The sequence below is a fragment of the Staurois parvus genome, unplaced genomic scaffold, assembly GCF_062004578.1.
Source record: "Staurois parvus isolate SC_StPar_1 unplaced genomic scaffold, SC_StPar_1.0 ptg001026l, whole genome shotgun sequence".
Taxonomy (NCBI): Eukaryota; Metazoa; Chordata; class Amphibia; order Anura; family Ranidae; genus Staurois; species Staurois parvus.
Window position 1 is genome coordinate 208,088 of NW_028318822.1, and position 144,179 is coordinate 352,266.

At 47.0% G+C, this 144,179-nt stretch overlaps 3 protein-coding genes and 1 pseudogene across 8 annotated transcripts in view; all 4 read right to left on the reverse strand.

Moving 5' to 3' along the window:
• Window positions 1–461: 461 nt before the first annotated feature.
• Window positions 462–18,452, reverse strand: LOC149441085 (uncharacterized; annotated as a pseudogene). Its single transcript, XR_016307434.1, has 10 exons — window positions 18,388–18,452; window positions 17,176–17,295; window positions 16,190–16,324; window positions 15,980–16,103; window positions 15,766–15,863; window positions 15,453–15,674; window positions 15,224–15,374; window positions 15,022–15,107; window positions 6,233–6,368; window positions 462–4,556 (listed from the first exon to the last, which is right to left on the reverse strand). The product of XR_016307434.1 is annotated as an uncharacterized LOC149441085 (transcript).
• Window positions 18,453–32,883: 14,431 nt separating this feature from the next.
• Window positions 32,884–81,579, reverse strand: LOC149441086 (uncharacterized). Its single transcript, XM_089657725.1, is given in 12 exon segments — window positions 32,884–35,919; window positions 55,241–55,364; window positions 55,451–55,585; window positions 57,002–57,062; window positions 67,058–67,283; window positions 69,376–69,448; window positions 75,754–77,339; window positions 79,965–80,115; window positions 80,239–80,445; window positions 80,525–80,997; window positions 81,114–81,237; window positions 81,324–81,579. Coding segments are annotated over 11 exon segments (4,095 nt in total). The 5' UTR covers window positions 81,199–81,237; window positions 81,324–81,579; the 3' UTR covers window positions 32,884–34,945.
• An 18,855-nt stretch (window positions 81,580–100,434) lies between these two features.
• LOC149441087 (uncharacterized) overlaps window positions 100,435–144,179 on the reverse strand; it is an 84,820-nt gene continuing 41,075 nt past the window's right edge. The window contains exons 1-6 of one of the 5 annotated variants that reach the window (XM_089657757.1): window positions 119,894–119,956; window positions 111,898–112,037; window positions 110,540–110,904; window positions 110,245–110,451; window positions 109,725–109,866; window positions 100,435–101,600 (exon numbers count right to left, since the gene is read on the reverse strand). In XM_089657757.1, the coding sequence (XP_089513883.1) occupies window positions 100,522–101,600; window positions 109,725–109,866; window positions 110,245–110,451; window positions 110,540–110,776 (1,665 nt within the window). In that variant the 5' untranslated portion in view covers window positions 110,777–110,904; window positions 111,898–112,037; window positions 119,894–119,956 and the 3' untranslated portion in view covers window positions 100,435–100,521. Of the gene's footprint in view, window positions 101,601–109,724; window positions 109,867–110,244; window positions 110,452–110,539; window positions 110,905–111,897; window positions 112,038–119,893; window positions 119,967–128,659; window positions 129,332–132,381; window positions 132,390–144,179 lie in introns of those variants that run through there. The other 4 variants (XM_089657758.1, XM_089657759.1, XM_089657760.1 and 1 more) reach the window with 4 other exon arrangements.
• The window catches only part of LOC149441088 (uncharacterized), an 18,505-nt gene continuing 6,475 nt past the window's right edge, over window positions 132,150–144,179 (reverse strand). Inside the window, exons 2-3 of the mRNA XM_089657771.1 lie at window positions 143,925–144,179; window positions 132,150–132,998 (exon numbers count right to left, since the gene is read on the reverse strand). Coding sequence (XP_089513897.1) covers window positions 132,849–132,998; window positions 143,925–144,149 — 375 coding nt within the window. The 5' untranslated portion in view covers window positions 144,150–144,179 and the 3' untranslated portion in view covers window positions 132,150–132,848. The remainder of the gene's footprint in view (window positions 132,999–143,924) is intronic.

Consider the following 144,179-nt stretch of genomic DNA (forward strand, 5'->3'; position numbering starts at 1 on the left):
AAGGATGATTGTTTGTGCTCTACAAAGTCGCACACAAGTCTCATGTATATAATTCAGGTGCGGCTTTCATGCGACTTTGGAAGGTTTACATCGAAGTGTATGGCCATCAAGTTCCATGAAAGTCAGACCAAAAGTAGCGCAGGAACTGCTTTTCAAGTCTTGAAGTTGCACAGAAAGGAATGGTACTCATTGGGAAACACATCCTGTGACTTGTCATACGACTTTGGACCCCATGACAAGCTGCACAAGTGTGAAGGGGCTCTAAATCTTCACAAAGTGTCCTCCGGCAGAGAAGTATCAAGGTGTTTCACCCCAGACTCTTTAACCACTTGACCTTCGGAAGGTTTTACCCCTTTCATGACCAGGCTATTTTTGCTATTCAACACCGTGCTCCTTTAACTGGCAACTGCATGGCCATGCGACACTGTATCTAAATGACATTTTTTTCACACAAACACAGCTTCTTTTGGTGGTGTTTGATCACCACTGGGGTTTTTTTTTATTTTTATCATGATATGAACAAAAAAGACAGAAAAATTGGAAAAAAATAATTTTCTAATTTATAAAACACATCCAATAAAATGTTGTCATCAATTTAGGCCAAAATGTATTCTGCTCCATGTCTTTGGTTATAAAAAACCCCAAAACTAACAAGTGTATATTAACTGGTTGGTGTGAAAGTTATAGCGTCTACAAACTCTGGTACAGTGTACAGATGGAAGGATGGATCGATAGATAGATAGATGATAGATGAATAGATAGATAGATAGATAGAGATGAAGAGAGAGAGAGAGAGATGAAGAGAGAGAGAGAGAGATGGAGAGAGAGCGAGAGAGAGAGAGAGAGATAATAGATAGATGATAGAGAGAGAGATGAGAGAGAATATATAGATAGATGATAGAGAGAGAGAGAGAGATGAGAGAGAGAGAGAGAATAGATAGAGGATAGATAGATTAATAGATGAGAGAGAGAGAGATGATAGATAGATAGATAGATAGATAGATAGATAGATAGATAGATAGATAGATAGATAGATGAGAGAGAGAGAGAGAGAATAGATAGATAGATAGATGATAGAGAGAGATGATAGGTAGATAGATAGATAGATAGATAGATAGATAGATAGATGATAGGTAGATAGATAGATAGATAGATAGATAGATAGATGATAGGTAGATAGATAGATAGATAGATAGATAGATAGATAGATAGATAGATGATAGGTAGATAGATAGATAGATAGATAGATAGATAGATAGATGATAGGTAGATAGATAGATAGATTAATAGATAGGAGAGAGAGAGAGAGGGGGGGGGGGTAGAGAGAGATGAGAGAGAGGGGGGGGGGAGAGAGAGAGATGAGAGAGAGAGAGAGAGGGGGGGGGAGAGGGAGAGAGAGATGTACAGTGAAGGAAATACGTATTTGCTCCCCTGCTGATTTTGAATGTTTGCCCACTCACAAAGAAATGATCGGTCTAAAAATCGAATGTTCGGTGTATTGCAACCCAGAGACAGAATAGCAACAAAAAATTCAGCAGAAATGCATGTCTAACAAATGATGACTGATCTGCATGTTCATGAGGGAAATAAGGATTTGATCCCCTTCACAAAACATGACTTGGTGGCAAATCCCTTGTTGGCAATCACAGAGGTCAGACGTTTTCTGTAGTTGGCCCCCAGGTTGGCCACTTCTTCTTGAGCCACTCCTTTGTTGCCTTGGCCAGTGATGTCTATGAGTAAGGCTTATTGCCGAAACGCGTAAGTCGTTTTATATGCAGATTTTATTTGCTCAATAAAGTTTGTTATTCGTGAAGACGAGTTCCGGCTGATGGCTATGACTAAGGCTTTTTGCTGAAACGCGTAAGCCATTTTACTCGCTCAATAAAGTTTATTATTCAGGAAAACAAGTGCCGGCTATGCCAATCCTCATCATCCTGTGCTTTAGCCGATTACCCAGACATTGGGAATGGTGGAGACCCGACCTCCGGAGAACAGAGGATGCACAAGGCCTGTAGGTACAGAGACCAAGTAGAAGCACAGAGGGCAGAGAGCTCTTTTTATGGCAGCTGAATGGTAAATAGGACCATATGATGAAGGAAGAAGTAGGCAGCACCATACTCCATGCAAGACGCATCATACTCCATGTAAGACACATAATCCAGTGAAAGCCACCCTGTCAGTAAAATTGGTCACTTATCCCATTAAAATACCTCAAAATCAGCTGTAAATCAGGAGAACCCCTTTAAAGGCCCATGACACATCACCAAATATTTGCACCTCAGATTTACTGAACTAGGTAAGTCTTTCTTCTAGAGCAGGAGTCTCCAAACTACAGCCCTCCAGGTGTCGAGGAACTGGCAAGTCCCATGAGGCCTTGCAGGGGGTTTCCAAACTACGGCCCTCCAGGTGTTGAGGAACTGCAAGTCCCATGAGGCCTTGCAGGGGGTTTCCAAACTACGGCCTCCAAGTGTTAAGAAACTGCAAGTCCCATGAGGCCTTGCAGGTGGTTTCCAAACTACGACCTGCAAGTGTTAAGAAACTGCAAGTCCCATGAGGCCTTGCAGGGGTATCCAAACTATGGGCCTCCAGGTGTTGAGGAACTGCAAGTCCCATGAGACCTTGCAGGGGGTCTCCAAACTATGGGCCTTCAGGTGTTGAGGAACTGCAAGTCCCATGAGGCCTTGCAGGGGGTCTCCAAACCATGGGCCTTCAGGTGTTGAGGAACCACAAGTCCCATGAGGCCTTGCAGGGGTCTCAAAACTGTGGGCCTCCAGGTATTGAGGAACTGCAAGTCCCATGAGGCCTTGCAGGGATCTCTAAGCTATGGGCCTCTAGGTGTTGAGGAACTGCAAGTCCCATGAGGCCTTGCAGGGGTCTCCAAACTATGGGCTTCCAAGTGTTGCGGAACTGCAAATCCCATGAGGCCTTGCAAGACTCTGAAAGCCCACAGGGAAGACTCCCAGAGGCAGAGGCATGATGGGACTTGTAGTACTTTAACAGCTGGAGGGCCATAGTTTGGAGACCAAATAAGGATAAAAAAGAAACATCTCTGATATGGTGGGGTTCAATTTTCTATTTATTTATACTGTCCTGAGGAAGTTGAATGGAGGGCAGAATCATCCTTTGTATGGTGACATGGAGCTATCAGGAAAAAACATTTCCCACACTCCAGGAATACGGCTTGTCCCTTGTGTGAGACCTCTGCTGTGTAGGAAGATGGGACACCTCTGGAAAACATTTCCCTCACGCCCGAAAGTAATGCTGCTTCTCACATGTATGAGATCTTTGATGCCTAACAAGGTCTGATTTCTGTGAAAAACATTTCCCGCACTTAGGACAGGAATACAGCTTCTCCTCTGTGTGAGACCGCTGATGTACGTAAAGATGGGATGACTGTGAGAAACATTTTCCGCACTCAGGGCAGGAATACGGCCTCTCCCCTGTGTGAATCCTCTGATGTTTGTAAAGACTGGACTTTTCCGGAAAACTTTTACCACATTCAGTACAGGAATACGGCTTCTCCCCCGTGTGAGATCTTTGATGTCTAACATAGTCTGATTTATGTAGATAACATTTCCCACAGCTTGGGCATGAATACGGCCTCTCCCCTGTGTGAGACCTTTGGTGTTTAACAAGATCTGATTTCTGTGAAAAACATTTCCCGCATTCAGGACAGGAATACGGCTTCTCCCCCGTGTGAATCCTCTGATGTCTGTAAAGTCTGGACTTCTCCGGAAAACATTTTCCACACTCAAGACAGGGAAAAAGCTTCTCCCCTGTGTGAGTTCGTTGATGTGTGACAAGTTTTGATTTCTGTGAAAAACATTTCCCGCACTCAGAGCAGGCATGTGGCTTCTCCCCTTTGTGAATCCTTTGATGTGCGTAAAGATTTGATTTCTCTGAAAAACATTTCCCACACTCAGGGCAGGAGTACGGCTTCTCCCCTGTGTGAGATCTCTGATGTGTAACAAAGTCTGATTTCCGTATATAACATTTCCCACACATGGGGCAGGAATACGGCTTCTCTCCTGTGTGAGACATTTTATGTCTAGCGAGGTCTGATTTCTGTGAAAAACATTTCCCGCACTCAGTGCAGGAATACGGCCTCTCGCCCGTGTGAGACTTTTGATGTCTAGCAAGGTCTGATTTATGTAAAAAACATTTCCCGCAGTCAGGGCAAGTAAATGGTTTCTCTCTGGTGTGAGATCTTTGATGTCTAACAAGGTCTAATTGCTTTGAAAAACATTTCCCGCACTCAGGACAGGGATTTATATTTTTCGTCTGATGCATGTAAAGATGGGACGAAGCATTATAACTTTCCCAACATTCAGGACAGGAACATTTCTCCTCCCCCTGAATTCCGGCACCATCCCCCACAGTACGAGGTTGCTCAGAGTCGGAGGGATTTGATGGTCCATCCACACTGTGAAGTCCACCATCCATAGCTGAGATCATTGTTGTTTCTCCTGCACAATCTCTTGTGATGTCCTCATCTTCCATTTTACAGCTTAGAGGTAAAGTGAGATGATCCTTTGAGGGTTCCTCGATGGTGTGTCCTGGAGATATAAAAACATGATCAATAGATGCATGAGGGTGAGTTCACCTAAATCATTCCATCTGGATCAGGTAGGTTTTAGTGAGCAGATGTTCTCTGTAGATGTCCCAACCAGCTGCGACTTCCCCTCTTCAGTAAAGGGTCCTTTGGTCCTCCCCCCAGATCACTTCTACATTTCCCCAGCCTTGTCAGAAGAGCAGGAACCAATGGGGACTGGGAAGGGCATGCTCTTCACACAACCACAAGCCTAGACATTGGGTCATGTGATCCCTGATAATGAAGAGGTTCAAAGTTTAGACTTGGAGACCCTTTAGTAGAGAACAAGAGACCATAGGCCTAGGTATCAAATCCAGATTCCATCTGGATCAGGTAGGTTTTAGTGAGCAGACGTTCTCTGTTGATGTCCCAACCAGCTGTGACTTCCCCCTCCATGGATTTCCCAACCAGCTGTGACTTCCCCTCTTCAGTAAAAAGCTCCTTTGGTCCTCCCCCCAGATCACTTCTACATTTCCCCAGCCTTGTCAGAAGAGCAGGAACCAATGGGGACTGGGAGGGGCATGCTCTTCACACAACCACAAGCCTAGGCACTGGGTCATGTGATCTCTGATAATGGAGAGGTTCAAAGTTTAGACCTGGAGAACCTTTAGTAGAGAACAAGAGACCATAGGCCTAGGTATCAAATCCAGATTCCATCTGGATCAGGTAGGTTTTAGTGAGCAGATGTTCTCTGTGGATGTCCCAACCGGCTGTGACTTCCCCCTCTGTGGATTTCCCAACCAGCTGTGACTTCCCCTCTTCAGTAAAAAGGTCCTTTGGTCCTCCCCCCAGATCACTTCTACATTTCCCCAGCCTTGTCAGAAGAGCAGGAACCAATGGGGACTGGGAGGGGCATGCTCTTCACACAACCACAAGCCCAGATGCTGGGTCATGTGATCTCTGATAAGAAAGAGGTTCAACGTTCATACTTGGAGAACCTTCAGCACAGAACAAGAGATCATAGGCCTAGGCATCTGGATTACTACTGACTTTTTACCCCAACAAGAGTGTTAATAGAGTTTTAGTTAATCTTTAGCTATACCTCAGCTAAATGAAGTATTAGTAAGAGGAGTTCGAGAAGGATAGTGCATGTCAAAAGACTGGAAAAAAATCCTCTGTACTGCAATTAGCTGAAGTAAAAATTGAGCTGGATTCAACATTCTTGTCTTTCTGAAGAGTTAAGCTACGTACCTGTGGATGGTGCCTATTCAGCAGGTGACCATACTTTCTGGACAGACTGGGCCTAAAGTGGTATGTCAATGCATTAAGTGTCATCTGGAACAGAACAGTAGGGGTGCTATGTACCACTTAGTCTGTCATACTGGGGGATCCGAGAGCCCCTATATTTTTTAGAGATCTTTTTTAGAGGATTTTTTCCGAAACATGTGTAAAGGTTATTTACCAGAGCAATCCCCCAGGCAAGGTACTGCCATATGTTGAGGGCATAAGGCCCAGGAATGTAGTCAAACACTTGCCCCCCTTTCCTCTCCTGCTTAGTTGCATGCTTAGATGAGCATCTGGTATGTATTTTTAGGAGGAACCCTCTTTTCACCTATGACATCACTCATCTCCCGCCCTACTCTGGACCAATTAGTGTGCAGTAACAGAGCAGTGATAACAGAAGAATATATTGTGGCTCACCTGTGCTGATCTCTGTAGGAGTGTCCTCCTCTTTGAATGTCCTCGTCATTCCAGCCTCCTCCGTATATTGCTGATCATCCCTCACATACGTCTCTTCTACTTCACCCTCAACTTTCATCTTCATCAGATCTTCACCCTAAACCAACAGAATGGAAGAAGATACCATTGTGAAGGATGCACATCCATGGAGACTCACTAACCAAGGTGAGGACCTTGCTTGGTGGAGGAGGAATGAGGAGAGAGTTTACTTTGAGCACGTAAAAAAAACAAAAATGCTGTGAATCAATTATCACAGCCTGCAATGCCACTGGCTGCCACTTGAAGTGCAATGTCACCCAAATCTAGCTGGCTGGCCACACACAGGCAGATACAAATCTTGCATACAACCTGGTGCACTTCAAGGGTTGTGGAGTCTCCTAGTAAATTCTGGACACGTCTGAGGTTGCCCAAGCGAGAATCTTGGTGTAATCACTTCTTCCCCTGACCACACACACCAGACACGTTTTTCATGCATGAATTATGAAAGCCACAGTCATCGGCATCCTCAGCTCCCTTGGCATCCTCAGCTCCCTCAGCCTCCTCATCTCCTTCAGCTTAGTCAACTGCCTCGACGTATTCAGCTCCCTCGGTGTATTCAGCTCCCTCGGCGTATTCGGCTGCCTCGGCGTATTCGGCTGCCTCGGCGTATTTGACTGCCTCAGCATCCTCAGCTCCCTTGGCATTCTCAGCTCTTTCAGCTTATTCAGCTCTATCAGCAACTTCAGCTCCCTCAGTAACCTCAGCTCATTCAGCTCCCTCGGCATCCTCAGCTCATTCAGCTCCCTCGGCATCCTCAGCTCATTCAGCTCCCTTGGCATCCTCAGCTTTACCAACTCCCTCGGCATCCTCAGCTCCCTAGCTTATTCAGCTCCCTTGGCATCCTCAGCTCCTTCAGAATAGTCAGCTGCCTCAGCATCCTCATCTCCTTCAGCTTAGTCAGCTGCCTCGGCGTATTCAGCTCCCTCGGCGTATTCAGCTCCCTCGACGTATTCAGCTCCCTCGACGTATTCAGCTCCCTCGACGTATTCAGCTCCCTCGGTGTAGTTAGCTCCCTCGTATTCAGCTGCCTCGGCGTATTCAGCTGCCTTGGCATCCTCTTCTTTAATGGCATCTTCAGCTCCCTTGGCATTCTCAGCTCTTTCAGCTTATTCAGCTCCCTCAGCAACTTCAGCTCCCTTGGCATCCTCAGCTCATTCGTCTCCCTCGGCATCCTCAGCTCTTTCGTCTCCCTCGGCATCCTCAGTTCCTTCAGAATAGTCAGCTGCCTCAATATCCTCATCTCCTTCAGCTCATCCTCAGCTCATTCAGAATCTTCAGCTCCCTCGGCATCCTCAGCTCATTTGTCTACCTTGGCATCCTCAGCTCATTCAGCATCCTCAGCTCATTCAGCTCCCTTGGCATCCTCAGCTCATTCAGCATCTTCAGCTCATTCAGCTCCCTCGGCATCCTCAGCTCATTAAGCTCCCTCGGCATCCTCAGCTCCTTCGGCATCCTCAGCTCCCCTGTCACTACTCCTAGCATTGACTAATCCTTTTTCTGGCAGCCATCACTGCTATTAGCATCATCCGCACTCAACTAAGATGGTATTTGTTCCACTATCTTGTAGGCCTTTCTATCACGCTCTGTAGTACATTAACTGTTACATAACAGAACTTAATTGATCCTTCCTTGGATTGGTCGACCCTTTCTTTGATCGATGAAATGACCCTTCAATCGATCAATCTTTGCTTCCTTCCTTCCATTGATCCTTTCTTCAAACCTTCCTTCGGTTGAAGGATTGATCGATAAATGGAAGGATAAATCAATAAAAAGAAGATAAAAAGGAAGGATCGATCAATCAATAAAAGGAAGGATCGATCAATAAAAGGATCGATAAAAAGTAGGATCGATGGATCAAAGGAGGCATCAAAACTACTTTAGAGTGAACCTAGGTTTTAGGCAGCAAGGATAAGGGAGGAGAAACGAGGGTTAAAAAAAAAAAACACGGATGTATCAAAGCCGCATAGGAATGTTTCTTATCTATGCTGATGCGACTTTTGTGAGATAACATAGAAGTATATTGGGCTGAAATCGCAATGAGGTTAGGACATTTTTTTTTTTCCTTGTCATGCAATTCTGTGAACAAAGGCTTGAGAATGTCTAAAGTCGCAATGAAGTCTCATCAAAGTCATCCATAGTCGCACTGGAAATCACATGAACATTGCATTTGAATAGTAAGAAGTAATAGGGGGAAAACGCAACACAAACGTGGCAAAAATATCAAAAATGCATAATGTGCTGCTTTAAATTTAATGCACTGTGGGAAAACCGCATACACATTTTTGATGCGCTCTTCATAGAGAGCAGTGTGTAAGTAGCCCTAGTTTGGTACATAGAAGCCGCTTATTATCTCCAGGGGAGACGTACATACAAATATGTACAAAAAAGGTAAAAATTACAAAAACACCGGAGAGAAAAAAAAAAGGACAGACAGAAATATTGTCATTGACTATGGAAAAAGAGAGAAAACAGAAATACCTTTCAGCATTCAGACAGTATAGTTCATCTTTAGATAAAAATAAGTGAGCGCACTACAAGTAGCAGCTGAGCACAATAGGTATCGAGATAAAACCTAAAAATCAAATATAAAATAACGTAGAAATAAATCTGATAAATTGCCTTTATAATATATAATAAATTAATTAAAGTTCATGAATATCTGATCGTAAAAACTATATGTCCCAAAAGTGACAATTGTGATCTGGAGGTGACTACCTCGAAGGTATTTCGGTGCTCATGCAGATGGAAATAATAAAATTGCGCACTCACCAGATGCACAATTTTAATTTGCATATATATATATATGAATATAGATGTCCTCTCAATGGGATCAACGTGGAGTAGATGAAAAGTAATCCTTCCTCTGAAGGGTAGATGTCACAGCGGGTGATCCCAGGGTTTAAAACTGATCCAAAACAGCCAGAGGTCCCTTACAGGGTATGGTGGATGCAGTATCCTGGGTAGACAGGAGATCCCCTCTCTGGGTGCTGAGATGGACCTTAGATGGGCTTCTGCGAATAAATTCACTCCACCAGGGAGTTAAACAAAAAACAACCCCTAGGGGCAGTCCTTGTTTTTGGCCAAACCCCACATCTGCACTACACAGCTCAGTTGGGAGCCAGCAGTAAATAGGAACCAATAACCGAGGCAGGAAACCATACAAGAAGGTGGGTGCTGTGTCCTTCAATGATTGCAGAAGAAAGAATTTTACAAGTACAAAAAATACAATTTTCTCCTTCGTTCAGTGTAGGAAACAGCTGAATCTGTAGATCATGACCAATGGGATGTCCCAAAGCAGGGCCAGAAGCAAAGGAGGTGGGCTCAGAAGTAAACATTATTATTATTATACAGGATTTATATAGCGCCAACAGTTTGCTCAGCGCTTTACAATATAACGGGAGACAATACAGCAAGGATACAGTTCAATACAAGAGGGATAGGAGGGCCTGATCCTGGGAGCTTACAATCTAGGAGGGGCTAGTGGCACAAAAGGTAGTAAATATGGGGGATGGACTGGTTGGAAGAGTAGAAGATTCCAGTATTAGCTGAGGGTAGGATAGGCTTCCCTGAAGAGAGAGGATTTCAGAGATCGCCTAAAAGTGAACAGAGTAGGCGATAGTCTGATAAATTGGGGTAGAGAGTTCCAGAAGATGGGGGAAGCTCTGGAGAAGTCCTGGAGACAAGCATGGGAGGAGGAGACAAGGGAGCTAAAGAGCAGGAGGTCTTTCAAGGAGCGGAGATGACGGTTTGGGTGATATTTGGAGACAAGATCGGTGATGTAATTTGGGGCAGAGTTATAAATGGTTTTATACGTTATTGTTAATGTTTTGAATTTTATCCATTTGGCAATGGGAAGCCCATGGAGGGATTGGCAGAGAGGGGTGGAGGACACTGAAGGGAAGCCAGTGGAGGGATTGGCAGAGAGGGGTGGAGGACACTGAATGGAGGCCAGTGGAGGGATTGGCAGAGAGGGGTGGAGAACACTGAATGGAGGCCAGTGGAGGGATTGGCAGAGAGGGGTTGAGGATACTGAGTGGAGGCCAGTGGAGGGATTGGCAGAGAGGGATGGAGAACACTGAATGGAGGCCAGTGGAGGGATTGGCAGAGAGGGGTTGAGGATATTGAGTGGAGGCCAGTGGAGGGATTGGCAGAGAGAGTTGGATGACACTGAGTGGAAGCCAGTGGAGGGATTGGCAGAGAGGGGTGGAGGACACTGAATGAAGGCCAGTGGAGGGATTGGCAGAGAGGGGTTGAGAATACTGAGTGGAGGCCAGTGGACTGATTGGCAGAGAGGGATGGAGAACACTGAATGGAGGCCAGTGGAGAGATTGGCAGAGAGGGGTTGAGGATATTGAGTGGAGGCCAGTGGAGGGATTGGCAGAGAGAGGTGGAGGACACTGAGTGGAAGCCAGTGGAGGGATTGGCAGAGAGAGGTGGAGGACACTGAGTGGAAGCCAGTGGAGGGATTGGCAGAGAGGGGTGGCTGATAAAGAACGGTTACTAAGGTGGATGAGTCTGGCAACAGCATTCATGATAGACTGAAGAGGGGATAGCCAGCGATGAGGTTGGCCAATGAGGAGGGAGTTACAATAGTCAAGGCGAGATATAACAAGGGAGTGAATAAGTTGCTTAGTGGTTTCCGAGGTTAGGAACGGCCATATCTTGGAGATGTTGCGGAGGTGAAGTCTACAAGATTTGGACAGTGATTGGATTTGGGGCTGAAAGGACAGATGGGAGTCTAGGATGACACCTAGTACCCTGGCATGAGGGGAGGGACTGATGGTTGTGTTATTGATCTTGATGGAGAAGTCAGGGGAGGGGGCACGGGCTGGAGGGAATACTAAGAGCTCAGTTTTGGAAAGATTGAGTTTGAGGAAGTGGAGTGACATCCATGCCAATACGTCACTTAGTAGGTTAGTAATGTGAGAGGAGACTGAAGGGGTGAGGTGAGGCATAGAAAGATAGATTTGTGTGTCAAACATAAACATCCAAAAATAGTAAGGGAGCACACCCAAGCAGAACTCAAACTGCTGCCTGCAATACCTTATGGTCAAAAGTAGCTTCTGCAGAGGGAGCAATATCAACTTTCTAAAACTTGGTAAAAGTACGAACGGGTAGCCGCCTTGTAAACCTGAGCCACAGAGTCAAAATGATGACAAGCCCAGGATGTGTTGGAGCTCTTGGTAACGGGACACGGGAGTTTCCCAGCCTGAAAGGACATAGGCATCAGAGGAATCCACCTGGAAATGGTAGACAATGAGGCCACCTGTCCTTTCCTAGGACCATCAGTGACTACGAACAGGGAATCCGTCTTCAGAAGGGAGGCTGCAGGATTCAGTAAATTCTAGTGGCCCAAACCACATCATGAAGTGCCACTTCCTTAGGATGGGAGGGATTAGGACACAGAGAAGGCAAGACGATGTCCTCATTCAAGTGAATGGCCAACACAACCTTCAGCAGGAAAGAAAACCGAGGCCAAAGTACCATCTTATCACTATGTAGCAATAAAACCGGTTGCTTACCAGACAGAGCTGCTAGTTCTGTTAAAATGTTGGCCACCAGGATGGCCTACTTTTGCAAGAGAGTCAAAGGAGGAATTTCCCAGATATTTAGCAGGACTAAAAAAAACTAAATTCAGATCCAACAGTGTCAGTGGAAACATTGTAGGTGGAAAGACTCGCATAACTCCATGGATGAAAGTACAAACCAGAGAAAGGGAAGCCAATGGGCATTGGAAAAGTATGACCAAAGCAAAAACCTGACCCTTCATGGTGATCAGTGCATTAGGCCGGTCCACATAAATTCTGAGCAAGTAAAAACCCAGCGATTTGCAATAAGCAATATAAGCCTTCTAGGTACAATAATAAATGAAATGGTAGGTGGACTTTGGAGCCAGAAGCATCGAAGAAATAACAGCAGAAGAAAAAGTCTCTTGTTCTTCAGCACCTGGCTTTCAAACAGCCATAATGCTAAGGCCAGTGACTGTGAAGCAGGGTGGCAGATCGGACCTTGGATGAGAAGGTCCAGGTGTAACAGAAGATGTCATGGAACATGTCTATGACATCTGTCACCAAACAGATGCAACTGCGCTCATCTCTTCAGAGTAACAATCAGCTCTCCTGCTCTGCTCTATCCTCTGTATCAACTGGGGGTTCAGAGGAGGAAAGACATAGATCAAGTAGTACCTGTCATAGAGCCACCAGTGCATCCAACACATTGGCCCAGGGACCTTTTTCCCTGGCCACAAACCTAGGAATTTTCCGATTAAATCAGGACACAAGGAGATCAATATCTGGTCTGCCCCAGCGTTGACAAATCTGGAAAAAAAATATCCAAATAAGATGAGACCACTGCCCTTGATCCAGACATTGAAGATTTAGATAGTCCACCGACCAATTGTCCACTCCCAGAATGTGAACGGTGGACAAGGCTGGAACATGAAGTTCCACCCAACCAAGAATCAGATACACCTCCAGCGCAGCTGCTGAGCGCTTTGTACTGCCCTGGTGATTGATGTAGGCCACAGCTGTGATGTTATCCCACTGGACTCTGATTGGGCAATCCTTGAAAAGAGCCATCTAATGGATGAGGAAGAGATTGATCATTCTAAGTTCCAAGATGCTGACGGAAAGCATGGTTTCCTCTGACCTTGAAACAATAACTGACTTGTACTGCCCTGGTGATTGGTGTAGGCCACAGCTGTGATGTTGTGCCACTGGACCCTGATTGGGCAATCCTTGAAAAGAGCCATCCAATGGATGAGAAAGAGGTTGATCATTCTAAGTTCCAAGATGCTGACGGAAAACATGGTTTCCTCCATTGACCTTGAAAATGACAACTGGACCAGCACTTCCTTCCAATTGTGTCAGGGAGTGAGGGGCCAGACACACAAGGAGGTGCAATTAAAGGTAGATTTATTTACACAGAAACAAGGCAAGAGCCTATGCAAGTCCGACAGCAACAGCGGATGACTTGGTAGGACAGAAGTTCTCCTGCCGAGGTCGTCTTCCAGGATCATCAAGTCGAGAACCAGCGGGAATCGTAGCCAAAGCCGGGGTCAGAAGCCAGGAAGAATGGTCGCCAGAGCCGGGGTCAGAAGCCAGGAAGAATGGTTTCCAGAGCCGGGGTTAGAAGCCAGGAAGAAAGGTCGCCAGAGCCGGGGTTAGAAGCCAGGAGGAGTCTTAGCCAAAGCCAAGTCGGTATCCAGGAGAGTAAAGAGTTAACTGAACAGGAGCTTGCTGCTGTGCAACAGACAGGACACGAATGCAATGGACAGCTGCAAACAGCAGACTTAAATGTGATAAGCCGCCACCTCCTGGGAGGAGCCGCAGAGGGCTGAAAGCACAAAGGATCCCACAATGCTTTGCAGACCTAAATGGATGCCAGCATATGGAGCAGCACAAGCCCTAAAGAAAAGTAGGACCTTGATAAATTGAACAGACTGGAATCCGTTATAGTGTAAATTATTCCATCAAAGAAGGAACCATAAGGAAATCCTTTTGAGGTTTTGTTATGCTTATGAGTCGCAAACCAGATTGTGGAGATCTCTGACTTCAAAGGCAATTCCTCAATTTTCAAAGTTCTCCCGAAGAGCCCTAGTAAGAGCCAAAATCAGCTCTTTTTCTCATGTCAAAATAGCAGATGGAAACTTATTTTTGCTGTTAGAAGTTGCTGATGTGGTTCCTGCCTCCATGGTGGTCTCCAGACCTGCAAGAGAAGCATGTTCATCTCCCAAGATTTCGAACACAGATGCCAATGATGGCGGGCAATTTGTAGGAGGCTTCTGCAATAAGGCCCTCTCCAATTGATCAATTGTTAAACTTTAATAAGGGGCCCTGGCTCGCATCCTGAGCCGAAACAGTGGCCTCCAGGAATGAGGATTTTAGTAGGAGATGCTGAGAGTGTCCAAGTGGGAAGCAGCCCCAGTCACCCTGCAACTGGCAGAGGAGGGGAGAGGATCCCCAAGTACCCCTTGACACAACCACCATGACTCAGTCATGACTATAAAGGGGTGAATGTTTGCAGACAACAAGTGTTCCCAAACAGGAACTTCTCACCACACCATGCACACACCTAAGGAGAAACAGCAGTGGTACCTGTTACAGAGAGGATCTGATGGGGTTGCACTCAGGAAGAAGGACCACCCCTCGAGAATACAAGAAACACCAGTCCCAGCGGGAAAACTCCAGCAAGACAGGTGCCCACAGTAAAAAAAAATGGCAGTTGCGGGATGACTGCAACAGCTTACCCATTGCTGCTAATAAAGTATACAAATCCCTGTAGAAGGGATCTTGACCTGGCCCGGTGCTGTTATCTTCAGCAGTGGCTCCTGGGAAATGTCTTTGTGCCCGTGTTATCTGTGCTCAGCAGTTGGCATAGCAAGACTCAGGCAATCCCAGGTCAGAAGCACTCTCAAACAGCACATCTCTGCCCCACAAGCAATACCGCTACCAATCTGAATCTGGTGCTGCGATGGAACGACCAGGAATGGTCATGAAGGAACACAGCCAACTGGGCCACTCCACCATAGTCGAGTGATTGCAACTGAACTCACCTGGGCAGGCAAGTGCATACTCTCGCAGGTGCATACACTTTGTCCTACCTCTTAAGCGCTAGGCAAAGAGAAATATCCAGAGAAAAGAGTCCACACATCGTCCCCACATGTCAGAATGTGAAATCACTTTATGTTCCAGACCCTCAACTCCACCTACCTGATGATAATGAGAGATGGTGTGATCTTCCTGGGAATACAGAGGACGGGGACATCTCTCTGGTGGGTTCCCATGACTGGATCCATCTGTAGGAAACACACACACTGACTGAATCCATTGTTTCTATGTGTTTATCAGATGATGGGGGATCTAGGTGGATCCTCCGTACTGCTCTCTCCTTTACAATAAAGTCTCCTCTTACCCGGTGATGTGAGGGGCAGCCAATTTTCCAACATTATGTCCTTGTAGAGATCCTTGTATGCTTCTGAAAGTTCCTCCATCATGCCATAGTGCTCATCCTCCTCTTTAAACTCTTCTTTAACAACAATATTATAATCCCCGAGGTTTCCACTCTGAATATATAATAAACATTTGTTGTAACAAACATACTGTGTATAAATCATAACTACCAATAAATGCTGATCATCTACCTGATCATGGTGGATGATGTGACCTTCCTGTGTGGAATCCCATGAATACAGAGGACGGGGACATCTCTCTGGTGGGTTTCTGTAGCTGGATGACTCCACCATGGTGTCCTGGTACAGATCTTTGTGTACTTTTTGTGGCTCCAACTCCTCCATCACACCATCATCCTCCTCCTCTTTTATCTCTTCTTTAATATGAACTTTAGAATCACTCAGGTCTCCACTCTAAATAAATATTTTAAAAAATACATAATTTGTAACAATGCAGATAATGTACAGATCCTAATGATACTATCAGTGATTGTTCCTCATCTACCTGATGATGGTGAGGGATGGTGTGACCTTCCTGTGTGGAATCCCGGGAATACAGAGGACGGGGACATCTCTCTGGTGGGTTCCCATGACTGGATCCATCTGTAGGAAACACACACACTGACTGAATCCATTGTTTCTATGTGTTTATCAGATGATGGGGGATCTAGGTGGATCCTCCGTACTGCTCTCTCCTTTACAATAAAGTCTCCTCTTACCCGGTGATGTGAGGGGCGGCTGATTGTCCATCATGACGTCCTTGTAGAGATCCTTGTGTCCTTCTAAATACTCCCACTCCTCCATGGAGAAATAGACAGTGACACCCTGACACCTTATAGGAACCTGACACACACAATGATACAGTCACCATCCAGACACATCCCTTGTCTGTTACTGGAGAATGTCCCAGAATTCCCGGCACCACTCACCTCTCCTGTCAGCAGCTCCATCATCTTCTTGGTGACTTCTAGAATCTTCTGCATGTTGTGTCTCTCAGGTTTTAGGGAGTCACATGGAGGCACTGTGATGGTCATATGATCACCTGACTTCAGAAGAGGAAATCTCTGTATTGAGGAACCAATAGGAATATCATGTTAGACTCCCAGAATCCTCCTCACCTCTCCAGTCAGGTCTGTGTTTTACTAATAGAGATAAGAGTGATGTCACGTGACCTCCCAGAATCCTCCTCACCTCTCCGGTCAGGTCTGTGTTTTATTAATAGAGATGAATGATGTCATGTGACCTCCCAGAATCCTCCTCACCTCTCCGGTCAGGTCTGTGTTTTATTAATAGAGATGAGAGTGATGTCACGTGACCTCCCAGAATCCTCCTCACCTCTCCGGTCAGATCTGTGTTTTATTAATAGAGATAAGGGTGATGTTACGTGACCTCCCAGAATCCTCCTCACCTCTCCGGTCAAGTTTGTTTTATTAATAGAGATCAGATGGATGTCACGTGACCTCCCAGAATCCTCCTCACCTCTCCGGTCAGGTCTGTGTTTTATTAATAGAGATAAGAGTGATGTCATGTGACCTCCCAGAATCCTCCTCACCTCTCCGGTCAGGTCTGTGTTTTATTAATAGAGATAAGTGATGTCATGTGACCTCCCAGAATCCTCATCACCTCTCCGGCCAGGTCTGTGTTTTATTAATAGAGATAAGAGTGATGTCACGTGACCTTCCAGAATCCTCCTCACCTCTCCGGTCAGGTCTGTGTTTTACTATTAGAGATAAGAGTGATGTCACGTGACCTCCCAGAATCCTCCTCACCTCTCTGGTCAGGTCTGTGGTTTATTAATAGACATAAGAGTGATGTCATGTGACCTCCCAGAATCCTCCTCACCTCTCCGGTCAGGTCTGTGTTTTATTAATAGAGATAAGAGTGATGTCATGTAAGCTCCCAGAATCCTCCTCACCTCTCCGGTCAGCAGGTAGATGATCTCCAGGGTGAGTTTAAGTATCCTCTCAGTCATGTGACTTCGGTCCTCCTCCATCCTCATTGATGCAGTCATGTGATGCAATCTATGCGGGTCTCCCTACAGATGGATAGCAGAGAATTATCTAGACTGAATTATTGGTTGTACAACATGAGGATGGGGATATAAGGAGTTAATAGGCGGGCTGCCCCCAATGACAAACGTAGTTTGGGTTCCTTTGTGCTTGTTGGGTTTCTAGCACCCTGCACACCTCTTATATCCTGTCCTACCAGCCTGATCAGAACGTTCTGTCACAGGTGCCGGTTCTATATATTGCTGCTTGTGGGCACGGGGGTCTACATTCTTCTTTAGCTTTAGAAGGGAAAATCAAATTCAGTGTTCTGTCCTACACATGACGAACGCAGTAAATAAGCTCATGCAGCCCCCCAACCCATACTATTTGTCTGACAATCTCTTGCCTATTAGCCTAGAAAACGGCTGTTCCTCTGTTTTTGTTTTTTTTTTTAATTCATCTTCCATGGGGTTTGGATTCAGCACCAGAACTTTAGTTGTGTTCTGTGGAGCCGTCTCCCCCCAAACCCAGGTATGTTCATCTCATCTCCAGGGAGAAGGTGACCCATCTCCACAATGAGGAGAATGTTCCGGCCCCGGAAGTTGGGGAATGTTGTGCCCCTGAAGGGGTTAATCTGGGTTCCCACACTATATATGTGTGTATCATCATCTGCTGGAGATAAAAGACGTCACAGTGATTATGGAGGAAGAGGACGGACCTGACCATGGGGGAAGAGGACGGACGTGTCCATGGGGGAAGAGGACGGACGTGACCATGGGGGAAGAGGATGGACGTGACCATGGGGGAAGAGGATGGACGTGACCATGGAGGAAGAGGACGGACGTGACCATGGGGGAAGAGGACGGACGTGACCATGGAGGAAGAGGACGGACGTGGCCATGGGGGAAGAGCACGGACGTGGCCATGGGGGAAGAGGACGGACGTGGCCATGGGGGAAGAGGACGGACGTGACCATGGGGGAAGAGGACGGACGTGACCATGGGGGAAGAGGACGGACGTGACCATGGGGGAAGAGGACGGACGTGACCATGGGGGAAGAGGACGGACGTGACCATGGGGGAAGAGGATGGACATGACGGGGGGTTACTGGGTGTACATAGGAAATAACATCTTATTACCTCCTTTGCTGCCACTTCCACCAACGTCTCCTCTCTGCTTCCTCCACAATCACCTCTCACCCAGAACTTCCTGTCTGTACCTGACATCACTTCCTGTCTGTTCCTGACATCACTTCCTGTCTGCCATAGAGATTTCTCAATATGAGTGAGATGGCCACCTTGTAGAGCTCACAAGAACTGCAGTCCCAGAAACATGTCCTACTGTGAACACGGCCTTAGGCTGTATATGTAGCAGGGGTGGACTGACAACTCATGGGGCCCCCAGGCAATAGGGGATCATGGTGCCCGTGTGTCCTTGCCCAAACTCAAAAAAACCTATGAAAAAGGTACCAGGGGCATCTCATGGGGCCCCCTACTGCTCCCGGGCCCTCGGGCAGTGCTTGAGTTTCCAAATGGTCAGTCCGCCCCTGGTATGTACTATACAGGCGTACCTTGGTTTACGAACGCCTCAGTTAACGTAATTTTCTGTTTACGAATGAAAATCCATTGACAATAATGGCTCAGTTTATGAATTTTTTCGCAATACGAACGGATTAATTGGTTTTCAATGCATTTACAAATTTTTTTTAATCATGTCCCTGTACAGTATTTATGCCGTTTAGAGGTCTGGGTGCAGAATCTATGAAGTATTATCGTTGCCATGCGTTCGGTCGTATTGCTGCGAACTGTTCCCTAAATGATGAAAATTTGCAATGTGAAAATGCTTACTTAGAATAACGCATGTCTCTTTTTGCACAGGTGGTATGTACTGCAGCATGTCAGGAACACACGGAAAAGCAAATGTGTGTGGTTGCAATTGATGAAAAGCCGGTAACTGCTCTGCTAGACTCTAGTAGTGTGGTGACCGTAGTCAAAGGTGATTTGGTAAACCCCGCAAGGATACCCCCCAGCACTATTGGGGTTATTTGTATTCATGGTGATACACGGAACTACCAGACTGCTATGGTTGAGATTGATACTCCCTGGGGCCCTGTAACACATTCAGTGGGAGTGGTACCCTCACTGCTTCATGAAGCTATAGTAGGGAGAGATTTTCCCCATTTCTGGAGGTTGTGGTAAAAGGAGAGGAGTCAGGAGGACCGAGCTCCCCCAGCTGGGGAAACACCTGAACTCACTCCTGACCCCTTTGACTGCAAAGTTGAAGTGGCAACTGTTGGTGTGTCCAAGGAAGGGGTAGATCCTTTCCCTTTCTCTGTAATGGCGGGAGGAGCTGGATTCCAACCCAGACGTTGAGGATACTGAACAAGAGATAATCTCTAGCTCTAATGAGAGTGGACAGAATATGCTGCCTGACCTAGAGGTTGAAACTGGTGTAGGAGTGTCTTTTCCCTACATGGCTCTTAAAAATAGCTTGTTGTAGTAAGTGGTAAAGCAAGGGTAGGAGGTGGTGGAGCAGCTAGTGGTCCCCAAACCCTTTCGCTGGATGGTACTAGATTTGGCCCATGGGCATATAATGGGTGGACACTTGGGTATAAAGAAAACTAAGGAGAGGATGTTATATCTCGCCTTGACTATTGTAACTCCATCCTCATTGGCCAACCTCATCGCAGGCTATCCCCTCTTCAGTCTATCATGAATGCTGCTGCCAGACTCATCCACCTTACTAAACGTTCTGTATCCTCCACCCCTCTATGCCAATCCATCCACTGGCTTCTCATTGCCCAACGGATAAAATTCAAAACATTAACAATAACATATAAAGCCATTTATAACTCCGCCCCAAATTACATCACCGATCTTGTCTCTAAATATCACCCAAACCGTACTCTCCGCTCCTCACATGACCTCCTGCTCTCTAGCTCCCTTATCTTCTCCTACCATGCTCATCTCCAGGACTACTCCAGAGCTTCCCCCATCCTCTGGAACTCTCTACCTCTGCTCACTTTTAGGCAATCTCTGAAAACCTATCTCTTCGGGGAAGCCTATCCTGCCCTCAGCTAATAATGGAATCGTCTACTCTTCCAACCAGTCCATCCCCCATAGTTACTACCTTTTGTACCACTAGCCCCTCCCTCCTAGATTGTAAGCTCCAAGGAGCAGGGCCCTCCTATCCCTCTTGTATTGAACTGTATTGTTGCTGTATTGTCTCCCGTTCTATTGTAAAGCGCTGAGCAAACTGTTGGCGCTATATAAATCCTGAATAATAATAATAATAACCCAGAGATTCTTTTGGCCAGGTTTGCATGCAGATGTCAAAGAATATTGTCAGAGATCCAGGTATGACCAGAGATGTGTGGACTGACACAGGGAAACGCAGGCTTCAAGTATGGTGTAAAAGTAATATAATTTATTTAAGGTTAAACAATACACAGAGCACAGAGTGCAAAACCAAACCAAGCCTTAAGCTAGTCTCAATATATGCGGGAACACAAGCGTAGTCAGGCAGGCTGGGTCGGTAACTATCGGGCAGGTAGGTACAGAAGGAGTAGGCGGGGAGTAGTCAGGTCACGAGCCAGGTTCAGCAACTAACGGGCAGGTAGGTACAGGAGGAGCAAGCCGAGAGTAGTCAGATAAAGAGCCAGGGGTCAGTGCAGGAGACAGTCAGCAGGATCAAAGCAGGGTCTGCAACAAAGGGTACTTCACAGAACAGAGGATCAGGCACAGGTAACAAGATACAGGGGCTCATGGGAAACAACACCAAGGCACTGACTGCAGGCCTGGCCATTGCTTAAATACACCTCCTGTAATCAGCCTCAGGTGATGGCTTAACTGCAGGAGATTCTGGCTGCTGAGCGCACCCGCTGGCCAGCACTGGTACTGTAGCCCACAAGGCAGGTGAGCCCCAGCACCACCTGTGCTGAGCCCATTCCTGACAAGTATTGTGAGTCATGCCCAGAATGTCAGTATTCTGCACCTTCTCCCCATTTTCACAGTCCACTAGTACCTTTACCAATAAATGAAATGCCTTTTGAAAGAGTGGGCAAGGATCTAGTGGGACCAGTAGTAAAGTCTGCCTGGGGCAATCAGCACATACTGGTTATACTGGACTATGCCACCCAATATCCTGAAGCCATTCCCTTGCGTAATACCTCTGATAAGACTATTGCCAGAGAGCTTTTCCGGGTATTTGGTCGTGTAGATATTCCAAAAGAGATATAACGGATCAGGGAACGCCATTTATGTCCAAAGTCATGAAAGAATTATGCAAGTTGTTCAAAATCTCCCATCTCTGTACCTCGGTCTACCACCCCCAAACCGATGGGCTTGTGAAGAGATTTAACAAGACGTTTAAGAATATGTTCAAAAAGGTGCTGGACAAAGATGGGAGAAATTTGGATTTTTTGTTACCATACCTCATGTTTGCTATACGAGAAGTACCTCAGGCGTCTACAGGGTACTCGCCTTTTGAACTACTGTATGGTAGACATACCAGGGATTTGCTAGATGTCACAAAAGAAACATGGGAGGGAGAGACCACGCCCTATAGAAGCGTTAGCGAGCATATCTCACAGATGCAGGATAGAATCACAGCCGTCATGCCACTTATATGGGAACATATGGAGCAAGCCCAGGAGGCCCAGAGAAGAGTTTATAACTGGGGTGCCAGGATCCATACCTTCAACCCTAGGGATAGAGTGCTGGTGCTAGTTCCCACCATGGAGAGTAAATTCCTTGCAAAGTGGCAAGGTCCCTTTGAAATTAGGGAGAAAGTGGGGGAAGTAAATTATAAAGTTTACCAGCCAGGGAAAAGGAAACCTGAGCAACTATATCACGTTAGTCTCTTAAAACCTTGGAAGGCCAGAGAGAGTTTACTGGCAGTACCAAGCACCCAAAAGGACATGGTCCCTCAGGTACCTGTAACTGAAATCTTGTCAGTAGCCCAACAGAATGATGTTAAGGAATTTGTGAGAAGAAATTAAGATTTTTTCTCTCACCTACCTGGACACAGCTGGGTGTCCGTGTAAATGTAAAGCCCTATAGAATACCCAAGGCCAGGCGGGAAGCGGTGGCAAATGAAATAAAGAACATGTTAGAGTTGGGAGTGATCGAGGAATCTCACAATGAGTGGTCAAGTCCCATAGTGTTGGTCTCAAAGCCAGATGGAACCATTCGATTTTGTAATAATTTCAGGAAATTGAACAGTGTGTCTAAATTCAATGCCTACCCAATGCCTCGGGTGGATGAGCTCATTGACAGGTTTGGAACAGCTCAATACATAACTACCTTAGATTTGACTAAAGGCTTTTGGCAGATACCCCTAACGGAATCTGTAAAAGAAAAGACGGCATTCTCTACCCCTGAGGGGTCCTTCCAATATAAGCGGATGCTATTTGGTTTGCATGGTGCTCCTGCCTCATTCCAGAGAATGATGGACAGAACGTTAAAACCACATCGCCAATACGCAACTGCCTAGTTGGACGATGTTGTCATCCACAGTCCAGACTGGGAGTCTCATTTGTCCTGCTTGCAATCTGTAGTAAATTTGCTTAGGAAAGCAGGTCTTACCACCAACCCCAAAAAGTGCGCCATAGGCTTGGAGGACGCCAAATATCTTGGCTACATTATTGGTCAAGGACTCATTAGGCCTCAGATCAATAAAATTGAGGCGATTCAAAAGTGGCCCCAACCTATAAATAAAAAGCAAGTCCAGGCATTTCTTGGGATCACAGGCTACTACAGGAGTTTTATACCCAATTACCCCACTGACAGAATTGACAAAAGGTAGGGGGGTCGGTCATGATTGAGTGGAATCCTGAGGCGGAGACAGCATTTCAAAGGTTGAAACAAGTGCTTTGTGTCCAACCTGTGCTGGTGACCCCAGATTTCACAACAGACTTTGTGGTACAGACTGATGCCTCTGATGTAGGACTCGGTGCTGTACTGTCCCAGATCAGAGATGGGGAGGAGCAACCTGTGGTCTTCCTGAGCAGAAAGCTTAACAAACATGAGAAAAATTATGCACTTGTTGAGAAGGAATGTTTGGCCATCAAATGGGCCTTGGAGGCCCTGAAATATCAACTGTTGGGAAGACAATTCAAATTGGTTACTGATCATGCCCTGTTCAAGTGGATGTGCGATAACAAGGAGAAAAATAGTCAAGTGACAAGGTGGTTTCTTGCGCTACAAGCATTCAAATTCACAGTTGAGCATAGAACGGGGAAACTTCAGGAGAATGTAGATGCCCTTTCCCGTGTCCATTGCTTGTTTGGGACAGTTGCTCAGCCCCAGTGGCTTGAGCAGAGGGGGGGGATTTGTGACAGTATCAAAGGCGAGGTGATGGACGCTATGTATCACCTCTCATGCGATCATATCCGGGAGATCAAGGTGGAGTCCATTCTGGGTTTTCTGGGCCACAATGTCAGAGGTGGTTCCTGACAGGATTTTGTGGTCCACTGATGACCACAGTATATACACGTGATTTTGCGCACAGGTGCCACCCTGTAGCAGTATATCTGCTATAGAGTGGTCTTTAAGCAGTTAAAGAAGCATAATACGAGGAAGGAACAAGTCATGGATCAGAAATTTGGAGACACATTTTCCTTATAAAGTGTGTTTTTGGCCAATTATAATCTATAGGCCCATGGTCAAGGTGAGCAGGGAGTGGGGCCACAAGTCAAGCATGATGTGGATTATGGCTGGATGAAAACACAACATATACTGGATTGGACATTTATTATCTGTTACATTTTGTTTCCAAAGCCTATGGTTCTATTTATGATGAGCTAGTGCACTTTTTTTCATTTAGTCCATTTACATGAATGAGCTGCTGTGCCCGAGCAAAAGCGGCCCAAGACAATTCTTTTTCTGCCAATGTGGCCTAGGCAGCTCAAACGGTTGGCCACCGCTGGTGTAAACCCATGGCAGTGGTGACCTTGAACCTCACCTCTAGTATCTAGTAGCATCTTTATGATATAGAGGCGTACCTCGGTTTATGAATTTAATTCGTTGTGCGGGACTTTCTGTATTGTGAAAAATTTGTAAACCGAAACGCGGTTTCCCATAGGAATGCATTGAAAACCAATTAATTCGTTCGAGGTCAGAAAAAAGTTAAAAAAAGTCTTTTGTCTGTTCAAAACTCTTTATGAAGTGCACTTTAAAGGCATAAATACTGTACAGTGACATGTTTGAAAATTAATTCGTAACTGCATTGAAAACCAATTAATCTGTTTGTATTAAAATAAATAGATACGTGACCTCCTAAATCCCACCAAAAAGTCACACTTTCTCCCTAGAAAGTACAGTATAATAAATACCTTTTTGTGTAAAATTCAAATACAATTAAAATTAGAATAATTCAAAATTATCACCAAATACAATCATAAAATGTCCAATTCAAATGTGTCCAAAAAAAAATGTGTCCAACAAAATCCAAAAATCCAAATTCCAGACTTCCATCTAATAAGAAGGATAATAATCCTAATTTTTCAGCGAAAAACCTCAAAACAAAGAAAGAAACTATAGTGCATTACCCTTAAATAAGTAAATAATACTCTAATTCGTGCAAAACACAAACCATTCAAAATGTGCAAAAACACACACACACACACAAAAAAAAAATATATATATATATATATATATATATATATAATTATAAGTAATTTTTATATATATAATACACAAATTGTGAACACATCTGTGACCATTCCAACACTGTGTGCACTCTGTGACCCAACAAACAGTAGTGCTAAATACTATTACCCTCTGTGAGTATTTGTATGCATATTCAATACTATGGAATAAAACTCTTCTCATTCCATCATTTCCGGGATTAGATTTCCAAGGTCCTCACAAAGATAAGAAGACTCTTTTAGACTGATCACCAAGGCATAGAAACAAATTTATTAGCAACTTACATCTGAATAAAGGAACTTCCAGCTCTTTCAATGGTTCTCTGATACAATCAGCAATCAATGGCTGAAAACCATATGTTTCAAACCGACAAAATGGCCACGGCGACACTTCCAGTTAGCGTGCATGCGTCTTGACGTCACATCCTCTAACGCGTTTCGTCACTTCCGGACTTCATCTTTAAAGGCATAAATACTCTACAGTGACATGTTTAAAAATGAATTCGTAACTGCATTGAAAACCAATTAATCTGTTTGTATTGCTAAAATAATTCATAAATGCATTGAAAACCAATTAATCCGTTCGGAGGTCAGAAAAAAGTCAAAAATAAGTTTTATCTGTTCAAAACTCTTTATAAAGTGCACTTTAAAGGCATAAATACTGTACAGGAACATGATTAAAAATGAATTTGTAAATGCATTGAAAACCAATTAATCCGTTCTGGAGGTCAGAAAAAAGTAAAAAAAAAGTCTTTTATCTGTTCAAAACTCTTTATAAAGTGCACTTTAAAGGCATAAATACTGTACAGGGACATGATTAAAAAAAAGTGTTAATTTTTTTTTGGACTGTCACTTTATGTTTCCAAAGTCTATGGTTCTATTTATGATGAGCTAGCGCACCACATTTTTTTTCATTTAATTTGAGTGTTTGTGCACCAGAGGAGTGAGTGCAGCAATCATCTTCCCTGACATTATTACTACAGTTGGAACATAGCAGCGCATAGGTCTTTACCATTTGCAAGTGAATGGACTGCTGTGCCTATGTTTCATGTGGGAAAAAGGTTCCTACCCTATTTTGGACCACAGTGGCCAGGAAATCGCATGGTGCTTTTCCACCATGCGATTACCCTACCCTACACGAGTTGTTACACGTGTGGGGTAGGGTTGCCACCTCCTCCCTTTAAACCCGAACACGTATTAATGACACGGGTTCTGGGGCTGATCAACTACTTCCCGCCCGGCCTAGAGTTAAATGACAGCCGGGCGAACCTCATGTGACGTCCTTCCTGGAGCGCGCTTTGCATATGCCCGCAGGGCCGCACTGTGGTGAGATCTGTCACCGGTCGTGTACCTCGGAGACGGCCGATGACAGATCTGTGTACCGGCCCGTTACCGTGATCAATCACAGCAGGTCACATGACAGTTGTATACAATGGACGGCTTCCTTTCATAGTATACAAGTGTGTCTAGCTGTGAATGGTCACATCGATCACATGCACAGCCTGGGCCAATCACAGCCCATCTGTGTCATGTGATTATCAGTGGCCAATCCCAGCTAATCACAACAAAAAAAGCTGAATGAATCAATCTTTGCTATAAGCAATCAAATTGTGGAAAAAACAAAAATACTGATCACTTCCCCAAAGTAGTAATGCGTTACTATAGCAACATTATACTACTTTAGTCATAGTGTAATATGAAAAAAAATCTTAAAAAAAGAGAAAAAAATGTAATAAATTTTTTTTTTCTTTTTTCGTCCTGTCACCAGTCAGTGTCCCTGATCACTGCCAAACCAGTTATATGACGATGCTGTACTGCACTGGGGACAGGATGTAAAACAAATTGTGAATTTTTTTTTTTAATTTTTCCATTTTCCGAAAAATTATGACAAAAAGATTACAACTTCAAAAAACTCACCATACCTCTTATGAAATATGTCGGACTGTCTACTTTGCAAAATGGGTTCATTTGGGGGATATCTGTACTGTTCTGACATTTGGGGGATATCTGTACTGTTCTGACATTGGGGGGATATCTGTACTGTCCTGACATTTGGGGGATATCTGTACTGTTCTGACATTGGGGGGATATCTGTACTGTCCTGACATTTGGGGGATATCTGTACTGTTCTGACATTTGGGGGATATCTGTACTGTCCTGACATTTGGGGGATATCTGTACTGTTCTGACATTTGGGGGGATATCTGTACTGTCCTGACATTCGGGGGATATCTGTACTGTTCTGACATTTGGGGGATATCTGTACTGTTCTGACATTGGGGGGATATCTGTACTGTCCTGACATTTGGGGGATATCTGTACCGTCCTGACATTTGGGGGATATCTGTACTGTCCTGACATTTGGGGGATATCTGTACTGTCCTGACATTTGGGGGATATCTGTACCGTTCTGACATTTGGGGGATATCTGTACCGTCCTGACATTTGGGGGGATATCTGTACCGTCCTGACATTTGGGGGATATCTGTACTGTCCTGACATTTGGGGGATATCTGTACTGTCCTGACATTTGGGGGATATCTGTACTGTCCTGACATTTGGGGGATATCTGTACCGTCCTGACATTTGGGGGATATCTGTACCGTCCTGACATTTGGGGGGATATCTGTACCGTCCTGACATTTGGGGGATATCTGTACCGTCCTAACATTTGGGGGATATCTGTACTGTTCTGACATTTGGGGGATATCTGTACTGTTCTGACATTTGGGGGATATCTGTACTGTCCTGACATTTGGGGGATATCTGTACTGTCCTGACATTCGGGGGATATCTGTACTGTCCTGACATTCGGGGGATATCTGTCCCGTCCTGACATTTGAGGGATATCTGTACCGTCCTGACATTTGGGGGATATCTGTACCGTCCTGACATTTGGGGGATATCTGTACCGTTCTGACATTTGGGGGATATCTGTACCGTTCTGACATTTGGGGGATATCTGTACTGTTCTGACATTTTGGGGGATATCTGTACTGTCCTGACATTCGGGGGATATCTGTACTGTTCTGACATTCGGGGGATATCTGTACTGTTCTGACATTGGGGGATATCTGTACTGTCCTGACATTTGGGGGATATCTGTACCGTTCTGACAATTGGGGGATATCTGTACCGTTCTGACATTTGGGGGATATCTGTACTGTCCTGACATTTGGGGGATATCTGTACTGTCCTGACATTTGGGGGATATCTGTACCGTCCTGACATTTGGGGGGATATCTGTACCGTCCTGACATTTGGGGGGTATCTGTACCGTTCTGACATTTGGGGGATATCTGTACTGTCCTGACATTTGGGGGATATCTGTACCGTTCTGACAATTGGGGGATATCTGTACCGTTCTGACATTTGGGGGATATCTGTACTGTCCTGACATTTGGGGGATATCTGTACTGTCCTGACATTTGGGGGATATCTGTACCGTCCTGACATTTGGGGGGATATCTGTACCGTCCTGACATTTGGGGGATATCTGTACCGTTCTGACATTTGGGGGATATCTGTACTGTCCTGACATTTGGGGGGATATCTGTACTGTCCTGACATTTGGGGGATATCTGTACTGTCCTGACATTTGGGGGATATCTGTACTGTCCTGACATTCTTGGGCCTAAAGAAATTAGATTGGCTGTCAGTAATTCAGGATTGATCAATTTTCAGATATATCCCAGTTTGTGAACTCTATAACTTTCCTGCAGACTACTGTAAATAATAAACACTGATTTGGGTTATTTTCACCAAAGACATGTAGCAGAATACATTTTGGCCTAAATTTACAAAGAACAATTATTTATTTTTATAACAGAACAAAGAAAAACGTGTTTTTTTTTTTTCAAAATGTTCGGTCTTTTTTTGTTAATTTAGCAATGGATAAAAAACCCCAGCGGTGATTAAATACCACCAAAGGAAAGCTCTAGTTGTGTGAACAAAATGATAATAATTGGGCTCTTGACTCCAAGCTCTATATCGCGGGGTTGGTAACCTGTCAACGGGCAGGTGGCAGGTAGATCATGAATGCGTCCCTGCTTTTCCAACCCTCTTGGGCACAGGTGTCAAACCGGCGAACCTCCAGCTGTTTCCAAACTACAAGTCCCATGAGGCATTGCAAGATTGACAATTATAAGCATGACTCCCAAAGGCAGAGGCATGATGGGACTTGTAGTTTCACAACAGCTGGAGGGCTGTCAGTTTGACATACTTGGTCTAGTCCAAGGTTTCTCAACAGGGGTTATCCGTCAATCTCAAACTGCTGACGGGTAGATCGCATCCCTGCTACTGATGCATGCAGAGCTAGGTAGGGGCGCTACCAGGGGCAGACTGACAACTCATGGGGCCCCCGGGCAATAGGGGATCATGGTGCCCCTGTGTCCGTGCTGAAACTCAAAAAAGCTTATGAAAAAAGTACCAGGGGCATCTCATGGGGGCCCCTACTGACCCCAGGCCCGCTGGCAGTGCCCGAGTTTCCAAATGGTCAGTCCGCCCCTGGGTGCTACCATGATCATTCCTCTTCTGGTCAGCTGTTCCCCAATGGACCCTCCTCTCCTCCCAGTTATATGTAGCTTTAGTCATGATTAGGGCTGTAATGGCCAAAACGCATTGACTTTCACAAGCTGATCCATACCACTGGGTTGGCTTTTCCACTGGACTATTTTAATAGCTGATATTGGCAGGAAAATTATTTATTTCAGGTACTTATATAGCGCCATCAATGTACGCAGCGCTTTACATATATATTGTACATTCACATCAGTCCCTGACCCTTAAGGGGAGTGTCATGGATAAAACAGCACGCCCACGGCGACTAGCTAACCAAGGGGTGCACCGTGACTGGGGGTAAAAAGGGAATGAGGGGGACTTTGAGCATATAAGACTTGCCGTGATCCACTTTCACTAGAGGCCACCACTAGAAGGAGACTCCACTCCAATCCAGCTAGCTGACCACACACAAGCAGATATGAATCCTACATACAATCTGGTGCACTCTAAAGGTTGGGGAGCAGTCTAGCGATTGGCACACCCTTATGCTTATGGACAGTCCCTTTAGCCATTGCCGGAAAGCAGCACGCAGACTGCAGACAAGGTCCATGTAGTTGTCATTAGGACCTCGATGCAATCTCCTGAAACTCGCTTGGGGTGAGTTGGTACCATTTAACAATGGCCTGCTTAAGAGCCTCATGGTCCCGTTCTTGGCCCTCTGGAAGACTCACAAGCACATCCAGGGCCTTGCCTTTCAGCCCTGGTATGAGGCACTGTACCCATTGCTCCTTGGGCAGGAGGTACTGACGACAAGTCCTTTCAAATCCTTGTAAGAAAGTGTCCATATCGCCATCTAGGTCCATGGTGGGGAACTTGTCCAGGGAAATTTTGTATATCCGTTCTTCCCTGGACTCAGCATTACCAGCAGACCTGTTCTGCTGCAGCTGGAGTTTTTCTAGCTCCAGTTTATGTTGCCGTTCGGCTCTCCTGTTCTCTGCTTCCCCCTCTGCTGCCGCTTGCTTGTCCTCTGCTTCTTGCTCTGCTGCCGCTTGCTTGTCCTCTGCTTCCTGCTCTGCCCGCTTGTCCTCTGCTTCCCGCTCTGCTACCTCTCGCTTGTCCTCTGTTTCCCGCTCTGCTGCCGCTCGCTTGTCCTCTGCTTCCTGCTCTGCCCGCTTGTCCTCTGCTTCCCGCTCTGCTACCTCTCGCTTGTCCTCTGCTTCCCGCTCTGCTACCTCTCGCTTGTCCTCTGCTTCCCGCTCTGCCCGCTTGTCCTCTGCTTCCCGCTCTGCTACCTCTCACTTGTCCTCTGCTTCCCGCTCTGCTGCTGCTCGCTTGTCCTCTGCTTCCTGCTCTGCCCGCTTGTCCTCTGCTTCCCGCTCTGCTACCTCTCGCTTGTCCTCTGCTTCCCGCTCTGCTGCCGCTCGCTTGTCCTCTGCTTCCTGCTCTGCTGCCACTCGCCTGTCCTCTGCTACCTCTCGCTTGTCCTCTGCTTCCCGCTCTGCTGCCACTCACTTGTCTTCTGCTTCCCGCTTGTCCTCTGCTTCCCGCTCTGCTCGCTTGTCCTCTGTTTCCCAATCTGCTCGCTTGTCCTCTGCTTCCCAATCTGCTCGCCTATCCTCTGCTTCCCGCTCTGCTACCGCTCGCTTGTCTTCTGCTTCCCGCTCTGCTTGCTTGTCCTCTGCTTCCCGTTTTGCTGCCGCTCACTTGCCCTCTGTTTCCTGCTCTGCTGCCTCTCGCTTGTCCTCTGCTTCCCGCTCTGCTACCTACATCAAGGCTCCTCTGTGTACTGTGGTCCTAAGTCTATAATTTGACAGTCTCCAAGTTGCAGCGTATAGAGCAGTGGACATCAAGCAAAAGCACGACAGTTGAAAGCATCAGTGATCAGCTAACCCCTGTATTGTGCGCTCCTGACCCCCTTGCACTGTGCATTCCTGTCCCCTTGTACTGTGCCCTCCTGACCCTCCTGTACTGTGTCCTCCTGACCCCCATACAGAGTCCAGCTGACCACCTGTACTGTGCATTCCTGTCCCCTTGTACTGTGTCCTCCTGACCCCCCTGTACTGTGTCCTCCTGACCCCTCTGTACTGTGTCCTCCTGACCCCCCTGTACTGTGTCCTCCTGACCCCCATACTGAATCCAGCTGACCACCTGTACTTTGAATTCCTGACCCATTGTACTGTGTCCTCCTGACCCCCCTGTCCAGTATCCTGATCATCGCCATACCCCATACCATAGTCCTGATCACTGCCATACCCCATACCAGAGTCCTGATCACCGCCATACCCCATACCATAGTCCTGATCACCGCCATACCCCATACCATAGTCCTGATCACTGCCATACCCCATACCAGATTCCTCATCACTGCCATAACCCAGCATCCTGATCACAGTCATACCCCATACCAGCATCCTGATCACCGCCATACCCCACACCAGCATCCTGATCACAGTCATACCCCATACCAGCATCCTGATCACTGCTATACACCATACCAGCATCCTGATCACCACCATACCCTATACCAGCATCCTGATCACCGCCATACCCCATACCAACATCCTGATCACCGCCATACCCCATACCAACATCCTGATCACTGCCATACTCCATACCAGCATCCTGATCACTGCCATACTCCATACCAGTGTCCTGATCACTACCATACCCCATACCAGCATCTTGATCACTGTCATACCCCATACCAGCATCCTGATCACTGTCATACCAGTGTCCTGATTACTGCCATATCAGTACCAGTGTCAACAGACCCAGTGTCCCCAACTGTTCCCACTATCCTGGTTCTTCAGAGCCTCCAAAAAGGTGATAGTTAGTCAGGAAATTAGATGCGTAATTTATGCCCCTAGAAACCTGAATGTACTCCTTGGATTTTGGACCCCTCTGTGTGCGTAGGCTGTGAAACAGTCTTACATGTGGTATTGCCCCACATTCAGGAGAAGTAGCAGAATGTGTTTTGGGGGTATTTCTAAGTATGTCCATGCTGTTTGATAGAAATGTCTTATTAACTGACAACTTGTGGCAAAACAATTAAATTTAAAAAAAAACTTATGTCTTTCAGAAAATATGAAATAAATGAAGTCATTTTGAGAGTGTTTCCACTATCCTGGTGCTCCAGAGCTTCCAAAAATGTGTTAGGTAGTCAGAAAATTAGATGCAAAATTTATACTCCTGGAACACCTGAAGCTACTCCTTGGATTTCAGATCCTTCTATGCATCTAGGCTGTAAAAAGTACCACACATGTGCTATCCTAATATTCAGGAGGCATAGCAGAATGTGTTTTGGAGTGGTATTGCAAATACGCCTATGCGGTGTGAGAGAATTCACTTGTTTTTTTGTGTTTTTTTTTGCAATAGGTATTTATTGAAGCTTTACAAAGGAAAAAGGAATACAATAAGTCATTAGGCCCCCAACCACGGCTATAAGGGATAATAAACAGCATGTTATACACAGAAAGCAACAAAGTACTTAACTGAAGCTCCCATCATTTAATGAACTCTACAGACATATAAAACTTGGAGTTACAGTAAAACGTGAGTAACAATACAGTGGAATGTGTTGGGATATGCTTCAATGCTTAGATTCAGTAATGCCTACGCATGGCCTAGGGATCGTATGACACCCGTAATATCAAAAGAAATACTTGAAATCAGTCTACAGAAGCTAGTTAAACATTAGCACGGCCATAGCACGTGTATCAGAGTACCCACCTGTCCACAATCCAGTCAACATAAAGGTGAGTTTGGCTATATGGTAGGGAGCAGGGGCGGATTGACCATTTGGGAAGCTCCACCTATGGAAAGCGAGTGGTGTTCTTGACGTAGTATACATAGGACTGCCGAGGGAGAAGGACGGAGAATGGCGAGCTGGGGCCTTGCAAGGTGGTGATCTGGAATAAGGAACCATTGGATGCCTGGACAATGTTGGACCTATGGGTGAGTCTGAGAGGACCCCTAAAAAGGTGTGCACCACCATCCCCGAATGCCCGCTATGGTGACCAGATACTGCTAACGCTGCTGACCAGACCCTGATGTCCTGATGTGACCAGATGCTGCTGACCAGATCATGATGTTCTGTTGCTGAGGATTTACATACAATGCCCATATTGTATGTATTTGTGGTAAGCGCATAACCGCACTATTTTTTCCATTCTATCGAGTTGGATTTGGAACATCATAGGATCGTATCCATCAGCCCTCCAGATACACCATATGAACAATTTATGTCCGATATTATTGTTACTATATACGGTGACACTCTCTTTGTGTGATATTTATTTTTTAGCGCTGCATACCCCATTTTATATATTTCACGTTTAAGGACACAGGGGCCCCATGAGTTTTCAGTCTGCCCCTGGTAGGGAGTGTGGTACCACCACAACGTTATCTCATGCATCAGTTCCCAGTGGTCAATCAGTGAGTGGCCTTAAAAACTGAGGAAAGGGCTTTAACGCCTCGCCCTCCAGAGGATTCCCCCCCCCCCCCCCTTTCCTGGCCAGTCCATTTTTTGCGATACGGCGCTGCGTTACTTTAACTGACAATTGCGCGGTCATGCAACGCCGCACCAGAATTAAATTTACGTTCTTTTTTTCCCACAAATAGAGCTTTCTTTCGGTGGTATTTGATCGCCTCTGCGGTATTTATTTTTTACGTTATAAACAAAAAAAGTCCGACAATTTTGAGAGAAAAACTATATTTTTGACTTTTTGCTATTAAACATGTCTAGTAAAAAAATTAAAAAAAATCAAATTTCGTCATGAATTTAGGCCAAAATGTATTCTGCTCCATGTCTTTGCTAAAAAAAAAATCCCAATACTTGTAAGGTAATTGGTTTACGTGAAAGTTATAGCGTCTACAAAAGGCGGTATAGATACAGGATTTTTTTTTTGCTAGCAATGGCGGCAATCAGTGACTTTTAGCAGGACTGCGGCGGGCATTGACACTCGGGGAACTGATTTGGTGTCACTGACATCCCCAGTGACACCAATACAGTGATCAGTGCTAATAAAAGCACTGACACTGTACTAATGACACTGGGCAGAAAGGGGTTAACATGTGGGGCGATCAAAGGGTTAAGTGTGTGCTGTTTCACTGTAAGCACACTGCTTTGTATGGCTCTGCTATGTAGAGCCATACAAAGCAGTGTGCAGAAGCCGACAGGGGAGAGATCTGCATTGTTTACATACAGGTCTCTCCCCTGTCAGAGATACTCTGCGATCACAGGGTGCCGGTGAGTATTCACCAGCCGGGACCCTGTCATTGACAGCCGAGGCTGCGAATGGCGGCGCGGGTAGAATGTGCGTGCGCCCCTTACCTGGAAATGCAAAATCACACATATACATGATTTTGCACACCCCTGCCGCCCTGTAGCAGTATTACTGCTATAGGGCGGAGGGGAAGTGTTTAATCCATTGAGAATGAACAGTATCTTCACACTCAAGACTGGAATATGGCTTCCCCCCTGTGTGAATCATTCGGTGTGTTTGAAAATGGGAAACCTATGAAAAATATTTCCCTCGCTCTGGGAAGAATTACAGTTCCTTCCCTTTGTGAGACTTTTGATGTTTAACAAGGTCTGATTTCTCAAAAAATGATTTTCTGCATTTAGGACAGGGATGCTTCTTCTCCCCTCTGTGAATTTTTTGATGTCTAACAAGGCCTGATTTCTGTACAAAATATTTCCCACAGTCAGAACAGAAATACGGCTTCTCCCCCGTGTGAGATCTTTGATGACTAACGAGGTCTAATTTCTGTGCAAAACATTTACCGCACTCAGGACAGGAATACGGCTTCTTCTCCGCGTGAATCAACTGATGTCTGTGAAGAAGCCACCTCTCTGAAAAGCATTTTTTGCATTCTGAGCAGGAATACGGCTTTTCCCCCGTGTGAGACCTCTGGTGTGTGTAAAGATGAGACACTTGTGAGAAACGTTTCCCGCACTCAGAACAAGAATAGGACTTCTCCTCTGTGTGAATCATTTGATGTCTGTCAAGACTGGCCTTCACTGCAAAACATTTCCCGCACTCAGAGCAAGAATAAGACTTCTCCCCCGTGTGAATCTTGTGATGTGTGGAAAGTGTGGTCTTCTCTGAAAAACATTTCCCACACTCAGGACAGGAATAAGGCTTCTCCCCTGTGTGAGATCTTTGATGTAGAACAAGTCCTGATTTAAATGCAAAACACTTTTCACACTCAGAGCAGGAATGTTGCTTTTTCCCATTGTGAGATTTCTGATGTACAGTAAGATTTGATTTAGAGCTAAATCTTTTCCCACATTCAGAACAGGAAAATTTCTTCTTCCCCTTTTCTCCAGCACAATTCTTCACAGTATGAGGTTGCTCAGAGTCAGAAGGATTTGATGGTCCATCCACACTGTGAAGTCCACCATCCATAGCTGAGATCATTGTCTTTTCTCCGGCACAATCTCTTGTGATGTCCTCATCTTCCATTTCACAGCCTGGAGACAAAGTGAGACCATCCTTTGAGGGTTTCTCAATGGCGTGTCCTGGAATAATATAAAAACACGATCAATAGATACAAGATGGGTATGATTCCATCTGGATCAGGTAGGTTATATTGAGCAGATGTTCTCTGTGGATGTCCCAACCAGCTGTGACTTCCCCTCTTCAGTAAAAGGTCCTTTGGTCCTCCCCCCAGATCACATCTACAGTAAAAGGTCCTTTGGTCCTCCCCCCAGATCACTTCTACATTTCCCCAGCCTTGTCAGAAGAGCAGAAACCAATGGGGACTGGGAGGGGCATGCTCTTCACACAACCACAAGCCTAGGCCCTGGGTCATGTGATCTCGGATAACGAAGCGGTTCAACGTTCAGACTTGTAGAACCTTCAGCACAGAACAAGTGACCATAGGCCTAGGCTTCTGGTGACAAGCAGCACTGGAGGGTGCTTGGGGAAGCATTTCCTGCAAATAAAGGTATTTCAGCTTTCTATGTTCCTCCTTACCTATCATCCCAACAAGACTGTAAATAGAGTTTCATATTATCCTTCAGCTATACGTCAGCTCAAAGAAGAGAAACACACCTAAGAAAATGCTGCTGTAACTAGGATGGAAACAGAACCCCCATACTTCCAAGTTGAACCCCAAAATCTGCATAAACAAGGATGAGTATTAGTAGGTGTCTTTCTCACCTGATTATATTTTCTCAGCAATTGGGTTATCATAGTTTGATGTATGCTGATATCTAAGTGGTGGATTTGGGCAACTGCAACTTGTTTATGATATGATTTTAGTTTCTCTCCCTGTCCTCCTCTCCTGTTTTATGTTAATTAGTTCAGCTAGACCCTCCAAGTTATATAGTTGGTAAGATTGAATAAAGACCCTGGTCCATCCACTTCAACCTGAGAGTGTGTGTGACTACTCTTTTCCATATCCCTGTACATTGTGTTCACTAACAAACACATCTACACTCTCTAGCAGGGGCGGACTGACAACTCATGGGGCAATAGGGGATCATGGGGCCCCTGTGTTCTCACCCACACCCAAAAAGTCTATGAAAAAGCCAATGAAAAGTGCCCCATCTCATGGGGCCCCCTACTGACCCCTGGCCCTCGGGCAGTGCCCAAGTGCTCGAATGGTCAGTCTGCCCCTGCTCTCTAGACACCACCAACCGTGGAAAGGAGTTCTACATCCTTACAGCCCTACTAGTAAGAAGACCCTTATACAGTTTAAGATTGACACACTATCCATTGGCAGAACTGATGGGCACTGATAGGCAGCACTGATGAGGTGGCACAAGTAGGCAGCACTCATGGGCACTGATAGGCAGCACTGATATGCAATGATGAGCACTGATAGGCGGAACTGATGGGCACTGATGGATGGCACTGCTAGGCAGCACTGATGGGTGGCACTGTTGGCTCACAGGTGGGTGGCACTGCTGGGCACAGGTGGGCGGCACTGGTTGGTGCCCTGATGATCGGTGCCGATCTGTCCTCTGAGAATTGCTGGTTATCAGCAATACTTTCCTCACGCTGTGACAAGTGCAGCCGATAACCGGCAACTGCATTTACTGATGATCTACTGTGTCATTGGACACAGCTGATCGTGAGGTAAAAAGCCGCTGTGATTGGCCTTTTACCACATCATGTGATCAGCTGTGTCTGTAAGACACAGCGATCACAGAGATCACTGGGTGCGTGCCCCGTCATATGATGCCCTCCCAGGACTGGACAACCACGCTGTAGCTGTAATTCGGCTATAGCGCGGTTGTCAAGTGGTTAATATTTCCTTAAAGCACTCCCACTTCTCTTCAGTGTTCTCTGTTACAAGAATTTGATCCCTTTTAGCATCATGTAGTATGGAGGGCAGCTTAGTAAAGTTGGCTCATTTAGGGCAGCACAGTGGCTAAATGGTTAGCACTTCCACATGGCAGTACTAGGGTTGTTGGTTCGAAGCCCAACCACGGCACCACCTGCCTGGAGTTTGCATGATCTCCCTGTGCCTGTGTGGGTTTCCTCTGGGTACTCCAGTTTCCTCTAACACGCCAAAGACATGCTGGTAGGTTACTTGGCTCCTGTCTATATTGGCCCCCGTATGTGTATGTCTGGATGTGAGTTAGGGACCTTAGATTGTACACCCCTTGAGGGTTCAGAACTGATGTGAATGAATGTATGTATATATAAAGTGCTGCATAAATTGATGACACTATATAAGTATCTATAATAAATAAATGTGAAATTTAGTGATCCTGTCCTACCCTCACGTATCCTTGTCCTATAATTTATGGCAAATGCAATTACTCTGTGATCACTGTTACCTAAATTATCCCTTATTTCCACAACTGAAATCAGCTCTGTCTTATTTCTAAATACTAGGTCCAGCAGAGTGCAGTCTCTAGTTGAGGCTTCCACCATTTAACTCATGAAATCATCCTGTATTACATTCAGGAAATTATGACCTATGTTAAGTTAACCACTTTCTGCCTGGCCAATGTAGATAGCTGGGCAGGAGCTTATCGATCCAGGAGGACACACCCAAACGATCTCACACGTGCCCCCTGGGGCACACAGCAGCACGATCTGTGACCTTTGTGCTCGTTGGACACAGGATCACAAGTTCTTGGTACCAGGCCGCTGTGAATAGCCCTGGTACTTCCTGATTGCTGCGACAAATCACAGCGATCAGATGTCCAGTAGTAAACAATTGTCACGAATGCCATCCATTCATGATGGAATTGTTTACTAAAGTAACCTCTGTGATTGTTCACAGTGATCACATGGTACAGGGCCAATCACAGTAACTCTCTACCATGTGAAAGCTGTGGCAAATCACAGCAATCACAATAGTAAATAATGCCATCATGAATGGATGCCATTCGTGACACTTAAAACAATTGCTTATACAGTTGTCACTGTAATAAGCAATTATAGTGTAACCACCCCCCCCCCCAGAGTAGTACAGCACTACTCCGGTGACAGTATGAACAAATATTGTAACAAAAATGTAAGAAAAAATTATATAGTACATTTAATTTCAGTCACAGTATCCCTGTTCACCGCCACACCAGTTGTACTGTCCCTAATCACCGCCTCACCAGTTACAATGTCCCCAATCACTGCCACACCAGTTCCAGTGTCTCTGATCACCGCCACACCAGTTATATTGCCCCCAATCACCAACACACCAATTACAGTGTCTCTGCTCACTACCACACCAGTCATTTTGTACCTAAATCACTGCCACACCAGTCCCAGTGTCCCTGATAATGACCACAATACTCATATTATCCCTAATAACCACCACACCAGTCACTTTGTGCCTAATCACCATCACACCAGTCCCAGTGTCTCTGATCACCGCCACACCAGTCCCAGTGTCCCCGATCACCGCCACACCAGTCCCAGTGTCTCTGATCACCGCCACACCAGTCCCAGTGTCCCCGATCACCATCACACCAGTCCCAGTGTCCTTGACCACCGCCACACCAGTCCCAGTGTCCCCGATCACCGCCACACCAGTCCCAGTGTCTCTGATCACCGCCACACCAGTCCCAGTGTCCCCGATCACCATCACACCAGTCCCACTGTCTCTGATCACCGCCACACCAGTCCCAGTGTCCCCGATCACCGCCACACCAGTCCCAGTGTCCCCGATCACCACTATACCAGTCCCAGTGTCCCAGATCACGTCCACACCAGTCCCAGTGTTCCTGATCACCACTACATCAGTTCCAGTGTCTCTGATCACCGCCACACCAGTCTCAGTGTCTCTGATCACCGCCTCACCAGTCCTGTGTCTCTGATCACCGCCACACCAGTCCCAGTGTCCCTGATCACCGCCACACCAGTCCCAGTGTCCCTGATCACCGCCACACCAGTCCCAGTGTCCCTGATCACCGCCACACCAGTCCCAGTGTCCCTGATCACCGCCACACCAGTCCCAGTGTCCCTGATCACCGCCACACCAGTCCCAGTGTCCCTGATCACCGCCACACCAGTCCCAGTGTCCCTGATCACCGCCACACCAGTCCCAGTGTCCCTGATCACCGCCACACCAGTCCCAGTGTCCCTGATCACCGCCACACCAGTCCCAGTGTCCCTGATCACCGCCACACCAGTCCCAGTGTCCCTGATCACCGCCACACCAGTCCTAGTGTTCCTGATCACCGCCACACCAGTCCCAGTGTCTCTGATCATGACATACCAGTCCCAGTATGTCTGATCACCGCCACACCAGTCCCAGTATGTATGATCACCGCCACACCAGTCCCAGTGTTCCTGATCACCACCACACCAGTCTCAGTGTCTCTGATCACCATCACACCAGTCCCAGTATGTCTGATCACTGCCACACCAGTCCCAGTGTCCCTGATCACGACTACACCAGTCCTAGTGTTCCTGATCACCGCCACACCGGTCCCAGTGTCTCTGATCACCTCCACACCAGTCCCAGTGTCTCTGATCACCGTCGCACCAGTCCCAGTGTCCCTGATCACCACCACACCAGTCCTAGTGTTCCTGATCACCGCCACACCAGTCCCAGTGTCTCTGATCATGACATACCAGTCCCAGTATGTCTGATCACCGCCACACCAGTCCCAATATGTATGATCACCGCCACACCAGTCCCAGTGTTCCTGATCACCACCACACCAGTCCCAGTATGTATGATCACCGCCACACCAGTCCCAGTGTTCCTGATCACCACCACACCAGTCTCAGTGTCTCTGATCACCATCACACCAGTCCCAGTATGTCTGATCACTGCCACACCAGTCCCAGTGTCCCTGATCACGACTACACCAGTCCTAGTGTTCCTGATCACCGCCACACTGGTCCCAGTGTCTCTGATCACCTCCACACCAGTCCCAGTGTCTCTGATCACCGTCGCACCAGTCCCAGTGTCTCTCATCACCACCACACCAGTCCCAGTGTCCCTGATCACCACCACACCAGTCCCAGTGTCTCTGATCACCATCACACCAGTACCAGTATGTCTGATCACTGCCACACCAGTCCCAGTGTCTCTGATCACTGCCACACCAGTCCCAGTGTCCCTGATCACCACCACACCAGTCCTAGTGTTCCTGATCACCGCCACACCAGTCCTAGTGTTCATGATCACCGCCACACCAGTCCCAGTGTCCCTGATCACCACCACACCAGTCCTAGTGTTCCTGATCACCGCCACACCAGTCCCAGTGTCTCTGATCACCGCCACACCAGTCCTAGTGTTCCTGATCACCGCCACACCAGTCCCAGTGTCTCTGATCACCATCACACCAGTACCAGTATGTCTGATCACTGCCACACCAGTCCCAGTGTCTCTGATCACTGCCACACCAGTCCCAGTGTCCCTGATCACCACCACACCAGTCCTAGTGTTCCTGATCACCGCCACACCAGTCCTAGTGTTCATGATCACCGCCACACCAGTCCCAGTGTCCCTGATCACCACCACACCAGTCCTAGTGTTCCTGATCACCGCCACACCAGTCCCAGTGTCTCTGATCACCGCCACACCAGTCCCAGTGTCTCTGATCACCGCCACACCAGTCCTAGTGTTCCTGATCACCGCCACACCAGTCCCAGTGTCTCTGATCACCGCCACACCAGTCCCAGTGTCTCTGATCACCATCACACCAGTCCCAGTATGTCTGATCACTGCCACACCAGTCCCAGTGTCTCTGATCACTGCCACACCAGTCCCAATGTCCCTGATCACGACTACTCCAGTCTTAGTGTTCCTGATCACCGCCACACCGGTCCCAGTGTCTCTGATCACCTCTACACCAGTCCCAGTGTCTCTGATCACCTCCACACCAGTCCCAGTGTCTCTCATCACCACCACACCAGTCCCAGTGTCCCTGATCACCACCACACCAGTCCCAGTGTCCCTGATCACCATCACACCAGTCCCAGTGTCTCTGATCACCATCACACCAGTACCAGTATGTCTGATCACTGCCACACCAGTCCCAGTGTCCCTGATCACCACCACACCAGTGCTAGTGTTCCTGATCACCGCCACACCAGTGCTAGTGTCCCTGATCACCACCACACCATTGCTAGTGTTCCTGATCACCGCCACAACAGTCCCAGTGTCTCTGATCACCGCCACACCAGTCCCAGTGTCTTTGGTAATATACATAAGATGAGAGCACAAACGGTGGAGGTGTAGACGCATTGCTTTTGATTATCACACGAGGTGGACCGAGGAGCATCTCATTTCTATAGAACAGTGGATGCAAAATAACTATGGATCTTCCATGGACACTTACAGTCAGGTCCATAAATATTGGGACATCGACACAATTCTAACATTTTTGGCTCTATACACCACCACAATGGATTTGAAATGAAACAAATAAGATGTGCTTTAACGACAGACTGTCAGCTTTAATTTGAGGGTATTTACATCCAAATCAGGTGAACGGTGTAGGAATTACAACAGTTTGCATATGTGCCTCCCACTTGTTAAGGGACCAAAAGTAATGGGACAATTTGCTTCTCCGCTGTTCCATGGCCAGGTGTGTGTTATTCCCTCATTATCCCACATACAATGAGCAGATAAAAGGTCCAGAGTTCATTTCAAGTGTGCTATTTGCATTTGGAATCTGTTGCTGTCAACTCTCAAGATGAGATCCAAAGAGCTGTCACTATCAGTGAAGCAAGCCATCATTAGGCTGAAAAAACAAAGAAACCCATCAGAGAGATAGCAAAAACATTAGGCGTGGCCAAAACAAGTGTTTGGAACATTCTTAAAAAGAAGGAACGCACCGGTGAGCTCAGCAACACCAAAAGACCCGGAAGACCACGGAAAACAACTGTGGTGGATGACCGAAGAATTCTTTCCCTGGTGAAGAAAACACCCTTCACAACAGTTGTCCAGATCAAGAACACTCTCCAGGAGGTAGGTGTATGTGTGTCAAAGTCACCAATCAAGAGAAGACTTCACCAGAGTGAATACAGAGGGTTCACCACAAGATGGAAACCATTGGTGAGCCTCAAAAACAGGAAGGCCAGATTAGAGTTTGCCAAACGACATGTAAAAAAGCCTTCACAGTTCTGGAACAACATCCTATGGACAGATGAGACCGAGATCAACTTGTACCAGAGTGATGGGAAGAGAAGAGTATGGAGAAGGAAAGGAACTGCTCATGATCCTAAGCATACCACCTCATCAGTGAAGCATGGTGGTGGTAGTGTCATGGCGTGGGCATGTATGGCTGCCAATGGAACTGGTTCTCTTGTATTTATTGATGATGTGACTGCGGACAAAAGCAGCCGGATGAATTCTGAAGTGTTTCGGGAATATTATCTGCTCATATTCAGCCAAATGCTTCACAACTCATTGGACGCCGCTTCACAGTGCAGATGGACAATGACCCAAAGCAGACTGCAAAAGCAACCAAAGAGTTTTTTAAGGGAAAGAAGTGGAATGTTATGCAATGGCCAAGTCAATCACCTGACCTGAATCCGATTGAGCATTTCACTTGCTGAAGACAAAACTGAAGGGAAAATGCCCCAAGAACAAGCAGGAACTGAAGACAGTTGCAGTAGAGGCCTGGCAGAGCATCACCAGGGATGAAACCCAGCGTCTGGTGATGTCTATGCGTTCCACACTTCAGGCTGTAATTGACTGCAAAGGATTTGCAACCAAGTATTAAAAAGTGAGAGTTTGATTTATGATTATTATTCTGTCCCATTATTTTTGGTCTCTTAACAAGTGGGAGGCACATATGCAAACTGTTGTAATTCCTACACCGTCCACCTGCTTTGGATGTAAATACCCTCAAATTAAAGCTGACAGTCTGCAGTTAAAGCACATCTTGTTCGTTTCATTTCAAATCCATTGTGGTGGTGTATAGAGCCAAAAATGTTAGAATTGTGTCCATGTCCCAATATTTATGGACCTGACTGTATATATAGTTCATTTGTTGGATGATTTAAGTTGTTTATTTATTGATAGTGAAGCGTGGCACCAAATTGCTATTTAACAGTGTGTAGAGAGCTTCATGGAATGTGTTTCCATGGCTGAGCAGCTGCATCCAAGCCTTACATCACCAAGTGCAATGCAAACCGTCGGATGCCGTGGTGTAAAGCACGCCACCACTGGACTCTAGAGCAGGGGAGACGTGTTCTATGGAGTGACCAATCACGCTTCTTTGTCTGGCAATCCAGACAGTTTGGTGGAGGGGGGATTATGGTGTGGGTTGTCTTTCAGGGGTTGGGCTTGGCCCCCTAGTTCCAGTGCAGGGAACTCTTAAGGCGTCAGCATACCAAGACATTTTGGACAATTTCATGCTCCCAACTTTGTGGGAAGAGTTTGGGGATGGCCCCTTCCTGTTCCAACATGACTGCACACCAGTGCACAAAGCAAGGTCCATAAAGACATGGAGGAGCCAGTTTGGGGTGGAGGAACTTGACTGGCCTGCACAGAGTCCTGACCTCAACCCCATAGAACACCTTTGGGATGAATTAGAGCGGAGACTGCGAGCCAGGCCTCCTCCCCCGACATCAGTGCCTGACCTGACAAATGTGCTTCTGGAAGAATGGTCCAACCTTCCCATAGACACCCTCCTAAACCTTGTGGACGGCCTTCCCAGAAGAGTTGAAGCTGTTATAGCTGCAAAGGGTGGGGCCAACTCAATATTGAACCCTACGGATTAAGACTGGGAGGCCATTAAAGGTCATGTGTGTGGAAAGGGTGGGGCCAACTCAATATTGAACCCTACGGATTAAGACTGGGAGGCCATTAAAGGTCATGTGTGTGGAAAGGCAGGCCGACCAATACTTTCGGCAGTATAGTGTAGGTGTGAACGGATGACCAAGTAGCCACCTTGCAAACTTGAGTAACTAAAACAGAATGATGATACAACCGGGACATGCTCAGCACCGTGGTAGGAGTGCACTGTAACAGGAAACGAAGGCTGATGGCCCAAGAGAGCATATTCCTGAACTACCATCTGGTCAATCCACCAAGAAAAAGTGGAAGATGCCACAGCTTAGGTTCAGGTGTGTGTAAAGGCAGGCATCCCAATACCTTTGTCAAGTGACAAAAAAAATTACAACTTAAAAAAAAATCCCCATGCCTTTTGCTAAATACCTTAGAACACGGGTGTCAAACTGGCGGCCCTCCAGCTGTTGCCAAACTACAAGTCCCATGAGGCATTGCAAGATTGACAGTTACAAGCATGACTCCCAATTGCATAGGCATGATGGGAATTGTAATTTCGCAATAGCTGGAGGGCCGCCAGTTTGATACCCCTGCCTTAGACCATGGGTGTCAAACTGGCGGCCCTCCAGCTGTTGCCAAACTACAAGTCCCATGAGGCATCGCAAGATTGACAGTTACAAGCATGCCTCCCAAAGGCAGAGGCATGATGGGACTTGTAGTTTTGCAACAGCTGGAGGGCCGCCAGTATGACAACCCTGCCTTAGACTGTCAACTTTGCAAAAAAAAGGGTAATTTGGGAGGTATTTGTAGTCTCCTGGCATTCTAGGGCCTCAAGAAATGAGATAGGCCTTAGTACATCAGGACTGATCAATTTTCAAATATCCAGTATATCCCATAGTTCATGGACTCTATAACTTTCACACAGACTAAATAATATACACTGATTTAGGTTATTTTTACCACACAAATGCAGCTGAATACATTTTGGCCTATATTTAACTTCTTTGCAAAACTTTGACATAAACTAGGGAAACAAAAATGTGTTTTATCCAAAATTTGGGGATTTTGTTTGATTATATAGCAAAAAATAAAAAACCCAGTAGTGATTAAATACCACCATAAGGATACCACCACATAAAATTTCATTTGGGTACAGCGTTGCATGACTGAGTAATTTCTATTCAAAGTGTGACTGAGCTGAAAGCATAAATATGGCTTTGGCTGGAAGGGGGTGAAAGTGAGTAATGAGGTGGGGTTAAGATCCCTCAGCGTTAGTTCTGCTCAGAAACAGGGCTTAGATAACTCATTGTCTGCTTACATTTCAAAAGACTGGAAAATCATCCTCTGTACTGCAATTAGCTCAAGTAAGATTAGATGTTATTCAACTTCAGTGTCTTATTGAAGAGTTAAGCTGCCTGTGGATGGTGCCAAGGCAGCAGGTGACCATATTGTCTGGACAGACAGGGTTTAATAGAGGTATGCTAGTGCATAAAGTGGCATTTGAAACAGAAAAGTAGGAGTACTACGTGCCCCTTAGTCATTCAAATTGGGGGGGGGGAGAAAGAGTCTGAGGGCTTGCATATTTTTAAAGGGGCTTCCAGGTTCCAATAAGCCTCTGCCCACTGATCAGCAGGCCAGGTTGCTGTCGGAGAGCATCTTTTCACCATCAACAGGGGGACAAGGTTCTTTGCCAGGGCAGTACCAAGGTAAGGCACCCCCAGTGTTGGGACAAGAGCCAAGGGCGAACATGCCAAACTGCCCCCTGTAGCAAACTGGCTCATCAGAGTTGGACGCAGAGTTCCCCTTTTCTATTAGAGGTATTCCTCAGTCCTTCATTCCCTACCCCCTCCCTTCCTGAGAGGCACAGTGACAGATGGTGTGGGTCAACCGCAGGTTAAGGCATCCTTAGTCCGGTGCCGAGCAGTCTGCGAAAGTGTAGCCTTCCTCACCTAAGTCATGATAAGGCCACCTCAGAGAATTGGGAAGCACTGACCCCAGAACTGTGTAGGCTCACCCATCATAAAACAGATAAGGCAGCTTCTCCCAGGACTTGAAAGAGATTGTAACCTCACAAAACCTAACAATTAAAGCTGACAGAATGAAATGAACATTCCTCAACTCAGGTTTTTTCCCCTATGTTTCATGTCATGGATTATGACAGATGTTGGTTCTAATTCAGAGTTCGCCCGACCGACCCCTCCCAAAACAGCGTAGTGGCCAGTATTCAGAGCCACCCCCCCCTGGCAGGGGAATTTTAAAAAGACAGGCTGGCAAGCCTAAGGGAAGAAAAACACATCTCCTGATCTTAACATCGTAACAGCAGGAGATCAAAGACCCTTTCCGATCTGTAACTTGGATCTGCTTACAAACCAAGGCGTATTGGCAAGTAACTTAACCCTTTAACTTCCTTCCTAGTATCTCTTTGCTGTGTTGTGGGTCTTTATCTATATATAGATATATATCTTAGTTACATCTTTTTCTGTAAATATTTTTTTGCACCTATTTGACTCTTTTAGTAATAAATCTTTCTTTCTGAAAGTGTTAAACTGTTTCTAAGCGCTTACTTGCAATTCACAAATTCCTGCCTTTTGAAGAGACGCTACTGTGTTTGTTTAATCCTCTGCCCAATCGGCCTGCAGTGACCATATTGGACAGGCGACTTTTCAACTATTACAGTGTATATTTGATAACGGGAGTTTCCCAGTCTCCGACAAAAGTGGTGGTGGCAGTAGAGGGTTAGTTGCGTAATTAACCCAACCCAGTAACAAGCGCATTCAGGCTGCAGGCACCGATTGTAGCCCATTAGCTGGACAATCGCTGTGCAGGGTGCAGCTGGGTGTGGCCTTTTTACGCGCATCACACCGCGGTTTTAGATCGGCCGGTCCTTTGGTCACGAGTTTGGTGAGAAGGTCTAGGGTCTGACGCCGCAGGCGTGACGTATTATTGTTGGTCGCAGTCAGGCGATTGTCGCATGTTGAGGGTGGCGATCGTGACATATTGGCTGGCAGCGTACGTGGGATAATTGCATTAAGAGCTTCAGTGCAGTGTTAAAAATTGGCTCTGCACTGAAGGATTGTAACCTTTATGGAAACAGTCCTTAGAAACAAGTGGTGCATAATATATATATATATATATATATATAGAGAGAGAGAGAGAGAGAGAGAGAGAGAGAGAGAGAGAGAGAGAGAGAGAGAGAGAGAGAGAGAGAGAGAGAGCGCAACAGCTCCTTCCTTTCCCTACTTTTCTCTTCTATCTTTGCTTGCAATAATGCAGATTACGAGAAAATGAGCAAAGGTGATTTGAAGGCTGAATGTGCCTCACGAGGATTGGACGTCGGTCGCAAAACTCGTGAAGATTTGATTAGTGATCTAGTGGAGTATGATATCCGAGCAGATCAGAACTCGGGGGAACTTGAACATGGAGGGGTTCCCGTTACCCACATTGCCAGTGGCTCAGAGACGGCCTCACAGGATGGGCATACAGAGACTGACACTGGAAGATCACCAAATGTTATCGTCACACCACCGCCTGAGCGCGCCGGTACCGTGGTGCCTGTAACCAGCAGAGACTCTTCTCAGATGCAGGAAGCCCTGAAACGCCTCACGGAGACAGATCTGGAGGCATACCTGCGGTTCCTTGAACGCCAGGCTGACAGAGAAACGGCGGAACGCCAAGCAGCGGCTGACAGAGAAACTGCGGAACTCCAAGCAGCGGCTGACAGAGAAACTGCGGAACGCCAAGCTGAGAGAGGAAAGCCAAGCTGAGAGAGAGGCGGTGCAGAGGGAAGCTGATCGTCGGCACGAGCTGGAGATGGCAAGGCTCCAGCCACAGCGACCGGGTCAGAACCTCGGGTCCCTAGATCACAGGGAAGCCACTATTTCCGTGGGCGCAGCCAAGTTTCCAGTGATGGAAAAGGACAGTGACATTGACACGTACTTACTGTCCTTTGAAAAAACGTGCCATCAGTACCATGTGCCCCAAACACAATGGGTTCGGTACCTGACACCAGGGCTACGAGGCAAGGCCCTGGACACATTTGTTGAATTGCCAGAGGGGCAAGATGATGATTATGAACTTGATTATCATTATGAAGATGCCATCATCCGGAAGTACCAGATGACCCCGGAAGTGTACCGCAAGCGGTTCAGGTCCATGCAGAAGGGACCTGGGGACTCTTACACGGATGTGGCAAGTCGCTTATGCACCACATTCCGACAGTGGACTAAGGGACTGAAAGCTAATTCCTATGAATCTTTGGAGGATCTCATGATCCGAGATCAACTCTTGCACATTTGTCCAGCAGACGTCAGACAGTTCGTCTTGGAGAGGGAGCCAGCATCTACTACAGCTGCAGCAGACCTGGCAGATACCTTCGTCCACACGCGAGTGCCTGAACCTCGCAAGGCTCCTCGGAACAGCTAGAAAGGGGGGAAATCGTCCCTAGCAACCTCTCCTACTTCGGTGAGACCAGCTTCACCTCCGCCCAACCCTGCAGCGCTTGGAGCCAAGCCATTCCTGCCTGACACCCGCAGATGTTTCACCTGTGGGAAAGCCGGACATCTCAGGACGCAGTGTCCTGAGCAGAAGCAGACGACATCATCTGGCCAGCCGGCCAGCAACTCTTCTTCTGTGCTGTTCGTTCGCAGGAAGATGCGGGTAACCCCCGCCAACTTGCAGCCCGTTACCGTGGGCAACCGGTCTGCAACTGGTTTCCGGGACACCGGGGCAGAAGTTAGCTTGATCCGCCCAGGGCTGATTGAGCCACAGAACCTCATCCCAGGAAAGTTCCTGACCCTCACAGGAGTTGGGGGGACCCGTTCACGTATACCCTGTGCAAAGGTATTCCTAGATTGGGGTGAGGTGGATGAGAGAGGTGGGGGTCTCAGATGAACTGCCCACCCCTGTTTTGTTGGGTGCTGACCTAGGCACTCTTCTTTCGTATTATGCTCCTGCCGAGAAGACCCGGAAGGGCCCTCTGGAACTCTCTGGACCAGCCAAGGTACTGTGGACAGATATTGGGGTAATGTCTGGGCCACCGGTGGATGGACAGAGGGAGGGGGCTGGGAATGGTGTGGGGCTGCAGGAGTCTCCATTAGCTGGAGAACAAGAAGAAATCCCCTTGTCTGGGGAGGTATTGAACTCATGTGTCATTGATATTATGAACGTGACTGTTGATAATGGGTGTAATGACAATGGGGATGATATTAACAATGTCAGCAACATTGATGGTAATGTCAGTATTGTTGAGGTTGGTAATGCTAACAATGAGTATGATATTCATGATGAAACAAAGGATGCATTTTCAGTGTTGGGGGTCACCCACGGTGCTGTACAGGGGGCTGAGGTACAATCTCTGGGGGCTGAGCAAAAGGATGGTCTGGATAGACCTGTCCCTTGCCCAGGCTCAAAAGATTGTGCCTTGATAAGTGCCCAGCCGTTGGCCTTGCATAGGACTAGGCAGCCGGCTGGGACTTGTAGTTCCACGCCTCAGGCAGCACTGAAAAGCGATTCCCAAAGGAACTTCAGTAGTCCGCTAGCTGTGAGTTGCCCTGCTAAGGAGGGTACACAACAGCCGACTGGGACTTGTAGTTCCACGCTTCAGGCAACACTGAAAAGCAATTCCCAAAGGAGCTTCAGCGGTCAGCTAGCTGTGCCTTGTAGTCCCAGGAGCAAGGCAGCTCTGGAAAGCCATTCATATGGAGATTTCAGGCCCGGGCTAGGTGTGAACCCCCCTGCTGGAAAGAGTAAACAAAAGAGCAGGGAGGCTAGAATGACTGGCCTAGTCACTGGGAGCTGGGAGCCTGGAAGCCTGTTACTTGATCTCATGTGTCATGGTGAGTCAACAGGCAGACAGACAGATGTCATGGGCAAAGTCAGCACGCTTGGATTGGGGGTGCAAGGGGCCGTTTTGAGGTGGACGCTTGGATTACAGAGAGAGGGCTGCAGTCCTCAGATCCAATCACTAATCCCTTCCCCTCCGGTTTCGAAGCTGCTGGAAATGCCTTTGATAGATGGTGTCTGGATTCAGAAGGTGCAGGCTGACTGGGCCACAGAGACCAAGGGGATGGCACAGTCAGGAATCCAGGGGTCAGCTAGAGTCTGGGCATCCCTGGTAGTCGCGGTCCTCAAGCAGGATACGATGACCAGGCTTTCTGAGGACCTTGGAAAACTGAACGCCAGCCCTGTGGTTGTGGCCTACCGCATGCCCAGGAGCCATGAGGACATGGAGCATCCGGAGGGTGCCCGCTGTTTTACCATCATGGACCTGAGCAAAGGGTATTGGCCACCTTCTCTAACCCGGCAGGCTCAAGACGAGGCAGCCTTCGCTACCCCATGTGGCTTGCCTGAATCCACAGGAAAGCTAGTTGGGGTTGAGAACGCGCCGACCGCCTCTCCAGCGGTCAGGAATGGCCATCCATGCGGAGTGGAACTGGGTGCAGTTGTCCACTTTAGGGGACTTGCAGTGTTTGGCCCTGTCTGGGAAGAGCAACCTGGGCCCCTGTCACTAGTCAGGAACAAACCGCCCATGCCTAGTCTGACAGTGGAGAAGGGTAACTGTCAGAGGGGCATGTCAGTGGTTCAGTTTGGGAACACACCGGTAAAAAGAGACCCCCAGAGGTCTGGGCATGGGGAGACTGAGGCAGTTGAGGCCTGGTCTGCTCCCCAGGCCAAAAAGCAGGTTACGTCAGTCGTGGGTGCAGCTAGCTATGGTAAGACGCCTGGATGCAACGATCATGGCTCAGCTGGACCTGTGACTGACCTAGCAGGCAGGAAACTGGAGGAACTGGTGTCCTGGATGCTAGCAGGTAACAAGGACTGTCCATCTTGGATGAAGGTACCGGTGGACACCCATGGGAGGCGAGGTCCAGAATTCGCCTATCCGGTTCCGGTTCCCACGGGCGCTACTACCTTCAGGCCAGATGTAGTCCTAAGCCTGAGGAAGAAGATAGGAGAGGGAAATCTCCTTCTCTACCTCGACAAGAAGCTACATATTAATATGTTAGCAAATGACACCCCTGAGCCGAAGTGTTTTGTGAACAGGTGGGCACCCCGGCAGTTGCCATGGGATTTGGATAGGCACAGCCGACTGGTACCCACCCGTGACCACTCACTTGGTCGGCCCAGCAGTGTTGCTGGGGAGAACGGCCTCCTTTTCAGACCGAATTTGGTTCTCCCGCAGTGCAGCGGTACCAGGACAACCCAAGAGGAACCTCTGGACAGAGGTCGGTTGCGTCAGGAGGGGACTTGTAGTCCCCTCCCTGGCAACTACCTGAGGGGGAGGTGTAGCAAACTGGCTCATCAGAGTTGGACGCGGAGTTCCCCTTTTCTATTAGAGGTATTCCTCAGTCCTTCATTCCCTACCCCCTCCCTTCCTAAGAGGCACAGTGACAGATGGTGTGGGTCAAAAGCAGGTTAAGGCATCCTTAGTCCGGTGCCGAGCAGTCTGCGAAAGTGTAGCCTTCCTCACCTAAGTCATGATAAGGCCACCTCAGAGAATTGGGAAGCACTGACCCGAAAACTTGTGTAGGCTCACACATCATAAAACAGATAAGGCAGCTTCTCCCAGGACTTGAAAGAGATTGTAACCTCACAAGACCTAACAGTTAAAGATGACAGAATGAAATGAACATTCCTCAACTCAGGTTTTTTCCCTATGTTTCATGTCATGGATTATGACAGATGTTGGTTCTAATTCAGAGTTCTTCCGACCGACCCCTCCCAAAACAGCGTATTGGCCAGTATTCAGAGCCACCCCCCCCCTGCAGGGGAATTTTAAAAAGACAGGCTGGCAAGCCTGAAGCAAGCAAAAACACATCTGATCTATCGTAACAGCAGGAGATCAAAGACCCTTTCCGCTCTGTAACTTGGATCTGCTTACAAACCAAGGCGTATTGGCAAGTAACTTAACCGTTTAATTTCCTTCCTAGTATCTCTTTGCTGTGTTGTGGGTCTTTATCTATATTTAGATATATATCTTAGTTACATCTTTTTCTGTAAATATTTTTTTGCACCTGTTTGACTCTTTTAGTAATAAATCTTTCTTTCTGAAAGTGTTAAACTGTTTCCAAGCGCTTACTTGCAATTCACGAATTCCTGCCTTTTGAAGAGACGCTACTGTGTTTGTTTAATCCACTGCCCAATCGACCTGCAGTGACCGTATAGGACAGGCGACTTTTCAACCATTACAGTGTATATTTGATAACGGGAGTTTCCCAGTCTCCGACAAAAGTGGTGGTGGCAGTAGAGGGTTAGTTGCGTAATTAACCCGACCCAGTAACAAGCGCATTCAGGCTGCAGGCACAGATTGTAGCCCATTAGCTGGACAATCGCTATGCAGGGTGCAGCTGGGTGTGGCCTTGTTACGCATGTCACACCGCAGTTTTAGATCGGTCGGTCCTTTGGTCACGAGTTTGGTGAGAAGGTCTGGGGTCTGACGCCGCGGGCGTGACGTATTATTGTTGGTCGCGGTCGTGCGATTGTCGCATGTTGAGGGTGGTGATCGGGCGACCGTGACACCCCCCCTCACCAAGATATATGAGCATTTTGTAACAGAGAAAAATCTGCTTGCCTACCCCTAAGCATAAATTCCCCCTCCTCCTAGTTCAAATTCACCCCCCTGCTGAAATCCTTCCTCCAAACATAATTCTTGTCTCCTAAATCTACTCAGCACAAATGACCCCCCTCCAAAAAAATTACCTCTCCTAGCACAAATCCTCTGAGTACTCATCCTCTCCTACACTTCAAATCCCCCCTCCTAGCAAAAATCCCCCCCCAACAAAAAATCCCCTCCTAGTACAAATACCCCCCAATCATCCCTACAAGCTTAACCCCCCCTCCCTCTACCATATCACCTCTTCTAGCACAAAATCTCCAAATTCCTGCTCCTAGCACAAATCCCCCCCCAAACAAAAATTTCCTCTCCTAGCATAATTCCCCTCCCCCTCTACCATATCACCTCTTCTAGCACAACCCCCAAATCCCTCCTCCTAGAACAAATCTTCTTCCCCCCTCCCAATAAAAATCCCCCCAAATCACCACTCCTAGCACCCCCAACACTTACCCCCTGCCGCTTTTCATATTCCCCCTCCCAACACTAATCCCCTCCCTCTCAATCTCCATGCAATGCTCCCTCACCTCACATGATACCACAGAGCCCAGGGCAGCGGCCCCTCCTGCCCACCCCACCCCTTGTCCCAGCCCTGGGAACCCCCTCCCATGTTGAAGGCAGGTGGCCTGGTTTGGTTCAGAAGGGAGATGCCCTCTCGCACCCTCCTTTCCTCTCCTGCCAGGCTGCATGCTCAGATAAGGTTCTGTTACATATTTTTAGGAGGAACCTTTTTTTTTTTGCACGGGGTTCCCTATTAACATTGATACCAGACCCTCACCTAGGGTCCTAATGACTATCATCTCCAATTTTGAGGTGGATTCTGTTCTAAAATTTGAAGACGACATAATGTTAGTTGGTGAATAGGGGATGGAGACGAGGCTGCATATGGACAGGTTATAAGAAGACTAGTGGGATGGTGAAGAGACAATCATTTACAGCTAAAGGTGGATAAGACCAAGAAAACGTTTGTAGGTTTCAGGACTAGTTATGGGGCAGAGGTCAGGAGGGTGCCGGAGGATTGTTTTTTGAAAACAATAATTAGGGAGGATCTCTCATGGACAGGGGCATGTATCCCGACCGTTGACCAAGGACCACCAGAGATTGTACTTCTTGAGGAAGCTGTGGAGGCCAGGCTTTTTGGTCCTCCTCAGCTTCCATAAGACTTCCTTCTAGAGTGTGCTGGTTAATCACATTTCTCTGTGGCAAGGGACATGCACGGCAAATGCCTTACCAAGGGCAAAAAATACTGCACAGAAAATTATTAAAGGGGTGTATTTTCTAAGTATTGAGGAGCTAGAGGAGGTGCCTTCAAAGATCTTTTTAATATCCTGGAGCATAGCTCCCATCCAGTGCATATGTCTACAGTGTTACCTATTTCCTCTTCTACCACAAGACTGCAAAACAGCTTCTTCCTGCAGTCCATATGGTTTTTGAATGCTGGAGGCATTTTAGGGTTAAATTAAAAGTTCAGTATGTATTTATTATGACATGTATGTGCTGTTTTTATGACAAGTGTTTAACGTGAGGTATGTGATGTCCTATTGTAAGCAGGCTGCATCTACATTTCATTTTATGATGATTTTTTTTTATTGTAAAATGATAATACATTTCCTGATTCTGAGATGAACGAAATCCCCAACTGTTTGTTTTCAAACAGAAGTAAGTGGCCAAGATATATACATTGAGTCTGCAGACACTGGGACTTGTATGGCGTTGATCAGGGACACTGGGACTGGTGTGACGATGATCAACGTGCCAGACGGGTATCATTACAAGACGGCGACTATTATCGTCTTCTGTGGAATCCCGGGAATACAGAGGATGGGGACATCTCTCTGGTGAGTTCCCATGACTGGATCCATCTACCTGATGATGGTGAGGGATGGTGTGACCTTCCTGTGTGGAATCCCGGGAATACAGAGGATGGAGACATCTCTCTGGTGGGTTCCCATGACTGGATCCATCTGTAGGAAACACACACACTGACTGAATCCATTGTTTCTATGTGTTTATCAGATGATGGGGGATCTAGGTGGATCCTCCGTACTGCTCTCTCCTTTACAATAAAGTCTCCTCTTACCCGGTGATGTGAGGGGCGGCTGATTGTCCATCATGACGTCCTTGTAGAGATCCTTGTGTCCTTCTAAATACTCCCACTCCTCCATGGAGAAATAGACAGTGACATCCTGACACCTTATAGGAACCTGACACACACAATGATACAGTTACCATCCAGACACATCCCTTGTCTGTTACTGGAGAATGTCCCAGAATTCCCGGCACCGCTCACCTCTCCTGTCAGCAGCTCCATCATCTTCTTGGTGACTTCTAGAATCTTCTGCATGTCGTGTCTCTGAGGTTTCAGGGAGTCACATGGAGGCACTGTGATGGTCATATGATCACCTGACTTCAGAAGAGGAAAACTCTGTATTCAAACAAAACCAGTAATATCATGTCACATTCCCAGAATCCTACTCACCTCTCCGGTCAGGTCTGTGTTTTATTAATAGAGAGAAGAGTGATGTCATGTGACCTCCCAGAATCCTCCTCACCTCTCCAGTCAGGTCTGTGTTTTATTAATAGAGATAAGAGTGATGTCATGTGACCTCCCAGAATCCTCCTCACCTCTCCGGTCAGGTCTGTGTTTTATTAATAGAGAGAAGAGTGATGTCATGTGACCTCCCAGAATCCTCCTCACCTCTCCGGTCAGGTCTGTGTTTTATTAATAGAGATAAGAGTGATGTCATGTGACCTCCCAGAATCCTCCTCACCTCTCCGGTCAGGTCTGTGTTTTATTAATAGAGAGAAGAGTGATGTCATGTGACCTCCCAGAATCCTCCTCACCTCTCCAGTCAGGCCTGTTTTATTAATAGAGATAAGAGTGATGTCATGTGACCTCCCAGAATCCTCCTCACCTCTCTGGTCAGGTCTGTGTTTTATTAATAGAGATAAGAGTGATGTCATGTGACCTCCCAGAATCCTACTCACCTCTCCGGTCAGCTCTGTGTTTTATTAATAGAGAGAAGAGTGATGTCATGTGACCTCCCAGAATCCTCCTCACCTCTCCGGTCAGGTCTGTGTTTTATTAATAGAGAGAAGAGTGATGTCATGTGACCTCCCAGAATCCTCCTCACCTCTCCAGTCAGGTCTGTGTTTTATTAATAGAGATAAGAGTGATGTCATGTGACCTCCCAGAATCCTCCTCACCTCTCCGGTCAGGTCTGTGTTTTATTAATAGAGAGAAGAGTGATGTCATGTGACCTCCCAGAATCCTCCTCACCTCTCCGGTCAGGTCTGTGTTTTATTAATAGAGATAAGAGTGATGTCATGTGACCTCCCAGAATCCTCCTCACCTCTCCGGTCAGTTCTGTGTTTTATTAATAGAGAGAAGAGTGATGTCATGTGACCTCCCAGAATCCTCCTCACCTCTCCAGTCAGGCCTGTTTTATTAATAGAGATAAGAGTGATGTCATGTGACCTCCCAGAATCCTCCTCACCTCTCTGGTCAGGTCTGTGTTTTATTAATAGAGATAAGAGTGATGTCATGTGACCTCCCAGAATCCTCCTCACCTCTCCGGTCAGCAGGTAGATGACCTCCAGTGTGAAGTTTAGTATCTTCTCAGTCATGTGACTCCGGTCCTCCTCCATCCTCATTGGTGCCATCATTTGATCTATACAGGTCTCCTTGTAGACGAATAACTTTGGGAAATGAAAAAATGATTTGGATGGTATTGGTCACACGATAATAGGATGTGGCTATGAGGGGTGTAATAGGAGGGTTGCTGGACATTTAACGGACTAGTGATCCCATAAGAACACATTTTTGTTTAACTCTTCAGACCCTCTTGGCCTGTCGGATCAGAAATTCCCTTTTCTTTGTTGGGTTTCTATTGTTTCTGAATCTGCAGACAAGGAATGATAAATACGATCATTCATCTGTCTTATTGTTTTGCACTGAGGCAGTGATTAGTGGTCAATATAGTGTCATCATGATGTTTTGGAAGGGGGAACATGCTGGCTAATAATTGTGAGATCTCCAGCTACAAGGCTCCAATCTCTCACAGCCTGCTGACTGACAGGAGTGATGCCACTGTCACTCTCTGCAGTAAGAGATGCGGTTGAGTTGGACAGAATGAGGTTGCTGCTGGTGGAGTAGAGAGCTGCAGGGGAGGATTCTGTTCTGATCCCTCCAATGGCAGCCCAGTGTGGGTAGGAGGAGGACAACAAGGGGTGAAGGGTTTGTTCTCCTGGTTGCTAAGTATCTTGTAATATCCCACACATTGCACAGACTGGCATTGGGATCCTAGGGCTCTGAACTCCAGTACCAAACACTTCCAGAGCCTGTGCCATGGTAAGGTACTGGACTGCTCCCCCCAGATACAAACCCCTCTGGTGAGGTACACAAACAGACCTCCTCTGAAAAATGAACATCCACCAAGGGTTGAAGGACAGCCCTTTTTCATTACACCTGGTACCCTGGAACATATTGCTGGAAAAAAGTGAAGGCTGCCTTTATTTCCTAGCAGGAGTTCCATAAGGAGGTCTGAATTGGAAAAGCAGGTGGGAGGACCATCAGAGAGCAAGAACATCTCTCACTTAGGGGTTGATTTACAGTTGCAAGAAAAAGTATGTGAACCCCTTGGGATTACGTGGAGTTTTGCATGAATTGGGCATAAAATGTGCTCTGAACGTCATCTAAGTCACAACAATAGAAGAACACAGTCTGCTGAACATAATACTACACAAACATTAGATGTTGCCATGGTTTAATTGCACATAACATGTAAACATTCACAGTGCAGGGAGGAAAAAGTATGTGAACCTTTGGACTTAATAACTGGTTGACCCTCCTTTGGCAGCAATAACCTCAACCAAACGTTTCCTGTAGTTGCAGATCAGACCTGCACAACGATCTGGAGTCATTTTGGACCACTCCTCTTCACAAAACTGTTTCAGTGTAGCAATATTCTTGGGATGTCTGGTGTGAATCGCTCTCTTAAGGTCATGCCACAGCTTTTTAATCGGGTTGAGGTCAGGACTCTGACTGGGCCACTCCAGAAGGTGTATTAAGTGCTGTTGCAGCCATTGTTTTGTTGAATTACTTGTATGCTTTGGGTCATTGTCCTGTTGCATCACCCATCCTCTGCGGAGCTTCAGTTGGCGGACAGATGGTCGTACGTTTTCCTGCAAAATGTCTTGATAAACTCTGGAAATCATTTTCCCATCAATGACAACAATCCGTCCAGGCCCTGAGGCAGCAAAGCAGCCCCAAACCATGATGCTCCCTCCGCCATGTTTTACAGTGGGGATGAGGTTTTGATGTTGGTGTGCTGTGCCTTTTTTTCTCCACACATAGTGTTGTGTGTTCTTCCCAAACAACTCAATCTTGGTTTCATCTGTCCACAGTATATTTTGCCAGTAGTGCTGTGGAACATCCAGGTGCTCTTTTGCAAACTTCAAACGTGCTGCAATATTCTTTTTGGACAGCAATGGCTTCCTCCGTGGTGTCCTCCCATGTACTCCATTCTTGTTTAATGTTTTCCTTATTGTAGATGTGTCAACAAAAATGTTAGCATGTGCCAGAGATTTCTGTAGGTCTTTAGCTGACACTCTGGGATTCTTCTTTACCTCATGCAGCATTCTACGCTGTGCTCTTGCAGTCATTTTTACAGGACGACCACGCCTAGGGAGAGTAGCAACAGTGCTAAACTTTCTCCATTTGTAGACAGTCTGTCTTACCGTGGACACATGAACATCAAGGCTTTTGGAGATACTTTGGTAACCCTTTCCAGCTTCATGCAAGTCAACAATTCTTGATCGTAGGTCTTCTGAGAGCTCTTTTCTGCGAGGCATGGTTCACATCAGACAGTGCTTCTTGAAACCAGTAAACCCAAAACAGGTGTGTGTTTTTTAAGGGCAGGACAGCTGTCAGCAACACATCCAATATCATCCCACTGATTGGAGTCAAGGTTGGCTCACTCCTGGCTCCAATTAGCTCTGGGAGAAGTCATTAAGCTAGTGCCTCACATACTTTTTCCACCCTGCACTGTGAATGTTTAGTATTATGTTCAGCAGACTTTGTTCTTCTATTGTTGTGACTTAGATGACGTTCAGAGCACATTTTATGCCCAATTCATGCAAAATTCCACGTAATCCCAAGGGGTTCACATACTTTTTCTTGCAACTGTACTAAAACTGGAGAGTGCAAAATCTGGTGAAGCTGTGCATAGAAACCAATCAGGTTCCAGATTGTTTTTTGTCAAAGCTTAATTGAACAAGCTGAAGTTAGAAGCTGACTGGCCACCATGTACAGCTGCACCAGATGTTGCACTCTCTGGGTTTACTAAATCAACCTCTCAGTGTCCTCCAGCCTCATCTTCCCTCAAAGCCCTGAGGGGCTCCAAAGTCCTTCGGCCTCAGCACCCCTGAAGAGACCCCTACAGTCCTTCAGCACCCCTTACTCCCCCTCAGCTCCTCTACTTCCCTCAGAGTCTTCAGCATTTTCCTCCCTCTGACACCAATGATGGAACATATTCTTCATGGCCGGCTGGGGAATGTTTTCTTCCTCCTGGCCAGCAATGTAAGGGGCTCTGTGCTCCCTACCCCTGACCCCGGCACTCCATCATTGTGTTGGCTGCATAGTGTAATGATTGCCCATTGGCTGCCTGTGTAGTGTCATCATTGCCCTTTGTAGGCCATGTATGGTCAGGATGGTCCTTGTCTTGTCTATTTATTGTCAGTGCTGTTTGTTTAGAGGACCATATTACTAGAATTTATCTCCACAATGAGGAGAATGTTCCGGCCCCGGAAGTGGGGGAATGTTGTGCCCCTGAAGGGGTTAATCTGGGTTCCCACACTATATATGTGTGTATCATCATCTGCTGGAGATAAAAGATGTCATAGTGACTATGGAGGAAGAGGACGGACGTGACTATGGAGGAAGAGGACGGACGTGACTATGGAGGAAGAGGAAGGACGTGACTATGGAGGAAGAGAACGGACGTGGCTATGGAGGAAGAGGACGGACGTGGCTATGGAGGAAGCGGACGGACGTGACTATGGAGGAAGAGGACGGACGTGACTATGGAGGAAGAGGACGGACGTGACTATGGAGGAAGAGGAAGGACGTGACTATGGAGGAAGAGGACGGACGTGACTATGGAGGAAGAGGACGGACGTGACTATGGAGGAAGAGGAAGGACGTGACTATGGAGGAAGAGGAAGGACGTGACTATGGAGGAAGAGGAAGGACGTGACTATAGAGGAGGAGGACGGACGTGACTATGGAGGAAGAGGACGGACGTGACTATGGAGGAAGAGGAAGGACGTGACTATGGGGGAAGAGGACGGACGTGACTATGGAGGAAGAGGACGGACGTGACTATGGGGGAAGAGGACGGACGTGACTATGGGGGAAGAGGACGGACGTGACTATGGGGGAAGAGGACGGACGTGACTATGGGGGAAGAGGACGGACGTGACTATGGGGGAAGAGGACGGACGTGACTATGGAGGAAGAGGACGGACATGATGGGGGGGTTACTGGGTGTAAATAGGAAATAACATCTTATTACCTCCTCTGCTGCCACTTCCACCAACGTCTCCTCTCTACTTCATCCCAACTCACCTCTTGCCCAGAACTTCCTGTCTGTACCTGACATCACTTCCTGTCTGTACATGACATCACTTCCTGTGTGTTTTCTATAGAGACTTCCTGTCTGGGTAGAAGTGAGATCCCCACCTTGTGGAGCTCAGAAGAACTGCAGCCCCGAGAAGCGTCTGGTAGTGTGACCCCAGCCTTGTGCTGGGTGTGTATGGACTGTAGATCCTTATAGAGGGGTCACCTCCACTCCTTCTCCAATTGATCACCAATGTAATGAACCACTACACTGACCACTAGGGATGAGGTTCTGGTTTAGTTGTTAGAGAGTAGGGATGAGCTGGTCTCCCCCTAAAAGGTGGGAACTGGGCATCATACAGAAGAGACATTTCTACTACAGGCGTACAGTTTACGAATGCCTCAGTTATTGTAATTTTCAGTTTACGAATGTTTTTGCAATACAAAGCAAGTTGCATTTACATAGTTACATAGTTAGTCTGGCTAAAAAAAGAAAAAAGTTCATCCAGTTCAAAAAAAAATAAAAGTTATAATTCTACACCCACAGTTGATCCAGAGGAAGGCAAAAAAAAACCCAGCAAAGCACGATCCAATTTGCTCCTGCAGGGGAAAAATTCCTTCCCAAATTGCACCTGGGAGGTTTATAGCGCCGGCCGCGTACTTTTAAAGTGCACTTTATAAAGAGTTTTGAACAGATAAGACTTTTTACTTTTTTCTGACCTCCAGAATGGATTAATTGGTTTTCAATGCATTCCTATGGGACCGATTCACAAAAACGAAACTGATACGAGGCATGGAGGAGATCAGCTTTGAGGAAAGATTTGAGGAACTGAATTTATTCTCTCTTGGGAAGAGGAAATTAAGGGGGGATATGATCTCCATGTATAATACATAAGGGGGATATGATCTCCATGTATAATACATAAGGGGGGATATGATCTCCATGTATAATACATAAGGGGGGATATGATCTCCATGTATAATACATAAGGGGGATATGATCTCCATGTATAATACATAAGGGGGGATATGATCACCATGTATAATACATAAGGGGGATATGATCTCCATGTATAATACATAAGGGGGGATATGATCTCCATGTATAATACATAAGGGGGGATATGATCACCATGTATAATACATAAGGGGGGGATATGATCACCATGTATAATACATAAGGGGGGATATGATCTCCATGTATAATACATAAGGGGGGATATGATCTTTATGTATAATACATAAGGGGGGGATATGATCTCCATGTATAATACATACGGGGGGGATATGATCTCCATGTATAATACATACGGGGGGATATGATCTCCATGTATAATACATAAGGGGGGATATGATCACCATGTATAATACATAAGGGGGGATATGATCTCCATGTATAATACATAAGGGGGGATATGATCACCATGTATAATACATAAGGGGGATATGATCTCCATGTATAATACATAAGGGGGGATATGATCTTTATGTATAATACATAAGGGGGGGATATGATCTCCATGTATAATACATACGGGGGGGATATGATCTCCATGTATAATACATAAGGGGGATATGATCACCATGTATAATACATAAGGGGGATATGATCACCATGTATAATACATAAGGGGGATATGATCTCCATGTATAATACATACGGGGGATATGATCACCATGTATAATACATAAGGGGGGATATGATCTCCATGTATAATACATAAGGGGGGATATGATCTCCATGTATAATACATAAGGGGGATATGATCACCATGTATAATACATAAGGGGGGATATGATCTCCATGTATAATACATAAGGGGGGATATGATCTCCATGTATAATACATAAGGGGGGATATGATCACCATGTATAATACATAAGGGGGGATATGATCGCCATGTATAATACATAAGGGGGGATATGATCTCCATGTATAATACATAAGGGGGGATATGATCTTTATGTATAATACATAAGGGGGGGATATGATCTCCATGTATAATACATACGGGGGGGGGATATGATCTCCATGTATAATACATAAGGGGGGGATATGATCTCCATGTATAATACATAAGGGGGGATATGATCTCCATGTATAATACATAAGGGGGGATATGATCTCCATGTATAATACATAAGGGGGGATATGATCTCCATGTATAATACATAAGGGGGGATATGATCTCCATGTATAATACATAAGGGGGGATATGATCACCATGTATAATACATAAGGGGGGATATGATCACCATGTATAATACATAAGGGGGGATATGATCTCCATGTATAATACATAAGGGGGGATATGATCTCCATGTATAATACATAAGGGGGGATATGATCTCCATGTATAATACATAAGGGGGGATATGATCTTTATGTATAATACATAAGGGGGGGATATGATCTCCATGTATAATACATACGGGGGGGATATGATCTCCATGTATAATACATAAGGGGGGATATGATCTCCATGTATAATACATAAGGGGGGATATGATCTCCATATTTAATACATAAGGGGGGATATGATCTCCATGTATAATACATAAGGGGGGGATATGATCTCCATGTATAATACATAAGGGGGATATGATCACCATGTATAATACATAAGGGGGATATGATCTCCATGTATAATACATAAGGGGGGATATGATCTTTATGTATAATACATAAGGGGGGGATATGATCTTTATGTATAATACATAAGGGGAGGATATGATCTCCATGTATAATACATACGGGGGGGATATGATCTCCATGTATAATACATAAGGGGGATATGATCACCATGTATAATACATAAGGGGGATATGATCTCCATGTATAATACATAAGGGGGATATGATCACCATGTATAATGCATAAGGGGGATATGATCTCCATAACATAAGGGGGGGATATGATCTCCATGTATAATACATAAGGGGGGGATATGATCTCCATGTATAATACATAAGGGGGGATATGATCTCCATACATAATACATAAGGGGGGATATGATCACCATGTATAATACATAAGGGGGGATATGATCTCCATGTATAATACATAAGGGGGGATATGATCTCCATGCATAATACATAAGGGGGGATATGATCTCCATGTATAATACATAAGGGGGGATATGATCTCCATGTATAATACATAAGGGGGATATGATCTCCATGTATAATACATAAGGGGGGATATGATCTCCATGTATAATACATAAGGGGGATATGATCACTATGTATAATACATAAGGAGGATATGATCTCCATGTATAATACATAAGGGGGGATATGATCTCCATATAGAATACATAAGGGGGGATATGATCTCCATGTATAATACATAAGGGGGGATATGATCACCATGTATAATACATAAGGGGGATATGATCTCCATGTATAATACATAAGGGGGGATATGATCACCATGTATAATACATAAGGGGGGAGATGATCACCATGTATTATACATAAGGGGGGATATGATCTCCATGTATAATACATAAGGGGGGATATGATCTCCATTTATAAATACATCAGTGGTTCATATAGTGAACTCGGTGTAGAGTTATTCCCCCTGAGGTCATCACAGAGGACAAGGGGGCACTCTTTACTTCTGGAGGAAACGAAATGTAATCTACAAACACGGAAAGGTTTCTTCACAGTAAGAGCTGTGAAAATGTGGAATAGACTCCCTCAAGAGTTGGTTGTGGCTAGGTCAGTGGATTGCTTCAAAAACGTTTCTTTCTTGGATACACAGAATATAACTGGATATAACATTTATAGGTAAAGTTGATCCAGGGAATATCTGATTGCCCCTCGGGGGATCAGGAAGGAATTTTTTTTCCTTCCTCTGGATCAACTGTGGGTATAGGATTATAACTTTTTTTTTTTCTATGGTTGAACTGGATGGACTGTTGTCTTTTTTCAGCCAGACTAACTATGTAATTATGTAAACTGTGCTTCGGTTTATGAATTTTTCGCAATACGAAAAGTCTCGCAGAAGGAATTAAATTCATAAATCAAGGTACGCCTCTATATCATAAAGATGCTACTAGATATTAGAGTTGAGGTTCAAGGTCACCACTACCATGGGTGTACACCAGCGATGGCCAACCGTTTGACCTGCCTAGGCCATATTGGAAGAAGGAGAATTGTGAATTGTCTTGGGGCGCTTTTGCTCGGGCACAGCAGCTCATTCATGTGAATGGACTAAATTAAAAAAATGTGGTCCGCAATACAAAACTTTCTGGAGAACGCATTAAATTCATAAACCTGAGGTACGCCTGTATGTCATAAAGATGCTACTAGATACTACAGGTGAGGTTCAAGGCCACCACTACCATGGGTTTACAGCAGTGGTGGACAACCGTTTGACCTGCCTAGGCCATATTGGAAAAAGAATTGTCTTGGGCCACATTTGCTCGGGCACAGCAGCTTGTTCATGTGAATGGACTAAATGAAAAAAATGTGGTGCACAATACGAAACGTCCCCGAGAACACATTAAATTCGTAAACCGAGGTATGCCTGTACTTCTACACCCTGTTCCAAATTATTATGCAAATTCTATTTAAGTGTCACAAAGATTAAATATTTTGTTTTTCAGTTTAACTCATGGATGGCATTGTGTGTCAGGGCTCTTTTGATCACTGAAAACAATCTCGGACACCTGTGATAATTAGATTGGCCGGTGAGCCCAATGTAAGGAAAAACTACTAAAGGAGGGTGTTCCACATTATTAAGCAGAGCACCATTTTCAAGCAATATGGGGAAGAAAAAGGATCTCTCTGCTGCTGAAAAGAGTGAAATAGTTCAATGCCTTGGACGAGGGATGAAAACATTAGATATTTCATGAAAACGTAAGCGTGATCATCGCACTATGAAGAGATTTGTGGCTGATTCAGAGCACAGACGGGGTCGTGCAGATAAAGGCACATTGAGGAAGATTTCTGCCAGATTCATGCATCGGATCAAGAGAGCAGCTGCTAAAATCCCATTACATAGCAGCAAACAGATATTTGAAGCTGCTAGTGCCTCTGGAGTCCCACGGACATCAAGGTGTAGCGTCCTCCAGAGTCTTGCAACTGTGCATAAACCTTCTATTCGGCCACCACTAACCAATGCTCACAAGCAGAAACGGCTGCATTGGGCAGAAAAATACATGAAGACTAATTTTCAAACAGTCCTGTTCACTGATGAGTGCCGTGCAACCCTGGATGGTCCAGATGGATAGAGTAGTGGATGGTTGGCGGACGGCCACCCTGTTCCAACAAGGCTGCGACGTCAGCAAGGCAGTGGTGGAGTCATGTTTTGGGCCAGAATCATGGGAACAGAGCTGGTCAACCCCTTTAGGGTCCCCGAAGATGTAAAGATGACCTCTGCAAAGTATGTGGAGTTTATGACTGACCACTTTCTTCCCTGGTACAGAAGGAAGAACTATGCTTTCCGTAATAAAATCATCTTCATGCATGACAATGCACCATCTCATGCTGTAATGAATACCTCTGCATCAATGGCTGCTATGGGGATAAAAGGCCGGTGGCCCAGAGATACTGATAAGTCAATAAGCCTTTTTTCCCCCTCTTGCTGCTGGTGTTACAGTTACATAGTTACAACGTATCATTTGTGACTGTATAATCTATTAATTGTAGCTATTTGGTTATCTCTTTTTTATCAAGTGTTTTGCTTTTCTGCGTTACCTGGGGACCTCCTAAACCTGCATTCCGTGGTCGAAACTTTTGAACGAGCTTAACATAGAGGTGTTACTAAAGAATCATGTCTCTTGCATTATTATTTCATACTGTTGAAATATCTGAACCCACAATGTCAGGAGGCTTGCAAGGTCAGGGCAATCACTGGGGACAAGTATTATCAAGCGGCCCCAGTGGGGGTAGCGCTACACATAGATAGCATCTTCACACTCAGGGCTGGAATACAGCTTCTTCTCATGTGAATCTAATGTGTCAGGAAATGGGCTCACCTGTGAAAAACATTTCCCTCACGCTGCGTAAAGATGGGAGACCCATGAAAAACATTTCCCACACTCAGGACAAGGATACGGCTTCTCCCCCGTGTGAATCCTCCGATGTCTGTAAAGATTAGATGTCACAGAAAAACCTTTACCACATTCAGGGCAGGAATAAAGCTTTTTCCCCTTGTGAGATCTCTGATGTACGTAAAGATGGGAAACCCGTGAAAGAGATTTCCTGCACTCAGAACAGGAATACGGCTTTGCTCCTGTGTGAGTCCTACGATGTCTCTAAAGTATGTACTTCTCTGAAAAACATTTCCCGCACTCAGAACAACAATGAAGATTCTCACTCGTGTGAGATCTCTGATGTACAGTAAGATTTGATTCAGAGCTAAAGCTTTCCCCACATTCAGGATAGGAAAATGTCTCCTCCCCCTGAATTCCGGCACCATCCCCCACAGTACAAGGTTGTTCAGAGTCAGAGGGATTTGATGGTCCATCCACACTGTGAAGTCCACCATCCATAGCTGAGATCATTGGAGACGAGACGACCCACAAAACAGGAATGCTTTTACAGGTGGAGGCCACTGACATTGTTCCCCTACTCATCTTTTCTGACTATTTATTACTAGTTCTGCATTTGGCTAGGGTCAGTGTCACTACTGGTAGCATGAGGCCATACCTGGACCCTACAGAGGTTGCACAGGCAGTCCAACTCCTCCAGGATGGCACATTAATAAGTGCCATTTCCAGAAGGTTTGCTGTGTCTCCCAGCACAGTCTCAAGAGCATGGAGGAGATTCCAGGAGACAGGCAGTTACTCTAGGAGAGCTGGACAGGGCCGTAGAAGGTCCTTAACCCATCAGCAGGACCGGTATCTGCTCCTTTGTGCAAGGAGGAACAGGACGAGCACTGCCAGAGCCCTACAAAATGACCTCCAGCAGGCCACTGGTGTGAATGTCTCTGACCAATCAGAAATAGACTTCATGAGGGTGGTCCGAGAGCCCAACCTCCTCTAGTGGGCCCTGTTCTCACTGCCCGGGACCATAGAGCTGGATTGGTATTTGCCATTGTCACAGATCCAACCACATGCCCACAGTGAATAGCTAACCGAGGCGCGCACGTGCGGCCGTGACTTGGGGTAAGAGGGAATAAGGGGGACTTAATCTGTATATATATAAGTATATAAGACCGGCCGTGATATACTTTCACAGCCCGCACTACCTCTGGCCACCACTAGAGGGAGACTCCACTCCAATCAAGCTGGCTGACCACACACACAGGCAGACACGAATCTTACAATCTGGTGCACACTAAGGGTTGAGGAGCAGCCTAGCAATCAACACACCGTTTAGGATTCCTCCAGCTATCCTACAAGCTATAACCCCGGTGTTCATCACTCTTCCACTGTCCACAACCCCACACCAGACACACCCAAAATGGTAGCTTGTCACCACCCAACAGTTTTACTGGCCTGCTGGGCAACCACACACACACAGATCTCTGTCTGGCAGACCTGTTACCTTTACAATCTAAATGCAATCTGCCAACATGCAGTGCAATTGCATACAGATAGGCAATGAACTTGACAGAGCATATAAAGACACTGCAATACAAAACAATCTAATCTCTCTGGAGATATGAACCCGAGCTTAAGTACCCAGAAGTCACCTATTAATTTTAAGATTTAATATCCCGAAAGTGGGCAGTGCATGAAATATGTACAAAGTATAAAAAGTTACAGAAAATACAAAAAATACAAGAAGACACACAATTGGCTATTGACTATAAAATAAAAGGGAATAAAACAGAAATAAAACTTTTACCAAGAGTTTTCCTGTGACTGAAGAAAGGCAGGGAAAGTCCGCAATCCGCCAGTAGATAGAACTGGCTCCGTACGAATCTCAATGTCCATATCTCAGGGTCCTCAATTTATGGGAATATGGATGTGGGCTGGACATTAGTCCTTGGCCAATCGACTCCGGGGGGTGTTCTTGTACCAGCCCACAGGACATTCTGGATACTGAAATGCCCAAAGTCGATTGGACCAGGAACGGTTTAAATCACCAAGTCAGGGATTGAATTTCCGACACCAGCGCATCAGTCCGATCGCGACAATACCAATCACTGTTCAGCTGTCGCAATCAGGCACCATATAACCATTTTCTGCATTTCTCTGGGATTTTACATAGGCTACAAATATAGTTTTACATGCAGATGTAGCCTACAGTGTGTCCAATCAGAAGGAAGTATTTTCATCTCTCTGCAACTAATATTTTAGCTTTTATGAGAGATTAAATATATTCCTTTGATCTGTGTATATTTGTCAAAGCTCCCAGACATATCGGGACCACCTCTGGTCTCCCGCTGTGTCATGAAGCCAAACCCTCTAGAGCCCTTTTCCTTCCAGATTTCCAGGAGGTGACAAATCTTATTGGCATCCAGGTGTCACCTCCTTCCAGAGGAAGCTCTGTCCCTTTCAGATGCTAATTGGTGACCATATGTCTCTGACTGAATTCTGAACACATCTTATATAATTATAACATGAAATGAGCTAAATCTACAATGACATATTTCTACAGATCACATCTCAGCTACTCAAATTTTTCATGTACGTTACAGCCATTGAACACCAGAATTGGCAGGTCCACCACTGTTGCCCTGTGCTTTGCACAGATGAGAGCAGGTTCACCCTAAGCACATGTGACAGACATGAAAGGGTCTGGAGAAGCCGTGGAGAACGTTCTGCTGCCTGTAACATGGTTCAGCAGGACCGTTTTGGTGGTGGGTCAGTGATGGTCTGGGGGAGGCATACCCATGGAGGGACGCACAGACCTCTACAGGCTAGACAATGGCACCCTGACTGCCATTGGGTATCGGGAAGAAATCCTTGGACCCATTGTCAGACCCTACGATGGTGCAGTGGGTCCTGGATTCCTCCTGGTGCACGACAATGCCCGGCCTCATGTGGTGAGAGTATGCAGGCAGTTCCTAGAGGAACACCTCTGGGATATCATGTTTCGGTCCATCCGACATCGCCAGGTTGCACCTCAGACTGTCCAGGAGCTCACTAATCCCCCAGGACACCATCCGCCGTCTTATTAGGAGCCTCCCCCGACGTTGTCAGGCATATATACAAGCACGTGGGGGGCCATACAAACTACTGAGGACCATTCTGAGTTGCTGCAATGAAATTTCAGCAGAATGGACTAGCCTGCTACATCATTTCTTCACTTTGATTTTCGGGGTGTCTTTGAATTCAGTCCTCTGTAGGTCGATCGTTTTCATTTCCATCAAACGATGGGGCATCCTTAGATTACTAAAACATTACCCGTCCATATCAGTATAGAGATCCAGCAGATTTTTCCCAATTGAGATCTGATGGGTTTTCAAATTGTTCCTTTTTTTGAGCTGTGTATACAACATTTATTTTTTACAATTTTGTTTTACATACTGCCACAGAGCAGTGCAGTTTCACCTTAGTGATAATATACTATGGTTTTTTTTTTTTTTACACTCCGATTGCTTACTACAGTGATGATCACTGTATAATCAATCAATAACACTGTTCAAAGGTTTCATTAACCCCTTCACGCCGAGAGTACGCCAATATGCGGCCTCTCGGTGGCTGGACCTTGGCGCCGAGCGGCAGCATATTTGCGTACTGCTTGTAAACAAACGTGCTGAGAGCGAACGCCCTGCGCACTCCCAGCACATATATTGGTGTTCTCTTTTGATCAGGATCTTTCCGATCATGTGACCGCCGTGACAACCAATCACGGCAGTCACATGACCTAAACCCCTTTAAAGGGTCGGGAGGCACCAGTGCGAAGGGGTTAATGAAACTTTTGCGTACTACTGTGATCTATCACATAGTACGGGGCTGTTGGTACCATGTGATCGCTGTTGTGACCAATCATTGAAATCACAGAGTAGTAAGCAAGGCATCATGCATGACAGCCTTATTTACTACTGTAACTATGATCGCTGTGATTGGTCACAGCGATCACATGGTTCTAGGGCCATTTGCAGCACCCCAGTACCATGACCGGTGATTGGCTGTATCTGGTGGACACAGCTGTCACCGATTGCGCCACTGCATGCCCTTTTGAAAGGATGTACGGGTACTTCCTCCCTGAACAGAGCACCCACCACTGTCGTTTATGTACATTGGCCAAAGGGGGAACCCTAAATGTCCCCCAAAATATAAAGCAGATCCCCAAGTGTCTGTTATGCATCCGGGGGGGACTCTGGAGGAGTCTGTGTGCTTTTTTTCCCCCTGCCAATTTAAACTGTGTCATTTTTTTTCTTTGTAAATGTCACTTTTGCTGTAGCACATCCTGCAGCAAGAGTGAAAAATAAAAATGGAAGGAGTCACCCCCCAAAATTCATACCACACTCTTTTTGATATGGATTTTGATTGGGTAACTTTAAAATTACAAATGAAAAGTGTGAGGTCCCCCAGAGATCCATACCAGGACCCTTAATTTGAGAATGCAGCCCGGCTGGAAAGGGGGAGGACTAGCGTGTAGCCTCCCCTATGAACCATACCAGGCCACATGCTCTCCACCCTTGTCCACTGGTTGTAGGGATCTGCGGGTGGGAAGGGTTTATCAGAATCTGTAAACCCTCTTTAAATTTAGGGTGCCCCCACACACCACCCCCCACTCTGTGAATGCGTATAGGGTACATAGTACCCCTACCAGGGGCGGACTGACAACTCATGGGGCCCCCGGGAAATAGGGGATCATGGGGCCCCTGTGTCCTTGCCCAAACTCAAAAAAGCCTATGAAAAAGGTACCAGGGGCATCTCATGGGGCCCCCTACTGACCCCGGGCCCTCTAGCAGTGCCCGAGTTTCCAATTGGTCAGTCCGCCCCTGACCCCTACTCATTCACAAAATGAAAAAGTCACCTAGAAATAAAGACGACCAAACATTTGACAAGTTCTTTATAACAAAATAAAAATCCCCAAAAATGTCCCTTGTTGTAAATTCAACATCAATCACGATGACTGACATCACTGGAAAAAAAAAAACCTGATGACCCAAAAGCACACGACCAATCCCATACCTAGAGAATAACCCCCCATATTTAGGCAGTGATATCATACTCAATTCCCTACCCGTCCACTTATGTGACCCGGGATTCAAACACATGTAAATGACTGGTCTGCATGACGGTGGTCATTTTAAAAGGAAGTAGAGAGGGTGCAAGCAGCCGCTGCTTCCTTAGCAACCACTGACAGTTGGTAAGTAGTGACATTATTGCCCAAATATGGTCATGTGACCATATTTAAGCAAGTATGTAACCGGCTCCATTCCCTGCCCATTTGCTTACACAGCCAGGAATTCCCAGCCATGTAAGTGAATAGGGCAGATGACGTCAGTCGTTGGTAAGGACGCAGCGGGTGCACAACAGTAATCAATAGACATTGTGGATGCAGAAGGATGAAAAGACTAAAATTACATTTTTCAAAGTTTATTCACATATACAGTAGATTAGAACATTAAAAGAATATCATGGCAATGGTAAAAATCAAACATAGATCCCGAATTTCTGCAATGGACCCCTCTTGAGTTACCAATATTACACTTGATATGATTGTCACATTGTATACTGTATATATGGGGTCCTTGCAGGACCAGACCTAGCCTATCTGATGTGGGAGTGCAATAAACAATGACAGAGGGCAGAGAATGCAAGGTCAGAAGGGCAGTGTAGTCAGTCAGTGCACAGGGGGTCAGCAGGGCAGTGTACAGAGGCCATTAGTTTGTAGGACAGTGTACAGGGGATTATCAGGACAGTGTACAGGGGTCAGCAGGGCATTGTTCAGTGGGTCAGCAGGGCATTGTATAGGGGGTCAGCAGGGCATTGTATAGGGGGTCAGCAGGGCATTGTATAGGGGGTCAGCAGGGAAGTGTACAAGAGTCAGTAGGGCAGTGTACAGGGGTCAGCAGGGCATTGTATAGGGGGTCAGCAGGGCAGAGGATGAGAGATCATCAGGGGAGTGTACAAGAGTCAGTAGGGCAGTGTACAGATGTCAGCAGAGCATTGTTCAGAGCATCAGCAGGGCAGAGGATGATAGATCAGCAGGGGAGTGTACAAGAGTCAGTAGGGCAGTGTACAGGGGTCAGCAGGGCATTGTATAGTGGGTCAGCAGGGCAGAGGATGAGAGATCAGCATGGGAGTGTACAAGCATCAGTAGGGAAGTGTACATGGGTCAGCAGGGCATTGTATAGGGGGTCAGCAGGGCAGAGGATGAGAGATCAGCAGGGGAGTGTACAAGAGTCAGTAGGGCAGTGTACAGGGGTCAGCAGGGCATTGTATAGGGGGGCAGCAGGACAGAGGATGAGAGATCAGCAGGGGAGTGTACAAGAGTCAGTAGGGCAGTGTACAGGGGTCAGCAGGGCATTGTATAGGGGGTCAGCAGGGCAGAGGATGAGAGATCAGCAGGGGAGTGTACAAGAGTCAGTAGGGCAGTGTACAGATGTTTAGTAAAGCAGAGAACAGGGGTCAGCAGAGCAGATGATAGAAGTCAGCAGGGTGGAGAAGAAGCATTATCAGGGCAGAAGACAGGGGTCAGCAGGACAGAGTAGAGGGGGTTGGCAGGGTACATTGGTCAACAGAGAAGAGGACAGGGTCACTGCTGGCAGGACACTCAGGAGAGATCCTCCTTCCATCCCCACATTGCACACAGCCTGGGTACTCAGATCTCCTCCTCCCCACACAGCTCATAGCTGAGATTGGATTCCCTTACAGACACAGCCTCGATCTGCACAGTGTGTAGCTGGCTACTGCAGCTGTGCTGCCATTCTAATCTGGGAGTTTCACAGGTCAGAACTGTGACAGCAGCCAGCTACACACTGTGCTAAATGAGTCTGTAAAGAAATCCAGTCTCAGCTATGTGCTGTGTGGGAAGGAGGAGATCCCAGTCCAAATCCCCCCTCTCAGCACAACTCTCTGCCCAACCAATCCTACCCAATCCTACCTCCTAGCTCAAATCCCTCCCAACTCCCCCCCCCCCCCCCCAGCACAAATGTCCCCCGCACAAACAATTCCCCCTCAGCACACATCTTCTTTCCCCTTAAATTTCCAACCCTAGCATAAATCCTCTCCCCCAAAACCCCCTCCAAGCACAAATCCTTTCCCCCAAAACCCCCTCCAAGCACAAATCCTCACTCCCAAATCCCCCCATCCAGCACAAAACCCCCAATTCCCCCTCCTAGCCAAGTCCCCCCAAATACCCTGTTAGCCTAAATCCCCCTCCCCCTTCTAGCACAAATCCTCCCTCCCAGAAAAAATCCCCCCTCCGAGCACAATCCTCCCCCTTCTCCCTTGTTACCCATCCCAGGAAAAATAGTTCCCCATCCCAAACTTACAGAAAACTCCCGGAAATCAGAGCCGGGAGGAGGTGGGCTGTGCTGTACTCTCCTCCCTTGCTGTCAGAAAAGTGATCCTCCATACACCAGATAGCACAGGATCGCTCACAGATCAGACTATACATGGCTTGATCCCTCCACTGGCTTCCACTCGGTGTCCTCCACCCCTCTCTACCAATCCCTCCACTGGCTTCCACTCGGTGTCCTCCACCCCTCTCTACCAATCCCTCCACTGGCCTCCATTCAGTGTCCTCCACCCCTCTCTGCCAATCCCTCCACTGGCCTCCATTCAGTGTCCTGCACCCCTCTCTGCCAATCCCTTTACTGGCCTCCATTCAGTGTCTTCCACCCCTCTCTGCCAATCCCTCCACTGGCCTCCATTCAGTGTCCTCCACCCCTCTCTGCCAATCCCTTCACTGGCCTCCATTCAGTGTCTTCCACCCCTCTCTGCCAATCCCTCCACTGGCCTCCACTCGGTGTCCTCCACCCCTCCCTGCCAATCCCTCCATTGGCCTCCACTCATTGTCCTCCACCCCTCTCTGCCAATCCCTCCATTGGCCTCCATTCAGTGTCTTCCACCCCTCTCTGCCAATCCCTCCACTGGCCTCCATTCAGTGTCCTCCTCCCCTCTCTGCCAATCCCTCCACTGGCCTCCATTCAGTGTCCTCCACCCCTCTCTGCCAATCCCTCCACTGGCCTCCATTCAGTGTCCTCCACCCCTCTCTGCCAATCCCTCCACTGGCCTCCATTCAGTGTCCTCCACCCCTCTCTGCCAATCCCTCCACTGGCCTCCATTCAGTGTCCTCCACCCCTCTCTGCCAATCCCTCCACTGGCTTCCCATTGCCCAATGGATAAAATTCAAAACATTAACAATAACATATAAAGCCATTTATAACTCCTCCCCAAATTACATCACCGATCTTGTCTCCAAATATCACCCAAACTGTCCTCTTCGCTCCTCCCACGACCTCCTGTTCTCTAGCTCCCTTGTCTCCTCCTCCCATGCTCATCTCCAGGACTTCTCCAGAGTCTCCCCATCCTCTGGAACTCTCTACTCCAATCTATCAGACTATCGCCTACTCTGCTCACTTTTAGGTGATCTCTGAAAACCTATCTCTTCAGGGAAGCCTATCCGGCCCTCAGCTAATAATGGAATCTTCTACTCTTCCAACCAGTCCATCCCCCACAGTTATTACCTTTTGTACCACTAGCCCCTCCCTCCTAGATTGTAAGCTCCCAGGATCAGGGCCCTCCTAACCCTCTTGTATTGAACTGTATTGTTGCTGTATTGTCTCCCGTTATATTGTACAGCGCTGAGCAAACTGTTGGCGCTATATAAATCCTGTATAATAATAATCATTGTATGAAAGAAAGATGAACATTCATCATGGCCGGTCACATTTGTTTAACTATTTTAAATATAGTGTTTGTGAAATCTTCCACCACGAAATGTACTCAGCCGATGAGAGGTCATGTCAGGTGACCTCTGATCTCCTTATGAACTGTTTCTTCCATGATGAAGATCATACATGGAGTATATCTGAGGTGTATATCAGGGTGTGCTTCTTCCCCACATGAGAGCTGGGATGTCCAGCAACATGCATATAGAAGACATTTCCCGCACTCAAGGCACTAATACACCTCCAGGGTTGTGTGGGAACCCTGATGTACAGGAAGACAGGACTTCAGTGAGGAACATTTCCCTCACTCAGGACAGGAAAATGGCCTCTCCCCCGTGTGAGACTTCTGATGTCTGGAAAGATTGGACTTCCGTGAAAAACATTTCCCGCACTCAGGACAGGTATACAGCTTTTCCCCCCTGTGAGCCTTTTGATGTATCACAAGCTCTGACTTTCGTACAAAGCATTCCCCACACTCAGAACAGGAATCCACCTTCTCACCTGTGTGCAATCTCTGATGTTTGTTAAGATTGGATTTATGAGGAAAATATTTCCCGCACTCAGGACAGAAATACGGTTTCTCCCCTGTGTGAGATCTCTGATGTATAACAAGCACTGATTTATGTACAAAACATTTCCCGCACTCAGGACAGGAATACACATTCTCACCTGTGTGCAACCTCTGATGAGTATTAAGATTGGACCTATGTGAAAAACATTTCCCACACTCAGAACAGGAATACAATTTTTTCCCCAGGTGAGACCTCTGATGTATAACAAGTTTTGATTTCTGTACAAAACATTTTCCACATTCAGGACAGGAATACGGCTTTTCACCTGTGTGTAATCTCTGATGTCTGTATAGATTGCACTTTCGTGAAAAGCATTTCCCACACTCAGAACAGGAAAAAGGCTTCTCATCAGTGTGCAATTTTTGATGTGTGTAAAGATGGGATTTCTGTGAAAAACATTTCCCGCACTCTAGGCAGGAAAATGGCTTCTCACCTGTGTGAGACCTCTGATGTTTGACAAGTTCAGATTTTTGTACAAAACATTTCCCACACTCAGAACAGGAATATGGCTTCTCACCTGTGTGAGACCTCTGATGTCCATAAAGATTGAACTTTCTTGAGAAACATTTCCCGCACTCTGAACAGAGATATGGTTTTTCCCCTGTGTGAGACCTCTGATGTAGAACAAGTTCTGATTTTTTTACAAAACATTTCCCACACTCAAAACAGAGATACGGTTTTTCCCCCGTGTGAGATCTCTGATGTATGTCAAGTTCTGATTTTTTTACAAAGCATTTCCCGCACTCAGGACAAGAATAAAGCTTCTCACCTGTGTGCAATCTGTGATGATTATAAAGAGAGGACTTCAATGAAAAACATTTCTCGCACTCAGGACAGGAAAATGGCTTCTCCCCCGTGTGAGTTCTATGATGTATGGAAAGATGGGACTTCTTCGAAAAACTTTTTCCGCACTCAGGGCAGGAATGTGGCTTCTTACCTGTGTGAGATCTCTGATGAACATTAAGATCGGATTTAAATTGAAAACTCTTCCCACACTCAGTGCAGGAGAAGCTCTTCCCTGTTGGCAGGCCGGCCCGGTCCCGCACAGTCTGAGGTTCCTCAGGATACGAGGAATCCGATGGTCCATCTACACTGGGTGGTGCCGGATGGACATTGGAGGGAGCCGGGTTTTCTCCTGGACTATACTGTGTGATGTCCTCATCTTCTACTTTCCAGTCTGGAGACAAAGTGAGACAATCCTCGGAGGTTTTCCTCATCTCCCGGACATGGACTAAAATACAAAGACAAAGAGGATTACTAGACAGCAGCTGATTGGTTCCCCCAAACCAGGACTCCGCCCACATCAGACAGCTTGGTCTCTGAGGAGCTTACAATTCCACCCTCAAGGGAACTAGGAAATGGCTCCTCTGATCTCCTACCAGGTCATTTCTTTATTCATGGACCTTAGTCAGATTGTGAGGAAACAACCAGAACTGTCTGTTATAGGAGGGACAGTGATGAGGGGATTATAGGACGAGGGTCCCCACCCCCTCTATCACTCATCACCATCTTCCCAACACAAGAAGTACTGCACTTCCTTATTTAGTCCATGATTTAGTCATGAAGAACAGCGGGGCTGAGCCCCACCAGAGGTCAGAGAGTGAGGATGGGGGGAGAACAACCAAGATGAAGACTGGACTGATCCTGAAGACCACCATCATTGGGGTATTGACTCCTCCCTCATTATCACTTTCTGTTTAAGGGTCCAAAGTTGGAGGATGTTATCACATTATTATCAACATCTATCTTTTAAAGCTTTACTGAAAAAGCTGAAGATAGAAGCTGATTGATTACTATGCGCATGTGCACCAAATTCTGGCTGATCCAATTTTGGTAAATTATAGCAGAAGTCAGGACTATCTAATGTATAATATATTGTATAGGATTCAACAGTTAGGACTATATAGTATCAGGACTACATATTGCACAAGACAGTGTATATAGCGCAGGGATCAGGACTACATTATATGCAATATAACTTATATAGTGTAACAGGACTCACAATATTTGTGTTCAGTAATTGTTGGCAGCTTAACCACATGCCGCCCAGCCACTGTAGAAATACGGCGGCAGGGCGGCACGGCTGGGCAAAACCTGTGTTTTTAAAACAGGTAGGGGGCGCGCCGCCACCCTACCTGTCCCGCCGATCACGGCCGCGGATGTCAGTCGCCGGGTCACAGCCGGTCGTTACCATCTATGTTCCAGCAATTAGTGGCAATCAGTGACAGAGAGCACAGCTACAGTAGCTGTGCTTTCTGTCAGTTCCCTGACAGCTCCTGACGCGCTGATCGGGACAGAAGAGTTTATCTGTCCCGATCAGCACAGAAGAGTTTATCTGTCCCGATCAGCGGTGTTCCCTGCAGTACACACCCCGCCCCCTAGTAAAACACTCCCCTCACACAGTTAACCCTTTCCCTGAATAATAAAGTTAACCCCTTCCTCCCCAGTGCCATTAGTACAGTGTCAGTGTTTTTTTTTTGCACTGATCACTGTATTGGTGTCACTGGGGATGTCAGTGACCCCAAGTCAGTTCCCCCCCAATGTCAGAATGTCCGCTGCAGTCCCGCCATAAGTCGCTGATCGCCGCCATTATTAGTATAAAAAAAACTCCTAAAAATCCCAGTATCTTTCCCGCCATTTGTAAACGCTATAACTTTCACGTAAACCAATTAATTTACACGTATTGGGGTTTTTTTTTAGCAAAGACATGTCGCAGAATGCATTTTGGCAGAAATTTATGACTAAATTTGATTTTTAAATTTTTTTTTACTGGACATGTTTTATAGCAAAAAAGTCCAAAATATTGTTTTTTTTCCTCAAAATTGTCAGCCTTTTTTTTTATAGCGCAAAAAATAAAAACCGCACAGGCGATCAAATACCACCGAAAGAAAGCTCAATTTGTGGGGAAAAAAAAGGATGTAAATTTCATTAATGTACCGTATTGCATGACCGCGCAATTGTCCGTTAAACTAGCGCAGCGCTGTATAGCAGAAAAATGGTGTAAATTGCAGTATCTATACCATAGTTTGTAGACGCTATAACTTCACACAAAGCAATCAATATACACTTATTGGGATTTTTTTTACCAAAAACATGGAGCAGAATACATTTTGGCCTAAATTTATAACCAACTTTGAGTTTACTATATATTTTTTATAGCTGAAAGTAAAAAATATTGTTTTTCTTCCAAATTTTTGGTCTTTTTTTGTTTATAGCGTGAAAAATAAAAAGCGCACAGGTGATCAAATTACACCAAAAGAAAGCTCTATTTGTGTGAAAAAAAGGACGTAAATTTCGTTTGGGTGCAGCATTGCATGACCGCGCAATTATCAGTTGAATTAGTGCAGCGCCGAGTAGCAAAAAGAGGCGTGGTCATTAAGGGGGGTAAATCCTCTGGAGGGCAAGTGGTTAAATGTTTTCTTAACGGAGTCTGAACTCAGTGACTTGGGTCTGAGACTAAGCAGACATATCCCTCCACCCGGCACAGACAGCACACAACAATGCAAGTAATTCTGGGATATTTGTCAGAGATCTTGCTGGACCCAGGCATGAGGCAGAAGACCCAAGGCATATACATGCCCCATATTCCTAGGCTGAGCAAAGCCTATTGGGAAATTCAACATTTTACTGCCATTTGATCCCCAGAACCTCCATAAATCCAGTCTAGATACATAAATTGTGTCTGCAGCACAGAGAAGGAAGATTATCCGAGAGAAATCCAGGAATACAGGACGGGGAACACAGCTCAGGAAAGTGACCAGGGGATTACAGGCTGATATCACCCAGTCCCCGCCCTACTCTGGACCAATCAGTGAGCAGTATGGGTGGAGGAATGGATTTAGTGTTCATGACCCACCTGTGCTGATCTCTGTAGGAGTGTCCTCCTCTATAAATGTCCCCGTTATTCCATCCTCCTCCATAGACTGCTGATCATCCCTCACATACGCCTCTTCTTCTTCTTCTTCTTCTGATTTAACTTCAACTTCTATATCTTTAGGATCTTCCCACTAAACAAAGAAAAGGAAAGAAAATATCATGTGTAAAATATAAGCATTAATATTGTGACATCACATAAAAAATCCACACATTGTCTCCACTAATCCATGTTCTAGATTCTTCAGCCCACCAACCTTGTAATGGTGAGGGATGGTGTGACCTTCCTGTGTGGAATCCCGGGAATACAGAGGACGGGGACATCTCTCTGGTGGGTTCCTGGTATTAGGTGGCTCCATCATATCCTTGTGTCCTTCTGAAAACCCCACCATCACTCCATACTCCTCATCCTCCTCTTTATACTCTTCTTTAACAACAATATTATCATCCCCGAGGATTCCACTCTGAAAGATATAATAAAACATTCATTGTAACAAACAAGTTGTGTATAAATCACAACTACCAATAATTGTCATCATCTACCTGATGATGGTGAGGGATGGTGTGACCTTCCTGTGTGGAATCCTGGGAATACAGAGGACGGGGACATCTCTCTGGTTGGTTCCTGTAGCTGGATGACTCCAAAGTGGTGTCCTGGTACAGATCTTTGTGTTCTTTTGGATACTTTGCCTCCTCCTTAACACCATCTTCATCATCCTTTTTTATCTCTTCTTTAATATGGACCTGTGTGGAATCCCGGGAATACAGAGGACGGGGACATCTCTCTGGTGGGTTCCCATGACTGGATCCATCTACCTGATGATGGTGAGGGATGGTGTGACCTTCCTGTGTGGAATCCCAGGAATACAGAGGACGGGGACATCTCTCTGGTGGGTTCCCATGACTGGATCCATCTACCTGATGATGGTGAGGGATGGTGTGACCATCCTGTGTGGAATCCCGGGAATACAGAGGACGGGGACATCTCTCTGGTGGGTTCCCATGACTGGATCCATCTGTAGGAAACACACACACTGACTGAATCCATTGTTTCTATGTGTTTATCAGATGATGGGGGATCTAGGTGGATCCTCCGTACTGCTCTCTCCTTTACAATAAAGTCTCCTCTTACCCGGTGATGTGAGGGGCGGCTGATTGTCCATCATGACGTCCTTGTAGAGATCCTTGTGTCCTTCTAAATACTCCCACTCCTCCATGGAGAAATAGACAGTGACACCCTGACACCTTATAGGAACCTGACACACACAATGATACAGTCACCATCCAGACACATCCCTTGTCTGTTACTGGAGAATGTCCCAGAATTCCCGGCACCGCTCACCTCTCCTGTCAGCAGCTCAGTGATCTCTCTGGTGACTTCTAGAATCTTCTTCTTCTTTCTCTCTTCTATCAGGGAGGGAGGTGGAGACAATGTGATGTCATATGATCTCCAGACTTCACAGGAGGAAAACTCTAGATATGAACATGAATAGTAAAATCAAATGATATTCTCAGAATCCTCAGCTCACCATTCAGAGCCTACACAGGATCCCCCTCCCCCTTAAGTAGATTAAAAGCTTGTCAAAGGCATTCTGATGTCATTACACAAAATTCAGGGAGGAGCTGTGAGGTCAGTGTGATGTCATAGAATTCTCTGACTCTGGTTGGAGGTACATTGGGAGGAGGAGCTGTGAGGTCAGTGTGATGTCATAGGATTCTCTGATTCTGGATGGAAGGACATTGGGAGGGGGAGCTGTGAGGTCAGTGTGATGTCATAGGATTCTCTTGACTCTGGTTGGAGGACATTGGGAGGAGGAGCTGTGGGGGGCGCTCTGTGAGGTTTCTGTACACAGAATCATTTCTCCCGGGTGCGTCCCACCTCTCCTAAACTGAAAGATGAACGTTGTCTTTGGGCTTTGCCAGGACACATCCTATCCCTGTGATCTCCGTGTTCTCCGGAGACTTTACTGATCACATTTCAGGATGAATATCTGAGACTGGGATCATTATGGAGAAATACGTTTTCAGGACATTTCCTACAAATGACATTTTCCCTCTTTCTTCCTATTGAATCTTATAAAATAAAGACAAACATATTCCCCGAAATAACCCCCCATCCCCCGCCACTGATAAAAGTCATATAATCCTTTAGTATAGACTGATGGGGTGAGAAGGTGACCCATCTCCACAATGAGGAGAATGTTCCGGCCCCGGAAGTGGGGGAATGTTGTGCCCCTGAAGGGGTTAATCTGGGTTCCCACACTATATATGTGTGTATCATCATCTGCTGGAGATAAAAGACATCACAGTGACTATGGAGGAAGAGGACGGACGTGACTATGGAGGAAGAGGACGGACGTGACTATGGAGGAAGAGGACGGACGTGACTATGGAGGAAGAGGACGGACGTGACTATGGAGGAAGAGGACGGACGTGACTATGGAGGAAGAGGACGGACGTGACTATGGAGGAAGAGGACGGACGTGACTATAGAGGAAGAGGACGGACGTGACTATGGGGGAAGAGGACGGACGTGACTATGGGGGAAGAGGACGGACGTGACTATGGAGGAAGAGGACGGACGTGACCATGGGGGAAGAGGACGGACGTGACCGTGGGGGAAGAGGACGGACGTGACCGTGGGGGAAGAGGACGGACGTGACCGTGGGGGAAGAGGACGGACGTGACCGTGGGGGAAGAGGACGGACGTGACCGTGGGGGAAGAGGACGGACGTGACTGTGGAGGAAGAGGACAGACGTGACCGTGGGGGAAGGGGACGGGCGTGACTATGGGGGAAGAGGACGGACGTGACTATGGGGGAAGAGGACGGACATGACGGGGGGTTACTGAGTGTAAATAGGAAATAACATCTTATTACCTCCTCTGCTGCCACTTCCACCAACCTCTCCTCTCTACTTCCTCCCACCTCACCTCTCACCCAGAACTTCCTGTCTGTACCTGACATCACTTCCTGTCTGTACCTGACATCACTTCCTGTCTGCATTCCATAGAGACTTCCTGTCTGGGTAGAAGTGAGATCTCCACCATGTGGAGCTCAGAGGAACTGCAGCCCCGAGAAGCGTCTGGTAGTGTGACCCCGGCCTTGTGCTGGGTGTGTATGGACTGTAGATTCTTATAGAGGGGTCACCTCCACTCCCACCAAGGGGGACAGAAATATATGCCTAGTCCAGCCTTTCCCAACCAGGGTCCTACAAAGGTTTCTAGGGGTGAGCAATGAACAATTCATATCTGTCAGTATGAACTGACATCAATGATCTGTAAGGGGGGCAGTCTTCCCACTGATGATGCAAGAGTGTCCTCCCAGTGATCGCTGATATAAGGGGGTCCTTCTCCCATTGGTCACCAATCTAAGGGACCACTACACTGACCACTGCTATAAGGGGGTCCTTTTCCAATTGGTCACCAAAGTGAGGGACCACTACACTGACCACTGATATAAGGGGGTCCTTCTCCCATTGGTCACCAATGTGAGGGACCACAACACTGACCACTGATATAAGGGGGTCCTTCTCCAATTGGTCACCCAAGTGAGGGACCATTACACTGACCACTGATATAAGGGGGTCCTTCTCCCATTGGTCACCAATGTAAGGGACCACTACACTGACCACTGATATAAGGGGATCCTTCTCCCATTGGTCACCAATGTAAGGGACCACTACACTGACCACTGATATAAGGGGGTCCGTCTCCCATCGGTCACCAATGTAAGGGACCACTACACTGACCAATGATATGAGGGGGTCCTTCTCCCATCGGTCACCAATGTAAGGGACCACTACACTGACCACTGCTATAAGGGGGTCCTTCTCCCATTGGTCACCAATGTAAGGGACAACTATACTGACCACTGATATAATGGGATCCTACTCCCATTGGTCACCAATCTAAGGGACCACTACACTGACCACTGCTATAAGGGGGTCCTTTTCCAATTGGTCACCAAAGTGAGGGACCACTACACTGACCACTGATATAAGGGGGTCCTTCTCCCATTGGTCACCAATGTGAGGGACCACAACACTGACCACTGATATAAGGGGGTCCTTCTCCAATTGGTCACCCAAGTGAGGGACCATTACACTGACCACTGATATAAGGGGGTCCTTCTCCCATTGGTCACCCAACTGAGGGACCACTACACTGACCACTGATATAAGGGGGTCCTTCTCCAATTGGTCACCAAAGTGAGAGACCACTACACTGACCACTAAGAATTACTCCCACGTTCTATACAAAGCAAATGGTATTCAGCCAAGTTGAACCTATTACTATCACTGCTGAAATACAGCTTCCCACTCAGGCTAGTTGTTAGAGAGTAGGGATGGGCCAATGATTTATTACAAGCTTTGATTGTGCCTCCCCCCATGTTTGGCAAGACCAGGTCATCATACATAGAAGTAATATTTGTACTGCCTCTATATATCACAGCTTCCTGCTGATACTGGTTTCTAGTAAAGTAGCATAGTGGTCACTTACACCCACGGTGTCCCTAGGAACCACTGACATCACCATGAAGCCACGATGTTGTTATAGAGGATTCACATAGAGCCCACAGTGTGCCACTTTGGCTTTATACTGTAGGAGGGAGTTCCCCTGTAATCGGAGACTCAAAGCTTTTTCTCTGCTACGGGGTCCAGTGTCTTGTTCTAGACTTCCATATTTTCCCGAAGTAAAGCTGTGATGGCGACTTCCCGTTCACGTTTATTGCAGGAGCCATGTTTAATAAGGAGTCCACGAATAACGGTTTTATGTGCTTCCCAAATTATTCAGGTGCTACTGTCTGCTGTGATATTTTCTTGAAAATAATGGTGAGGTTCTCTGGTCAGGTCCTCAATCACTAGACTGATTGAAGAAGACTTTCATTTAGCCGCCATTGCCATAATTTTGCCGGGTGTAGGAAAGCGTGTTTTAATTATTATTATTATACAGTATTTATATAGCACCAAAGGGTTTGCTCAGCCCTGTACAGTAGCAAGGGGGACAGAACATGAGACAAGACAGTAACAATACAATACACGAGGGGTTCGAGGGCCCTGCTCTTTCGCGCTTACAATCTAGGAGGGAGGGGAAGGTGGCACAGGACGAGATGGCTGTGGGGGATGGAGTGGTGGGAGGAGTGGAGGAGGTTAGTTGTTAGGTGAGGTCAGGTGTTAGGTGAGGGCGGGGTAGGCTTCCCTGAATAGGAGGGTTTTCAGGGTGCGCCTAAAGGGGAGGAGGGTAGGTGACAGTCTGATGGATTGGGGTAGGGAGTTCCAGAGGATGGGGGAAGTCCTAGAGAAGTTCTGTAATCAGGCGTGGGAGGAGTAAACCAGAGAGGAGGAGGTCCTGTGAGGAGCGGAGGGCACGGGTAGGGTAGTATTTGGGTATCAGGTCAGTTATGTAGTTTGGGGCGGCGTTGTAAATGGCTTTGTAGGTCAGGGTTAGCAGTTTGAATTTGATGTGTTGGGCAATCGGGAGCCAGTGAAGGGATTGCCAGAGCGGGGTGGCGGATGTGGAGCGGTTGGTGAGGTGGATGAGTCTCGCCGCTGATTTCAGGATAGACTGGAGTGGGGATAGCTTGGGTAGGCCAGTGAGAAGGGAGTTGCAGTAGTCCAGGCGTGAGATGATGAGGGAGTGTACGAGTTGTTTGGTGGTGTCTGGGGTGAGGAATGTGCGTATCTTGGAGATGTTGCGGAGGTGGAGCCTGCAAGATCTAGATAGCAGTTGGATGTGGGGTAGGAAGGAGAGGTGTGAGTCCAGGGTGTCACCCAGGACTTTGGCGTGTGGGGTGGGAGAGATGGTGGAGGTTGTTAGTAGTGATGGAGAGGATGGGGGGGCACGGGGTGGGGGGAAGACCAGAAGCTCGGTTTTGGATAGGTTAAGTTTGAGGAAATGGAGCGACATCCAGTCTGATATGTCGTTTAGGAGGTGGGTGATGCGGGCAGAGAGTGAGGGGGTGAGGTGGGGGGTGGAGAGGTAGATTTGGGTGTTGTCGGCATAGAGGTGATAGTTGAAGCCGTGGGAGTGAATAAGTTTGCCAAGGGAGGAGGTATAGATGGAGAAGAGGAGGGGCCCGAGGACGGAGCCTTGGAGGACCCCGACAGAGAGGGGGAGGTGGCAGTGTTATAGGTGCATGGTCTGACCAGGTGATGTTTCCTATTTCTGTGGCTACAATGGAGGATAGCTGGTGGTTGGGGAGGAGAAGATAGTCAACACGAGAGTACACTTTATGCGGTGGGGAAAAATATGTGTAGTCTCTCTCGACTGGATGCATTAACCGCCAGACATTTATGAGTTGTGCACCATGAAATGTTTGAAGGATCCGTTTGTGGAAGCCAGAGGGGATGAAGGAGGATCCATAAGTAATGTCCATCGCAGGGTCTAGGGGAACATTTAAATCACCTCCCACCAGGAGCATTCCCTCAGTAAACTGCAAAGGTTTGTCTAGCATGGAGCTTATGAATTGGGCCTGGTTCGTGTTGGGGACATAAACCAAGGCCAGTGTGACCTTAATGCCACCAATCAACCCTTTTAGGAAAAGAAATCTACCCATCCGTCCCGAACATGAGTTCTCTAGATTCCAAGGGTCCCACCTGGAGATTAGTAAGGAAACACTTCTCTATTTGACTACTTTAAGACCTAAGAGAATGGATCAAATCTGTTTTTGGGGGGGAGGAGCCTTACTTTCCTTAACCATTAGCCACCCGGCCAATGGCCGTTTGGCGGCTTCAAAAGTGTCTCTGCACTCCGGGTGCACGCTATTTGGCGTGCTCCCGCACATGCGCAGTTTGCGCTAATGCAGAGCGGCGCAGCAGTGCGATCTGTCACCGGCCGTGCACCTCGGACACGGCCGATGACAGATCTGAGTACCGGCTCCCGTTGCTGGTACCATGTGACCTGCTGTGACCAATCACAGCAGGTCACATGACAGTTGTATACAATGGATGGCTTCATTCATGATGCCATCCATTGTATACTAGTGCCTAGCTGTGAATGGTCACAGCTAATCACATGCACATGTCATGTGATTAGCTGTGACCAAATCACAGCTAAGCACAAAAAAAAAAAAAGAAAAGCTGAATGAATCGATTTTATTCAGGTAAATGCTTGCTTATAGCAAAGTAATTCTTTGCTATAAGCAAATTGTGTAAAAAAAATAAACAAATACTGATTACTTTGGTCATAGTAAAATATGATAAAAAAATCTTTAAAAAAATCTTAAAAAATGTAATAAAAAATTAAATATAATAAAAATTTTTTAAAAAAATATATATACCGTATTTTTCGCTCCATAAGACGCACCTGACCATAAGACGCACCTAGGTTTTAGAGGCAGAAAACAGGAAAAAAAAATTCTGAACTAATGGACTGCAGACATAGTATAGGGGATGACCAGAGACTGCGGACACAGTACAGGAGATGACCAGAGACTGCGGACACAGTACAGGAGATGACCAGAGACTGCGGACACAGTACAGGAGATGACCAGAGACTGCGGACACAGTACAGGAGATGACCAGAGACTGCGGACACAGTACAGGAGATGACCAGAGACTGCGGACACAGTACAGGAGATGACCAGAGACTGCGGACACAGTACAGGAGATGACCAGAGACTGCGGACACAGTACAGGAGATGACCAGAGACTGCGGACACAGTACAGGAGATGACCAGAGACTGCGGACACAGTACAGGAGATGACCAGAGACTGCGGACACAGTACAGGAGATGACCAGAGACTGCGGACACAGTACAGGAGATGACCAGAGACTGCGGACATAGTACAGATGACCAGAGACTGCGGACACAGTACAGGAGATAACCAGAGACTGTGGACACAGTACAGGAGATGACCAGAGACTGCGGACATAGTACAGATGACCAGAGACTGCGGACACCGTACAGGAGATGACCAGAGACTGCGGACACAGTACAGGAGATGACCAGAGACTGCGGACACAGTACAGGAGATGACCAGAGACTGCGGACACAGTACAGGGATGACCAGAGACTGCGGACACAGTACAGGAGATGACCAGAGACTGCGGACAGCACAGGGATGACCAGAGACTGCGGACAGCACAGAGATGGCCAGAGACTGCGGACAGCACAGGAGATGACCAGAGACTGCGGACAGCACAGGGATGACCAGAGACTGCGGACAGCACAGGGATGACCAGAGACTGCGGACAGTACAGGGATGACCAGAGACTGCGGACAGTACAGGGATGACCAGAGACTGCGGACAGTACAGGAGATGACCAGAGACTGCGGACAGCACAGGGATGACCAGAGACTTTGGATAGTACAGGGGATGACTGCTGACCTTTGGGGAGGGGGGGAAGCGGGTACCTGAATTTGACAGGTACCCGCTCTTACTTCCGTGGAGTTGTTCTTTCATCTTACCTGTTCCTCTATCCAGCCGCGCGCTGTCTTCCCGGCTTCTGTAATGGCGCTCGGCATGACAGCCGGGTGCCCAGTGCGCATGAGCGAGAAGCACTTGCGCTTTGTGATTGGTCCGGCGGCTTCTGGAATCTGTCATGTGTCCCAGGTGCCGCCTTACCATTCACAAAAAGCACCGCTTCTTGCTCATGCACACTTGACACCCGGCTGTCATGCCCACACTACAGAAGCCGGGAAGACCGCGCCGCTGGATAGAGGAACGGGTAAGATGAAAGAACAACTCCACGGAAGTGGGAGCGGGTACCTGTCAAATTCAGGTACCGCTCCCCCTCCCTCCCCAAAGGTCAGCAGTCATCTCTAAGGTCCCGCTGTAGAGCTGAGCGGCCGGCCCGTATTCTGACACGGCGGCAGTGGAAATACCGGACCGGCCGCTCCATATTCGCTCCATAAGACGCACTGACATTTCCCCCCCTTTTTTTGGAGGAAAAAAGTGCGTCTTATGGAGCGAAAAATACGGTATATATTTTTTTCATACTGTCACCAGTCAGTGTCCCTGATCACTGCCATGCCAGTTATATGATGACGCTGTACTGCACTGGTGACAGGATGTAAAAAACAAAATAGTGAAAATAATTTTTTTAATTTTTTCATTTTCCGAAAAATTATGCCAAAAAAAATACAACTTCAAAAAACTCGCCATGCCTCTTATGAAGTACGTCGGACTGTCTACTCTGCAAAAAGGGGTCATTTGGGGGATATCTGTACCGTCCTGACATTTGGGGGATATCTGTACTGTTCTCACATTTGGGGGATATCTGTACTGTCCTGACATTTGGGGGATATCTGTACTGTCCTGACATTTGGGGGGATATCTGTACTGTTCTGACATTTGGGGGATATCTGTCCTGTCCTTACATTTGGGGGATATCTGTACCGTCCTGACATTTGGGGGGATATCTGTACTGTCCTGACATTTGGGGGGATATCTGTACTGTCCTGACATTTGGGGGATATCTGTACTGTCCTGACATTTGGGGGGATATCTGTACTGTCCTGACATTTGGGGATATCTGTACTGTCCTGACATTTGGGGGATATCTGTACCGTCCTGACATTTGGGGGATATCTGTACCATCCTGACATTTGGGGATATCTGTACTGTCCTGACATTTGGGGGATATCTGTACTGTCCTGACATTTGGGGGATATCTGTACTGTTCTGACATTTGGGGGGATATCTGTACTGTTCTGACATTTGGGGGATATCTGTCCTGTCCTTACATTTGGGGGATATCTGTACTGTCCTGACATTTGGGGATATCTGTACTGTTCTGACATTTGCGGGATATCTGTACTGTTCTGACATTTGGGGGATATCTGTACTGTCCTGACATTTGGGGGATATCTGTACTGTTCTGACATTTGGGGGGATATCTGTACTGTGCTGACATTTGGGGGATATCTGTACTGTCCTGACATTTGGGGGATATCTGTACCGTTCTGACATTTGGGGGATATCTGTACTATTCTGACATTCTTGGACCTCAAGAAATTAGATTGGCTGTCAGTACTTCAGGATTGATCAATATTCAGATATATCCCATAGTTTGTGAACTCTATAACTTTCCTACAAACTAAATAATACATCCTAATTTGGGTTATTTTCACCAAAGACATGTAGCAGAATACATCTCGGCCTAAATTTATGAAGAACAATTATTTATTTGTAAACTTTTATAACAGAAACAAAGAAAAATGTGTTTTTGTTTCAAAATTTTTGGTCTTTTTTTGTTAATTTAGCAAAAAATAAAAACCCCAGCAGTGATTAAATACCACCAAAAGAAAGCTCTAGTTGTGTGAAGAAAATGATAAAATTTTAGTTTTGGGTACAGTGTTGTATGACCGCGCAATTGTCATTCAAAGTGTGAGAACGCTGAAACCTGAAAAATGGCCTGGGCAGGAAGGGGGAAAATTGCCCGGTATTGAAACGGTTAAAGTGGATTTCTTGGATAAACACCACATCAGAATGAAGGCATTTTAGATAATTTAGGAGCATCCTCCACTTTTCTGGAACATTAAGCCCCTTGGGGGGGGCTATTGGTGGGGTGATGGGGGAAACGTCTAAGGAAAAGGAAGAAGGACCCTCCTGGCTGCCACCAAAGAGAAAAGAGGGAAGAAGGAGGGAAAGAAAGGGGAAGGGTAGGATGGGTGAGTGAAGAGATGGAGTTAGGAGTGGAGTTACCAAAACCAAAAATTGGATGTTGGAGCTCCACCCCACAATCACTACAAAAGAAAGAGGGGGAACAACTCAAAGGAGTAAGGCACTCACTAACACCTCTCTTACCTTGTGAGCGCAGTCCTATGTAGGAGAGTGGGGGCAACGGCTATTGATTTCTCCCCATCAGACCTCTACCAGGAGAGTCCCCCAAAGCACACTGTAGGGTCCCCAAGCCGGGTGCCCTCCCCACGTGCATAGCATCCTCAGTGTAGTGGCTGGAGGTTAAATAAACCCAAAACATCCTGCTCGGTTTGCAGCAGTGTCACTTATCAGCCAAGCCAGCAGACCCCGGAAGCAGCCTGAAGTCAATCCCTATTGAGTTTATCAGAATACTGACTGGAGCCGCATGGGTATCCGCCCGTCAGCACCCCGTGGTCCCAAAATATAGGAGTGCAAGGGGACTTCTGTGGGCGCCACTCACACGTTCACCCCCACACAGAAAAAAAGGAGTTTAAGGCAAACATTATAAATACTATCAGAACATTATAGCCTAGATCACAGGTGTCAAACTGGTGGCCCTCCAGCTGTTGCCAAACTACAAGTCCCATGAGGCACTGCAATATTGACAGTTACAAGCATGACTCCCAAAGGCAGAGGCATGATGGGACTTGTAGTTTTGCAACAGCTGGAGGTCCGCCAGTTTGACACCCTTGGTCTGGATGAAACCAAAAAAACCTGGTTACGTGGATTGTGGTACTGCAAAGGAGCAATCTCTAGGTGACCAGGATATTCTACAGCAAACCCTTGGATGGCAAAAGGACTAGCCAGGACATTTCAGCTACAGTGAGGAACAGAAGTATTTGATCACCCTGCGATTTTGCAAGTTCTCCCACTTAGAAATCATGTAGGGGTCTGACATTCACATTGCAGGTGCATTCCCACTCTAAGGGCTCGTTCACACTAGGCTGTTTTGCCAACGCTTGCCAAACGCCCCTATAGCGTTTGGCAAGTGTTGGTCCGGCGTTTGCGGAGCGTTTTTTAACGCTCGGCAAACGCTCCGCAAACGCCGCATGCGCGGTTTAGCGGCGGTCGCTAGGCGTTTGCCGAGCGTTAATAACGCCCCACAAACGCCTATAATGCATTTGAGTGGTGTTACCGCTCTGCAAACGCCCCGCAACCGCGTCGCAACCGCACCGCAAACGCCGGCCGGGCGTTTGCGGAGCGGCACCATAGACGAGAATAGGAGGCTTCAAAGCCTCCTGACTCGACCAGAGGCGTCCGTTTTGCCGCGATGCGACGCAAACGCTCCCGTTAGAACAGCACCATGTGCTGTAATGTGCAGAATTGGCAGAGGCATTTGGGAAGCGGTAAAAACGCTTCCCAAACGCCTCTCTGCCACCTGCACACAAGGCTAGTGTGAACGTAGCCTAAGAGACAGAAGTTAAAAAAAAAAATTCAGGCAATCACATTGTATGATTTGTAAAGAATGTATTTGTCTCGCACTGCTGAACAGAAGTATTTGAACCCCTGAGAAGATCAGTGTTAATATTTGGTACAGAAGCCTTTGTTTGCAATTACAGAGGTCAGACGTTTCCTGTAGTTCCTGACCAGGTTTGCACTGCAACAGGGATTTTGGCCCCCTCCTCCACACAGATCTCCTCTAGATCTGTCAGGTTTTGGGGCTGTCGCTGGGCAACACAGAGTTTCAGCTCCCTCCAAAGATGTTCTATTGGATTTAGGTCTGGAGACTGGCCAGGCCACTCCAGAACCTTGATATGCTTCTTATGGAGCCACTCCTTGGTTATCCTGGCTGTGTGCTTCGGGTCGTTGTATGTTGGAAGACCCAGCCATGACCCATCTTCAATGCTCTGACTGAGGGAAGAAGGTTGTTGCTCAAAATCTCACAATAAATGGCCCCATTCATCCTCTCCTTAATACAGTGCAGTCGTCCTGTCCCCTTCGCAGAAAAGCACCCCCAAAGCATGATGTTACCACCCCCATGCTTCACAGTAGGGATGGTGTTCTTGGGATGCAACTCATCCTTCTTTTTCCTCCAAACACGACGAGTGAAGTTTAGACCAAAAAGTTCTACTTTGGTCTCATCTGACCACATGACTTTCTCCCATGCCTCCTCTGGATCATCCAGATGGTCATTGGCAAACTTCAGACGGGCCTGGACATGTGATGACTTGAGCAGGGGAACCTTCCGTGCAATGCATGATTTGATACCATGGCGGCGTAGTGTTGTACTGACAGTGACCTTTGAAACTGTGGTCCCAGCTCTCTTCATGTCATTGACCAGCTCCTCCCTTGTAGTTCTGGGCTGATTCCTCACCTTTCTTATCATCAGTGATACCCCACGAGGTGAGATCTTGCATGGAGCCCCAGTCCGAGGGAGACTGACAGTCGTCTTTAGCCTCTTCCATTTTCTAACAATTGCTCCAATAGTTGATCTATTTTCACCAAGCTGCTTGGCAATTGCCCCGTAGCCCTTTCCAGCCTTGTGGAGGTCCACAATTTTGTCTCTGGTGTCTTTTGACAGCTCTTTGGTCTTGCCCATGGTAGTAGTAGGCATCTGACTGACTGTGGGGTGGACAGGTGTCTTTAAAGAGCTCAGACAGGTGCTACTAAGTTAGATGAATGAGTGGAGTAGAGGTGGACTTTTTAAAGGCACAGTAACAGGTCTTTGAGAGCCAGAATTCTTGCTGTTTCTCAGGTGTTCAAATACTTATGTTCAGCAGACAAATACATTCTTTACAAATCAAACAATGTGATTTCCTGAATTTTTTTTTTTTTTATTCTGTCTCTCAGAGTGGGAATGCACCTACAATGTGAATTTCAGACCCCTCCATGATTTCTAAGTGGGAGAACTTGCAAAATCGCAGGGTGTTCAAATACTTCTGTTCCTCACTGTAAGTAGTCACAATGCAGGAAATAAAATATTAAGGAACAAAGCCCTCCTCATGAGATACAGTATGTGAGGTTGTTTGGTGATGGCTCAGTGTATTGTTCTCTTTAGAGAGAGGGAAACAGCAGGTGAGCCCATAAAAAATTGAAGTGCAATGTCCTCCATAGTGGGTAGTAGGTGAAAGCTTGCTAGCAGAACAGAGTGCTCAGCAGAGTCAGGATCAGTAGTTGTCTATAGGAGTCTACAGTGCCACCAGACTGAGATCACACATCTTAACCACTTGCCGCCCAGCCACCGCATATAAACGGTGGCAGGGCGGCGCTCGTAGGCAAAAGCACGTTTTAAAACGGCTGCCTTCAAAACAGGTAGGGAGCGCGCGCCCGCCCTACCTGTCCCGCGGGTGCCAGCAACGGGTCTCCGCCGCCGGGTCATGGCCGGTTTTTACCGGCCGTTTTCCCGCGATGAGCGGTGATCACTAACACAGAGCAGGGCTGCATTGTTTACACACAGCCCTGCTCTGTGACAGTTCGCCGACAAGCTGAAGAGGGAGAGAAGAGTTTCTCTCCCTGGATCAGCTCCCCCCTCCCTCCCCCCATCCAGTACACACCCCCGCCCCCTAGTAAAACACTCCCCTTACACAGCAAATTCTAAAAATCTTAACCCCTTCCTCCCCAGTGACATTAGTACAGTTTCAGTGGTTTTTTTTCACTGATCACTGTATTGGTGTCACTGGGGATGTCAGTGACCCCAAGTCAGTTCCCCCCCCCCAGTGTCAAAATGTCCGCCGCAGTCCCGCCATAAGTCGCTGGTCGCCGCCATATGTCGCTGATTGCCGCCATAAGTCGCTGATCGCCGCCATTATTAGTATAAATAAAAATTAAAAATTCCAGTATCTTTCCCGCCATTTGTAAACGCTATAACTTTCACATAAACCTATTAATTTACACGTATTGGGATTTTTTTTAGCAAAGACATGTCGCAGAATGCATTTTGGCAGAAATTTATGACTAAATTAGATTTTTGCATTTTTTTTTTACTGGACATGTTTTATAGCAAAAAGTCCAAAATATTGTTTTTTTTTCCTCAAAATTGTCAGCCTTTTTTTTATAGCGCAAAAAATAAAAACCGCACAGGCGATCAAATACCACCAAAAGAAAGCTCAATTTGTGGGGAAAAAAGGATGTAAATTTCATTTATGTACCGTATTGCATGACCGCGCAATTGTCCGTTAAACTAGCACAGCGCTGTATAGCAGAAAAATGGCGTAAATTGCAGTATTTATACCATAGTTTGTAGACGCTATAACTTCCACACAAAGCAATCAATAAACACTTATTGGGATTTTTTTTACCAAAAACATGGAGCAGAATACATTTTGGCCTAAATTTATAACCAACTTTGAGTTTACTATATATTTTTTATAGCTGAAAGTAAAAAATATAGTTTTTCTTCAAAATTTTTGGCCTTTTTTTGTTTATAGCGTGAAAAATAAAAAGCGCACAGGTGATCAAATTACACCGAAAGAAAGCTCTATTTGTGTGAAAAAAAGGAGATAAATTTCGTTTGGGTGCAGCATTGCATGACCGCGCAATTATCAGTTGAATTAGTGCAGCGCCGAGTAGCAAAAAGAGGCGTGGTCATTAAGGGGGGTAAATCCTCAGGAGCTCAAGTGGTTAAGACTCACGTGACGGGTCACGTATTGCACCAGGAAGGCCGAGGAGGTAGTCCCTGCCCAGTGTTGGATGACCCTGAGCGTACAAATCTGCTTGGCAAAAATTGTAACCAGCTGGGGACCGAGCAAGGTGATGTCTCCAAAAAAGCAATGAGATCGAGTAAGTCCACCAGACTGCGTAGAACAAAGGATGAAGAGCCCGTACGTAAAAGGGAAGCCCTAGCGGTACGTATGGTCTAGTTGGCAGAGTTTATCCAGGAGTGGGCGTATTACGGCCTGACATTCCGGTAGAATCTTCACCATACCTCCCAACTTTCTGAGATGGGCATGAGGGACACCTATAAGTAAAAGTATGTATTCACAGGGCACACCCCCTGCCACACCCCTTACAAGGAAAAATAATATGCAAAATATGATTGGTTAAACCCACTACTTTGTTACCACTACCATTCCTTTATATTGGCTTTTTAAATGAAAATATACAAATTTTTAGAAATTGGGTGAAAGGTTAACACTGCAAAACACTTTTTGATAGATAAATAGTGCGTTTTATATTGAACTATATAGATTATAGACTATATAAAACCAAAAGGAGGGACAAATTAGGAGAAAAGAGGGACTTTATTCCAAATGAGGGACAATCCCTCGAAATCAGGAACAGTTGGGAGCAATGTCTTCACCGTGGCTCCATCCAAGTCAATGGGCTCCAGAGAACAGGCTTGTCGCAGAATTGCTTCTTTGTGAGTGTTGAGTAGAAGTCTACAGGTAACGTCCCGTGGTCTGGCAGGGTCCATTGGTTTGGGACCCAATGCCCTGTGCACTCTATGTAACTCAAAGGGCACCGATGGGGCAGGATCCAGAATCCGCCGTGAGATGGCTAGCACAGTGTCCTGGAGGTTTTCCATCTCAGTGGCCTCTGGAAGTCCCTGAAACTGCAAATTATTGCGGCAGCTCCTATCTTTGAGATCCTCCAGGTATAACTGTAATTCAACAGCAGCAGTGGAGTGTGAAGGACACTTCTATTCCAGTTTGGCCACCCAGTGATCCAAGGGGTTGAGAAGCCTCCCCCGTGGAAACACGGTCCGTGAGGGAATGCACATGTGTGGATGGCTTGAATATCTTGCAGATGGGACTCCTTCAGCTGGAGGAATTCTATGTCCGCCTTGGTCAGCAGATCCTTCAGCTCCACATCCTCCCCCCAGTGTGGAGACTGCTGCTGTATGAGATGGAGAGTAGGAAGGTCTGGAATGAAAAGCTGCTGGGAGGTCTGAGAAGGTACCAGAAGCCGCCGAGCTGGGGATGTTGGAGGTACCTGAGGTGGTGCTGGGTCCATAGTGGTGCCTCATGCTTCCACCATGTTGACACACAGGCTAGACTGTGGATTGCCAGAGAAGAACCGCTTTATCCTGGCCCTACCGGGAGTCCTGCATGTGCTCTTCACCTTCCGCTGTTTGGTTTGCACTCATGCCGGGAAGAATTGTCCCTGTAAACGGGCGAGTAGCTGAAGGGGGAGTCAGGAGCTCAGCACAAACGGGTCTTCACTCTGCCATTGCCATCATTTTACTTTTAACAAGACTGCAGTGAAAAAAAAAAATCAGGAAATAGTAAAGGCAGAAAAACAACTGGCCGGGAAAATCACTTGTCTGGAATGTGGAGGCGGAGTAGTTATTAATTTATGTACAATACAACACACCTTAACAATTACCACCATTTCATTCTCCAGGGCCTCTGCTTTCAGAAAATAGATGTTTTGGGGGTTTTAATGAATCAGGCCCAAAGTGTGCAAAATATACAAAAACCGCTCTGGCAGTGAAAGGCGTTAATGTGAGCTAGATGGAATCACTCTCATGTGGTCAGATGTCAAACATTAGAGCTCCCCCTAGTTGCAGCCTGGTGATAACATTGCTAGGAGGTCTATTCATCTAGCTGCTACATACTTCCCATCTTTATACACTGCTCACAAAAATGAAAGGTAGACTTTCTAATCAGAGTATAGCATCAAGTCAATGAAACTCCTGGGATGTTAGCAAGTAGCAGAGGGGGTTGTTAATCAGTTTCAGCTGCTTTGGTGGTAATTAAATTAACAACAGGCGCACTAGATGGGCAACAATGAGACAACTCCCAAAACAGGAATGGTTTTACAGGTGGAGGCCACTGACAGTTTTTTCACTACTCATATTTTCTGTTTTTTACTAGTTTTGCATTTGTCTAAGGTCAGTGTCACTACTGGTGGCATGAGGCCATACCTGGACCCTACAGAAGTTGCACAGGCAGTCCAACTCCTCCAGGATGGCATATCAATACGTGCCATTGCCAGGTTTCTCCACACCCCAAACCCCTCTCTGCTCAACTCCACACCCCCCTCGCTTTGCTCAACTCCGCACCCCAAACCCCTCCCTGCTCAACTCCACACCCTCCTCTCTGCTCACTTCCACATTGCCTTCTCTGCTCGCCTCGACACCACAAACCCCTCTGCTCAACTCCGCACCCCAAACCCCTCTCTGCACAACTCCACACCCTCCTCTCTGCTCACTTCCACAATCACCCTCTCTGCTCGCCTCGACACCACAAACCCCTCTGCTCAATTCCGCACCCCTTTACTCACCTCCACACCCCAAACCCCTCTCTGCTCAACTCCGCACACCAAACCCCTCTCTGCCCAACTCCACACCCTCCTCTCTGCTCACTTCCACATTGCCCTCTCTGCTCGCCTCGACACCACAAACCCCTCTGCTCAACTCCGCACCCCAAACCCCTCTTTTGCTCACCTCCACACCCCAAACCCCTCTGCTCAACTCCGCACCCCAAACCCCTCTTTTGCTCACCTCCACACCCCAAACCCCTCTCTGCTCACCTCCACATCCCAAACCCCTCTCTGCTCAACTCCGCACCCCAAACCCCTCTCTGCCCAACTCCACACCCTCCTCTCTGCTCACTTCCACATTGCCCTCTCTGCTCGCCTCGACACCACAAACCCCTCTGCTCAACTCCGCACCCCAAACCCCTCTTTTGCTCACCTCCACACCCCAAACCCCTGCTCAACTCCGCACCCCAAACCCCTCTTTTGCTCACCTCCACACCCCAAACCCCTCTCTGCTCACCTCCACACCCCAAACCCCTCTCTGCTCAACTCCGCACCCCAAACCCCTCTCTGCCCAACTCCACACCCTCCTCTCTGCTCACTTCCACATTGCCCTCTCTGCTCGCCTCGACACCACAAACCCCTCTGCTCAACTCCGCACCCCAAACCCCTCTTTTGCTCACCTCCACACCCCTCTCTGCTCAATTCCGCACCCCAAACCCGTCTCTGCTCAACTCCACACCCCCCTCTCTGCTCACTTCCACATCGGCTCTCTGCTCAACTCCACACCCCAAACCCCTCTTTGCTCAACTCCGCACCCCAAACCCCTCTCTGCTCAACTCCACACCCCCCTCGCTTTGCTCAACTCCACACCCCAAACCCCTCTCTGCTCACTTCCACATTGCCCTCTCTGCTCGCCTCGACACCACAAACCCCTCTGCTCAACTCCGCACCCCAAACCCCTCTCTGCTCAACTCCGCACCCCAAACCCCTCTCTGCTCAACTCCACACCCTCCTCTCTGCTCACTTCCACATTGCCCTCTCTGCTCGCCTCGACACCACAAACCCCTCTACTCAACTCCGCACCCCAAACCCCTCTCTGCTCAACTCCACACCCCCCTCTCTGCTCACTTACACATCGCCCTCTCTGCTTGCCTCGACACCACAAACCCCTCTGCTCAACTCCGCACCCCAAACCCCTCTTTGCTCAACTCTGCACCCCAAACCCCTCTCTGCTCACTTCCACACCCCCCTCTCTGCTCACTTCCACAATCACCCTCTCTGCTCACCTCCACACCCCAAACCCCTCTCCTCAACTCCACACCCCCCTCTCTCTGCTCACCTCCACACCCCAAACCCCTCTGCTCAACTCCACACCCCCCTCTCTCTGCTCACCTCCACACCCCCCTCTCTGCTCACTTACACAATCACCCTCTCTGCTCACCTCCACATCACAAACCCCTCTCTTCTCAACTCCGCACCCCAAAACACTCTGCTCAACTCCGCACCCCTTTACTCACCTCCACACCCCCTCTCTCTGCTCATCTCCACACCCCAAACCCCTCTCTGCTCAACTCCGCACCCCAAACCCCTCTCTGCTCAACTCCACACACCCCCCTCTCTGCTCACCTCCACATCACAAACCCCTCTCTGCTCAACTCTGCACCCCAAACCCCTCTCTGCTCAACTGCGCACCCCTTTACTCACCTCCACACCCCCTCTCTCTGCTCACTTCCACAATCACCCTCTCTGCTCACCTCCACACCCCAAACCCCTCTCAACTCCACACCCCCCTCTCTCTGCTCACCTCCACACCCCCCTCCCTGCTCACTTACACAATCACCCTCTCTGCTCACCTCCACATCACAAACCCCTCTCTTCTCAACTCCACACCCCAAAACACTCTGCTCACTCCGCACCCCTTTACTCACCTCCACACCCCTCTCTGCTCAACTCAACCCTGCACCCCAAACCCCTCTCTGCTCAACTGCGCACCCCTTTACTCACCTCCACACCCCAAACCCTTCTCTGCTCAACTCCGCACTCCAAACCCCTCTCTGCTCAACTACGCACCACAAACCCCTCTGGCTCACCTCCACACCCCTCTCTTTGCTCACACCCACACCACAAAGCCCTCTGCTCACCTCCACACCCCCCTCTGCTCACTTCCACATCGCCCTCTGCTCAACTCTGCACCCCAAACCCCTCTTCTCAGTTCCACACCCCAAACCCCTCTCTGCTCAACTCCACACCCCCCTCTGCTCACTTCCACATAAAACCTCGTTAGCACTCCTATGTACACCACTCTCCCTGCTGAACACTACAAGCTAACCTCCACCTCTTTTGATCCCCGCTGCTTTCCACTTACCAGAGCCTTGGGTCAGGCCGTTCTATTGCAATCCACACAGCTGTGGGTGGTGCTGGCAGGGTACTGTCCTGTAGGGGGAGGTAGGGAGCTCAGGATTCAGAAAGCTGCCCCCCCTTCCACTGCACTGACCAGGCACTTGGTCTTGTAATATTCAACAGAGTGGGAGTTCGGTTGGATCTGACAGCGTTTTCAAGCATGATGCCATGGCCCCCCTGAGGACCTCTGGCGGCACCCCGGTTGAGAAACGCTGCTCTAAATGTTTGCGAAAACTTTCATCACAAAATGTATTCAACACAGATAATGACTTAATTTTTATTTTTCTACTGCTATCAATCGCCAGCATCATAGAACACTTCATCCATGTCTTCACTGAGTTACAATTCTTTCACTCAGAACAGGAAACTGATTTCTTACTAGCGTGTAATCTCTGATGTTTGTAAAGATTGGACTTCTGAGAAAAACATTTCCCGCACTCAGGACAGGAATACGGCTTTTCCCCCGTGTGAGACCTCTGATGTGTGACAAGTACTGATTTGCTTACAAAAGATTTTCCACACTCGCTACAGTAGCACGGCATTTCACCCGTGTGAGACCTTTGATGTATGGTAAGATTGAATTTTTTTACAAAGCATTTCCCACACTCAGGACAGGAAAATGGCTTCTCCCCTGTGTGTGATCTCTGATGTGTGTAAAGATTGGACTTCTCTGAATAACATTTCCCGCACTCAGGACAGGAAAATGGTTTCTCCCCTGTGTGAGATCTTTGATGCGTGACAAGGTTTGATTTGTGTACAAAACATTTCCCACACTCAGAACAAGAATACGGCTTCTCCCCAGTGTGAAATCTCTGATGTGTGACAAGTTCTGATTTTTGTGTGAAACATTTCCCACACTCAGGACAGGAATATGGCTTCTCGCCTGTGTGCGATCTCTGATGTGTGACAAGTACTGATTTGTGTATGAAACATTTCCTGCACTCAGGGCAGGAATACGGCTTCTCCCCCGTGTGAGATCTCTGATGCGTGTAAAGATGCGGCTTATCTGAAAAACATTTCCCACACTCAGGACAGGAATATGGTTTTTCCCCCGTGTGAGATCTCTGATGTATGAGAAGATTGAACTTCTTTGAAAAACATTTCCCGCACTCAAGGCAGGGATACGGCTTCTCCCCCGTGTGAGACATTTTATGCAAGTTAAATTGGGATTTAAATTGGAATCCCTTTCCGCACTCAGTACAGGGAAACCTCTTCTCTGTTGGAAGGCCGGCCCGGTCCCGCACAGTCTGAGGTTCCTCAGGATACGAGGAATCCGATGGTCCATCTACACTGGGTGGTGCCGGATGGACATTGGAGGGAGCCGGGTTTTCTCCTGGACTATACTGTGTGATGTCCTCATCTTCTACTTTCCAGTCTGGAGACAAAGTGAGACAATCCTCGGAGGTTTTCCTCATCTCCCGGCCATGGACTAAAATACAAAGACAAAGAGGATTACTAGACAGGAGCTGATTGGTTCCCCCAAACCAGGACTCCGCCCACATCAGGCAGCTTGGTATCTGAGGAGCTTACAATTCCACCCTCAAGGGATCTAGGAAATGGCTCCTCTGATCTCCTACCAGGTCATTTCTTTATTCATGGACCTTAGTCAGAGAGTGAGGAAACAACCAGAACTGTCTTTTATAGGAGGGACAGTGATGAGAGGATTATAGGACGAGGGTCCCCACCCCCTCTATCACTCATCGCCATCTTCCCAACACAAGAAGTACTGCACTTCCTTATTTAGTCCATGATTTAGTCATGAAGAACAGCGGGGCTGAGCCCCACCAGAGGTCAGAGAGTGAGGATGGGGGGAGAACAACCAAGATGAAGACTGGACTGATCCTGAAGACCACCATCATTGGGGTATTGACTCCTCCCTCATTATCACTTTCTGTTTAAGGGTTCAAAGTCTGAGGATATTATCACATTATTATCACCATGTAAAGGTCTGTGCTCCAATCACATCTTCAGAAATGTCCAAAAAAATTAGTGTAAAAAAAAACAAACAAACAACAGTTATTTACCTGTTAACTGTATTTCCAGGAATCTTCCAGGACAGCGTCACATGAGAGATAGGCTCCTCCCAGGAAACACGAGTTCCACTTTTTCCTATAAGTAGCCTCTCTCCCTGGGGGACCCTCAGTACAGGAATATGACCAAAGGCCTAGGAGAAACATAAAGATGGCAGTAGAAACCAGGGGCGGACTGACAATTCATGGGGCCCCCGGGCAATAGGGGATCATGGGGACCCTGTGTCCTTGCCCAAACTCGAAAAAGCCTATGAAAAAGGTACCAGGGCATCTCATGGGGCCCCCTACTGACCCCGGGCCCTCGGGCAGTGCCTGAGTTTTCAAATGATCAGTCCGCCCCTGGTAGAAACAACATATCACCAGCATATAAGTACACAGTAATCAGGAGGGAGTTACGCTGTCCTAGAAGTTTCCTGGAAATACAGTTAAGGGGTAAATAACTGCGATTTCCCGAGTCATCTTCTAGGACAGCTTCACATGAGCGGACTGAATAGGAATACGTACATTAGGGCAGGGGCGTCACTTGCAGAACCTTTCTGCCTAACGCCTGGTCTTTGTTGGGGATCAGGTCCAACCGGTAGTGTCTGGCGAAGGTGCCGAAGCTGGACCACGTTGCGGCCTTGCATATCTGTCCGGGGGAGGCCCCAGCCTTTTCCACCCAGGAGGCTGCAGTTGCCCTGGTTGAATGTGCCTTTATGCCAGGTGGAGGTGCCAATGACGCAGTTTTGTATCCCTCTGAGATGGCCTCTCCTATCCATTTTGCAATGGTGCCTTTGGAGGCATTGTATCCCTTCCTTGGGCCTTGGAATAGGATGAAGAGACTGGGTGAGCGTCTCCATGTTTTTGTGCGCTCCATGTACGCAATTAACCGCTTGCCGTCCTGCCACTGTATATATACGTGTGCAGGGCGGCACTGGGGCGCAAAACCACGTTTTAAACCAGTGATGTCTGGCTGAAATCACATGATCGGTCCCTGTCCTATCCTGTCCTGTGTTGACATTTACACAGGACAGGATATGATGTCATTCTTCTCTGCCTAGACACATTCCGTTCCAGACAGAGAAGAAGACACAATAAACGTGAGTAAAACACTACACATTTACAGTTGGAACACTGTAGGTCACATTTAACCCCCTGATCGCCCCCCCAGTTAACCCCTTCACTGCCCTGTCACCAGTGTCATTGATCAGTGAAGCGATTTTTACTGGTCACTGTATCAGTGTCGCTGCTGACTTCCGATAGTGTTAGCGCCCCTCCCAGATAGCACCAGATTGCCCGCCAGTACACCAGTAATCCCGTTTAACCCCTTAATCCCCCCCCCCCAGGTAACCCCTTCACTGCCCTGTCACCAGTGTCACTGATCAGTGAACCGATTTTTACTGATCACTGTATTAGTGTCGCTGGCGACTTCCGATAGTGTTAGCGCCCCTCCCAGATAGCAAGAGATTGCCGCCAGTACACCAATAATCCCGTTTAACCCCTTAATCCCCCCCCCCAGGTAACCCCTTCACTGCCCTGTCACCAGTGTCATTGATTACAGTGAACAGATTTTTACTGATCACTGTATCAGTGTCGCTGGCAACTTCCAATAGTGTTAGCGCCCCTCCCAGATAGCGCCAGTTTTTTGCCCGCCAGTACACCAGTAATCCCATTTAACCCCTTGATCGCCCCCCGCCCCCCCCCCAGTTAACCCCTTCACTGCCCTGTCACCAGTGTCATTGATTACAGTGAACAGATTTTTACTGATCACTGTATTAGTGTCACTGGTGACTTCCGATAGTGTTAGCACCCCTCCCAGATAGCGCCAGTTTGCCCGCTAATGCACGGGATTTTTTTTAACAAAAACATGGAGCAGAATACATTTTGGCTTAAATTCATAACTTTGAGTTTACAATATATTTTTTATAGCTGAAAGTAGAAAATATTGTTTTTTTTTTCAAAATTTTTGTGTTTTTTTTGTTTATAGCGCAAAAAATAAAAAGCGCACAGGTGATAAAATACCACCAAAAGAAAGCTCTATTTGTGTGAAAAAAAGGACAAAAATTTCGTTTGGGTACAGCATTGCATGACCGCGCAATTATCATTTGAATTAGTGCAGCGCTGTATAGCAAAAAAAGGCATAAATTACAGCATCTATACCATAGTTTGTAGACGCTATAACTTTCACACAAAGCAATCAATATACACTTATTGGGATTTTTTTTTACCAAAAACATGGAGCAGAATACATTTTGGCTTAAATTTATGACTAACTTTGAGCTTACGATATATTTTTTATAGCTGAAAGTAGAAAATATTGGTTTTTTTCAAAAATTTTTGTGTTTTATTTGTTTATAGCGCAAAAAATAAAAAGCGCACAGATGATAAAATACCATCAAAAGAAAGCTCTATTTGTGTGAAAAAAAGGACGTAAATTTCGTTTGGGTGCAGCATTGCATGACCGCGCAATTATCATTTGAATTAGTGCAGCGCTGTATAGCAAAAAAAGGCATAAATTGCAGTATCTATACCATAGTTTGTAGACGCTATAACTTTCACACAAAGCAATCAATATACACTTATTGGGATTTTTTTTTTACCAAAAACATGGAGCAGAATACATTTTGGCTTAAATTTATAACCAACTTTGAGTTTACTATATATTTTTTATAGCTGAAAGTAGAAAATATTGTTTTTTTTCAAAAATTTTTGTGTTTTATTTGTTTATAGCGCAAAAAATAAAAAGCGCACAGGTGATAAAATACCATCAAAAGAAAGCTCTATTTGTGTGAAAAAAAGGACGTAAATTTCGTTTGGGTGCAGCATTGCATGACCGCGCAATTATCATTTGAATTAGTGCAGCGCCAAACAGCAAAAAAAGGCGTGGTCATTTAAGGGGGGTAAATCCCTTAAATACTTAAGTGGTTAAGTATCTCCTTACATCAATTTTGTTGTAGTCACCCTCTTTGGCGTTGCTTGGGTTTCTATCAAAGGATGGTATTGCTATTTCTTGTGAACTATGAACATGCGACGCGACCTTTGGTAGGAAAGCCGGATCCATGCGGAGGATGATTCTGTCCAACAGGATCGTGTAGTACGGTTCTATTACTGACAGCTTGTAGTTCACTGACTTGAGCGGAGACCAGGGCTATGAGGAGGGTGGTTTTGAGGGTCAAATGCCTGAGAGAGCATTCCTCCAAGGGTTCAAAAGGTTCTCGCTGAAAACGTTTTAGAACTGTGCCTAGGTCCCATATAGGGTACTTTGGCATGGACGGAACTCGGTATCTGGAGATGGCCCTCAGGAATCTGATTACTAAGGGGTCTTCTGCCAATTTCAGCTCCAAAAAATTAGACAGAACGGCTACTTGCACCTTAAGAGTATTGGCGGCCAGGTTCTTGTCTGCCCCGGCTTGAAGGAATTCAAGTACTGTATTTAGGATGGGGGCCCCTGACGACTAATTCCTTTTCATTTTCTTCAGATTTTGTCATATGTGTGTTTGTCAACTTTTTTCACCCGTCTAAGATGGTGGCGACTACTCTTTCTGATAACCCTTTTCCAGCTAGCCTGTTTCGCTCAGCTGTCAGGGATAGCTTTTCCGGGTGTGGGTGTACCACTGCCCCTTGTGCGAGTAAGTCGTGCGTGGGCGGTATCATCCACAGGTCCATTAGGCTCAGTTCCTTCAGCAGGGAGAACCATGATCTTTTGGGCCAGAATGGAGCAATCAGGATGACCCTGGCTTGAGTTGACTGTATCTTCTGTATCACTCTTGGTAGCAATCTGAATGGTGGGAAAGCATAGAGGATATCTCCTTCCCATTGTTGGGCTAGTGCATCTGTCCCTGTCCTGGGGTCCTTTTGCAGGCAGAAGTACTTCTCTAGTTTTGTGTTCTTCCTGTTGGCGAAGAGGTCTATGCAGGGGTGGACTGACAACTCATGGGGCCCCCGGGCAATAGGGGACCATGGGGCCCCTGTGTCCTTGCCCAAACTCAAAAAAGCCTATGAAAAAGGTACCAGGGGCATCTCATGGGGCCCCCTACTGACCCCGGGCCCTCAGGCAGTGTCCGAGTTTCCAAATGGTCAGTCCACCCCTGGGTCTATGGAGGGAGTACCTCAACTAGTGCAGATTTTGTCGAACACTGTATGGCTGAGGCATCATTCTGACTGGTTGACTTCCTCCTGGCTCAACTGGTCCGCCAGCTGATTTAGATCCCCTTTCAGGTGTAACGCTGTGATGGATTTTAGGTTCCTTTCTGCCCAGCTCAGGAGGATTTCCACTAGTTCCATCAGTTTCGGGGATCTCGTGCCTCCCTGCCTGTTTGAGTATGCGACCGCCGTTGTCGGACAAGATCTGAACCTCTTTCCCTTCTATCTTCTGAAAAGCCATGAGAGCTCTGAAAATTGCCAATAGTGAAGTTTGATGACCTCCCTGAGATCTCCGGGTCCCACTTGCCCTGGGTCAGGCAGTCCTCCATATGCGCACCCAACCCCCACATGCTTGCATCTGTGGTGATTCTTATTGGGTTGATTTGCTTCCACTTTCTTCCCACCTTTAGTGTGTGGATATTCCCCCACCATTCTAGTGATTCTCTCACTTTGTGCGTGAGGCGGATGCTGGAATCTAGGGATGCTTGGCTGCCATCCCAGTGGGAGAGGACATGGCTCTGCATCATTCTAGAGCAGGGGTGGGCAAACTTTTTGACTTGAGGGCCGCAATGGGTTCATATATTGGACCCGAGGGCCGGACCAAGAGTAGATGAATGATGTGTATGTGTCATCCATAGTAAGTATAATAATATTCCCCCATAGTAAGCATAGTAATTCATCCCCCCTATAGTAATTCATCCCCCCTATAGTAATTCATCCCCCATATAGTAATTCATCCCCCATAGTACTTCATCCCCCATATAGTAATTCATCCCCCCTATAGTAATTCATCCCCCCTATAGTAATTCATCCCCCATATAGTAATTCATCCCCCATATAGTAATTCATGCCCCATAGTAATTCATCCCCCATATAGTAATTCATCCCCCATATAGTAATTCATCCCCCATAGTAATTCATCCCCCATATAGTAATTCATCCCCCATATAGTAATTCATCCCCCCTATAGTAATTCATCCCCCATATAGTAATTCATCCCCCATATAGTAATTCATCCCCCCTATAGTAATTCATTCCCCATAGTACTATTCCCCCCCAAGTAGTAAGCCAAGTCCCCCCTGTGTCAATTCACTTACCTTTGCTCCGCGCGTTCCTCTCGCCATGTTCCCGCGCCGTTCCGGTCTTCAGGGCGGACTGTGAGAGGAGCCTAGCTTCCCTCACGTTTGTCACGCTGCCCCGCCTACACACATCCTGACAGCTCCGCGGGCCGGATTAAAAGGTCCGCCGGGCCGTATACGGCCCGCAGTTTGCCCATTGCTGTTCTAGAGTGTAGTTATGTACCCCCGGTATGGCGGCTGTCATGTGCCCGACAAGCTTCATGGCTTTTCTGACTGTGCAGGTCGCCATCCCCCGGAAAGGTTTCCGAGTCTTGTAGTTTGAGCGCTTTCTCTGCGGTCAGGTATAAGCAGGTATTTGTAGAATCCAGAATGTATCCCAGATACGTGATCCTCCTGGAAGGGACTAGCTGTGATTTCTCCATGTTTATTATCCATCCTAGGTTTTCCAGGAAGGATATTGTGTGTTCTACGTGGGACTTCAGGCCTCTTTCCGTGTCCGCAAGAAGAGCAGGTCGTCCAGATAGGGGATGATATTTATCCACTCTAACCTCAGGGCTTGCAGAGGTTCTGCTAGGATCTTTGTGAATATTCTTGGAGCTGAAGCAGTGCATTGAATTGAAATAAGATCGTTCTTCGTTTGCCTTTTAGTGCGAACCTTAGAAACTTCCTCGATTCTTCCCTTATCGGGACGTGAAGGTATGCGTCCTTTAGGTCTAAATGCTCCCGGCGGAAGGAGTTCTTTCGTCGTGTGTATTGTTTCCATGTGGAATGTTTTGGGTTTTACCAATTCGTTGACCTTCTTCAGGTTGACTATCATTCTGTAACTTCCAGATGCCTTTCTTCTTAGAATAAAAATGGGAGTAGAATCCCCTTCCCCTCTCTTCCTCCTCCAGCTGACAAACCACATTATGTTGGAGCATTCCTTCCAGGAGGTTCACCAGTGCGCCTGCCTTTTCCCCGTCCCTTGGTAAGGGGGTCACGAAAAACCTTCCGAGGGGGGAGTCTTGAAAACTCTATCCTGTAGCCGTTGCGAATTGTGTCTAGGATGAATGCGTTCTGGGTAGTCTTCAGCCATTGTGTGTGGAAGTGTCCCAGTCTTCCTCCCACTTGGCTTCGCCAGTAACTTGGGCTGAGTCTTGGATTTGACCCGAGTGGCAGCCCAGAAGGCTCTTACCTTGCTGCTGGCCTCCCCCAGCTCCAACAGATCTGCCTCCATTTTTGCCGCAGCTCGCCCTCGGTGCGGCTGTTTTTACAGGGTTGGTGGGGCTCCGCCCCCTCCCTTTGGTCCCAGGCACGCTGACATGCCTCTCACGGCCGCTGGTGGATGGAGCGGCAATGGCATGGGGCAAATTTGAGGCCCGTCGCCCATATCCAAGATGGCGGTGGTCCACTTCCTGTTTCTCCGATGCCGGAAGTGACATCACGGTCCTGGCACCTGGAAATGACGTGGCAGCGGCGTCCCGGCCCTCACCTCCTCGTTCCCATGCTGTGGAGATGTGGGGAGGAAGGTGGGCTTTGCCCCACAAGGTAGTGGCTCTTCCAAGCAGGTCAGTGCAGCAGGTTTTACCCCCTGGAGAGCCCAGCTGGACCGTCCGAGGGGTCTGTCTCCCCCATCTCCAAGAGGGTGTGTTCAGGGAAAAAACCTGGCTGAAGCCACCCCACAAGGCCCCTGCCTTGCTGAGAAGAGGAGGGAGGGGGGGCCCCAGCCAAGGGGTCTCTGTACCCCACCAAACGGCCAGGAAAAAAAACAAACAAATGGGTGTAGCATTGTTCCTGGCCGGAAGAAACACTAATACTGAGCGTCCCCCAGGGAGAGAGGCTACTTATAGGAAAATAAGGTGGAACGGGTGTTTCCTGGGAGCAGATTATCTCTTGTGTGAAGCTCTCCTAGAAGATGACTAGGAAAAAGAGAATAAATATTACACTTATATAATGCAGTGGGTATGTAATGTGCAACATAGAGTATATAGTGCAGGAGTATGTAATGTACAACATAGAGTATATAGTGCAGGGGTCAGGAGTATGGAATGTATAACAGAGTATATAGTGCAGGGGTCAGGAGTATGGAATGTACAACATAGAGTATATAGTGCAGGGGTCAGGAGTATGTAATGTACAACATAGAGTATATACACACATAAATTGTGTCTGCAGCACAGAGAAGGAAGATTATCCGAGAGAAATCCAGGAATACAGGACGGGGAACACAGCTCAGGAAAGTGACCAGGGGATTACAGGCTGATATCACCCAGTCCCCGCCCTACTCTGGACCAATCAGTGAGCAGTATGGGTGGAGGAATGGATTTAGTGTTCATGACCCACCTGTGCTGATCTCTGTAGGAGTGTCCTCCTCTATAAATGTCCCCGTTATTCCATCCTCCTCCATAGACTGCTGATCATCCCTCACATACGCCTCTTCTTCTTCTGATTTAACCTCAAATTTGAAATCTTTAGGATCTTCCCACTAAACAAAGAAAATGAAAGAAAATATCATCTGTAAAACATAAGCATTAATATTGTGACATCACATAAAAAATCCACACATTGTCTCCACTAATCCATGTTCTAGATATTCCTTCCAACCTTGTAACAGTGAGGGATGGTGTGACCTTCCTGTGTGGAATCCCAGGAATACAGAGGACGGGGACATCTCTCTGGTGGGTTCCTGGTATTATGTGACTCCATCATATCCTTGTGTCCTTCTCAGAACTCCTCATCCTCCTCTTTATAATATTTTCTAACAACAATATTATCATCCCCGAGGATTCCACTCTGAATATATAATAAACATTCATTCCTGCTGTGTATAAATCATAACTATCAATAATTGTCAATCATCTACCTGATGATGGTGAGGGATGGTGTGACCTTCCTGTGTGGAATCCTGGGAAGAAGGAGGACGGGGACATCTTTCTGATGGGTTTCTGTAGCTGGATGACTCCACTATGGTGTCCTTTAGAAACTTTGACTCCTCCATCACCCCATCTTTATCAACCGTCTCCTTTTTCTCTTCTTTAATATCAACTTTAGAATCTCTCAGGTTTCCACTCTGAATATAAAATAAAATGCCATCAATGGTAACAATGCAGATAATGTACAGATCCTAATGATACCATCAGTGATTGTTCCTCATCTACCTGATGATGGTGAGGGATGGTGTGACCTTCCTGTGTGGAATCCCGGGAATACAGAGGATGGGGACATCTCTCTGGTGGGTTCCCATGACTGGATCCATCTACCTGATGATGATGAGGGATGGTGTGACGTTCCTGTGTGGAATGCCGGGAATACAGAGGACGGGGACATCTCTCTGGTGGGTTCCTGGTATTAGGTGGCTCCATCATATCCTTGTGTCCTTCTGAAAGCTCCTCCATCACTCCATACTCCTCATCCTCCTCTTTATACTCTTCTCTGATAATATTGATCCTGAGGTTACTACTCTGAAACGGAGGTGGAGGCAATGTGATGTCATATGATCACCAGGGTTCACAGGAAGAAATCTCTATAAATGAACACAAACAGTCAAATCAAATGACATTCCCAGAATCCTCCTCACCTCTCCGGTCAGGTCTGTGTTTTATTAAGAGATGAGAGTGATGTCATGTGACCTCCCAGAATCCTCCTCACCTCTCCGGTCAGGTCTGTGTTTTATTAAGAGATGAGAGTGATGTCATGTGACCTCCCAGAATCCTCCTCACCTCTCCGGTCAGGTCTGTGTTTTATTAATAGAGATAAGAGTGATGTCATGTGACCTCCCAGAATCCTCCTCACCTCTCCGGTCAGGTCTGCGTATTATTACTAGAGATGAGAGTGATGTCATGTGACCTCCCAGAATCCTCCTCACCTCTCCAGTCAGGTCTGTGTTTTATTAAGAGATGAGAGTGATGTCATGTGATCTCCCAGAATCCTCCTCACCTCTCCAGTCAGGTCTGTGTTTTATTAATAGAGATAAGAGTGATGTCATGTGACCTCCCAGAATCCTCCTCACCTCTCCGGTCAGGTCTGTGTTTTATTAATAGAGATAAGAGTGATGTCATGTGACCTCCCAGAATCCTCCTCACCTCTCCGGTCAGGTCTGTGTTTTATTAATAGAGATACGAGTGATGTCATGTGACCTCCCAGAATCCTCCTCACCTCTCCGGTCAGGTCTGTGTTTTATTAATAGAGATGAGAGTGATGTCATGTGACCTCCCAGAATCCTCCTCACCTCTCCGGTCAGGTCTGCGTTTTATTAATAGAGATAAGAGTGATGTCATGTGACCTCCCAGAATCCTCCTCACCTCTCTGGTCAGGTCTGTCTTTTATTAATAGAGATAAGAGTGATGTCATGTGACCTCCCAGAATCCTCCTCACCTCTCCGGTCAGGTCTGTGTTTTATTAATAGAGATGAGAGTGATGTCATGTGACCTCCCAGAATCCTCCTCACCTCTCCGGTCAGGTCTGTATTATTAATAGAGATGAGTGATGTCATGTGACCTCCCAGAATCCTCCTCACCTCTCCGGTCAGGTCTGTATTATTGATAGAGATAAGAGTGGTGTCATGTGATCTCTCAGAATCCTCCCATCACTGTTCAGGTCTCCATTTTGTTGAAGCCCCACTCCAGGACTATACTTTGACAATGCGAGGCTCTGCTGCTGTGAAAATGGAAGTAGATATGGCACAGGGTTGTCACAAAAGCAGAGTGTGGAACTCTGAATATTGATTCTGAATGCAAAAAAGTGTTTGTTTTTTTAATTTTCCTGGTTTTTGTATTCCCCGATTGGGTTCTGGAGTATGGATAGATTTGAGATAGAAGAAATCTCCAACCCAGTGTCCAGGTCTTGCAGGAGACCAGCAGGCTGTGGGTGTAGGTGTGCACATCCCATAATGAAGAACCTGGACATAGCTCAGGGCACCCTTTCAGGGACAGGTGTACTTCACTCAAAGAGACAACACTCTGGAGGAGAGGTTCCTTGTTCATAAGACTGAAGAAGTGGAGACACCTCGGCGAGTCTGGAGTACTGGGAAAGTTGAGATCACTAGGTGAATCTGGAGGACTAAGAGCTGAGAGAGCTCAGGGTGTCATGAGAACCCCTACCAAGCAGCAGGTTGCTGCAAACTGAATGGCTGGGAGAGCCAGGAGTGACAAGAGAGCCAGGAAAGCTGAGTGAGGGACAGAGGTACTCAGGGGCCCGGTCAGAGGGGCCTGCCAAGAGCCGAAGTTTAAGAACTAAGCTGAAGAAAGAGCCAGGTGGCTTGGCATTTTGTTTTTCAGTTTGTATGTTGATGGTGGAAACCCCTGTGTGGGCAACTATTCTTCTGTTGAACTTTGAGTTTGTTTAATAAAAAGTAACAAGCCCTAAACTACAGTTCAGACTCACAAAATTGGAGGAGGAGCTGTGAGGTCAGTGTGATGTCATAGGATTCTCTGACTCTGGATGGAGGGACATTGGGGGGAGGAGCTGTGAGGTCAGTGTGATGTCATAGGATTCTCTGACTCTGGATGGAGGGACATTGGGAGGAGGAGCTGTGAGGTCAGTGTGATGTCATAGTATTCTCTGACTGGATGGAGGGACATTGGGAGGAGGAGGAGCTGTGAGGTCAGTGTGATGTCATAGGATTGTCTGACTCTGGATGGAGGGACATTGGATGAGGAGCTGTGAGGTCAATGTGATGTCATAGGATTGTCTGACTCCGGATGGAGGGAGATTGGGAGGAGGAGCTGTGAGGTCAGTGTGATGTCTTAGGATTCTCTGACTCCGGTTGGAGGGACATGGGGGGAGGAGCTGTGAGGTCAGTGTGATGTCATAGGATTCTCTGACTCTGGATGGAGGGACATTGGGAGGAAGAGCTGTGAGGTCACTGTGATGTCAAGGATCCGCCTACATAATAAGAGCGTAGAAAAAAAGAGAAGAGTCAGAAGGGGGGACATTGGGAGGAGGAGTTGTGAGGTCAGTGTGATGTCATAGGATTCTCTGACTCTGGTTGGAGGGACATTGGGAGGAGGAGCTGTGAGGTCAGTGTGATGTCATTGGATTCTCTGACTCTGGATGGAGGGACATTGGGAGGAGGAGCTGTGAGGTCAGTGTGATGTCATAGGATTCTCTGGCTCTGGTTGGAGGGACATTGGGGAGAGGAGCTGTGAGGTCGGTGTGATGTCATAGGATTCTCTGACTCTGGTTGGAGGGGCATTGGGAGGAGGATCTGTGAGGTCAGTGTGATGTCATAGGATTCTGTGACAGTGGTTGGAGGGGCATTGGGAGGAGGAGCTGTGAGGTCAGTGTGATGTCATAGGATTCTCTGACTCTGGATGGAGGGACATTGGGAGGAGGAGCTGTGAGGTCAGTGTGATGTCATAGGATTCTCTGACTCCGGTTGGAGGGACATTGGGAGGAGGAGCTGTGAGGTCAGTGTGATGTCACAGGATTCTCTGACTCTGGTTGGAGGACATTGGGAGGAGGAGCTGTGGGGGCGCTCTGTGAGGTTTCTGTACACAGAATCATTTCTCCCGGGTGCGTCCCACCTCTCCTAAACTGAAATATGAACGTTGTCTTTGGGCTTTGCCAGGACACATCCTATCCCTGTGATCTCCGTGTTCTCCGGAGACTTTACTGATCACATTTCAGGATGAATATCTGAGACTGGGATCATTATGGAGAAATACGTTTTCAGGACATTTCCTACAAATGACATTTTCTCTCTTTCTTCCTATTTGAATCTTATAAAATAAAGACATTCATATTCCAATCCCCCGAAATAACCCCCCATCCCCCGACACTGATAAAAGTCATATAATCCGTTAGTATAGACCAGGGGTTTCCAAACTGGGGCCCTTTGCTTGCTTTTATCCAGCCCTTGGGGAATTGCTCCTTACACTGATATGAGATACTATTTCCTCCACTGACACCAAAGACAGGGCACTCTTCCTCCCACTGACACCATCGATGGGGCACTATACCTCCCACTGACACCATCGATGGGGTACTATGCCTCCCACTGACACTAATGATGGGGCACTACTCCTCCCATTGACACCATCGATGGGGTACTATTCCTCCCACTGATACCAATGATGGGGCACTATTCATCCCACTGATACCAATGATGGGACACTATTCCTCCCACTGACACCAATGATGGGGCACTATTCCTCCCACTGACACCAATGATGGGGCACTATTCCTCCCACTGACACCAATGATGGGGCACTATTCCTCCCACTGATACCAATGATGGGGCACTATTCCTCCCATTGATACCAATGATGGGGCACTATTCCTCCCACTGATACCAATGATGGGGCACTATTCCTCCCACTGACACCAATGATGGGGCACTATTCCTCCCTCTGATACCAATGATGGGACACTATTCCTCCCACTGATACCAATGATGGGGCACTATTCCTCCCACTGATACCAATGATGGGGCACTATTCCTCCCACTGATACCAATGATGGGGCACTATTCCTCCCACTGATACCAATGATGGGGCACTATTCCTCCCACTGATACCAATGATGGGGCACTATTCCTCCCACTGATACCAATGATGGGGCACTATTCCTCCCACTGATACCAATGATGGGGCACTATTCCTCCCACTGACACCAATGATGGGGCACTATTCCTCCCACTGACACCAATGATGGGGCACTATTCCTCCCACTGACACCAATGATGGGGCACTATTCCTCCCACTGACACCAATGATGGGGCACTATTCCTCCCACTGACACCAATGATGGGGCACTATTCCTCCCACTGATACCAATGATGGGACACTATTCCTCCCATTGACACCATCGATGGGGCACTATACCTTCCACTGACACCATCGATGGGGCACTATAACTCCCACTGATACTAATGATGGGGCACTATTCCTCCCACTGACACCATCGATGGGGTACAATTCCTCCGACTGACACCATCAATGGGGTACAATTCCTCCCACTGACACCATCAATGGGGCATTATTCCTCCCACTGACACCAATGATGGGGCACAATTCCTCCCACTGACACCATCAATGGGGTACTATTCATCCCACTGATACCAGAGACAGTGAACTATTTCTCCCACTGACATCAATAATTTTTTACTTTTTTTTTACTCCCACTGACCACCAAGCCTATGGCATTATTCACTCCAGCCTTTGTCAACCAGGGTTCCCAGGCACCCTGGGGTGCCTTGAGATTTCTTCAGGGGTGCCTTGGCAAAATGTCTAAAAATTGCCCAAAACTTGTATACAAGCCAGTGAGTGGAACAAGCTGGCCTTTTAGTTGCACAAAGCGACAGGTTTTCATTGTGCGCCATTACGACCTTCTAGCCGCTGGTGTCCTGACAACCAATGACATCATCAGTTGGTAAGGGGGTGTCAGCTGCCTGCACAGCATCCTAGTTTGACCCTCCCCCCGCCCCTCTCCATCAGTGCTGGGGTCACATTAGCTGAGTGATGGAGAAAAACTGAGGGAGAAGAGAAACATGGGAATACTAGTCAGTACCAGTGTGCAAAAGTATATTTGCTTTGGAAGAATAAGTCCCCTCTAATGTTGGGTGTCCTACATGTGTGGAAGTTGCTGCGTTATAGAAACTATTAGAATAGTTTTTCACATTTTAGAATGGGGCGCCTCAGGACTGTCCATCATTATAACCGCCTCCCGCCCGCCATATAAGGAAATGACGGGCGCAAGGCGGTTCTCTCATTCTGGGAGGATGTCTTATGATGTCCTCCCACTCTAACCACGCGTGTGCGGTGATCGGCGGTGTGCTGTGTTCCTGGTACAGAGCGGATCACCGATCAACAGAAAGAGCCAAAGACGTTGGCTCGGTCATGTGATCAGCTGTGTCCAATCACAGCTGATCACATGTAAACAGGGAAATGTCGGTTATCGGCATTTCTCTCCTCACGAGCTGTCACACTGACAGAGGAGAGGGGAGCCGGTAATCAGCATTCCTCAGAGGGGACATGTACACTGATCATCAGGGCACAGGTGATCAGCGTAGCCCCATCAATGCCACCTGCCAGTGCCCATCAATGCCACATATCAGTGCCTACCAGTGCCCATCAATGCCACATATCAGTGCCTACCAGTGCCCATCAATGCCACATATCAGTGCCTACCAGTGCACATCAATGCCACACATTAGTGCCTACCAGTGCCCATCAATGCCACATATCAGTGCACATCAATGCCACATATCAGTGCCTACCAGTGCACATCAATGCCACACATTAGTGCCTACCAGTGCCCATCAATGCCACATATCAGTGCACATCAATGCCACATATCAGTGCCTACCTGTGCACATCAATGCCACATATCAGTGCCTACCTATGCACATCAATGCCACATATCAGTGCCTACCAGTGCACATCAATGCCACATATTAGTGCCTACCAGTGCCCATCAATGCCACATATCAGTGCCTACCAGTGCACATCAATGCCACATATCAGTGCCTACCAGTGCCCATCAATGCCACATATCAGTGCCTACCAGTGCCCATCAATGCCACATATCAGTGCCTACCAGTGCACATCAATGCCATATATCAGTGCCTACCAGTGCACATCAATGCCATATATCAGTGCCTACCAGTGCACATCAATGCCACATATTAGTGCCCATCTGAGCTGCCTTTCAGTGCCACCTATCAGTGCCAGTCAGTGCCGCTTCACAGTGCCACCTAACAGTGCCCATCAGTGCCGCCTAACAGTGCCCGTCAGTGCCGTCTAACAGTGCCCAGTGATGCCTGTCAATGCCCATCAGTGCCACCTACCAGTGCCTCCTCATCAGTGCAGCCTATCAGTGCCCATCACTGCAGCCTCATTAGCGCACATCAGAGAAGGACAAAAATCATTTAATTTTTAATTTTATAACAGAAAGTAAGAAAAAACTTTTTTTTCATAATTTTCAGTTGTTTTTGGTTTGTTTAGCAAAAAAATAAAAAACCCAGAGGTGATTAAATACCACCAAAAGAAAGCTCGATCTGTCTCAAAAACAATGATAGAAATTTCATATGGGTACAGTGTCGCATGACCGCGCAATTGTCATTCAAAGTGCAACAGTGCTGAAAACTGGTCTGGGCAGGAAGGGGGTATCAGTGCCCGGTAGGCGAGGGGTTAACCACTTGACCTCCAGAGGATTTACCCCCCTTAATGACCAGGCCTCTTTTTGCCGTTCGGCGCTGCACTAATTCAACTGATAATTGCGCGGTCATGCAATGCTGCACCCAAACGAAAGTTACGTCCTTTTTTTCACACAAATAGAGCTTTCTTTCGGTGGTATTTGATCACCTGTGCGCTTTTTATTTTTCACGCTATAAACAAAAAAAGGCCAAAAATTTTGAAGAAAAACAATATTTTTTACTTTCAGCTATAAAAAATATATAGTAAACTCAAAGTTGGTTATAAATTTAGGCCAAAATGTATTCTGCTCCATGTTTTTGGTAAAAAAAATCCCAATAAGTGTATATTGATTGCTTTGTGCGAAGTTATAGCGTCTACAAACTATGGTATAGATACTGCAATTTACACCATTTTTCTGCTATACAGCGCTGCTCTAGTTTAACGGACAATTGCGCGGTCATGCAATACGGTACATAAATGAAATTTACATCCTTTTTTCCCCCAAAAATTTAGCTTTCTTTTGGTGGTATTTGATCGCCTGTGCGTTTTTTATTTTTTGTGCTATAAAAAAAAAGGCTGACAATTTTGAGGAAAAAAAACAATATTTTGGACTTTTTGCTATAAAACATGTCCAGAAAAAAAAATTTAAAAATCAAATTTAGTCATAAATTTCTGCCAAAATGCATTCTGCGACATGTCTTTGCTAAAAAAAAAACCAATACGTGTAAATTAATTGGTTTACGTGAAAGTTATAGCGTTTACAAATGGCGGGAAAGATACTGGGATTTTTAGGGTTTTTTTTAAACTGATAATGGCAGCGACCAGCGACTTATGGCGGGACTACGGCGGACATTCTGACATTGGGGGGTACTGACTTGGGGTCACTGACATCCCCAGTGACACCAATACAGTGATCAGTGCAAAAAAAAAAACACTGACACTGTACTAATGGCACTGGGGAGGAAGGGGTTAACTTTATTATTCAGGAAAGGGTTATCTGTGTGAGGGGAGTGTTTTACTAGGGGGCGGGGTGTACTGCAGGGAACACTGCTGATCGGGACAGATAAACTCTTTTTGTCCCGATCAGCGTGTCCTGCAGCTGTCAGGGAACTGACAGAAAGCACAGCTACTGCAGCTGTTCTCTCTGTCACTGATTGCCACTAATCGTCGGGACATAGCCGGTAACGACCGGCTGTGACCCGGCGACTGACATCCGCGGCTGTGATCGGCGGGACAGGTAGGGCGGCGGCGCGCCTCGCACGCTCCCCCTACCTGTTTTAAAAACACACGTTTTAAAACATGGTTTTGCCCAGCCGTGCCGCCCTGCCGCCATATTTCTACAGTGGCTGGGCGGCATGTGGATAAGAGTGCCTCAGGACTGTCCATAATTTTAAAGGGTGCCTTGACTGAAAAAATCGTTGAGAAACATTGGTTTACTCCCATCAATGTCAGGACATTTCCTACTTCCTATGGCCACAGTCCAGCCCCCACCTAATATTTAAAGGGCAGTACACTGGCCCTTTGTTTCAACAGTTTGGAGACCCCTAGTATAGACTGATGAGGTGAGAAGGTGACCCATCTCCACAATGAGGAGAATGTTCCGGCCCCCGGAAGTGGGGGAATGTTGTGCCCCTGAAGGGGTTAATCTGGGTTCCCACACTATATATGTGTGTATCATCATCTGCTGGAGATAAAAGACGTCACAGTGACTATGGAGGAAGAGGACAGACATGACTATGGAGGCAGAGGACGGACGTGACTATGGAGGAAGAGGACGGACGTGACTATGGAGGAAGAGGACGGACGTGACTATGGAGGCAGAGGACGGACGTGACTATGGAGGAAGAGGACGGACGTGACTATGGAGGAAGAGGACGGACGTGACTATGGAGGCAGAGGACGGACGTGACTATGGAGGCAGAGGACGGACGTGACTATGGAGGCAGAGGACGGACGTGACCATGGAGGAAGAGGACGGACGTGACCATGGAGGAAGAGGACGGACGTGACTATGGACGAAGAGGACGGACGTGACCATGGAGGAAGAGGACGGACGTGACTATGGGGGAAGAGGACGGACGTAACCATGGGGGAAGAGGACGGACGTGACTATGGGGGAAGAGGACGGACGTAACCATGGGGGAAGAGGACGGACGTGACTATGGAGGAAGAGGACGGACGTGACTGTGGAGGAAGAGGACGGACGTGACCGTGGAGGAAGAGGACAAAGGTGACTGTGGAGGAAGAGGACGGACGTGACTATGGGGGAAGAGGACGGATGTGACTATGGAGGAAGAGGACGGACGTGACTATGGGGGAAGAGGACGGACATGACGGGGGGTTACTGGGTGTAAATAGGAAATAACATCTTATTACCTCCTCTGCTGCCACTTCCACAAACGTCTCCTCTTTACTTCCTCCCACCTCACCTCTCACCCAGAACTTCCTGTCTGTACCTGACATCACTTCCTGTCTGTACCTTACATCACTTCCTGTGTCTTCTATAGAGCCTTCCTGTCTGGGTAGAAGTGAGATCACCATCTTGTGGAGCTCAGAGGAACTGCAGCCCCGAGAAGCGTCTGGTAGTGTGACCCCGGCCTTGTGCTGGGTGTGTATGGACTGTAGATCCTTATAGAGGGGTCACTTCCACTCCCACCAAGGGGGACAGAAATATATGACTGCCTAGTCCAGCCTTTCTCAGTCAGAGGTCCTCCAAAGGTTTCTAGGAGTTCCTTCAGCAATGAACAATTTCTGTCTCTTAGTAATAACTGACATCAATGATCTGTAAGGGGAGCAGTCTTCACACTGATGGCAAAATGTCCTTCTACTATTGACCACTGATATAAGGGGGTCCTTCTCCCATTGGTCACCAATGTAAGGGACCACTACACTGACCACTGATATAAGAGGGTCCTCCCGTTGGTCACCAATGTGAGGGACCACTACACTGACCAATGATATAAGGGGATCCTTCTCCCATTGGTCACCAATGTGAGGGACCACTACACTGACCACTGATAAAAGGGGGTCCTTCTCCCATTGGTCACCAATGTGAGGGACCACTACACTGAGCACGGATATAAGGGGGTCCTTCTCCCATTGGTCACCAATGTGAGAGACCACTACACTGTCCACTGATATAAGGGGGTCCTTCTCCCATTGGTCACCAATGTAAGGGACCACTACACTGACCAATGATATAAGGGGATCCTTCTCCCACTGGTCACCAATGTGAGGGACCACTACACTGACCACTGATATAAGGGGGTCCTTCTCCCACTGGTCACCAATGTAAGGGACCACTACACTGACCACTGATATAAGGGGATCCTTCTCCCATTGGTCACCAATGTGAGGGACCACTACACTGACCACTGGATCTCCATCATTGGAAACATGGTGAGACAACAAATAGTCCGGGATGGTGGAGGAGCTGTTGATGTCAGTGTGGAAATGGACAGAACACGGGAGGATGACACTGAAAGAACAATACGGCTTTATTCTACGATATGTCAAAGAGAGAGAACAGTACAGGAGAGACTTTTCTCTCTAATAAATATCAGTAGAAGACCCGGAGAAAGCCTGTTCTGTGTTCTGAAAGAGCAGATGGAACAGTTCTTCTCTGGCATTGTTGTCATTATTAGTATTACTCTATACCTAGTGTCTGTGGGGTTTATTTACTACAGCTAGTTCACTTAGAATCTCATGTACTTCTACATGGAAACCAATCCGCTTCCAGGTTTTATTGCTAAAGCATAATTGAACTAGCTAAGAATAGAAGCTGATTGGCTACCATGCATGGGTGCTCCAGATTCTGAGTGAACCAGCTTTAGTAAATCTCCCCCTGTATGACTGGCATGGTTCTAATACTCTGCACTCTATATGCCATGACATGCTCCTGACCACTGCACTCTATACGCAGGGCTGTATATGACATGCTCCTGACCACTGCACTCTATACGCAGGGCTGTATATGACATGCTCCTGACAACTGCAGTCCATACACAGGGCTGTATATGACATGCTCCTGACCACTGCACTCTATACACAAGGCTGTATATGACATGCTCCTGACCACTGCACTCTATACACAAGGCTGTATATGACATGCTCCTGACCACTGCACTCTATACACAGGACTGTATATGACATGCTCCTGACCACTGCACTCTATACACAGGGCTGTATATGATGTACTCCTGACCACTGCACTCTATACACAGGGCTGTATATGACATGCTCCTGACCACTGCACTCTATACACAAGGCTGTATATGACATGCTCCTGACCACTGCACTCTATACACAAGGCTGTATATGACATGCTCCTGACCACTGCACTCTATACACAGGACTGTATATGACATGTTCCTGACCTCTGCACTCTATACACAGGGCTGTATATGACATGATCCTGACCACTGCACTCTATACACAGGGCTGTATATGACATGCTCCTGACCACTGCACTCTATACACAGGGCTGTATATGATGTACTCCTGACCACTGCACTCTATACACAGGGCTGTATATGACATGCTCCTGGCCACTGTACTCTATACACAGGGCTGTATATGACATGCTCCTGACCACTGCACTCTGTACACAGTGCTGTATATTACATGCTCCTGACCACTGCAGTCCATACACAGGGCTGTATATGACATGCTCCTGACCACTGCACTCTATACACAGGGCTGTATATGATATGCTCCTGACCACTGCACTCTGTACACAGGGCTGTATATGACATTTTCCTGACCACTGCACTCTATACACTGGGCTGTATATGATATGCTCCTGACCACTGCACTCTATACACAGGGCTGTATAGGATATGCTCCTGACCACTGCACTCTATACACAGGGCTGTATAGGATATGCTCCTGGCTACTGCACTCTATACACAGGGCTGTATATAACATGTTCCTGATCACTGCATCCCGTACACAGGTACAGTATCTCCCAGAAGTGAATCCACCCCTCACATTTGTGTAAATAGTTGATTGTCTTTTCATGTGACAACACTGAAGAAATTACACTTTGCTACAATGTGACGTAGTCAGTGTACAGCTTGTATAACATGTTAATTTGCTGTCCCCTCAAAATAACTCAACACACAGCCATTAATGTCTAAACCGCTGGCAACAAAAGTGAGTCCACCCCTAAGTGACAAGGTCCAAATTGGGCCCAAAGTGTCAATATTTTATGTGGCCGCCATTATTTTCCAGCACTGCCTTAACCCTCTTGGGCATGGAGGTCACCAGAGCTTCACAGGTTGTCACTGAAGTCCTCTTCTATTCCTCCATGATGACATCACAGAGCTGGTGGATGTTAGAGACCTTGCGCTCCTCCACCTTCCATCTTCCACTCCTCCATGACGACATCACGGAGCTGGTGGATGTTAGAGACCTTGCACTCCTCCACCTTCCATTTGAGGATGTCCCACAGATGCTCAATAGGGTTTAGGTCTGGAGACACACTTGGCCAGTCCATCACCTTTACCCTCAGCTTCGTTAGCAAGGCAGTGGTGGTCTTGGAGGTGTGTTTGGGGTCGTTATGTTGGAATACTGCCCTGAGGCCCAGTCTCTGAAGGGAGGGATCATGCTCTGCTTCAGTATGTCACAGTACATGTTGGCATTCACGGTTCCCTCAATGAACTGTAGCCCCCCAGTGCCGGCAGCACTCATGCAGCCCCAGACCATGACACTCCCACCACCATGCTTGACTGTAGGCAAGACACACTTGTCTTTGTACTCCTCACCTGGTTGCCGCCACACACGCTTGACACCATCTGAACCAAATCAGTTGATGTTGGTGTCATCAGACCACAGGACATGGTTCCAGTAATCCATGTCCTTAGTCTGCTTGTCTTCAGCAAACTGTTTGCGGCTTTCTTGTGCATCATCTTTAGAAGAGGCTTCCTTCTGGGACGACAGCCATGCAGACCAATTTGATGCAGTGTGCGGCGTATGGTCTGAGCACTGACAGGCTGACCCCGCCACCCCTTCAACCTCTGCAGAAATGCTGGCAGCACTCATACATCTATTTCCCAAAGACAACCTCTGGATATGACGCTGATCACGTGCACTCAACTTCTTTGGTCCACCATAGCGAGGCCTGTTCTGAGTGGAACCTGTCCTGTTAAACCGCTGTATGGTCTTGGCCACCGTGCTGCAGCTCAGTTTCAGGGTCTTAGCAATCTTCTTATAGCCTAGGCCGGGTGTCGGCAACCCGCGGCTCCGGAGCCGCATGCGGCTCTTTTTCACCTTTCCTGCAGCTCCGGAGCACACTGCCCACCAGGTGACAGGCAATAGGGTCGGCAAGCCGCGGCTCTTTTAATGCAGATCTTCTGTGTGCCGGGCGCCTGCTGGCAAACATTGGCTGTCAGGATGTAGGCGGGACAGCCCGGATGTAGGCGGGGCAGCGTGACGAACTCCTCTCCTCTCACAGTCCGCCCTGAAGACCAGAACGGCGCGGGAACCCAGCGAGAGGAACGCGCGGAGCAAAGGTAAGTGAATTCACACAATATGGGGGATGAATTACTATAGGGGGGATGAATTACTATAGGGGGGATGAATTACTATGGGGGATGAATTACTATATGGGAGATTAATTACTATGGGGGATGAATTACTATGGGGGATGAATTACTATATGGGGGATGAATTACTATGGGGGATGAATTACTATGGGGGATGAATTACTATATGGGGGATGAATTACTATAGGGGGGATGAATTACTATAGGGGGGATGAATTACTATGGGGGATGAATTACTATATGGGGGATGAATTACTATGGGGGATGAATTACTATGGGGGATGAATTACTATAGGGGGGATGAATTACTATAGGGGGGATGAATTACTATGGGGGATGAATTACTATATGAGGGATGAATTACTATATGGGGGATGAATTACTATAGGGGGGATGAATTACTATAGGGGGGATGAATTACTATATGGGGGATGAATTACTATAGGGGGGATGAATTACTATGGGGGATGAATTACTATATGGGGGATGAATTACTATAGGGGGGATGAATTACTATATGAGGGATGAATTACTATATGGGGGATGAATTACTATGGGGGATGAATTACTATATGGGGGATGAATTACTATGGGGGATGAATTACTATATGGGGGATGAATTACTATATGGGGGATGAATTACTATATGGGGGATGTATTTTCAGTTTTAAAAATGTTTCTCTCAAAATAAATTTCAATCGTGGTTTTGGCGAGATTTGGCTCAGTCGAAAAAAAAGGTTGCCCACCACTGACCTAAGGCTATGATTGTGATTATGACGATACACTGTGGCCCTGATTAACCCTTTGCTTACTGGGCCCTTAAACCCCCTTCATGACCAGAGCGTTTTTTGCAATATATGCAGTGTCGGATTTGTTTTAAATGTTGCAATGGTTTTGCGGCTCCCAGTCTTTTTTTCCCTCTCGGAAACGGGTGCAAGTGGCTCTTTATGTCTTAAAGGTTGCAGACCCCTGGCCTAGGCCATCTTTATGTAGAGCAACAATTCTTTTTTTCAGATCCTCAGAGAGTTCTTTGCCATGAGGTGTCATGTTGAACTTCCAGTGACCAGTATGAGATAGTGAGAGCGATAACACCAAATGTAACACACCTGCTCCCCATTCACACCTGAGACCTTGTAACACTAACGAGTCACATGACATCGGGGAGGGAAATGGCTAATCGGGCCCAATTTGGACCTTGCCACTTAGGGGTGGAGTCACTTTTGTTGCCAGCGGTTTAGACATTAATGGCTGTGTGTTGAGTTATTTTGAGGGGACAGCAAATTTACATGTTATACAAGCTGAACACTGACTACGTCTCATTGTAGCAAAGTGTCATTTCTTCAGTGTTGTGAGACTCACTTCTGGGAGATACTCTATAAAATATATACACACTTTATGCTGGGCTGTAAAAGATATGCTTCTGACCACTGCATTCTGTACCTTGGACTGTATGACACACACCTGACCTCTGCACTCTGTACCTTGGGTTGTATACGACACACACCTGACCTCTACCCTCTGTACCTTGGGTTGTATACGACACACACCCGACCTCTGCACTCTGTACCTTGGGTTGTATACGACACACACCCGACCTCTGCACCCTGTACCTTGGGTTGTATACGACACACACCCGACCTCTGCACTCTGTACCTTGGGTTGTATACGACACACACCCGACCTCTGCACCCTGTACCTTGGGTTGTATACGACACACACCCGACCTCTGCACCCTGTACCTTGGGTTGTATACGTCACACACCCGACCTCTGCACTCTGTACCTTGGGTTGTATACGACACACACCCGACCTCTGCACCCTGTACCTTGGGTTGTATACGACACACACCCGACCTCTGCACCCTGTACCTTGGGTTGTATACGACACACACCCGACCTCTGCACTCTGTACCTTAGGCTGTATAGGACCTAAACCTGACCTCTGCATTCTGTACCTTGGGTTGTATATGACACACACCTGACCTCTGCACCCTGTACCTTGGGTTGTATACGACACACACCCGACCTCTGCACTCTGTACCTTGGGTTGTATACGACACACACCCGACCTCTGCACCCTGTACCTTGGGTTGTATACGTCACACACCCGACCTCTGCACTCTGTACCTTGGGTTGTATACGACACACACCTGACCTCTGCACCCTGTACCTTGGGTTGTATACGACACACACCCGACCTCTGCACCCTGTACCTTGGGTTGTATACGTCACACACCCGACCTCTGCACTCTGTACCTTGGGTTGTATACGTCACACACCCGACCTCTGCACTCTGTACCTTGGGTTGTATACGTCACACACCCGACCTCTGCACTCTGTACCTTGGGTTGTATACGACACACACCTGACCTCTGCACTCTGTACCTTGGGTTGTATACGACACACACCTGACCTCTGCACTCTGTACCTTGGGTTGTATACGTCACACACCTGACCTCTGCACTCTGTACCTTGGGTTGTATACGACACACACCTGACCTCTGCACTCTGGGCTGTCCATTCTATACAGATAACTCTAAACCAATGACCTGTAAAGGCTTTTAAAGCATCACCTATGACTAATTTTCGGATCCCAAAGTTTGTCCTCCTTGCATCAGCACACCACCTCCCCCCCCCCCCCCCCCATACATTTTTTTAATCATAATTTTACTTTTAGCAAGAATACAGTCAAAATATCACGAAGTAGTAAAGTTAGAAATCTGATTGGTCTGGAATGTGGGGGCGGAGTCATTATTATTGGTGTACAATACAATACACAACGTGTTCTATTATTATAACAAAGTATTGTAGAAAAGATCCCAACATAGAAAATGGGGGAAAGGAGGAAATAATCCCGGGTATTAACCCCTCGCCTACCAGGCACTTCTACCCGGTAGAAGGGTCCTGCCCAGGTTAATTTTCAGCTTTCAGTGCTGTCGCACTTTGACAATTGCGCAGCCGTGCAACACTGTACCCATATGAGGTTTTTATCATTTTTTCACACAAATAGAGCTTTCTTTTGGTGGTATTTGTTTTGTCACTGTGGGGTTTATTTTTTGTGCTACAAACAAAAAAAGAGCAAACAATTTGAAAAACAAAGTTTTTCTTTCTATTATAAAATTTTGCAAACAAGTAATTTGTCTCCTTCACTGATGTGTGTTGATGAGGCGGCACAAATAGGCAGCACTGATGAGGTGGCATGGATAGGCAGCACTGATGGGCACTGTTGAGGTGGCATGGATAGGCAGCACTGATGGGCACTGATGAGGTGGCATGGATAGGCAGCACTGATGAGGTAGCATGGATAGGCAGCACTGATGGGCACTGATGAGGTGGCATGGATAGGCAGCACTGATGGGCACTGATGAGGTGGCATGGATAGGCAGCACTGATGGGCACTGTTGAGGTGGCATGGATAGGCAGCACTGATGAGGTGGCATGGATAGGCAGCACTGATGAGGTAGCATGGATAGGCAGCACTGATAGGTAGCACTGATGAGGTGGCATGGATAGGCAGCACTGATGAGGTGGCATGGATAGGCAGCACTGATGAGGTGGCATAGATAGGCAGCACTGATGGGCACTGATGAGGTGGCATGGATAGGTAGCACTGATGGGCACTGATGAGGTGGCATGGATAGGCAGCACTGATGAGGTAGCATGGATAGGCAGCACTGATGGGCACTGATAGGCAGCACTGATGAGGTGGCATGGATAGGCAGCACTGATGAGGTGGCATGGATAGGCAGCACTGATGAGGTAGCATGGATAGGCAGCACTGATGAGGTAGCATGGATAGGCAGCACTTATGGGCACTGATGAGGTGGCATGGATAGGCAGCACTGATGAGGTAGTATGGATAGGCAGCACTGATGGGCACTGATAGTCGGCACTGATGATGCTGCATTGATAGTCTGCACAGCTGGGCACAGGTGGGTGACACTTATGGGTACAGGTGGAAGGCAGTGATGGGTACAGGTGGACAGCACTGCTGGGCATTGATCATCAGTGCCCTTATGATCAGTGCCAATCCCTTCGATGACAATTGCCGGTTATCGGCAGTACTTTCCTCACATTGTGACAGCGTGCAGTGCAACTGTATTTACCCGGTGATCTGCTGTGTCATTGGACACGACTGATCATGTGGTAAAAGACCATTGAGATTGGTCATTTACCATATCACATGATCAACTGTGTCTGTAGGACACAGCGATCACCGGCGGCGCCGGGTACGTGCCGCTGGGGTCGTGCAGGGGAGCGTGTTCTGGAATGACATCCATGGACGTCGTCCCAGAACTAGACAACTGCGCTGTAGCTGTCCTTCTGCTATAGCACGGTTGGGAACTGGTTAAAAAAACAGACCTCTAAGTATGAAAGCTTTCATCATAAAATGTATTAAATAAATGAAAGGTAATGACATTTTTATTCTTCTACAGCCATCACCCGCCAACACGGTCTGACACTTCATCCATGCCTTCGGTGAGGAACAATTCTCTCACTCAGAACAGGAAACAGGTTTCTCCCCCGTGTGTAATCTCTGATGTCTGGAAAGATTGGACTTCTGAGAAAAACATTTCCCGCACTCCGGACAGAAATACGGCTTCTCCCCCGTGTGGGACCTCTGATGTGTGATAAGTTCTGATTTGCTTACAAAACATTTCCCGCACTCAGGGCAGGAATACGGCTTCTCCCCTGTGTGAGATCGCTGATGTATGACAAGGTTTGATTTCTGTTTAAAACATTTCCCGCACTCAGGACAGGCATACGGCTTCTCCCCCGTGTGCAATCTTTGATGTATGACAAGGTTCGACTTATGTACAAAACATTTCCCGCACTCAGGACAGGAAAATGGCTTCTCCCCCGTGTGAGATCTCTGATGTGTGACAAGTTCTGATTTTTCTTTGAAACGTTTTTCGCACTCAGGACAGGAAAATGGCTTCTCCCCCGTGTGAGATTTCTGATGTAGGACAAGTTCTGATTTTTGTATGAAGCTTTTCCCGCACTCCGAACAGGAATGCAGCTTCTCCCCCGTGTGAAATCTCTGATGTGTGGAAAGATGTGACTTATATGAAAAACATTTCCCGCACTCAGGACAGGAATATGGTTTTTCCCCAGTGTGAGATCTCTGATGTATGGAAAGATTGCACTTCTTTGAATAACATTTCCCGCACTCCAGGCAGGAAAATGGTTTCTCCCCCGTGTGAGATCTTATATGCTCATTAAGGTTGGATTTAAATTGGAAACATTTCCCACACTCAGTGCAGGAAATCCTCTTCTCTGTTGGAAGGCTGGCCCGGTCCCGGAAAATCTGAGGTTCCTCAGGATACGAGGATTCCGATGGTCCATCTACACTGGGTGGTGCCGGATGGACATTGGAGGGAGCCAGGCTTTCTCCTGGACTATACTGTGTGATGTCCTCATCTTCTACTTTCCAGTCTGGAGACAAAGTGAGACAATCCTCGGAGGGTTTCCTCATCTCCCGGCCATGGACTAAAACACAAAGACAAAGAGGATTACTAGACAGGAGCTGATTGGTTTCCCCAAACCAAGACTCCGCCCACATCAGGCAGCTTGGTCTCTGAGGAGCTTACAATTCCACCCTCAAGGGAACTAGGAAATGGCTCCTCTGATCTCCTACCAGGTTATTTCTTTATTCATGGACCTTAGTCAGAGAGTGAGGAAACAACCAGAACTGTCTTTTATAGGAGGGACAGTGAGGAGGGGATTATAGGACGAGGGTCCCCACCCCCTCTATCACTCATCACCATCTTCCCAACACAAGAAGTACTGCACTTCCTTATTTACTCCATGATTTAGTCATGAAGAACAGCGGGGCTGAGCCCCACCGGAGGTCAGAGAGTGAGGATGGGGGGAGAACAACCAAGATGAAGACTGGACTGATCCTGAAGACCACCATCATTGGGGTATTGACTCCTCCCTCATTATCACTTTCTGTTTAAGGGTCCAAAGTTGGAGGATGTTATCACATTATTATCACCATGTAAAAGTCTGTGCTCCAATCACATCATCCGATATAAAATGTCCAGCTGGTAGGAAATGGGTGTAACAAAAAGAGAATACATATATAATTGAAGAGCATAGAAAAGTTAAGAGGCTCGGTCACCACACCCCCATTAGATATATGAAAAACCAATCAAAAAGAAAAAAAGGGAAGAGGGGATTTTTTCGGTGCTGATGGCTTCTCTCAGAAAAAATTTAACAGGCACATTAATATAAAATCATAAGTTTTTATTACAAAAATCTCAATAAAGTTTTGGGGTAGCAGAGTTCTCCTAGACAGGAACACTGTTTAAAATGACCCATCATTAGCTGCACAGCTCCCCAAGAGAGCACCACCCCTCATTACATGTATAATAGGACACTACAAACTGATACAGTGAATGCCAAAATCTATATATCTCCCTGGTCTTTGGAGGGGATCTAAATTTCGCAATGGACCCTCTACTGGAGGGGACCTAAATTTCGCAATGGACCCTCTACTGGAGGGGACCTAAATTTCGCAATGGAGCCGCTATTGGAGGGGACCTCAATTTCGCAATGGACTCTCTACTGGACGGGACCTCAATTTCGCAATGGACCCTCTACTGGAGGGGACCTCAATTTCGCAAGGGAGCCGCTATTGGAGGGGACCTCAGTTTCTCAATGGACTCTCTACTGGAGGGGACCTAAATTTCGCAATGGACCCTCTACTGGAGGGGACCTCAATTTCGCATTAGACCCTCTACTGGAGGGGACCTCAATTTCGCAATGGACCCTCTACTGGAGGGGACCTCAATTTCGCAATGGACCCTCTACTGGAGGGGACCTCAATTTCGCAATGGACCCTCTACTGGAGGGGACCTCAATTTCGCAATGGACCCTCTACTGGAGGGGACCTCAGTTTCGCAATGGACCCTCTACTGGAGGGCACCTCAGTTTCGCAATGGACCCTCTACTGGAGGGCACCTCAGTTTCGCAATGCACCCTCTACTGGAGGGGACCTCAGTTTCGCAATGGACCGTCTACTGGAGGGGACCTCAGTTTCGCAATGGACCCTCTACTGGAGGGGACCTCAGTTTCGCAATGGACCCTCTACTGGAGGGGACCTCAGTTTCGCAATGGACCCTCTACTGGAGGGGACCTCAGTTTCGCAATGGACCCTCTACTGGAGGGGACCTCAGTTTCGCAATGGACCCTCTACTGGAGGGGACCTCAGTTTCGCAATGGACCCTCTACTGGAGGGGACCTCAGTTTCGCAATGGACCCTCTACTGGAGGGGACCTCAGTTTCGCAATGGACCCTCTACTGGAGGGGACCTCAATTTTGCAATGGACCCTCTACTAGACGTATCGTGGGGATCCTCACATCTATCTTTCTTCCGCCTCCAGCGTTTGAAAGGAGACCTACAGCTCCTACGGTTAGTGGACCCCCGGTGACTGTTAAACTCCCAAGGGTGAGATGTTTTGTTCTTTTCCCCGGTCCACCACATCTACTCCCGCCTCAACTATCTTTTACTTTCCCACCAGGCGCTCCCCAACGTGGTCTCCGCACAATTCAATGTTGTCTCATTCTCTGACCATGCCCCTGTCCATTTCACTCTCCAGCTGGACCTGACTGCGTGGCCCCCCTCCCTCGTGGAAATTGAATGAGACCCTCCTCCAGTCCCCCGATATCTGCTCCACTTTGTATGGTTCAAGGTGGTGCTCGCTCACATGTTCTCTTTCCTGGTCTGCACACTCTGATAACGGTCTGGTATGGATTTTCGGGGCCATTTTAGAAAAAAGTTTGGTGTGGGGTTCCCCTCAAAATCTATACCAAACCCAAAGGGCCTGGTATGAATTTGTAATTTTTTCATGCCGGCACTAGTTTACATTCTGCTGTCAGTGCAGAATCCTGTTGCTAGCAGACAAGTCATTTTTGCAAGTGCGATCCAAGGAGCACCTGTGATACGAAGCACCTTGGATAGCAATGCTTTTTTCTTGCAATTTTAATACTTTTAGATAAATGCCTCTCTCCCTCTCGCTGGAAACCAGCTCTCTGACACACGGGAGACTTGGCGAAAATGTACTGGAATTGCCTGTGATGTGAGCAGATTTCATGGGCAATTTACGTTCTCCTCTAGAGACTTCATAAATGGATCGCAACACTCCAAAGATGCACACGACCCTTTTTTCAAATCGCACTGCGTGTGTACTGCACAGATGTCAACGACCTCCATAGGAATTCATTTTATTTTCCATGTCATGCGAATCACTGAGGTCTAAAACACATCTGTCAGTGTGAACCAGGGTTTAACTGGGACAAGTTGCAGAGGTCCCACCTCACTGCCTCCCATCTCCTGAGACTGCACTCAGTGACTTGGGTCTGAGACTATACAGACATATCCCTCCACCCGGGGCAGCCAACTGACTACAGAACAAGTAACCCTGGGAGAATTGTTCTGTCAGAGATCTTGCTAGACCTGGGCATGGAGAAGAAGACCCAAGGAGAAGAAGACCCAAGGAGAAGAAGACCCAAGGCCCATGTGCCTAGGTCAAGCAATACCTATGGTAAAAAAATCAACATTTTGCTGCCAGCTGAATCTCAGAATCTCCATAAATCCAGTCTAGATACATAAATTGTGTCTGCAGCACAGAGAAGGAAGATTATCCGAGAGAAATCCAGGAATACAGGACGGGGAACACAGCTCAGGAAAGTGACCAGGGGATTACAGGCTGATATCACCCAGTCCCCGCCCTACTCTGGACCAATCAGTGAGCAGTATGGGTGGAGGAATGGATTTAGTGTTCATGACCCACCTGTGCTGATCTCTGTAGGAGTGTCCTCCTCTATAAATGTCCCCGTTATTCCATCCTCCTCCATAGACTGCTGATCATCCCTCACATACGCCTCTTCTTCTTCTGTAACATCAACTTCTATATCTATCAGATCTTTATCCTAAAGCAAGAGAAGGAACAAAATAACATCTGTAAAACAAAGATTTAAATATTGAGACATCACATAAAAAATCAGCACATTGTCTCTATGAGTCCAAGTTCTAGATGCTCCATCCCACCAACCTTGTAACAGTGAGGGATGGTGTGACCTTCCAGTGTGGAATCCCGGGAATACAGAGGATGGGGACATCTCTCTGGTGGGTTCCTGGTATTAGGTGGCTCCATAATATCCTTGTGTTCTTCAAAAGCCCCTCCATATCTCCATACTCTTTGTAGGGTCAGATCTAGCCTGTCTGATGTGGGGGAGCATTACAAAAAAATCAGGGGAGCAGAGAATGGGAGGTCAGCATGGCAGAGGAAAGGGTCAGCAGCTTGTAGGGCAGTATAGTGGCAGGTTATAGAAATATAGTGGTAGTATAGTGACAGGTTATAGAAGTATAGTGGTAGTATAGTGGCAGGTTAGGGTAGTATATTGGCAGTATAGTGGCAGGTTAGGGTAGTATAGTGGCAGGTTATAGAAGTTTAGTGACAGGTTAGGGCAATATAGTGGCAGGTTATAGAAGTATAGTGGTAGTATAGTGGCAGGTTAGGGTAGTATAGTGGCAGGTTAGGGTAGTATAGTGGCAGGTTAGGGCAGTATAGTGGCAGGTTAGGGCAGTATAGTGACAGGTTAGGGCAGTATAGTGGCAGGTTAGGGTAGTATAGTGGCAGGTTAGGGTAGTATAGTGACAGGTTAGGGTAGTATAGTGGCAGGTTATAGAAGTATAACGACAGGTTAGGGTAGTATAGCAACAGGTTAGGGTAGCATAGCGACAGGTTAGGGTAGCATAGTGGTAGGTTAGGGCAGTATAGTGGCAGGTTATAAAAGTATAGTGGTAGTATAGTGACAGGTTAGGGTAGTATAGTGGCAGGGTAGGGCAGTATAATGGCAGGTTATAGAAGTATAGTGGCAGGTTAGGGTAGTATAGTGGCAGTATAGTGGCAGGTTAGGATAGTATAGTGGCAGGTTAGGGTAGTATAGTAATAGGTTATAGAAGTATAGTGACAGGTTAGGGTAGTATAGTGGCAGGTTATAGAAGTATAGTGACAAGTTAGGATAGTATAGTGGCAGGTTAGGGTAGTATAGTGGCAGTATAGTGGCAGGTTAGGATAGTATAGTGGCAGGTTAGGGTAGTATAGTGACAGGTTATAGAAGTATAGTGGCAGGTTAGGGTAGCATAGTGACAGGTTAGGGTGGTATAGTGGCAGGTTAGGGTAGCATAGTGGCAGGTTAGGGTAGTATAGTGGTAGTATAGTGGCAGGTTAGGGTAGCATAGTGGCAGGTTAGGGTAGCATAGTGACAGGTTAGGGCAGTATAGTGGTAGGTTACGGCAGTATAGTGGCAGGTTAGGGTAGCATAGTGGCAGGTTGGGGTAGCATAGTGGCAGGTTGGGGTAGTATAGTGGTAGTATAGTGACAGGTCGGGTAGCATAGTGACAGGTTAGGGTAGCATAGTGGTAGTATAGTGACAGGTCGGGTAGCATAGTGACAGGTTAGGGTAGTATAGTGGTAGTATAGTGACAGGTTAGGGCAGTATAGTGGTAGTATAGTGACAGGTTAGGGCAGTATAGTGGCAGGTTAGGGTAGCATAGTGGCAGGTTGGGGTAGTATAGTGGTAGTATAGTGACAGGTCGGGTAGCATAGTGACAGGTTAGGGTAGCATAGTGGTAGTATAGTGACAGGTTAGGGTAGCATAGTGGTAGTATAGTGACAGGTTAGGGTAGCATAGTGACAGGTTAGGGTAGTATAGTGGTAGTATAGTGACAGGTTAGGGTAGTATAGTGACAGGTTAGGGTAGTATAGTGACAGGTTAGGGTAGTATAGTGACAGGTTAGGGTAGTATAGTGGCAGGTTAGGGTAGCATAGTGGCAGGTTATAGAAGTATAGTGGCAGGTTATGGTAGTATAGTGGCAGGTTAGGGCAGTATAGTGGCAGTATAGTGACAGGTTAGGGTAGTATAGTGGCAGGTTAGGGTAGCATAGTGACAGGTTATAGAAGTATAGTGGCAGGTTATGGTAGTATAGTGACAGGTTAGGGTAGCATAGTGGCAGGTTATAGAAGTATAGTGACAGGTTATAGAAGTATAGTGGCAGGTTATGGTAGTATAGTGACAGGTTAGGGCAGTATAGTGACAGGTTAGGGTAGTATAGCGGCAGTATAGTGACAGGTTAGGGTAGAATAGTGGCAGTATAGTGGCAGGTTAGGGTAGTATAGTGGTAGTATAGCGACAGGTTAGGGTAGTATAGTGGTAGTATAGTGACAGGTTAGGGTAGCATAGTGACAGGTTAGGGTAGTATAGTGGTAGGTTAGGGCAGTATAGTGACAGGTTATGGTAGTATAGTGGCAGGTTAGGGTAGTATAGTGACAGGTTAGGGTAGTATAGTGGCAGGTTAGGGTAGCATAGTGGCAGGTTAGGGTAGCATAGTGGCAGGTTATAGAAGTATAGTGGCAGGTTAGGGCAGTATAGTGGCAGGTTAGGGTAGTATAGTGACAGGTTAGGGTAGTATAGTGGCAGGTTAGGATAGTATAGTGGCAGTATAGTGGTAGGTTAGGGTAGTATAGTGGCAGTATAGTGGCAGGTTAGGGTAGTATAGTGGCAGTATAGTGGCAGATTAGGGTAGTATAGTGGCAGTATAGCGACAGGTTAGGGTAGTATAGTGGCAGGTTATAGAAGTATAGTGGCAGGTTAGGGTAGTATAGTGGCAGGTTATAGAAGTATAGTGGCAGGTTATAGAAGTATAGTGGCAGGTTAGGGTAGTATAGTGGCAGGTTAGGGTAGTATAGTGGCAGGTTAGGGTAGTATAGTGGCACGTGTGACAGGATGAACGGCGAGGTGATAGAGGGACGCTATGTGTCACCTCGCATATGCTCATACCTGACCGTTTAGGTGGAGTCCACTCCGGGTTTTCGGGGCCACAGTTAAGCAGGTGGTTCCGGACCAGAGTTTGGACTCCACTGATCTCCACCAACAGGTGGTATAAAAAGGGCAGGGCTGGAGCAAGGAGTTGCTCGTGGCCTGGGACTCAGAGAGGTATTCTGAGAGAGCTGTGTGTATGGACTATACCTGCAAGAAAAGGTTTGCTGTTATTTTGTTTTGGTGACAGGGAGAAGCCCTTCACCTCTGAGAGAGGAATCATCTGCTGTTTAGTTAGTGCCTGGATGGCAAGGGTTTATTTTGATGTTTTGTTTATTTTGATATTTTCTTGCAAACCTTTTTAATAAAAACTGACATCCAGTCAGATTTTGATGAAAGCCTGCTGTGCGGTCTACCTTTGTCCCAGGGAAGGAGATCCCCCACCTGAGCTAACCCCACATATGGTGGATTTGGCGGGCAACTTCCTGAGCAAGTGGGAAGATGGAGGAAGTTATAAGAGCCTTGCTGCAGGCCAACGCAGCACAACGGGAGACAAATCGCCAGTTGTCGGAAGCCCAACAAGCACAACATGAAGCCCAACAAGCAGACCGAGAGCTCCTTAAGCAGGTGGCCCAACACCTATTGGAATTAAAGAAGGAATCTGCAGATCCGCTGCCAGTGGAGCAGAAAATGGCGCGGGCCAGCTATGTTTTGCAGAAGATGACACCTGCGGATGATGTGGAGGCCTACCTCACAACTTTTGAAAGGGTTGCTGTTCGGGAAGGATGGGAAAAGGAGCAATGGGCAGGACTGCTTGCGCCATTTCTGACGGGTGAATCCCAAAAAGCCTATTATGACCTGGAACCAGGGGATGCCCAGGACTATGAGAAACTGAAGGCTGAGGTCCTTGCACGCCTGGGCGTCACCATTGCAGTCCGGGCTCAGCGGGTGCATCAGTGGCATTACAGGGCTGACAAACCACCCAGATCTCAGATTTTCGATTTGATACATCTCTCCAAAAAGTGGCTCCAGCCAGAGGTATTGTCAGGCCCTCAGATTGTGGAGCGTGTGGTCATGGACCAATATTTACGTGCACTCCCTGCCACTTTGAGGAAGTGGGTCGGCCGTGGAGACCCTAAATCTGCAAATGAGCTGGTGGACCTGGTGGAGAGATATGCAGCCGCTGAGGACTTTTGGCACTCACCTGGGCCGTACCCCAAGGTCACTAGGGGTGGAAAACTATCCGGAGGATCCGGTAAGACTGTTCCATGGGCCAAAGGCTCAGGAAAAAATGATAAGACTATTGTGTCAGATAATGAGACTGTAGGCTTAGGACCTAGAGACTGGCCAAATAGGTCAGGAAGGTCCCCAAGGCCATTTAGAGGTCTAAGCACTGAACATATAATATGTTATCGTTGTCATGCGTTAGGTCATATTGCTGCAAACTGTCCTTTAAATGATGAACCTATGCAATGTGAAAATGCTTATTTAGGAAAACGCATGTCTCTTTTTGCACAGGTGGTATGTACTGCAGCATGTCAGAAACGCATGGAAAAGCAAATGTGTGTGATTGCCATTGATGAAAAGCCAGTAACTGCTCTGCTAGACTCGGGTAGTGTTGTGACCTTGGTTAAGAGTGATTTGGTAAACCCTGCCAGCTTACACCCTAGCACGATTGGGGTTATTTGTATTCATGGTGATACACGTAATTACCAGACTGCTCTGGTGGAGATTGGTACTCCCTGGGGCCCTGTGACCCATTCAGTGGGGGTGGTGCCCTCTCTGCTTCATGAAGCCATAGTGGGAAGAGATTTTCCCCATTTCTGGAAGTTATGGGATAAGGAGGGGAGTCAGGAGGACCGAGCTCCCCCTGCTGGGGAAACGCCGAAAACTCCTGAACTCACTCCTGACCCCTTTGACGGCAAGGTGGAAGGGGAAACTGTTGGTGTATCCGAGGAAGGTGTAGATCTTTTTCCTTTCTCTGTAATGGCTGGGGAGCAGGAGGAGTTGGATCCAACCCCAGACAGTGAGGATATAGAACAAGAGATGATCGCTGGCTCTAGTGAGAGTGGACAGAATGTGGTGCCTGACCTAGAGGTCAGAAAAGAGGATTTTTGTACGGAACAACTGAAAGATTCCACACTTAATAGAGCCCGTGAAAACATTAAAATGATTGATGGGGAACCAGTTGAAAATGATGTAGCGGTGTCTTTTTCCTACATGGCTCTTAACAATAACTTGCTGTATCAAGTGGTAAAGCAAGGGGAGGAGGTGGTAGAACAGTTAGTGGTCCCCAAACCCTTTCGCCGGATGGTACTAGATTTAGCCCATGGGCATATAATGGGCGGACACTTGGGTGTAGAGAAAACAAAGGAGAGAATAACCCAGAGATTCTTTTGGCCAGGCTTACATGGAGACGTCAAAGCACATTGTGAGTCATGCCCGGAATGTCAATATTCTGCGCCCTCACCCCATTTTCGCAGTCCGCTAGTACCTCTACCCATAATTGAAGTACCGTTTGAAAGAGTGGGCATGGACCTAGTGGGTCCAGTAGTAAAGTCTGCCCAGGGCCATCAGCACATACTGGTTATACTTGACTATGCCACCCGGTATCCTGAAGCCATCCCTTTGCGTAATACCTCAGCTAAAAATATCGCCAAAGAGCTTGTCCGGGTGTTTAGTCGTGTAGGTATCCCAAAGGAGATATTAACGGATCAGGGCACGCCATTTATGTCTAGAGTTATGAAAGAGTTATGCAAATTGTTCAAAATCTCCCATCTCCGTACCTCGGTCTACCACCCCCAAACCGATGGGCTTGTGGAAAGGTTTAACAAGACCCTTAAGAATATGTTAAAAAAGGTGGTGGGCAAAGATGGGAGAAATTGGGATTTTTTGCTACCATATCTCATGTTTGCTATACGAGAAGTACCTCAGGCATCTACAGGATATTCACCTTTTGAATTACTGTATGGTAGACATCCCAGGGGATTGCTAGATGTCGCAAAAGAAACATGGGAGGGAGAGACCACGCCCTATAGAAGTGTCATCGAGCATATCTCACAGATGCAGGATAGAATCGCAGCTGTCATGCCACTTGTTCGGGAACACATGGAGCAAGCCCAGGAGGTCCAGAGAAGGGTTTATAACCGGGGTGCCAGGATCCGTACCTTCAACCCTGGGGATAGAGTGCTGGTGCTAGTCCCCACCGTGGAAAGTAAATTCCTCGCAAAGTGGCAAGGTCCCTTTGAAATTAGGGAGAAAGTGGGGGAAGTAAATTATAAAGTTTACCAGCCAGGAAAAAGGAAACCTGAACAAATCTATCATGTGAATCTCTTAAAACCTTGGAAAGACAGGGAAAGTTTGTTGGCAGTACCAAGCCCCCAAAAGGACGTGGTTCCCGTGGCCCCTCAGGTACCTATAACGGAAACCTTGTCAGTAGCCCAACAAAATGATGTTAAGGAGTTTGTGAGGAAAAATGGAGATTTCTTCTCCCACCTACCTGGACTGACGACTGTCATACAGCATGACATAGTTACCCAGCCCGGGGTCCGCGTAAATGTCAAGCCCTATAGAATACCCGAGGCCAGGCGGGAAGCGGTGGCAAAGGAAATAAAGGACATGTTAGAGTTGGGAGTGATTGAGGAATCTCACAGTGAGTGGTCGAGTCCCATAGTGCTGGTCCCAAAACCAGATGGAACCATTCGTTTCTGTAATGATTTCAGGAAACTGAACAGTGTGTCCAAGTTTGATGCGTACCCGATGCCTCGGGTGGATGAGCTCATTGACAGGTTGGGAACGGCTCGGTACATAACCACCTTAGATCTGACCAAAGGCTATTGGCAGATTCTGTTAACGGAAGCTGCAAAAGAAAAGACAGCATTCTCCACCCCCGAGGGGTCCTTTCAGTATAAGCGGATGCCGTTTGGTTTGCATGGGGCTCCTGCATCATTCCAAAGGATGATGGACAAGACGTTGAGACCACATCGCCAATATGCAGCTGCCTACTTGGACGATGTCGTCATCCACAGTCCCGACTGGGAATCTCATTTGTCCCTCTTGCAAGCGGTCGTAGATTCGCTGCGGGAAGCAGGTCTTACCGCCAACCCCAGAAAGTGTGCCATTGGCTTAGAGGAGGCCAAGTATCTTGGCTACATCATTGGTCGAGGTCTCATTAGGCCTCAGATCAATAAAATTGAGGCAATTCAAAAGTGGCCCCAACCTGTAAATAAAAAACAAGTCCGGGCATTTCTTGGAATCACGGGGTACTACAGGCGGTTTATCCCCAATTTTGCCACCATTGCAGCCCCACTGACAGATCTGACAAAAGGTAGGGGGTCAGTCATGATTAAGTGGAATCCTGAGGCGGAGACCGCATTTCAAAGGCTGAAACAAGCTCTCTGTGCTCAACCTGTGCTTGTGACCCCAGATTTCACAACAGAGTTTGTGGTACAGACTGATGCCTCTGACGTGGGACTAGGTGCGGTACTGTCCCAAATCAGAGATGGGGAGGAGCACCCTGTGGTCTTCCTAAGTAGAAAGCTCAACAAACATGAGAGAAACTATGCCATTGTGGAGAAGGAATGTTTGGCCATCAAATGGGCCTTGGAGGCCCTGAAATATTACCTGTTAGGAAGACCGTTCAAGTTGGTTACTGATCACGCCCCGCTCAAATGGATGTGTGATAATAAGGAGAAAAACAGTCGAGTGACAAGGTGGTTTCTCGCGCTACAAGTGTTCAAATTCACAGTGGAACACAGAGCGGGGAAACTGCAAAATAATGTAGATGCCCTCTCCCGGGTCCATTGTCTGGTTGGGACAGTTGTTCAGCCTCAGGGGCTTGAGCAGAGGGGGGGGATATGTGACCGGATGAACGGCGAGGTGATAGAGGGACGCTATGTGTCACCTCGCATATGCTCATACCTGACCGTTTAGGTGGAGTCCACTCCGGGTTTTCGGGGCCACAGTTAAGCAGGTGGTTCCGGACCAGAGTTTGGACTCCACTGATCTCCACCAACAGGTGGTATAAAAAGGGCAGGGCTGGAGCAAGGAGTTGCTCGTGGCCTGGGACTCAGAGAGGTATTCTGAGAGAGCTGTGTGTATGGACTATACCTGCAAGAAAAGGTTTGCTGTTATTTTGTTTTGGTGACAGGGAGAAGCCCTTCACCTCTGAGAGAGGAATCATCTGCTGTTTAGTTAGTGCCTGGATGGCAAGGGTTTATTTTGATGTTTTGTTTATTTTGATATTTTCTTGCAAACCTTTTTAATAAAAACTGACATCCAGTCAGATTTTGATGAAAGCCTGCTGTGCGGTCTACCTTTGTCCCAGGGAAGGAGATCCCCCACCTGAGCTAACCCCACACAGGTTATAGAAGTATAGTGGTAGTATAGTGACAGGTTAGGGAGGTATAATGGCAGGTTAGGGTAGTATAGTGGCAGTATAGTGGCAGGTTAGGGTAGTATAGTGACAGGTTATAGAAGTATAGTGACAAGTTAGGATAGTATAGTGGCAGGTTAGGGCAGTATAGTGACAGGTTAGGGTAGTATAGTGGCAGGTTAGGGTAGTATAGTGACAGGTTATAGAAGTATAGTGGCAGGTTAGGGTAGCATAGTGACAGGTTAGGGTAGTATAGTGACAGGTTAGGGTAGTATAGTGACAGGTTATAGAAGTATAGTGGCAGGTTAGGGTAGCATAGTGACAGGTTAGGGTAGTATAGTGGCAGGTTAGGGTAAAATAGTGGCAGGTTAGGGTAGCATAGTGACAGGTTAGGGCAGTATAGTGGTAGGTTACGACAGTATAGTGGCAGGTTAGGGTAGCATAGTGGCAGGTTGGGGTAGTATAGTGGTAGTATAGTGACAGGTCGGGTAGCATAGTGACAGGTTAGGGTAGCATAGTGGTAGGTTAGGGCAGTATAGTGGTTGTATAGTGACAGGTTAGGGTAGTATAGTGGCAGGTTAGGGTAGCATAGTGGCAGGTTATAGAAGTATAGTGGCAGGTTATGGTAGTATAGTGGCAGGTTAGGGCAGTATAGTGGCAGTATAGTGACAGGTTAGGGTAGTATAGTGGCAAGTTAGGGTAGCATAGTGACAGGTTATAGAAGTATAGTGGCAGGTTATGGTAGTATAGTGACAGGTTAGGGCAGTATAGTGGCAGTATAGTGACAGGTTAGGGTAGTATAGTGGTAGTATAGTGACAGGTTAGGGTAGTATAGTGACAGGTTAGGGTAGCATAGTGACAGGTTAGGGTAGCATAGTGACAGGTTAGGGTAGTATAGTGACAGGTTAGGGTAGTATAGTGGCAGGTTAGGGTAGTATAGTGGCAGGTTAGGGTAGTATAGTGGCAGGTTAGGGTAGTATAGTGACAGGTTAGGGTAGCATAGTGACAGGTTAGGGTAGCATAGTGGCAGGTTAGGGTAGCATAGTGGCAGGTTAGGGTAGCATAGTGGCAGGTTAGGGTAGCATAGTGGCAGGTTAGGGTAGTATAGTGGCAGGTTATAGAAGTATAGTGACAGGTTAGGGTAGTATAGTGGTAGTATAGTGACAGGTTAGGGTAGTATAGTGGCAGGTTATAGAAGTATAGTGGCAGGTTATAGAAGTATAGTGACAGGTTAGGTTAGTATAGTGGTAGTATAGTGACAGGTTAGGGTAGTATAGTGGCAGGTTATAGAAGTATAGTGACAGGTTAGGTTAGTATAGTGGTAGTATAGTGGCAGGTTAGGGTAGCATAGTGGCAGGTTAGGGTAGTATAGTGGCAGGTTAGGGTAGTATAGTGGCAGGTTAGGGTAGTATAGTGGCAGGTTATAGAAGTATAGTGACAGGTTAGGGTAGTATAGTGGTAGTATAGTGACAGGTTAGGGTAGTATAGTGGCAGGTTATAGAAGTATAGTGGCAGGTTATAGAAGTATAGTGACAGGTTAGGTTAGTATAGTGGTAGTATAGTGACAGGTTAGGGTAGTATAGTGGCAGGTTATAGAAGTATAGTGACAGGTTAGGTTAGTATAGTGGTAGTATAGTGACAGGTTAGGGTAGTATAGTGGCAGTATAGTGGCAGGTTAGGGTAGTATAGTGGCAGTATAGTGGCAGGTTAGGGTAGTATAGTGGCAGGTTATAGAAGTATAGTGACAGGTTAGGGTAGTATAGTGGCAGGTTATAGAAGTATAGTGGCAGGTTAGGGTAGTATAGTGACAGGTTAGGGTAGTATAGTGGCAGGTTATAGAAGTATAGTGGCAGGTTAGGGTAGTATAGTGACAGGTTAGGGTAGTATAGTGGCAGGTTATAGAAGTATAGTGGCAGGTTAGGGTAGTATAGTGGCAGGTTATAGAAGTATAGTGACAGGTTAGGGTAGTATAGTGGCAGGTTATAGAAGTATAGTGACAGGTTAGGGTAGTATAGTGGCAGGTTATAGAAGTATAGTGGCAGGTTAGGGTAGTATAGTGACAGGTTAGGGTAGTATAGTGGCAGGTTATAGAAGTATAGTGGCAGGTTAGGGTAGTATAGTGGCAGGTTATAGAAGTATAGTGGCAGGTTAGGGTAGTATAGTGGCAGGTTATAGAAGTATAGTGGCAGGTTAGGGTAGTATAGTGACAGGTTAGGGTAGTATAGTGGCAGGTTATAGAAGTATAGTGGCAGGTTAGGGTAGTATAGTGGCAGGTTATAGAAGTATAGTGGCAGGTTAGGGTAGTATAGTGGCAGGTTATAGAAGTATAGTGACAGGTTAGGGTAGTATAGTGGCAGGTTATAGAAGTATAGTGGCAGGTTAGGGTAGTATAGTGACAGGTTAGGGTAGTATAGTGGCAGGTTATAGAAGTATAGTGGCAGGTTAGGGTAGTATAGTGGCAGGTTATAGAAGTATAGTGGCAGGTTAGGGTAGTATAGTGACAGGTTAGGGTAGTATAGTGGCAGGTTATAGAAGTATAGTGGCAGGTTAGGGTAGTATGCTATCATCTCTTAGGATTCCACTCTGAACATATAACAAAAATTAATTATAACAACATGCTGTGTGCAAACTACAACTACCAATAAATGTTCTTCATCTACCTGATGATGGTGAGGGATGGTGTGACCTTCCTGTGTGGAATCCCGGGAATACAGAGGACGGGGACATCTCTCTGGTGGGTTCCTGGTATTAGGTGGCTCCATCATATCCTCGTGTCCTTCTGAAAACTCCTCCATCACTCCATACTCCTCATCCTCCTCTTCAACAACAATATTGTTCCTGAGGTTACTACTCTGAAACAGGAGGTGGAGGCAATGTGATGTCATATGATCACCAGGGTTCACAGGAGGAAAACT